Source organism: Chiloscyllium plagiosum, unplaced genomic scaffold (assembly GCF_037043375.1).
Source record: "Chiloscyllium plagiosum isolate Xiang-an unplaced genomic scaffold, Cpla_swu_hap1 HiC_scaffold_5, whole genome shotgun sequence".
In the NCBI taxonomy this organism is placed as follows: Eukaryota; Metazoa; Chordata; class Chondrichthyes; order Orectolobiformes; family Hemiscylliidae; genus Chiloscyllium; species Chiloscyllium plagiosum.
The window spans coordinates 137,059,261-137,203,439 of NW_028270143.1; the positions used below are offsets into that span (position 1 = coordinate 137,059,261).

The 144,179-nt window shown below is 49.1% G+C and overlaps 2 protein-coding genes and 1 pseudogene across 2 annotated transcripts in view; 1 reads left to right on the plus strand and 2 right to left on the minus strand.

The window, feature by feature from the left end:
* The first annotated feature begins 6,060 nt into the window (after positions 1 to 6,060).
* Positions 6,061 to 73,386, plus strand: LOC148150045 (uncharacterized). The gene is made up of 4 exons (XM_087987778.1): positions 6,061 to 6,316; positions 9,803 to 9,843; positions 26,541 to 26,717; positions 73,066 to 73,386. Exons 1-4 carry the CDS (start codon positions 6,157 to 6,159, stop codon positions 73,384 to 73,386), a joined length of 699 nt encoding a protein of 232 aa, XP_087843904.1. The 5' UTR covers positions 6,061 to 6,156.
* Positions 36,144 to 37,626, minus strand: LOC148150046 (uncharacterized; annotated as a pseudogene).
* A 68,290-nt stretch (positions 73,387 to 141,676) lies between the features above and the next one.
* Positions 141,677 to 144,179, minus strand: part of LOC122550221 (plectin-like) — a 109,379-nt gene continuing 106,876 nt past the window's right edge. Inside the window, exon 8 of the mRNA XM_087987779.1 lies at positions 141,677 to 141,788. Within this exon, the coding sequence (XP_087843905.1) occupies positions 141,677 to 141,788 (112 nt within the window). The remainder of the gene's footprint in view (positions 141,789 to 144,179) is intronic.

Here is a 144,179-nt window from a genome sequence, read left to right on the forward strand (position 1 = left end):
AAAAAAAAGTGGGCGGCATGGTTGCACAGTGGTTAGCACTGCTGCCTCACAGCGCCAGAGACCCGGGTTCAATTCCCGCCTCAGGCGACTGACTGTGTGGAGTTTGCACATTCTCCCTGTGTCTGCGTGGGTTTCCTCCGGGTGCTCCGGTTTCCTCCCACAGTCCAAAGATGTGCAGGATCAGGTGAACTAGCCATACTAAAATGCCCATAGTGTTAGGTAAGGGGCAAATGTAGGGGTATGGGTGGGTTTCACTTCGGCGGGTCGGTGTGGACTTGTTGGGCTGAAGGGCCTGTTTCCACACTGTAATCTAATCTAATCTAATCTAAAGTAACAAAGAGGATTGAAGAGGGCAGAGCAGTAGATGTGACCTATATTGACTTCAGTAAGGCGTTCGACAAGGTTCCCCATGGGAGACTGATTAGCAAGGTTAGATCTCACGGAATACAGGGAGAACTAGCCATTTGGTTACAGAACTGGCTCAAAGATAGAAGACAGAGGGTGGTGGTGGAGGGTTGTTTTTCAGACTGGAGGCGTGTGACCAGTGGAGTGCCACAAGGATCGGGGCTGGGCCCTCTACTTTTCATCATTTATATAAATGATTTGGATGTGAGCATAAGAGGTAGAGTTAGTAAATTTGCAGATGACACCAAAATTGGAGGTGTAGTGGACAGGGTTACCTCAGATTACAACAGGATCTGGACCAGATGGGCCAATGGGCTGAGAAGTGGCAGATGGAGTTTAATTCAGATAAATGCGAGGTGCTGCATTTTGGGAAAGCAAATCTTAGCAGGACTTATACACTTAATGGTAAGGTCCTAGGGAGTGTTGCTGAACAAAGAGACCTTGGAGTGCAGGTTCATAGCTCCTTGAAAGTGGAGTCGCAGGTAGATAGGATAGTGAAGAAGGCATTTGGTATGCTTTCCTTTATTGGTCAGAGTATTGAGTACAGGAGTTGGGAGGTCATGTTGCAGCTGTACAGGACATTGGTCAGGCCACTGTTGGAATATTGCGTACAATTCTGGTCTCCTTCCTATCGGAATAGTTTGGAATATTGCATTCAATTCTGGTGTCCTTCCTATCAGAAAGATGTTGTGAAACTTGATAGGGTTCAGAAAAGATTTACAAGGATGTTGCCAGGGTTGGAGGATTTGAGCTATAAGGAGAGGCTGAACAGGTTGGGGCTTTTTTCCCTGGAGCGTCAGAGGCTGAGGGGTGACCTTATAGAGGTTTACAAAATTATGAGGGGCATGGATAGGATAAATAGACACAGTCTTTTCCCTGGGGTGGGGGAGTCCAGAACTGGAGGGCATAGGTTTAGGGTGAGAGGGGAAAGATATAAAAGAGACCTAAGGGGCAACTTTTTCACACAGAGGGTGGTGCGTGTATGGAATGAGCTGCCAGAGGAAGTGGTGGAGGCTGGTACAATTGCAACATTTAAGAGGCATTTGGATGGGTATATGAATAGGAAGGGTTTGGAGGGATATAGGCCGGGTGCTGGCAGGTGGGACTAGATTGGGTTGGGATATCTGGTCAGCATGGACGGGTTGGACCGAAGGGTCTGTTTCCGTGCTTTACATCTTCTAAGATCCCTTCTAAGATCATTGTCCTTTTCTCCATCTCTGACATCGAGATTTCTATATGTGTCTGTCCGTGTGTGTGAAAGGGGGAGTCTGTGAAGAAATTAGAATTTTAACTGTTAGAGTTATATACTGATGGTTCACAATTGTTTACCTGTAGCTAGAGTCTATTCATTGTCATACATAATTGTTCTTGATGTAGAGAAACTTGGTTTGGCCTTTCTGTCAACCTTGGGTTGGAAATCAGGTCGATTTGCATACTTATTTGGAAATGTTTTAACTCTTGTGGTGACTCTGGGAATAACAGGGCTTGATTTCTAGCATGTTACCCCAGTAAGTTCTGACAACTAATATATTTGAATTTTCAAAAGGTGTTTGATAAACTACCACACATTAGGCTACATAATAAGGTAAGAGCCTATGGTGTTGCAAGTTGGACATTTTGGCATGGAGAGAGGTTTGGCTAATGACTAAAAGACAGATGAACGGTCATTTTCAGGCTGGCAACCTGTAATAAATAGAGTGTGACAGGGACCAATGCTGGGGCCATAATTGTTTCCAGTACCTGTATGATATCACCAAGTTGAGGAGATAATTGCTGAAGATGACCCCAAGGTCAGAACCTCACTGGAGCCTGAGCAATGTGGGCTCTTGTGAGACATGTGGCAGAATCACTCTCAGCAAACCTCCCGACTGCACATGTCTCAGTAAGAGCAATCACAGTGGTGGACGGTGTCAGTAACAGAGCTACCAAGCAGCACCTGCTCAGCAATAACCTGCTCAGTGACCTGCCCCGTTTGGGATCCCCCAGGGTCACTCAGCTCCTGACCTCATTACAGCCTTGGGTCAAACATGGACAAAAGAGCTGAATTCCAGAGAGGAGGGGAGAGGGACAGCCCTTGGCATCAAGGCTGCATTTGACTGAATGTGGCATCAAGGAGCCCGGGCAAAACTGGAATCAATGGGTATCGGTGGAGGGGTCTCTCCATTGGTTGGAGTCACACCTGACACATAAGAAGCTGTTGTGGTTGTGGAGGTCACCCATCTCAGCTCCAGGACATCTCTGCAGTCTGTAGCAGTCTGTTTATTTCTCTCATGATGGTCCCCTCACCAACTGCCACAGACCCATTCCAGCAGCTATGTCCTTGAGGACCTGACCAGCTCAATCAGTAATGCTGTTGCCAAGCCACTCTTGGAGACAGACATTGAAATCCCCCAACCAGGGACATTTTGTTCCGTTGCCACCCTCAGTCCATCCTCTCAGTGATGTTCGTGATTTGGAGGTGCCGGCCTTGGACTGATGTGGATAAAGTCAGAAGTCACAAAACACCAGCTTGTAGTTCAACAGGTTTATTTGCAATCAAGCTTTCGGAGCGCTGCCCCTTCATCAGGTGTGGTTCAGCATGAGGGGGCAGTGATTCATCAGCCAAGGGAGGATGGCATGTAACAAATCAGCAGGAGGTTTCCTTACCTATGTTTTACCTGATATCAGGAAACTTCATGATGTTTGGGAGAGTCCAATGTTGAGGACCCACAAGGCAACTCCCTGCTGACTGTGCCATCCCCTCACCTGACGATGGGACAGACGTATCCAGGGATGGTGATGGTGGTGTCTGGGACATTATATGAAGAATTTGTGTGAAATAGATTTTGGTGACAAATTGTGATCTTGTGGATTTTAGGAATTAGTGGTCATTGTGATGGGTCAGGTGAGCAGTTGGAAGGGCAGTTTTCAGCCAGTTTGAGCCAAACCGCAGAGATGAGAGCGTCAAAGAACAAAGAAAATTCCAGCACAGGAACAGGCCCTTCGGCCCTCCAAGTTTACACTAATCCAGATCCTCTACCTAAACCTGACGCCTATTTTCTAAGGATCTGTATCCCTCTGCTCCCTGCCCATTCATATATCTGTCTAAATCCATCTTAAATGATGCGATGGTGCCTGCTTCCAACATCTCCGCTGGCAACGCCTTCCATAGAACACAGAACATTCTAGCGCAGTACAGGCCCAATCTGAAGCCCATCTAACCTACACTATTCCATTATCATCCATATGTCTATCCAATAACCATTTAAATGCCAGTAAAGTTAGTGAGTCTACTACGCCCCTGTTACTCTCTGAGTCAAGAAACCAGCTCTGACATCTGTCCTATATCTATCACCCCTCAGTTTAAAGCTATGTCCCCTCGTGCTAGCCATTACCATCCGAGGAAAAAGGCTCTCCCTGTCCACCCTATCTAACCCTCTGATTATCTTACATGTCTCAATAAAGTCACCTCTCAACCTTCTTCTCTCTAACGAAAACAGCCTCATGTTCGTCAGCCTTTCCTCATAAGACCTTCCCTTCATTCAAGGTAACATCCTAGTAAATCTCCTCTGAACCCTTTCCAAAGCTTCCACATCCTTCCTGTAATGTGGTGACCAGAACTGTACACCATGTGCGGTCGCACCAGAGTTGTGTACAGCTGCAACATGACCTCATTGCCCTGAAACTCAGTCCCTCTACCAATAAAAACTAACACACCGTATACCTTCTTAACAACCCTATCAACTTGGCTGGGGACCTGATGTGCAGCCAGTTCTTTACCCATCTAGCTAGTACATCCTGGACCCCAGGCGCTTTCACTTTCTCCATCAGCCAACCATCAGATGGTGTGTGCTGAGGGAGTGCCGCACTGTCGGAGGGTCAGTGCTGAGGGAGTGCCGCACTGTCGGAGGGTCAGTGCTGAGGGAGTGCCGCACTGTCGGAGGGTCAGTGCTGAGGGATTGCCGCACTGTTGGATGGTGAAACGCAGAATCAAGTCTGTATCGAGGACAGTAGACAGTGCCCTCGAAGTTCTCAGTTGCTGATGGGAGAAACAGTCTCCTGCTTTTGCGAACAGGAAGGTTGTCTCTGAATTGAGGTTGTCGGTTCGCGGCCCATTTCATGAGATTTACAGTACACAGATATACTCCACAACCACCTGATGAAGGAGCAGTGCTCAGAAAGCTAGTGCTTCCAAATAAACCTGTTGGACTATAACCTGGTGTTGTGTGATTTTTAACTTAACACTCATCAAGGTGGTCTTGGGAGTGCTGAACTGTCAGAGGGGCAGCACCGAGGGAGCATCACACTGTTGAAGGGTGAGCACTGATGGAGTGCCGCACTGTCAGAGGATCAGTACTGAGGGACTGTCGCACTGTCAGAGGGTCAGTGCTGAGGGAGTGCCACACTGTCGGAGGGTCAGTACTGAGGGAGTGCCGCACTGTCGGAGGGTCAGTGCTGAGGGAGGTCCCTGTCCATAAACCCCTTGTGAAAGGTCACTACTATAACACAAATCCCACTCAGGTTTCCTACACTATGGAAAGAGGCCCTTTGGCCCAACAAGTCCACACCAACCCTCTGAAGAGTAACCTACCAGACCCATTCCCCTACCCTATATTTACTCCTGACTCATGCACCTAACACTACAGGCAATTTCCCATGGTCAATTCACCTGACCTGCACATCTTTGGACTGTGGGAGGAAACCGGAGCACCCGCAGGAAACCCACGCAGACACAGGGAGAATGTGCAAACTTCACACAGACAGTCACCCAAGGGTGGACTGGTGCTGTGAGACAGCAGTGCTAACCACTGAGCCACCGTGCCACCCTTTGCTGATCGCTCCTGTAGGTGACATTATTGACCCTGTGCCATCAGCTCATGGACTGTTGGCCTCAGGACCTTCCCTCCCTCTTACCACTGCCTGCTAGGTGCTTTTGAATATGTTCTGTTCTCCCTACGCTACTTGCCCTGGTCTGCGGGCCCCCTGCATTCACATCTCACCCCCACCCCACCCCCACCTCCACCCCCACCACCACCACCCCTAATCTCCTGGCTGTATCTCCAGTGCTCACCGTGGGTTGTGGTGGAACTACTGGACATTAATCCGACCACAAGGAGGAGGGGGCTGACAACAGAGACATGGGAACACCACCCCCTGCAAGTTCCCCTCCAAGCCACTCGCCATCCTGACCTGGAAATATATCATTGTTCCTTCCTTCAGTGTCACTGGGTCAAAATCCTGGAATTCCCTCCCTCAGGGCATTGTGGGTCAACCAACAGCACGTGGACTGCAGCGGTTCAAGAAGGCGGCTCACCCCCACCTTCTCAAGGGGCAACTAGGGATGGGCAATAAATACTGGCTCAGCTAATGACACCCAGCTCCTGTGTAAAATGAATAACTAGCCTCTGTGAAACCTGTGCTCTTTCTGTTCCACCTCGTCAATCTCACTCCTTTCCTGATATATTCTTGGACTGGACCAGCAACTTTCCGTGTCACTGGGAGCCTGACAGAGCAGAATGGGTTAACACTTCATCCACTGGTTTAGGGCGGTGCCTCTTTCTCTGGCTTCATCCCTCTGTTTGCTTTCCAAATATTTTCAAGAAACAGCCTCCAATTTTCCACGTGGACCAGACAATAACTCCTGCCTCCCGTCCCAGTTGTGATCACATTCTTGCAGCCTTCCACTGGCACAGCAGCACACGAAGGGTTAACACATTTTGGGGTGGGGAGGGCCGGAGCTGTGGGAAACACTGCTTGGGGACCGTCTAGAGAATGTCTGTCACTGTCCCCAATATTACACTCGATTCTGGATGGTTGCAGTTCCTCTGTGTCTCGGGCCTAGTCTCCTTCACTCTGACTGTCTGGCTCATCTTTCTGTTGTGTGGCTTGAGGAGCGAACATCAGGAGCACATCTGGATCAGTACCTGGACAGGTAAGAGAGAGAGAGAGGGAGGGACGGGGCATGGGGCAGGAGGACGAAGCTCGGGCAATGAAAAAGTGAGGGAGGAACTGACAGAGAAAAGGCAAGCACCTGACTGGAAATAGGAGTGAGTGTGTTACCTGCTCTGTGAATGAAGACAGGATTCTTTATACCGAGAATGATGCTCGCTTCAGACATGAACGAGGGAGAAAGGTAATTTGCTGCCTGTCGATCGATAAGGTCTGGGCCCCCGTTGGATCCTGCAGTTAGACTCTGGTGTCAGAGGGAGGCCTCAGAGACCAGGCAATGCACAGCAAACAGTCACCATCCAAAAGATCAGACAGCATCAAGCTGGACAAGAAATCAGCTCGTCTCTCTCTCTCTCTCTCCTCATCACAGATTCAGCAGCACACACAGACAAAAGCATGTGTACCTTCCGCTTGGCCACTTCAGTCCCTACTCTCTCCTCACTGCTGTGTACAGTGAGCCCAGGGTCACACCAGCCTCCCCAGACCAGCACATGGGGAAACTCAGCCCAGCTCCAACTCTAGCGCAGAACCCCTCCCTCATTCCAAGGCAAAAATCAGAGGCTAAGGCACAAGAGGCACAGTCTTCTCAAACCCCACATTCTCAGAAAATGCACAACCGACTGGGATTTCTGAGAATTCAGCTCCAATCATGACATAGCCACGCTTTCTAACTCCCACAACCACACCCACCACTAAAAACATCTTACAGGGAGCAGGGAGTCACTCTGTGAATGTTACCAACAAGTTCAGAGGGACCTTGGGCTGTTTGTCCACAGATCCCTGAAGGTGGCAGGGCAGGTTAATGGGGTGGTTAAGAAGGCACAAGGAACACTTGCCTTTCCCAGTCATGGCACAGATTATAAGAACAGGGAGGTTATGTTGGAGCTATGCAGGACTTTGGTTAAATCACAGCTGGAATGTGAAGTCATACTGAGATTACTTTTTTACAGTGTGGAAACAGGCCCTTCGGCCCAACAAGTCCACACCGACCTGCAAACCACCCAGACCAATTCCCCTACATTTGCCCCTTCACCTAACACTACAGGGCAACTTAGCATGGCCAATTCACCTGACCTGCACATCTTTGGTCTGTGGAAGGAAACCAGAGCATCCGGAGGAAACCCACGCAGACACGGGGAGAATGTGCAAACTTCACACAGACAGTCACCTGAGGTGGGAACTGAACCCAGGTCTCTGGCGCTGTGAGGCAGCAGTGTTAATCACTGTGCCACTGTGCCGCCCACTATAGTGCCGTTCTGGTCTCAGCACGATAGGAGGGGTCTGATTGCACTGGAAACGGTGTAGAAGAGATTCACCAGGATGTTGCCTGGGATGGAGCATATTTACTATGAAGAGAGGCTGGATAAGCTCAGGTTGTTTTCTTTGGAGCAGAAAAGATTGAGGGAGGACTTGACAGAGGTGTATAAGATTCTGAGGGGCATGGACAGGGTGGATAGGAAGCAGCAGTTCCCCTTAGACGAAGGGTCAATGACAAGGGAGTATAATTTTAGGGTGTAAGGCAGGAGGTTCAGTGGGGATTTGAGAGGTTTATCACCCAGAGAATGTCTGGAATGTATTGCTGGGGTTTGGGGGGGGGGTGGGTGGGTATTGGTGGTGGTAGTTGAGTTGGGATATCTCACAATCTTTAAAATAGATGTGGTTAAGCAATTGAAATGTCATAACATTCAAGGCTATGAGCCTAGTGCTGGAAAGTGGGACTAAGTGGGTTTGGCAGAACGGACTTGATGGGCCGAAAAGCGTCCTCTTTACTGTATGATCCTGGGAACAGTTTCAAGTACAGAGTAAAGCTCTGCCTATACAGTAGCGCCTCGACTTACGGACTTAATCTGTTCTGGGACCAGGTTCGCGAACTGAATCAATTTTTCCCATTGTTTGATCCCTGGTCCTGGATAGCGTAAGAATGCTTGGACGGCTGTTCACAGCGCACGCGCCAAAGACGAACTGAATGAGATCACACGGAGCCCGAGAGCTTTTGCGTTCAACAAGCGCGTAGCAAAGCAGAACAATGAAACCACATGGTCGCACACGGGCTTATTGCGTTCGTACCTTCGTTCGTACCTTGAATTTCGTACGTATGTTGAAGCAAAATTTTACGTACAATCCTGTTCATAAACTGCTTTGTTCGTGAATGGGGTTGTTCGTATGTCGAGGTGCTACTGTACCTCCATTTCAAACACTCCCAGGACAGGTACAGCACAGGGTTATATAAAGACTAAAGTTCTTTTAAACCAAAAGCAAAGCTCTCACGACACATTCTCGTTTAAATCCTCTCAGGACAGGTACAGCACAGGGTTAAAAGAAGTGAATTTCAGAGATAAAGTGAGAGGGACAACTCTTAACATCAAGGCTGCATTTGACCGAGTGTGGCATCAAGGAGCCCTGGCAAAACTGGACTCACTGGGTATCAGGGGGCAAACTCTCCACGGGTTGGAGTCTACCTGACACATAGAAAGATGGTCGTGGTTCTGGGATGTCAGTCATTCAGCTCCAGGACACCTCTGCAGGAGTCCCTCAGCATGGTGTCCTAGGCCCAACCATCTTCAGCTGCTTCATCAATGACCTTCCCTTCGTCATAAGGTCAGAAGTGGGGATGTTTGCCAATGATTGTACAATGTTCAGCACCATTCGGAACACCTCAGCTACTGAAGCAGTTCATGCTCAAATGTAACAAAATCTGGACGATATCCAGACTTGGGCTGACAAGTAGTAAATAATGTTCACACCACACAAATGCCAGGCAATGATCATCTCTAATAAGAAACAATCTAATATCTCCCCTTGACAATCAATGATGTTACCATTACTGAATCCACCACTATCAATATCCTGGGGATTACCATTGATCAGAAACTCAACTGGACTTGCCATATATTTACTATAACGTTGTCCCAATTGATATAGGGATAACTAACAAGGAGGTACAGTGCAGGTTTACCAGGACGCTGCCTGGAATGGAGCACTTGAGCTACAAGGAGAGACTAACTAGGCTTGGATAGGCTAGGAGAAGACTGAGGGGGGACATGATTGAGGTGTATAAGATTATGATGGGTTTGAACAGGGTGAACAGAGAGCAGCTGTTTCCCTTTCCCCTTCATTGAGGGGTCAATCACGAAGGGGCATAGTTTTAGGGTAAAGAACAGGAGATTCAGAGGGGTTTTGGGCAAAAAAAAACAATTTCACTCAGGGTGGTGGGAGTCTGGAATGCACTAACTGGGAAGGTAGTGGAAACTGGACATCTTACAACCTTTTAAAAATAATATTTGGATGAGTACTTGAAATATCATAACATTCAAGGATATGGGACAAGTGCAGTACATTGGGATTGGTGCAATTTTATTAGTAGTTATGTCAATGCAGACTTGAAAGATCAAAGGGATTTTTCTGCTCTGTATGAACCTATGAAATCCAAGACCATTGTCTTTAAAATAGTTTATTTCTTATTTTACAGGAATTGGTGAGAGGAAATTAAAGAGCAAGAGTAAAGTTGAGGTAAGGTTCAGATTGACAGCCTGGCTCTGGGCTGAACTCTCACTGGAATGGTCGGTGTGATAGTGGGCAGTGACCATCAGCAGAAACAGAACAAGTGACCACCACAATGGGAAACCATCTGATTGCATACCCTCGGTGGGGTTCTGTATCAAGAAGCTGCAGAAACTACGGAGTACAACTTGACTGCTTAAAAGTTTTAAAAATTTCTCGCTATGCAGCTTTGCAGCGATGCTTCCCAAACATATGACCAGTTGGGTTTCAATAGGGTAGTTATCATGCTGCCAATGTGCAACTCTGCTAGTGGATCGAAGAAACACAAAACCAACAATATGGGAATGTATGAGGTTATGCACTTTGTTTGGAAGAATAGGGGTGTAGACTATTTTCTGAATAGGGAAAGGCTTCAGAAATCTGAAGCACAAAGAGACTAGTTCAGGATAGTCTTAAGGTTAACATGTAGGTTCAGTTGGCAGTTAAGAAGGCATTCATTTTGAGAGGGCTAGAAAATAAAAACAGCGATGTTTTGTATATTGCTGAGGCCATATAAGGCTCTGGTCAGACAGCATTTGGAACATTGCGAGCAGCTTTGAGCACTCTGCTGAAGGAAGGATGTGCTGGTGTTGGAGGGCGTCCAGTGGAGGTTTGGAAGAATGATCCTGGGGATGAAGGGTTTGTCACATGGGGAGCAATTGAGGGCTCTGGGAGGATGGGGGGTGGGGAAATCTTACTGGACCTTGCAGAATAAGGCCTTGGTAGAGTGGATGTGGAGAATATATTTCAACAGTAGGTGAGACCAGGACCTGGGGGCACAGCCTCAGATGAAAGGGACGACCCTTTAGAACCAAGATGATGAGGAATTTCTTCAGCCAGAGGGTGTTAAATCTGTGGAACTTCTTGCTGCAGAGGGCTGTGAGGCCAAGTCATTGAGTGTGTTTAAGACAGATAGATAGGTTCTTGGTTATAAGGGGATCAAGGGTTATGGGGAGAAGGCAGGAGAATGGGGTTGAGAACCATATCAGCCCTGATTGAATGGCAGAACAGGCTTGATGGGCCAAATGGCCTAATTCTGCTTTTATAGTCTTATCACAATTGAGATGAACATTGACATAAGCAATCTGATAAAGGCAAATTGCCATTGAACGTTGGAAAAGCAGTAGGCCTTAGCTAGTCCACAGTTGAATCTATTTTAAAGGACAGTGCACGCATTCCGGGACAGTGAAGGGCTCGATACTGCTGAAGGCAACAGTAACTCCGAAGCTAAGGAGTGGACTTGTGATAGGAATGGAAAAACTGTCAATTGTTAATCCTGAGGACAGCATTAATGTTGGTTACCATAAAGCTTATTCAAGAAAAAGCAAGACTTAAAATCTCAGTGTAGTGGCGAAAGTGATCGTGAAGGTTTCATTGCTAGTTGAGGTTGGTTTATTAGATTTAAAGGGAGGGTAAATTTGCACAACATTAAAATACAAAGGGAAGCTGGTAGTGCTGATCTTGATGCAGCAAGCACATTTCCTGATGCTTTGACTGAAATATTTCAGAAAGGGGTGGGTACAATGTTGAACAAGTGTTCAGCATTGATGAGACAAGGCTCTTTTAGAAGAAAATGATTCTGCTGGAAAAGCAGTCGGTCAGGCAGCATCTGAGGAGCAGGATAGTCGACGTGGGCGTAAACCCTTCATCAGGAATGGGGAGGGGGCTGAGAGGTAAATAGGGGGCTGGGGATAGGGACAGGGCTGTCGGGAGGGTAGGTGGGATGGGATGGAGGTTGGGGGGCATAATTGTGATAGTTTGGTGGGGATGGTGGAATGGATAGGTGGGAAGGAAGATGGACAGGTAAGCCAGGTCAGGAGGGTGGTGCCGAGTTGGAAGGTTGCATCTGGAATGAGGTTGGGCCCGGAGAGGTATGGGAAGTGATGAAGTCAGTGTTGATGCCGTGTAGTTGTAGGCTCCCGAGGTGGAAGATGAGGCGTTCTTCCTCCAGTTTGTGGGTGGTTTGGATTTGGTAGTGGAGGAGGCCCAGGACTTGCATGTCCTTGGTGCAGTGGGAGGGAGAGTTGAAGTAGTTGGTTGAAGGGTGGTGGTGTTGTTTGGTGCATGCAGACCAGAGATGTTTCCTGAACACTCCGCGAGTTGGCATTCTGTCTGTCAAGGAGACCACATTGACAGCAACAGATATAATAAATGAGGTGGGTGGTTGTGCAGGAAAATCTCTGTTGGATGTGAAGTGATGCCCCAACAAGTGTACATTGCTGAGGAGGAGGAGTCTAGGTCTTTGCATAAATCTGCTCCAGAAAGCTTAACTCTGCTGCAAGGTGGTAATGCTACTGGTGATTGCCAGTTTAAGCCTATGCTTGTGCATTGTACTGAAAGTCCGAGAGTTTTCAAGGGAAAACATCACTTCCAATCATATCAACAATTTGGATGAGAATATAGGATGCATGGTTGCTAGTTTGCCAATGAAACCATAATTGGTGATCGAGTGGACAGTGAAGAAGTTTATCTAAGAGTACAACAGCATCTTGATCAGATGGGCCAATAGGCCGAGGAATAGCGGATGGAGTATAATTTAGATAAATGTGAGTTGATACATTTTGGTAAGACCAACCAGGGCAGGATTTATACAATTAATGGTAGGGCCATGTGGAATGCAGTTAAATAGAGAGAAGTAGGGGTAGACAGGGTGGTGAAGAAGACATTTAGCACACTTTGCCTTTATTGGTTAGAGCATTGAGGAGAATAATTCAGACATCATGTTGCAGCTGTACAAGACATTGGTAAGGCTACTTTTGGAGTACTCCATACAATTCTGGCCGCCCTGCTATCGGCATGATGTTATTAAAAGGGAAGGGTTCAGAAAAGATTTAAGTTCGTAAGATATAGAAACAAAATTAGGCCATTCAGCCCATCGAGTCTGCTGTTCCATTCAATTGTGGCTGGTATACCCCATACCCCAATTTTTCTGCCTTCTCCCCATAATCCTGCAACCCATTACCAATTAAAACTGTGTCTAACTCCCCCTTAAATGTACTCACTGTCCCAGTACCCACTGCCCTTTGGGGGAGCGAGTCCCACAGATTCACAACCCTTTGGGAGAAGTCGCTTCTCCTCAACTCAGTGTTAAGTTTGCTCCCCTTTATCCTCTCGTCCCAGAATGCCCCAGTAGAGAAAGCATCTACTCCACATCTACTTTATCCACCCCTTTTATCGTATTGAATACCCTCACTCTTCTAAATTCCAGAGAGTATAGGCCTGAACTGTTCAATCTCTCTTCATGTGGCAAACCACTCACCTCTGGGATCAACCTGGTGACCCTCCTCTGAACTGCCGCCAATGCCACTACATCTTTCCTCAAATAAGGGACCAAAATTGTGCACAGTACTCCAGGTGCGGTCTCACCAATGCCTTGTGCAGTTGCAATAATCCTTCCTTACATTTATATCCTACTCCTTCAGCTAGAAACGCCAACATTCCATTTGCTTCCTTTATTACCTGCTGTACCTGCACGCCCGTTTTCTGTATCTCATGAATGAGGACACCCAGATCCCTCTGTACTGGAGCACCCCAAAGTCTCTCCCCATTTAGGTAATAGGTTGCCTTTTCATTTTTCCAACCAAAATGCATGAGCTCACACTTAACCACGTTGAACTCCATCGGCCACATTTTGACCCACTCTCCTAACTACCTATCTGCATTTGTAAGGTTCTTATTTCCTCAATGCAATTTACCGTCCCATTCTACCCTTTACAAGGATTTTACTGTGCCTGCAGGGTTTAAATTATATGCAGAGGCTGGATAGGCAGGGACTATTATCCCTGAAGCATAGGAGACCGAGATGTTGACCTTATAGAGATTTATAAAATCATGAGAGGCATAGATAAGGTGAATAACCAGGGTCTTTTCCCCAGGATGGTGGAGTCGAAAACTAGCGGTTGTAGGATTAAAGTGAGAGGGGAAAAATTTAAAAGATATATGAGGGGCAACTTTTTCATGCAGAGAACATATAATATCGAACAGTACAGGCCCTTCAGCCCTCGATGTTGTGCTGGCCTTTTATCCTACTCTAAGATCAGACTAACTGACATACCCTTCATTGTACTATCATCCATGGGCCTATCCAAGAGTCACTTAAATGTCCCTAATGTCTCTGACTCTACTCCCACCGCTGGCAGTGCATTCCACACACCCACCACTCTGTGTAAAAAACCTACCCCTGACATCTCCCCTAAACCTTCCCTGAATCACCTTAAAATTATGTCCCCTCGTGATAGCCATTTCCACCCTTGGAAAAAGTCTCTGGCTATTCACTCTATCTATCATCATCTTGTATACCTCTGTCAAGTTGCCTCTTATTCTTCTTCGTTCCAATGAGAAAATTATTTCAGTAAGGCATTTGATAAGGTTCCCCATGGTAGACTATTGCACAAAATATGGGATTGAGGGTGATTTAGCAGTTTGGATCAGTAATTGGCTAGCTGGAGCTCAGTTACCAGTGGTGTACCGCAAGGATCTGTTTTAGGGCCACTGCTGTTTGTCATTTTTAAAAATGACGTGGATGAGGGCGTAGAAGGATTGGTTAGCAAATTTGTGGATGACACTAAGGTCTCTGGAGTTGTGGACAGTGCTGAAGGATATTGCATGTTACACAGGGACATAGATAAGCTGCAGAGCTGGGCTGAGAAATGGCAAATGGAGTTTAATGTGGAAAAGTGTGAGATGATTCATTTTGGAAGGTGCAACAGGAATAAAGCGTACTGGGCTAATGGTAAGATTCTCAGTAGTGTAACTGAGCAGAGAGATCTCAGTGTCCATGTACATAGATCCCTGCAAGTTGTCACCCAGGTTGATAGAATGTTAAGAAGGCATACAGTTTGTTAGTTTTTATTGGGAGAGGGATTGAGTTTCAGAGCCATGAGGTCATGGTGCAACTGTACAAAACTCTGCACTTGGAATATTGTATACAGTTCTGGTCACTGCATTATAGGAAGGATATGGAAGCTTTGGAAAGGGTTCAGAGGAGATTTACTAGGATGTTGCCTGGTATGGAGGGAAGGTCTTACGAGAAAAGGCTGAGGGACTTGAGGCTGTTTTCATTAGAGAGAAGAAGGTTGAAAGGTGACTTAATTGAGATATACAAGATAATCAGAGGGTTAGATAGGGTGGACGGGGAGAGCCTTTTTCCTCAGATGGTGTCAGCTAACACAAGAGGACATAGCATTAAATTGAGGGGTGATAGATACAGGAAAGATGTCAGAGCTGGTTTCTTAACTCAGAGAGTAGTAGGGGTGTGGAATGGACTGTCTGCAGCAGTAGTAGACTCACCAGCAGCTTTAAGGGTGTTTAAATGGTCATTGGATAAACATAGAACATAGAACATAGATCATAGAACAGTACAGCACAGAACAGGCCCTTCAGCCCACGATGTTGTGCCGACCACTGATCCTCATGTATGCACCCTGAAATTTCTGTGACCATATGCATGTCCAGTAGTCTCTTAAATGTCCCCAATGACCCTGCCTCCACAACTGCTGCTGGCAACGCATTCCATGCTCTCACAACTCTCTGTGTAAAGAACCCGCCTCTGACATCCCCTCTACACTTTCCTCCAAACAGCTTAAAACTATGACCCCTCGTGTTAGGCATTTCTGCCCTGGGAAATAGTCTCTGGCTATCGACTCTATCTATGCCTCTCATTACCTTGTACACCTCAATTAGGTCCCCTCTGCTCCTCCTTTTCTCCAATGAAAACAGTCCGAGCTCAGTCAACCTCTCTTCATAAGATAAGCCCTCCAGTCCAGGCAGCATCCTGGTAAACCTCCTCTGAACCCGCTCCAAAGCATCCACATCTTTCCTATAATAGGGCGACCAGAACTGGACGCAGTATTCCATGTGCGGTCTAACCAAAGTTTTATAGAGCTGCAACAAGATCTCACGACTCTTAAACTCAATCCCCCTGTTAATGAAAGCCAAAACACCATATGCTTTCTTAACAACCCTGTCCACTTGGGTGGCCATTTTAAGGGATCTATGTACCTGCACCCCAAGATCCCTCTGTTCCTCCACACTACCAAGAATCCTATCCTTAATCCTGTACTCAGCTTTCAAATTCGACCTTCCAAAATGCATCACCTCGCATTTATCCAGGTTGAACTCCATCTGCCACCTCTCAGCCCATCTCTGCATCCTGTCAATATCCCGCTGCAGCCTACAACAGTCCTCTATACTGTCAACAACACCTCCAACCTTTGTGTCATCTGCAAACTTGCTGACCCATCCTTCAATCCCCTCATCCAAGTCATTAATAAAAATTACAAACAATAGAGGCCCAAGGACAGAGCCCTGTGGAACACCACTCACCACAGACTTCCAGGCAGAATATTTTCCTTCTACTACCACTCGCTGTCTTCTGTTGGCCAGCCAATTCTGTATCCAGACAGCTAAGTTCCCCTGTATCCCATTCCTCCTGACCTTCTGAATGACCCTACCATGGGGAACCTTATCAAATGCCTTGCTGAAGTCCATATACACCACATCCACAGCTCGACCCTCATCAACTTTTCTAGTCACATCCTCAAAGAACTCGATAAGGTTTGTGAGGCATGACCTGCCCCTCACAAAGCCGTGTTGACTGCATTTAATCAAGCCATGCTCTTCCAGATGGTCATAAATCCTATCCCTCAGAATCCTTCTCAAACACCTTGCAGACGACAGATGTGAGACTTACTGGTCTGTAATTGCCGGGGATTTCCCTATTTCCTTTCTTGAAGAGAGGAATTACATTTGCCTCTCTCCAGTCCTCAGGTACGACTCCAGTGGAGAGCGAAGATGAAAATATCTTCGCAAGTGGCGAAGCAATTGCATTTCTCATTTCCCAAAGCAGCCGAGGACAAATCTGGTCCGGGCCTGGCGACTTGTCAATCTTAACGTTTGACAAAATTTTCAGCACATCAGCTCCCTCTATCTCTATCCATTCCAGCATGCACACCTGCTCTTCATAGGTTTCATTCACTACAAAGTTTGTTTCTTTAGTAAAGACAGAAGCAAAAAACACATTTAGAGCTTCCCCTACCTCCTCAGACTCCACACACAAATTCCCTATGCTATCCCTGATCGGGCCTACTCTTTCTTTGACCATTCTCTTATTCCTCACATAAGTGTAAAATGCCTTTGTGTTCTCCGTAATCTGTTCTGCCAAGCCTTTCTCGTGTCCCCTCCTGGCTCTCCTCAGACCATTTTTAAGCTCCTTCCTTGCCTGCCTGTAATCCTCTAGAGCTGAGCTTGACCCTTGCTTCCTCCACCTTACGTAAGCTGCCTTCTTCCTTTTGACGAGAAGCTCCACTGCTCTCGTCATCCAAGGTTCCTTTATCTTACCCCTTCTTGCCTCTTCAGAGGGACATATTTATTCATCACTTGCAACAACTGTTCCTTAAACAGTCTCCACATGTCTACAGTGCCTTTACCATGGAACAATTGCTCCCAATCCATGCTTCCTAACTCATGTCTAATCGCATCATAGTTTCCTCTTCCCCAATTAAATATCCTCCCATTTTGCCTAATCCTCTCCTTCTCCATAGCTATGTAGAGTGTGAGGCAGTTGTGGTCACTATCACCAAAATGCTCTCCCACCACAAGATCTGATACCTGTCCCGGCTCATTGCCGAGCACCAAGTCTAGAATGGCCTCTCCCCTCATCGGCCTGTCAACGTACTGAGTTAGGAAACCCTCCTGAACACACCTTACAAAAACAGCTCCTTCCAAACCATCTGCTCGAAGGAGGTTCCAATCAATATTGGGAAAGTTAAAGTCACCCATTACAACAACCCTACTACGTCCACACTTTTCCAAAATCTGCCGACCTATGCTTTCATCCAAGGCCCTGCTGCTATTGGGGGGCCTGTAGTAAACCCCTAAAGAGGTGACTGCTCCCTTGCTGTTCCTAATTTCCACCCATACTGACTCGGTAGGCAGATCTTCCTCGACAATGGAAGCTTCTGTAGCTGTGATACTCTCTCTGATTAGTAGTGCTACACCCCCTCCTCTTTTTCCCCCTCCCTATTCTTTTTAAATGCTCTAAACCCTGGAACATCCAGCAACCATTCCTGCCCCTGAGAAACCCATGTCTCTGTTATGGCCACAACATCATAGCACATATGGGTGCTAATGAAATAGTGTAGGATAGATGAGCTTCAGATTGGTTCCACAGATCGGTGCAACATCGAGGGCCGAAGGGCCTGTATTGCGCTGTAATGTTCTATGTTCTAAAAGCCCCAGGTCCTTTAACCTTTCTTCATAAGACACACCCTCCAGTCCAGGCAGCATCCTGGTAAATCTCCTCTGCACCCTCTCTAAAACATCCACATTCTTCCTATAATGAGGCAACCACAACTGAACATGATATTCCAAGTGTGGTCTAACCAGGGCTCTATAGAACTGCAGCATAACCTCACAGCTCTTAAACTCAATCCCTGCTAATGAAAGTCAACATATCACATGCCTTCTGAGCAATTCTATCAACTTGGGTGGCAACTTTGAGGGATCTATGGACATGGATTCCAAGATCCTTTTGTTCCTTCCGTCTGCCAAGAATCCTGCCTTTAACCCTGGAATCTGTATTCAAATTCCACCTTCCAAAGTGAATCACTTCACACTTTTCCAGGTTGAACTCCATCTGTCACTTCTCAGCCCAGCTCTGTATCCTGTCAATGTCCCATTGCAACCTACAACATCCCCCCCACACTATCCACCACTCCCCCAACCTTCATGTCATCGGCAAACTTACTAACCCACCCTTCCACTTCCTCATCCAAGTCATTTATAAAAATCACAAAGAGCAGAGGTCCCAGAACAGATCCCTGTGGATCACCACTGGTCACCTGTATCCATGCCTCCTTCCTTTTTGGATGAGCCGACCATGGGGAACCTTATCAAACACCTTGCTAAAATCCATGTACACCACATCTACTGCTCTACCTTCATCAATGTGTTTTGTCATATCCTCAAAGAATTCAATAAAGTTTGTAAGACATGACCTGCCCTTCACAAAGTCAAGCTGACTATCTGCAATCAAGCTATGGTTTTCCAAGTAATCATAAATCCTGTCTCTCAGAATCTTCTACAATACTTTGTGCACCATTGATGTGAGACTGACTGGTCTGTAATTCCCAGGATTATCCCTATTTCCTTTCTTGAGTAAGGGAATAACATTTGCCACCCTCCAATCATCTGGCACTACCCCAGTGGACAGTGAGGACGCAAAGATCATCACCAAAGGCGCAGCAATCTCTTCCCTCGCTTCCTGAATTAATCTTGGGTACATCCCATCTGGCCCAGAGACTTATCTATCCTCCTTCTTAACATCAACCTGTCCGAGTATATCAGTCTGTTTCATGCTGTTCTCACAAATGTCAGGGTTCTTCTCGCTAGTGAATACAGAAGCAATTATTCATTAAGCACCTCCCCTACCTCCTCCGACTCCAGGCAGCAGGTATATGGAACGAACTGCCAGAAGGAGGTGGGTGCAATTACAACATTAAAAGATATTTGGACAGATTCATCAACAGGAAACATTTAGGGGGATATGGGCTAAATGCTGGCAAATGGGACTAGTATAAATTAGGAAATCTGGTTGGACTGAAAGGTTTGTTTCCATGCTGTATGTCTCTAATTCAGTAAGTATGAGGATTCAGCATGAGGGGGAATATTCAGTGTGAGGAGGAATTCAGGAACAAGAGAAACCATGGACGATGGAGGCAGAGGAAGATCAGGAGGTGGGTGGTGTTGATAATGTGGAGGACAAAGAAAGGAAGCAGCAGGTGGTGGAGAAGAGGATGAGGGGGTGCTGGAGGTGACAATGTCATTCAACATTTTGTCCTTGCCTGACTGTTCCAAGCCATCTCATCTGTTTCTCACCCTCAGCTATTTCTGCTTCTTCAGCTAATTCCTTTCAGTTCCCCATCAGTAACCTGGACATTGGAGCTTGATGTGGAAGTTTTTCCCTCTGTCATGTTGGCTGTGGTGAGGGCGTTCTCTCGAGCAAAGGGTTTGCCATTGATTTGTTACTGCTGGCTGTATATATATATATTAAGCCGTCTCTTTGTTAGTGCTGGGAATTCAGGCCACTGTGTGAAAAATGAAGAGCAGCTTCTGTGAATGATGTGGGGACAGTGCTGTGTGCATATAGCAATGCACAAGGAGATTGGGGGGGAAAAGCTAATTAACAAACACTGAGGCTTTGTCCAACTCCAAAGAGTTTGGGAACTCAAAGTCAGCTTTTGTTGTTCACACAGAAAGGAGCATTCTTTACAAGAGATTTCCATTTCCATTTGCCAACTCACTTCATCAGGCACTAGTTAGTGTTCAGGGATCAGGGAGTAGCCTTAAGCAGCTCAGTGGGTGTGAAACTCACTGGTGAAGAGATAGCAGAGTGTCAGTGAAGTGGAGAGCTGAACTTGAATCGACAATGAACTGGGACTTCCTCGTTCACCCCCACATTACAGTGAGTGCTCTTTCCACCACTTTAGCTGCTGATTATGCTTGTCATTCAGATACAGGGGTTTTAGACAATTGCTTTAGTTTATCTTAAAGTGACTTCGGGAATGCAGCAAGCAGTGAGGAGTCTGTTAGCTGATTCAGGGGGATGTAGACTGCCTGCTGAAATGGACAGTAACAACTTGGAAAATACACTTTCCCCTAAAACCTTGCCTGCTAGGTACATGGCAGATGAAGCAACGTAAATAAAGGGAATTACATTGAAATGAAGACTGGGTGGATACTGCTGACAGTAAGTAAACAGTGGCAGACATTTAAGGAAGTACTTTATGACTCAGCAAAAATAGATCACAATAAGGAGGGATAAACCAACCATGGCTAACCAAGGAAGTTAAGGAGAGTATTAAGTTGAAAGTAAATGAATATAAGAAGGCATAAGTTAGTGATAGCCCTGAAGAAGGGGATAAATTCAGAATCCAGCAAAGGAGAAGCAAAATAATAATAAAAAAGAGAGAAAATAAATCACAAGGGCAAATTGCAAGGAATATAAAAATTGACATATTCCAAGAAGCTCAATAGTAAAGGAATTGTTTAAAAAAGGAGGTAAACAAACGATAGGTACTTATAGGCCAGTGGATGTGGTGTATCTAGATTTCGGCGTGGTGCTGGAAAAGCACAGCAGGTCAGGCAGCATCCGAGGAGCAGGGAAATCGATGTTTCAGGCAAAAGCCCTTCCTCAGGAATGGAGTTTCCAGCATCTGCAGTCTTCACTTTTGCCTTGTACCTAGATTTCCAAAAGGCCTTCGACAAGGTGCCACAAAAAGGGCAGCTGCCTAAGATAAAGATGCACAGTGTTACGGGCAATGTATTAGCATGGATAGAGGATTGATTAGCCATCAGGAAACAAAAAGTGATTATAAATGAGTGCTTTTCTGATTGGTGATCAGTGACTAGTGGCTTGCCTCAGTGATGTTTACAACTGTTTACAATTTACACAGATGAATTAGACTCGGGGACCACATGTAGTGTGTCAAAGTTTGCAGATGATACTAAGCTGAGTGCTGGATCCAAGTGTGCAGAGGACTCTGAATGTTCGCAGAGAGATATAGATTCTTTAAGTGAGTGGGCAAAGATTTGGTAGATGAAGTACAATGTGAGTAAATGTGAAGTCATCCATTTCGGTAGGAGTAACAGTAAAAAAAGGATTATTACTTGAATGGCAAAAATGCTGTGCAGAGGGATGTGAGTGTCCTTGTGCATGAATTGCAGAAGGCTGGTCTGCAGGTACAACAGGTAATTAGGAAGGCAAATGGAATTTTGTCCTTCATTGCGAGAGAGATTGAGTTTAAAACTGCGAGGTTATGTTGCAGCTGTACAAGGTGCTGGTGAGGTCACACCTGGAGACTGTCTGCAGTTTTGGTCTCCTTACTTAAGAAAGGATGTACTGGGATTGGAGGGAGTGCAGAGGAGGTTCACTCGATTGATACTGGAGTTGAGGGGGTTGGTTTATGAGGAGAGACTGAGTAGACTGGGATTATATTCATTAGAATTTAGGAGAATGAGGGGGAATCTTAAAGAAACATAAAATTATGGAGAGAATAGATAAGATAGAGGGTGAGAGGATGTTTCCACTGGCAGGTGAAACTAGGACAGGAGGATATAGCCTCAAGATTAGAGAGAGCAGATTTAGGACTGAACTAAGGAGAAAGTTCTTATGAAGATCCCCCCTGCCCCCCATCCTCAGCACATTCTACCGGGGGATCATTGAGAGTACCCTGAGCTGCTGCGTCACTGCCTGGTTCGGGAATTGCACTGTCTCAGATCGTAAGACTCTATAATAGATAGTGGTGACAGCTGAGAGGATCATCAAGGGCTCTCTCCCCTCCATTACAGGCATTTACACCACACGCTGCATCCGTAAGGCTAACAGCATTGTGGATGAGCCCACACATCCCTCACTCAAACCCTTCTTCCTCCTGCCACATGGCAGAAGATATCAAAGCATTCAGTCTCTCGTGGTCAGACTGTGCAACAGTTTCTTCCCCCAAGTCATCAGGCTCCTTAACCCTGTGTGATCACACTCTCTTCTATCTGTAATTCTTTCCATGACCGTGCAAAGGGAGTGCTGCCCTGTGCATGACTGTACTCTCATGTAGTTTGTGTTGTCCATGTAGCACCTTGGTCCTGCCTTGTTTTTACTGTATCAGTAGTATCGGGTAGAAATGACAAACACAGCTACTCCTGACTGTATTTCATTGGAGACAGTTCAGAGAAGGTTCACTGGGGATGATTCCTGGTGTGAAAGGATTGCCTCATGAGCAAAGGCTAAACTGGTTGGGCTTCTACTCACTGGAGTTTAGAATAATGAGAGGTGATGTCATTGAAACATATTGGATTTAAGGGGCTTAACAGGGTCAATGCTGAGAGGATGGTCACCCTCATGGGAAAGTCTAGGGCCAGAGGGCACAGTCTCAGAATAAAGGGGCACCAACTGAAGACGGAGATGAGGAGGAATTTTGCCTCTCAGGGGAAGGGACACTTAGGACTCTTTGTCACAAAAAGCAGTGGGGCTAGATTCCTTGTGTGTAAGGTCAATTCGATAGATTTTTGATCAGTCAGGGAATGGAGGGTTATGGGGAAAGTGGCCATGTGGACTGTCACATTACCTTGATCCTAACAGACCAGGCTTAAAGAGCTGCACAGTCTACAACTGTTCCTGTTTCTTATGCCCTTGATTCCACCAAGATTGACCCTGCGCAGTGCCCAGTCCTACATCAGATTACCCTGGAACTGGAAAGGTGTGGTCAGAAATGTGAACAACAGCTGACACTAGCTGTTTCGCACTGCTGTGGTGCAGCCAATCCACAAGGTATTTTCGTCACTAACAGGATGCTGCTGTCAAGCAATAAAGCAGTTAGTCCTCCCAATGTACTGTGATCTATGAGTTTCGGTGCCAGGGTGATGCCAGCTAACTGGACCATTTTGTCCTTGTGACTCGTGGAGTACACCAAACAAGGTGATCCATTGATAGGTAGTGTCTGGCAGCAGGAACCTTGTGCTCAACAGGTCGTGCTTGTAAGTCTCAGAGTAGTATATTGACCATTAGAGGTGATTCTGCTGTTGGAAAGCATTTACTTAATAATCCAGTCTGTGCTGCAAGTTACATCGGAGAGCTGGGCCCTCAGACTGATACAGCTTCATCATCCGGAGGGAGACTGAGTCCCAGTGAGTGGCCTGAGAATGAGTGGTGATGTGAGGAGTTCTGTGATCACGCAGCCTGGTTGTGGAACATGCTCCCTGAAAGGGCAATAGAAATTAGGAGAATGAAGAGAAATTAGCAGAAATAATTAGGGGTTTTCTGAATTGCTATCCGAGAAGTATGTGAAGCTAAAATGTTTACAGGAATATTGGCAATGGGCAGGGAGTGTGGCAACAATCTGATTGAAATCAGATTGAGCTTTGACAAAGGGTCAGTTAGACTCGAAACATCCGCTCTTTTCTCTCCTTACAGATGCTGCCAGACTTGCTGAGATTTGCCAGCATTTTCTCTTTTTTGGTTAAATTTCAAAGAGCTAGAACAGAGATAATGGATGGAGTGCCCCCTTCTGAGCTGTATCTTTCTGTGTTTCCTGTTTGGAATTAGGAAACACACTGGTGACATTGATATCAGCAAGAACCCGAGGTTGGGATTTACACATCAAACCTCATCCAGCCAGTTTGACCTGATCCAATCTCTCAAAAAAAACAGAAGTGGAAATATTGTGTGGAGCCAAAGTGTTAGCTCTTACTGTACCCCCTTTCTCTCTCTCTGAACCTGTCTGTCCAGTGACCCCCTGCCCCTGTGTCCAGTGACACCCTGCCCCTCTGTCCAGTGACCCCCTGCCCCTGTGTCCAGTGACACCCTGCCCGTGTCCAGTGACTCCCTGCCCCTGTGTCCAGTGACTCCCTGCCCCTGTGTCCAGTGACACCCTGCCCCTCTGTCCAGTGACTCCCTGCCCCTGTGTCCAGTGACCCCCTGCCCCTGTGTCCAGTGACCCCCTGCCCCTGTGTCCAGTGACACCCTGCCCCTCTGTCCAGTGACCCCCTGCCCCTGTGTCCAGTGACACCCTGCCCCTCTGTCCAGTGACTCCCTGCCCCTGTGTCCAGTGACTCCCTGCCCCTGTGTCCAGTGACACCCTGCCCCTGTGTCCAGTAACTCCCTGCCCCTCTGTCCAGTGACACCCTGCCCCTGTGTCCAGTGACACCCTGCCCCTGTGTCCAGTGACCCCCTGCCCCTGTGTCCAGTGACTCCCTGCCCCTCTGTCCAGTGACACACTGCCCCTCTGTCCAGTGACACCCTGCCCCTCTGTCCAGTGACCCCCTGCCCCTGTGTCCAGTGACACCCTGCCCCTGTGTCCAGTGACTCCCTGCCCCTCTGTCCAGTGACACCCTGCCCCTGTGTCCAGTGACTCCCTGCCCCTGTGTCCAGTGACTCCCTGCCTCTGTGTCCAGTGACACCCTGCCCCTGTGTCCAGTGACATCCTGCCCCTGTGTCCAGTGACACCCTGCCCCTGTGTCCAGTGACCCCCTGCCCCTGTGTCCAGTGACTCCCTGCCCCTCTGTCCAGTGACACACTGCCCCTCTGTCCAGTGACACCCTGCCCCTCTGTCCAGTGACCCCCTGCCCCTGTGTCCAGTGACACCCTGCCCCTGTGTCCAGTGACTCCCTGCCCCTCTGTCCAGTGACACCCTGCCCCTGTGTCCAGTGACTCCCTGCCCCTGTGTCCAGTGACTCCCTGCCTCTGTGTCCAGTGACACCCTGCCCCTGTGTCCAGTGACTCCCTGCCCCTGTGTCCAGTGACACCCTGCCCCTCTGTCCAGTGACACCCTGCCCCTCTGTCCAGTGACCCCCTGCCCCTGTGTCCAGTGACCCCCTGCCTCTGTGTCCAGTGACTCCCTGCCCCTCTGTCCAGTGACACCCTGCCCCTCCGTCCAGTGACACCCTGCCCCTCTGTCCAGTGACCCCCTGCCCCTGTGTCCAGTGACACCCTGACCCTGTGTCCAGTGACTCCCTGCCCCTCTGTCCAGTGACACCCTGCCCCTGTGTCCAGTGACCCCCTGCCCCTCTGTCCAGTGACACCATGCCCCTCTGTCCAGTGACACCCTGCCCCTGTGTCCAGTGACACCCTGCCCCTGTGTCCAGTGACATCCTGCCCCTGTGTCCAGTGACTCCCTGCCCCTCTGTCCAGTGACATCCTGCCCCTCTGTCCAGTGACATCGTGCCCCTCTGTCCAGTGACACCCTGCCCCTCTGTCCAGTGACACCCTGCCCCCGTGTCCAGTGACACCCTGCCCCTCTGTTCAGTGACACCCTGCCCCTGTGTCCAGTGACCCCCTGCCCCTCTGTCCAGTGACACCCTGCCCCTCTGTCCAGTGACACCCTGCCCCTGTGTCCAGTGACACCCTGCCCCTCTGTCCAGTGACACCCTGCCCCCGTGTCCAGTGACACCCTGCCCCTCTGTCCAGTGACACCCTGCCCCTGTGTCCAGTGACATCCTGCCCCTCTGTCCAGTGACACCCTGCCCCCGTGTCCAGTGACACCCTGCCCCTCTGTTCAGTGACACCCTGCCCCTGTGTCCAGTGACCCCCTGCCCCTCTGTCCAGTGACACCCTGCCCCTGTGTCCAGTGACACCCTGCCCCTGTGTCCAGTGACACCCTGCCCCTGTGTCCAGTGACATCCTGCCCCTGTGTCCAGTGACTCCCTGCCCCTGAGTCCAGTGACACCCTGCCCCTCTGTCCAGTGACACCCTGCCCCTGTGTCCAGTGACACCCTGCCCCACCGTCCAGTGACATCCTGCCCCTCTGTCCAGTGACACCCTGCCCCTCTGTCCAGTGACACCCTGCCCCCGTGTCCAGTGACACCCTGCCCCTCCGTCCAGTGACATCCTGCCCCTCTGTCCAGTGACACCCTGCCCCTGTGTCCAGTGACACCCTGCCCCCGTGTCCAGTGACACCCTGCCCCTCCGTCCAGTGACATCCTGCCCCTCTGTCCAGTGACACCCTGCCCCTGTGTCCAGTGACACCCTGCCCCTGTGTCCAGTGACACCCTGCCCCTCTGTCCAGTGACATCCTGCCCCTCTGTCCAGTGACACCCTGCCCCTCTGTCCAGTGACACCCTGCCCCTGTGTCCAGTGATAATGTCAGTGCTGACTTGGTCCTTGTTTTTCTCTGCAGAAGAGGAACAAACGCATTGAGAGCAAGAAGCCACCAATCGCTGAGGTGGATGTTCATGTAGAGAGTGATACGTCATTGCAGGAACCACAGAGTGAACGTTTACGAAGGAGCAAGAAAAGGAAGTCGAGGAAAGCAGTCAGCCTTGAGGATCCCTCTGCTCAACCACAGGAGGTTATGGTGTGTCTTGTTACTGTTTGTTATCACACTGTGTTCCAGTGAAAGGGAGCATTCTCTCATCACTGGGAGTTAGATCCTGGCTGTAATCTCTGAGAATGGGACTCTCCCATTATTGGACCTGGGTCTTTAAGTGCTATGAATGAATGTGTGATCGATGGGCACAGACACCCAGTGGGCAGTGATAGAGGGTTTTTGAAAGATTGATAGAGTGTAACAAGATGAATTTATTTGAGCTTGAACCATATATTTGTGGGAGAGGTCTCTAGATGTAGCTCGGAAACTGATACACTGATAGGTGAGATATAACCTGAATCCATGGGTGTGTTTGCATGTGAAGGGTCCAATTCCATGTTTTATACTCCTAAGTCCTGGGTCTTGCAACATCTTATCAGCATTCTCGGTGTGAAGCTTAATTTCTTTGGGGTGTTCGCTTCATTGGTGAACTATTTCCTTAGCTTCCTTTAGAATTTGTGTCCAATCCACTGTCAGGTATGGAATTGACGTTAATTTGGTGTCAAAACGTGGGATGTTGGAAAAACACAGCCATCAGGCAGCATCCGAGGAGCAAGAGAGTTGATGTTTCGAGCCTAAGCTCTTCATCAAGAATGTGGAGGGAGGGGGTGTGCCGAAAGGGGCTGAGAGCTAAATAGGAGGGGGTGGGTTGTGGGGGAGATAATTGGGAATGTGATGGGTAGATGAAGGTGGGGGCTAATGGTGATAGATCGGAGTGGAGGGTGGAGTGGATAGGTGGGAAAGGTGATGGACAAGTAGGACAGGTCAAGAGGGCGGTGCCGAGTTGGAAGGTTGGATCTGGGATAAGGTCGGGGGGATGGAGATGAGGAAACTGGTGAAATCCACATTCATCCCGTGTGGTTGGAGGGTCTCAAGGTGGAAGATGAGGCGGTTGTCCTCCAGGTGTTGGGTGGTTAGGGTTTGGCGGTGGAGGAGGCCCAGGACTTGCATGTCCTTGGAGGAGTGTGAGGAAGAGTTAAGGTGTTTGGCTACAGAGCGTGGGGTCATTTTGTGTATGTATCCCCGAAATGTTCTCTGAAACGTTCTGCAAGTTGGTGTCCTGTCTCCCCAATGTAAAGGACACACACACACTATGACAGTTCTTGATTCATCTGTCCTTGGGATCTTGAGGTTTTCCTTAATCACCAGTTTTATAAACAGCTGGAGTGAAGTTTGTTCATTGAGAGTAACTTGTGAAGTCCCATTGCTGATGGCTGTGTTGTGACCGTCCGGGGACATTGTTTCCAGCCCTTGCTATATTTTCTGCCCACAGTCATTACATAGGACATACAGAGTGAAAGGGTAATAATTGGTTAGACACGAGACCGCAAACAATTTAACAAAACATAGATCATAAGCCCTTGTCTGATACTTCTTCTGTACAGGCCAAATGATCTCCCCCTTGGTGACACTTGGATAAATCTATTCCTCTTGTAGTATCATTCATAACAATTACATGAGTCAGTGTAACTCATTACGTGAGTTACTTAACAACATCCATGTACTTCCATGATATTTGTCAATGTTGTGAACCTTCCTCAGAGGACAGACATTCTCATCACCATGTTGGGGAATGCGCAGGACTGCTCCAATGAAATATCTTCCTTTATGTTGTCATCACAGATACCGAGTAGGGGATGGCAAGGTGGCTCAGTGGTGAACACTGCTGCCTCACAGCGCCAGGAACCCAGTTTTGAATCCAGCCTCGGGAGACTATGTGGAGTTTACACATTCTCCTCGTGTCTGTGTGGGTTTCCTCTGGGTGCCCTGGTTTCCTCCCACTGTCCAAAGATGTGCAGGTTAGGTGAATTGGCAATGCTAAATTACCAAATTACCCATGGTGTTCAGGGATGTGTAGGTTAGGTGCATTAGTTGGGGTAAATGTAGAGCAGTCAGGTAGGGGAATGGATCAGGGTGGGTTACTCTTCGGAGGGTCGGTGTGGACTTGTTGAGCCAAAGGTTCTGTTTCCACACTGTAGGGATTCGGTGATTAGTACCCGTTTGGATAATGGATAAACTCCTGAAGTGAGATAAGGGCATTCTTTCAACTGTCCGTTTTCTCAATTGTTCATCTGGAACCCAGTCAGGCACCTGATGAGTGTCTAGTTGAAACAAGCTAATACTAATCATTCCTGAAGAAGGGCTCATGCCCGAAACATCGGTTCTCCTGCTCCTTGGATGCTGCCTGAGCTGCTGCGCTTTTCCAGCAACACATTTTCAGCTCTGATCTCCAGCATCTGCAGTCCTCACTTTCTCCTCTAATTCTAATCAAGGTTAATATTTAACTAGCATAACTAGTGCATGTCCCAGTTTGTGCTTTTCCTTGGTGATGTTGGCTATGTGATCAGTAATCAGATTGGTTGTGTCCTGGAGGACTTTTAGAAGCTTAATAGACTTTAGAGATATTGCAACGATTCCTGCCCTAACTGACTAGTCTTTGCTGGTCCCAGGAGCTCCTCAGTATCATTATTCACAGGTTCTTCTGTAGAGACTGTATCTAAGAGTCAAGATCCCTAATATTGTTGGGGATTTGGAGATGCCGGTGTTGGACTGGGGTGTACAAAGTTAAAAATCCCACAACACCAGGTTATAGTCCAACAGGTTTAATTGGAAGCACACTAGCTTTCGGAGCGACGCTCCTTCATCAGGTGGTAGTGGAGGGCTCAATCCTAACACAAAATTTATAGCAAAAATTTGCAGTGTGATGTAACTGAAATTATACATTGAAAAATTGATTGTCTGTTAAGCCTTTCATCTGTTAGAATACAGTGATAGTTTCACTTCTTTCATGTGTAAATCACAAAACCTTTTTTTTAAAGTTGCATTCTCGGGTTAGCTGTTAACAATGGTGATAGCTAGACAATATGTTGAAGGTGTTGGCCCCCTGTGTTCTCTGTCTATGACCTGATGTTTAGATTGATTCTAATCTAAAAAGTAAGATAACAAGAGTTTTATATAAATTCATGCAGTTTTTGAGCTCAGAGTTCTACATGAATGCATGCAGTTTTTGAGCAAAGTACAATGTAACTCTGCAAGTACAAATTCACCCCACAAAATATATGTGTGCATGTGGGTCTTTGTCTGTCTGTGTGTGTGTGTCTGTCTGGGTTGGGGGTTGAGTGTGAGAAAGTATGTGTGTGTGTGTCTGTCTGGGTTGGGGGTTGTGAGTGTGAGAAAGTATGTGTGTGTGTGTCTGTCTGGGGTGGGGGTTGTGAGTGTGAGAAATTGTGTGTGTGTAGTGAGTGCGTTGTTGGCGACGCACTTGTCATTATCGCTGGGCTATTTATCCAGAGAAAGTGAGGACTGCAGATCAGAGCTGAAAATGTGTTGCTGGAAAAGCTGCTGCCTGACCTGCAGCGCTTTTCCAGCAAAACATTTTCAGTATTTATCCAGAGACCCAGCTAATGTTCTGGATATCCTGGGTTCAAATCCTGCTAAAGCAGATGGTGGAATTTGAATTAAATAAAAAGCTGGAATTAAGAATCTAATGATGACCATGAATCCATTGTCGATTGTCAGTAAATTCACTAATGTCCTTTAGAGAAGGAAATCTGCCATCCTTACCTGGTCTGACCGACATGTGACTCCAGACCCACAGCAATGTGGTTGACTCTCAACTGCCCTCTGGGCAGTTAGGGATGGGCAATTAAAACTGGCTTCATCCCGTGAATGAATAAAAAATAATATTAAGGATATCAACTGTTGCATATTCGACACTGGATAATTCTGACAAGCCTCACTTTTTCCTTAAGTTGATCTCAGTCTAACTGTCTTTGGAGAAGGTAGGTAAACAATTGCTTGTTGGTGGGTGAGCACCATTCAGGTATTTGTATCTCAGGTTAATGACTAAGTGTACATACCTGTTCCCTGAAACAGAAAGAACAAATTCCCCTGTTTCAGCTAATCTTGCTTCCTTGATATGCGTTGTGTTTGACTGCACTTGGGGCCCAAGGTGGGAGGATTGGTGTGGTGGGGTGCTGGAGTGGCTTTGATTTGATTTGATTTATTATTGTCACATGTACCAAGATACAGTGAAAAGTATTGTTTTGCAGACAAACCATACCTTACTGAAGTACATCAGGGTAATAGAACAGAATGCAGAATATAGTGTTACAGAGACTGAGAAGGTGCAGAGAAAGATTAACTCTAATATAAAAGAGGTCTGTTCATAATTCTGAGTTAAAAATCACACAACACCAGGTTGTAGTCCAACAGGTTTATTTGGAAGCACTAGCTTTCAGAGCCCTGCTGCTACATCGGGTAACTAGTGGGACAGCATCATAGGACACAGAATTTAGAGTAAAAGATCATAGTGTTATACAACTGATGCAATATATTGAACAAACGTTTTAGCTTTGTCCACCCCAGTCCAACACTGGCACCTCTACGTCATAATTTTGATAACAGTGGGGAAGAAACTGTTCTTAAATTTGTTGGTACATGTTTTCAAATATTTGTATTTTCTGCCCAATGGACGACAGTGTAAGAGAGGGAAACCAGGGTGGGAGGGGTCTATGATGATGTTGGCTGCTTTCCTCAGGCAGCAGGAAGTGTAGACGGTGTCAATGGATAGAAGACTAATTTGTGTGATGGACTGGGCTGTGTTCACAACTCTCTGTAATTTCTTGTGTTATTGGGCAGAGCAGTTGGTACACCAAGTTGTGATGCATCCGCATAGAATGGGCGGCACGGTGGCACAGTGGTTAGCACTGCTGCCTCACAGCGCCAGAGACCCGGGTTCAATTCCCGCCTCAGGCGACTGACTGTGTGGAGTTTGCACGTTCTCCCCGTGTCTGCGTGGGTTTCCTCCGGGTGCTCCGGTTTCCTCCCACAGTCCAAAGATGTGCAGGTCAGGTGAATTGGCCATGCTAAATTGCCCGTAGTGTTAGGTAAGGGGTAAATGTAGGGGTATGGGTGGGTTTCGCTTCGGCGGGTCGGTGTGGACTTGTTGGGCCGAAGGGCCTGTTTCCACACTGTAATATAATCTAATCTAATGCTATTATGGTGCATCTATAAAAATTGGTAAGAGTCATTTTTTTAGATTTCATTAGATTACTTACAGTGTGGAAACAGGCCCTTCAGCTCATGCTGAATTTCCGTAGCTTCCTGAGGCTTGGTTTTGTTTTACATAGAACATAGAACATAGAAGAATACAGCGCAGTACAGGCCCTTCGGCCCTCGATGTTGCGCCGATCCAAGCCCACCTAATCTACACTAGCCCACTATCCTCCATATGCCTATCCAATGCCCGCTTAAATGCCCATAATGAGGGAGAGTCCACCACTGCTACTGGCAGGGCATTCCATGAACTCACAACTCGCTGAGTAAAGAACCTACCCCTAACATCTGTCCTATACCTACCACCCCTTAATTTAAAGCTATGCCCCCTTGTAATAGCTGACTCCATACGTGGAAAAACATTCTCACTGTCGACCCTATCTAAACCCCTAATCATCTTGTACACCTCTATCAAGTCACCCCTAAACCTTCTTTTCTCCAATGAAAACAACCCCAAGTGCCTCAGCCTTTCCTCATACGATCTTCCTACCATACCAGGCAACATCCTGGTAAACCTCCTCTGCACCCGTTCCAGTGCCTCCACCTCCTTCCTATAGTATGGCGACCAAAACTGCACATAATACTCCAGATGCGGCCGCACCAGAGTCTTATACAACTGCAACATGACCTCAGTACTCCGGAACTCAATTCCTCTACCAATAAAAGCCAGTACGCCATATGCCTTCTTCACCGCACTATTTACCTGGGTGGCAACTTTCAAAGATCTGTGTACATGGACACCAAGATCCCTCTGCTCATCCACACTACCAAGTATCTGACCATTAGCCCAGTGCCCCATCTTTTTGTTACTCTTACCAAAGTGAATCACCTCACACTTAGCTACATTGAACTCCATTTGCCACCTTTCTGCCCAGTTCTGCAGCTTATCTATATCCTGCTGTAATCTGCCACATCCTTCCTCACTGTCTACAACTCCTCCGACTTTCGTATCATCCGCAAACTTGCTCACCCAACCTTCTAACCCTCCTCCAGGTCATTTATAAAAATGACAAACAGCAAGGTCCCAAAACAGATCCTTGCGGAACACCGCTAGTGACGGCACTCCAAGATGAACCTTTGCCATCAACTACTACCCTCTGTCTTCTTCCAGCCAGCCAACTCCTAATCCAAACCTCCAACTCACCCTCAATGCCATACCTCCCTATTTTTTGCAGTAGTCTACCATGGGGAACCTTATCAAACGCCTTACTAAAATCCATATACACCACATCTACCGCTTTACCCTCGTCCACCTCCTTAGTCACCTTCTCAAAGAATTCAATAAGGTTTGTGAGGCACGACCTGCCCTTCACAAAACCATGCTGACTATCCTTGATCACATTATTCCTATCCAGATGTTCATAAATCCTATCCCTTACAATTCTCTCTAAGATTTTGCCCACAACAGAAGTGAGACTCACCAGCCTATAGTTACTAGGGTTATCCCTACTCCCCTTTTTGAACAAGGGAACTACATTTGCTATCCTCCAGTCTTCTGGCACTACTCCTGTAGACAACGAGGACATAAAAATCAAGGCCAATGGCTCTGCAATCTCCTCCCTTGCTTCCCAGAGAATCCTAGGATAAATGCCATCAGGCCCAGGGGACTTATCTATTTTCACCCTTTCCAGAATTTCCAACACCTCTTCTCTACATACCTCAAAGCCATCCATTCTACTTAATTGTGACTCAGTATTCACATTGACAACAATGTCCTGTTCCTGAGTGAATACTGACGAAAAGTATTCATTCAGTGTCTCCCCAATCTCTTCAGCCTCCACACGCAACTTCCCACTACTATCCTTGACTGGACCTATTCCTACCCTAGTCATTCTTTTATTCCTGACATACCTATAGAAAGCCTTAGGGTTTTCCCTAATCCTACCAACTAAGGACCTTTCATGTCCCCTCCTTGCTGCTCTTAGCTCTCTCTTGAGGTCCTTCCTGGCTACCTTATAACTCTCAATCGCCCCAATTGAATCTTCACGCCTCATCTTTACATAGGCCACCCTCTTCCATTTAACAAGGGATTCCAATTCCTTATTAAACCACGGCTCCCTCACACGACCCTTTCCTCCCTGCCTGACGGGTACATACTTATCAAGAACACTCAATAGTTGCTCCTTGAACAAGCTCCACATATCAATTACACCCTTGCCTTGAAGCTTACTTTTCCAGGCCACACATCCTAAGTCATGCCTCACAGCATCATAATTTCCCTGCCCCCAGCTATAACTCTTGCCCTGTAGTGCACACTTATCCCTCTCCATCACTAGAGTAAAAGTCACCGAATTGTGGTCACTGTCCCCAAAGTGCTCACCTACCTCCATTTCTAACACCTGGCCTGGTTCATTACCCAGGACCAAATCCAGTATGGCCTCACCTCTTGTTGGCCTATCTACATATTGTGTCAGGAAACCCTCCTGCACACATTGGACAAACACTGACCCATCTAACGAACTTGAGCTATAGCTTTCCCAATCAATATCAGGAAAGTTAAAGTCCCCCATAACAACCACCCTATTACTGTCACTCATCTCCTGAATCACCTTCCCTATCCTTTCTTCAATGATTCTAGGACTATTAGGAGGCCTGTAAAAAACTCCTAACAGGGTGAGCTCACCTTTCCTATTCCTAACCTCAGCCCAAACTACCTCAGATGGCGAGTCTTCATCCATCGTCCTTTCCACAGCTGTAATACTATCTTTGACAAGCAATGCCACACCTCCCCCTCTTTTACCCCCACCTCTGACCCTACTAAAACATTTAAACCCTGGAACCTGCAACAGCCAATCCTGTCCCTGTTCTACTCATGTCTCCGTAATAGCCACAACATCGAAGTCCCAGGTTTTGCTGTGGACCAGCCTAGAATCCCTCTGATCAGGATGTCCTGAGTGAGGCTATGTAATTGCCTTTACTCAAGTGGTGTTCCCCAGGCATATTCAGCCTGGCAAGAGAATCCACTTCCATTGGAAAACTCTGCAACTCATCTGCCCCACATACTGCAATGTATACTTAGTTGGGATGCATTGCCATTATTCCCGCTCACGTGGACTGTAGCTTTTGTCCCTGGTTTATGCTCGGTCTGGCATCCCTCAGTTTTGGTTAGATTTCCCAAGGGTGTCAAATTAGCTGTTGTCCCCCCTCAGGGATGTACAATGTTTTATCATGACAATCTTCCTCCAGTCCACTGTATTGTCATCCCCTGTCCCTGGGCACTAGTGAATCTCCCAAATCTCATTTTACATTGATAGGTTCCCATTAACAATATCATGCACAACAATAACTAGCACTTCCATTATCCAGGTGCAATCAGCTGTCTTCTTATTCCACTGTCCTTCCCCTGGGGTGATGACGGTGGCCATGACTCTGTTGCTTTAGAAGAAACCTGCATGGTTTGCCAGGAGCATTGGTGACAATGTTTAAGTAAGTTTTCAGCCATGACCAATGTTTCCATTTAGGGGTCCCTTTAACAATTTCTAGAAAGCATTGTTAGCGCGGATGAAATGATATCAGTCCGAGCCCAGAGTGCGGTTCAACAATCGGTAACGTTTATTACTGCAGTAACGCCGGCGGAGACCAACCGAGGTCCGAATCTCGGCTGCTCTCCTGTTCCCGCGCGCAGCTTCATATTATATGCTTTTAGTTGTCAGGATGTGTGGGATTTGAGGATGAATGGGATGATAGTTCCCCATCATCACTGGAGTAGGTGCGAATAGGCTGTTTCCTGCCATCCCAGGAGAGTTGCAGGGCACGCACAATAGGGTGCTAATTGGTTTATGTAAAACGGGTCCGGGTATTATCTGCTTGTCTCTCTCTGTGAGGGCAGGGGCTAGCACCCCTCTTTGTTCCCTTGGGGTGTTGGTGTGTATTGGTCTGTCCGTTCCTGTCTGGTGGATGCCTGTCCTTTGTGTCAGGGTGGCTCCGTATCGATGGGTATGTGTGTGTTTCAGTCAGTCTCTTGATGTGATTAGGAGATGGGTTTCCATATTTAATTAATCCCGGAGTTTTGGTCCATGAGTCATGGGTAATGTTGGTCTAGTGTGGATTCTATCTGTCCTCTGTCTCCTATCTCCCAGTCACGTGGGCAGGCCGGCAGCTGCTGAGTTTTTGTGGGTTTAAAGCTGCGACTGCTGTTTAAAACACAAAAATGAATTCTTATCATTTCCTGATGTAGGCATAGTCCCGTGGCAAATGCGGGGCGGCTCTGATGCCCGCTTGCAGTCCCCCCTTTCGGCAAGGGGTTGGACACGTCCACACCCCCGATGCCGATATCTTAAGTCGGTTCCTCGCCCGGTACATTCCGCCGGCCGCCATGCTGCAGTCATGGGGCCTTTGGATAGTCCCGGGAGATGGTCACATTAACTCGAGCCCTGTGAGCTCCTGGTGCCTGATCGCCCGCCAGGAGTCTATGGCGTGGAGCATGGTCTTCCTGGCCTTTCGTTTCTTGTGCTGGCGACATGAGTGAAACGCCACCAGGAGCCAGGCCAGAGCCAGCAGTAATTGTATGCCTACAATGGTGTGCGAGATGATTCGGATCCAGGGATGGATGTTTACGTTCAGGCCCCAATCCCACACCCTCTGTGCCCAGCCCTGGGACTGCAGAGCTGTGTCTGTGTCCTCCTCTAGGTCCTTTACATGCGACTGCAACTGGTGATACAGTTTCACTGAGTGTCCTACCCGGGTCCTAAGCTCCCGTAAGACCTCGGCCAAATGTGGGATGGGGGCTTGTTCGGGCTCCTGATATTTCCTGAGGATGTCCCTGAATTTGTCGGTAGTTTGTATGGACTCGGGGTTCCGTCGTCGGACCTCTGAGATGTGAGCTTGCCCAATCGTGACTGGGCACCTGGGGGTGAAGCAGAACTCGTGCTGGGGAATCGGGCACTGCAGTCTGTTATACCAAAATGAGGTTTCAAGAGTGGAAACACAATACTGTCCCCTTCCACCATACCTCACCCTAGTGAAGTGGGGGCCCGTGGGTTCGATTTCAAGGGTGCAGCCCTGTGTCCGGTTGAACCCGCATTCCACTGTTTCACTCCTTTGTAAGGGGTGAGGGCAGATGGTAATCGCCCCTCGCTGCTTGCAGCCTGTAAGCGGCACCCCGTACATAGCGCCGTTTCGAGATATGGCTGTGTGGTGAGCTAATCGATATTTGAGGGAAGTGTTTTCCCGTATGACTCCGATGTTCTCAATGTGAAACAGGGGAAATGGCCCAGACCCTGGGGTGACCACAGGGATCAGGAGGACAATCCCGACTCCTGTCGCCTCACTGACCTCACAGTCGGGAACCACTGGGTATACTCTGGTCATACCCTTCAGAGTCCGGCTGTCGAGCGGCCCGGACCGCCCCGCGAGTGAGGCCAGTTTGGCGCTGTCGATCCAGTCGGGCACCTCCCCACTTTGGACCTGGTCAAGATTATGCCGGATCTGGGCTACCATCCACAGGCCATACGCATGGCACAGCTGTCCCTCGTGGATATGGGCCGTGTTTTCTCTTTCCCGGTCTATAAGGCGGTTAATGGTGTGGGCGTGTGTCTCCAGGACTGCAATGCCGTCGAGCTGGATGTACGCTCCCTCTTCCCCCAGGCGTGCCTGGTCTGCCTGATCTGTGGGAGACCTCTGTAGCAGGTCCCTCATTACCCCTTAGTTGCTCGACCTGTTCGTTGAGGCCCTGGATGTCGAGGGAGTTTACTACAGATGTTCCCGTGTTGAGTCCTGTGAGAGCATCGTTGACTATGTCCCGTCTGTGTCATTGTGTGTGCGTGTTATGTATGTCATTTCGGTAGTGGGTTGCCCCCATGGCGTCTCTGGCCCTCTCTATAACCTCCTTCCCCATCATGGCGTATAGGTTGCGTACCTGTGCTGTGCAATAGTCCGGTACCCGGATGCCTGATATATTGACCAGCACAGGTACGACCTCGTGTCGGACATTGTCATAAAGGGCCTCTCCCTCATCCCATAATACCAGTCCCCCCCCGGTCCCCGGTCCCAGGGAGGGGCATGGCAATATCTCGGGAGTCGTGGTCGGGGGTGGTGTGGTTGGGGCGGGTGGAAAGCACAAATACAAGGAGAGTACTGCAGCATTGGTGGACTCATAATACCCGCAAACAGACAGATCCCGTAAAGTAAAAGCATCAAAGGCCGGGGCAGAGGAGAGGTCCTCTGGTATGGCACACATTGTCCCGAACATGCAACCCCCCAAGTCCATCGCCTCAGCACGCCGAGGCAGGTCGGCCGCGGGTCGCGCTCTGACGTGCAGAATAAACAGAGTGTCTGTACGCCCGGGAGGACCTCCAGCCAGGCGTTGTAGAACACGTTGATCACATTGGGCTTGTCCCTTGCAGGAATACAGATGGCGTCGGACGCATTGAAGGCAACACCGTGGCGGTAGAAGTTGTCATGTATCTCGGGGAAAGAAGGCATCAGTCGTAGGGCGAAGAGGAGAGCGGTGCACCGGTGAAGCATGATCTGTGGGAAGAGAGGGAGAGAGAGAGAGAGGGGCACCCTTACCAAGGGTGTAGGGTTAGTGTGTGTAGGAGCAGGTCTCCCTGGAGCCGGTCCCCCCCCGTTGCACTGTAAGGAGAAAGAGTTAGAGTCAAGTCAAGGGGGAGTGTCTGTCCGGTTGGGGCTTAAGGGTAGGGCTTAACCTGGGACCAGTGTTTCCATCTGCCCTTTCCTTTCATGTCGACACAGGCGCACGTGTCGCTGGTGAGGATGATTTTGTGCGGTCCCAGCCACCGGGGGGCGAAGCCGGGCCGGTCGGGGGCGGCCCTGACAGGACTTTGTCCCCAGCGCCAGGAAGGGGTTGGGCGGGCAGATGCGGTTGCAGTTTTGCCTGGTCCCTAATGTCCTGCTGGTCGCGTGCAGTTTGTCTAAGGGCCCGCAGCTGCGCGTCCAGCTGCCTGATATAGCGCGTCATCCTGTCCCTCAGGGGGGGCCATGTCTTCTCCCCCGACCATGACGTTCTCTGGTAGTCGCATGGCCCTCCCCGTCATGAGCTCGAAGGGAGTGAGGCCAGTGGAGCGGCCTGGGGTGGCCCTTAAGCACATCAGTATGCAGGGCAGAACGTCCACCCAGCCCTGCCCTGTTTCGGCAATTGCCGCTTTGAGGGTCCGGTTCATGCGCTCGACCATCCCGGAGCTCTGGGGATGGAACGGGACGTGGAAGCGCTGTCTGATGCCGAGGAGGCGGCAGGCCAGTTTCATTGCGCGCCCGGTGAAGTGCGTGCCCTGGTCTGAGTCAATCTGGAGGGGGACCCCCTAGTGCGGGAAGATGTTGAAGGCCAGCACTCTGGCCACGGTGGCGGATGTACAGTCCAGTGTAGGGAAGGCTTCTACCCAGCGCGTGAAATGGTCAACGATCACCAGGCAATACTTCTTGCCACGGCTGGGGGGTAGGGGTCCTGTGAAATCAACCTGGAGGTTCTCCCAGGGCCCCTTGGGCCGTGGCTGGTGCGCCAGGGGAATGCGCAGGGGCCGCCCCGGGTTGTGCTGGGCGCAGACAACGCATTGGCGGCAGTGTTTGGCCATGTCGCGGCCGAAGCCGGGCCACCACCAGTCAGCCTGGAGCCTAGCAAGCGTTCCGTGACGGCCCGCGTGGTCCAGCTCGTGGTGTAATTGCATCAAGGTCGTTCTGATGGCCGCGGGTGCCACGACCCTGTCGCCGTGCCGCCACACCCCATCGGGGCCGCGGGCTGCGCCCTTTACCAGCCAGTCCTCTACCTCACCGGGCTGCGCGCAATTCTGGACGTCCAGGACATTCACGTCCCGGACCTCAGTAGCGGGTGCCGCATGCGCAGGCAGTAGCGCTGCGCCCGCGGCGGCCTTGGCGGCCAGGTCGGCCCAATGATTCTCAAGCTGTTCAGCGGTGGTGGCCCGCTGGTGTGCTTTGATTTTCACCACCATGGCGAGCAGGGGGAGGCGTGCGGCCGCCACCAGGTCGCGGACCGTATTTTCGTGTTTAATCTGGCCACCGCCGGCCGTGATAAAGCCCCGGCGGCTCCATGCTGCCATGTAATCATGGACTACCCCGAAAGCGTACTGGCTGTCGGTAAAGATGTTTACCTGCTTGCCTGCCCCCAGGCGGAGTGCGGTGGTGAGGGCGACCAACTCCGCGACCTGGGCGGAGGTGTCGCCCCCCATCGTTCCCTGTGCTCGGGTGGCCCCGGTATGGTCAACCACCGCCCATCCCATTTGGTAGGACCCCTCAACAAGCCTACGTGAGCCGTCCACATACAAGGTCAGGTCGGGATCAGGGACCGGGCTGTCGGCCACGCAGTCCCCCTCCGCCGAGCCGATGGCGGCCTGGCAATGGTGGGGTTCCCCACCGCGATAATCCCGTCGGCGGGGTTTGGCCCTGTGTCCCTAACGATCTGAATGGACTGGTCCCGGGGGAGGAGAACCGCTTCCCAAGTTGCCCTGCGGGCATCCGAGACCGTCCGGAGGCGGCCCGTGTTCAGGAGTTCAACTATCGTGTGTCTAGTGTGTAGTATTATCTGTCCGGACATAGTGACCGGCTCACACACCCGGACCACCCATGCAGCGCAATCCAGTGCCGCCATGCAGCGGTGCATGCCCTTCACGACCGGGGACTCCTTTGTGGAGTAGTAACCTACTGGTCTCATGTGGTCGCCTGAGGTTTGCGTGATAACAGCGCTGTAAAACCCCCCCTCAAGTCCGTAGAAGATGTGGAAGGGCTTGGATAGGTCAGGGAGGCGCAGGGCCGGGGCGCTGAGGAGATGGGACTTTAACTTCGAGTAAGCGTCGTCCTGTTCGGGTCCCCATACCACCCTCTCCGCTCCCGGCCTGCCCCCCTTCACCAGGCACTGAATGGGTTCGGCGATAGTGGCGAAATGTGCAATGAAGGGGCGGCAGTAGTTAAAAAGCCCCAAGACGCGGCGGATTCCCCTGACTGTGTCCGGCCGCGGCATGTCGGCGATGGCCGACTTGCGGTCGGCGGGTAAGGTCTTGCTCCCCTGGCTGATGTCGTGTCCCAGGTAGCAGACTTTAGCCAGTCCGACCTGAGCCTTCGTGGGACTTATTTTGAATCCTGCCCGGGCGAGTGTCCGCAGGACGGCTGCCAGGGCCCCCAGGTGTTGGCGCACATCCGCAGATGCGATCAAACGGTCGTCTACATATTGTAGGAGGGTGCTCGAGAAGGGGGAGAGGTCGCACCCCTCCAGGGTCCGGCTCATGACCCTGTGGAAAATGTTAGGGCTGTTGTGGAAGCCCTGTGGCAGGCGGGTCCATGTGTACTGCCTGTCCCGCAGTGTGAAGGCAAACTTGTCCTGTGAGTCACGGTGCAGGGGAATGGACCAAAAGCCATTCGCCACGTCCAGGACCGTAAAGATCCGATGTGAGGGTTCGAGGCCATTGGAGATGGTGGTCGGGCTGGCTACGATAGGGTGTTCTTTGGGGGGTGACCCTATTGAGTGCCGTGTAGTCAATGGTGAGCCTGTAGCTGCCATCCGGCTTCCGGACTGGCCATATAGGGGAGTTGGTGGTGGACACTGTAGGGCGCAGGACGCCGTGTCGGGTGAGTTCGACAACGATTGCCTCAGTGGCGCGCAGCGCCTCAGGTTTAATCGGGTATTGTCAGTGCGGGGCGTGTACGGGCCCGGGTATCCGCTCAGGAGGGGAGCGGACGAGGCCGCAGTCCTGCTTGCTCATGGACCACACCTCCGGGGCTAGTTGGCAGACGGCTCCGAAGGCACCATCCTTGGCCCAGTCCCGGGCGACGGGCACACTGGGTGCAAGTGTAGCGACAGATTTAGTGGGCACCCATCTCCCCTCGTGGGAGCTCTTGTGAAGATCGCAGGATGTCCACAGGAGGCGACGGTGGAACGCGTCCACCACCGCCCCCAGCTCGCCCAGGAGATCGACACCCGTGATCGTCCCCTCCGAGTTTGGGCAAACCCAGAAATATACGGGGAGTAAAATGTTGTCTACCTCTAAGAGGACAGCCTCGCTTCGGCGTGCAATAACCGAGCTCCCCCCAACCCCTTTAATGGAAATGGAGTGGTGGGTTGAGGGAAGGTCGAGGTCGGTGAGGAAGACCGATGCCCCCGTATCAATCAAAATCTTGCATCGGCGGCCCCCTAGCGATGCGGAAACCCAGATACGGGGGTCGGCTCCCGGGATGGGGGCCGACGCTACTCAGTCTTTGCGTTGAGCGATCAGCTGGAAAAGCTCGAGCAGCTGGCCCCGACTGAGCTGATCCCAGTCGGGGGGTGGTGGGTTTCAGGCTTGGGCTGCGGGTCCTGTGGGGTCCGGGGTCACTGTCGACCCCTTGTCTGGGGCGTTTCTGGTTGTGGGGGCGTGAAGAGTGCGGCTGTGAGGGTGGCCGGCCCCCCTTCTGGCCCCAGGGACGTCGGGAAGAGAGCGAGCATTGGGCTTTTCGGTGCCCCTGCTGTTTGCAGCAGAAGCAAACGTCCGGTCCGACCGTCGAAACTGACGCAATGGCGGGCGCCGCTCGGTTGTCAAGGGACATGGCCCAGTTCTCAAGCTCCGCAAAGGTGACATAGGGCACCAGGCCCGTCCGTAGGACTGCCTGGTGTGTGGGGCTCAGACCGTCTTTGTATAATTGAATGAATGCGGGGTTCTGCCTATCAGCGTCGGGAACCCCGCTGTGTGCTCGGAATGCCTCAAACTTGCGGACCCCATATTCCTGGGCACACTCCCCAGGCTTCTGAGTGATATCCACAATGGCGTTCCAGTCGACCGGTGTATGGCCTTGAAGTCGGCGAGGGCAACCTCCTGTTCGCGACGGTTGTCGCTGAGGTCAGCGCACCAGGACCCGGCCTGGTGCGCGGGCCGGAGCCTGGACAACAGGTTCTCCGGGAGTTTGGTCCGAACCAGGCCGGCCACGTCCCTATTGTGAAGGTTGTGGCAGATCTGCATCTCCCTAAGCCTCTGCCAAAACTCTGCGTTATTGTGCCGGGGCTTAAGGGCGGGGAGCCTGTCCAGAAGTTTCATGGTGTCGCCCGGGGTCAGGGAGACATAGGTCATCTTAAAGTGTGGTTTATGGGCAAGGGTCGTGGCCCGTTCCCCCCCACCCCCCCAGGGGTATATTCAACTTTCACCGGGGCTGCACGGGCATAGCCCGAGCACGATTGTCCGTGAGCCCCTCCCAGTCCCAGGTGGGGGACGGCGGGGCGCTGGGTGCATCGGTTAAGGTCGGTAAAATCGTACGGGCAGCAAGCGCCTGGGCTTCTAGATGCTCCGTGGCCTGCTGCTTCTTGTCTTGGACATAGAGCTGAACCTTGCCAGCAAGCCTGACGTGTGCCTGCAGCACCAGGACTCAAGCTTTCTCGTACCTATCTTTCTTCTGGCGGGCCCACCACTCGCGCTGTACATCCAGCGGGTCAGCGGGCTCCCAGCCTGAGCGAAGCATCGCCTTAATAAGTGTCTTATTCTTGTCGGCTATAAAACGGCTAAGGGAACCCTCTGGCCCCCAATCTAGGTCTTCGGCCGCGCTCCCACCCATGGTAGGGGTGCAGTGGGTGTAACTTAACAGAAGCTAATTTAAAGTAAAGCTAGCAGGCGTGCTAGGGATGTTGCTGGCACTGACTTATTAATCTCCCAGTCGGGGAGTCCACCTCCTTCAAGTCGAACCCTAGCCCCGTGGGTCAACCTGGGCAGGGGGGGAATAGTTACAGACGGGGCGCGTGTCGATTCCCGAGCGCGCAACCCCGGGTTTCCATGAGTCTCTCTCTCACCGCCTGATGTTCAGCGGCCGTGTGTACCCCACAAACACTGGGCGTGAACCAGGGGCCCGAGTGCAAGGGGGGGGGGGGGGGGGCGTGAAGTCAGACCTAACCGCGCCTGATCCTACAGAGGCCAATGCCTTGGGACCGCGAGGACAATGGGCAGAGTGTATAACCACCGGTTGGCCCAAAGGCCCCGCGTCTCGGGCTGGTTTGGAGGACTTCCCTTCTTGTAGCGCGTGTAGACCTCCCAGCCTCTACCGCGTATGCAAGGAAGGCGCTAAAACTGGGCTCAACATACAATGGGGTCCCCTAACCCCCACTGCAGAGGTCAACCAGGAAGGCTTGTTTGGTCGGTTTTTAAACAGGGGGGTCAATCTGTCGGGGTCTCGTACCTAAATTCGTCGGTCCAAGGATAGTCCGTCAGTCACAGTAGCACATTGACAATAAATGACAATAATAATAATCACGCACACTTTTACTAGTGTTCCGCGACCCCAATCGCCCACCCGCGAAGGATCACTCACACACACACACACTATTAAAGAGTACTCTACCGTTACACGACTGCCGGACTCACTCTGTTCACAGGTTCAGATAACGGCCAGCAGTGAAGTCCCTTGCGGGGCACTGGGAGACTTTTACACGAGAAGTAAAAGAGTAAAGATACTCACCCAGTGCCGTCGCAGAGATCCAGCAGCCGTCGTTAACCAGGACGAAGCCCCCAATTGTTAGCGCAGATAAAAGGATATCAGTCCGAGCCCAGAGTGCGGTCCAACAATCGGTAACGTTTATTGCTACAGTAACGCCGGCAGAGACCAACCGAGGTCCGAATCTCGGTTGGTCTCCGCCGGCATTACTGCAGTAATAAACGTTACCGATTGTTGAACCGCACTCTGGGCTCGGACTGATATCATTTCATCCGCGCTAACACATGTGTCACCTGTAATAATTACCTTGTGTGGTCCAGTCCACTGAGGCTGCAGTCCAGCCTGTTTTGGCAAAATCTTCACCATAACCGGATCTCTTGGATCTGTGTTATCCACATCTGTTTCCTTTTGTCCTTTTTCCCAATCCCTGATCCGCTGCCTGTCCATCTCTCCCCCTTCCCACCCGTCTCTCCCCCTTCCCACCCGTCTCTCCCCCTTCCCACCCATCTCTCCCCCTTCCCACCCGTCTCTCCCCCTTCCCACCCGTCTCTCCCCCTTCCATCCACATCGTTGTTTAGCCAGTTTCTCACCCGAATTGGGAACTCTGAAGTGGATCTAAGCTTCATGAGAATCCGTCAGTGCTTTGGTTAAGCTAGTTTTAAGCATCCTAATCATTCCTGAATTCTGGGAGTGATAAGGTAAATGGAATTTTAGCTTAATCCCAAGTGGGGCACACCTGGGTTTATTACTTTCCTAGTGAAGCGAGTCCCTTTGTCTGAGTCAAGTTGTAAGGGTACACTCCATTATGTTATAATTTCTTCTGCAAATATTCGGGCCACGGTTTCTGCTGAGTAGTCCCTACATGGGAATTCTTCTGAGCTGAAAAATGTGTTGCTGGAAAAGTGCAGCAGGTCAGGCAGCATCCAAGGAGCAGGAGAATCGACGTTTCGGGCATAAGCCCTTCTTCAGGAATGCTTATGCCCGAAACGTCGATTCTCCTGTTCCCTGGATGCTGCCTGATCTGCTGCGCTTTTCCAGCAACACATGTTCAGCTCTGATCTCCAGCATCTGCAGTCCTCACTTTCTCCATGGGAATTCTTCTACCCACCTTATAAATCTGTCTATACAGAGTAGGCAATACCTTTTCCCTTGATACTGTGGGAGGGTCCAGTAAAGTCCATCTGAGGTTGGGTATGCTTCGGAGGGTCGGTATGGACTTGTTGGGCCAAAGGGCCTGTTTCCATAATGTAGGGAATCTAATCTGTTCCCATGGTCCTGGAGTTTGGGGCTAGTAACCAAGCTTCATTCTAATAGCCTTCCCTGACTCACACTGTGCACACGTCACACATCTCTGACAGAGGTCTGTGATGTCCCTTCCCACTCCTGGCCACCACCAACATCATCTTGTGTGGTCTCTCCCAATATATACCATCTGTGGTATGTTTTGTTAATGTTTGTTGTATACAATGAGAGGTTACAATTCTTTCCTGCATTTTCTATACTCTATCCTTTCCTTTTCCAGCTCCCCTTGATGTCTGAGTTTGGTGATCTGCTCAGATTGTTATATTTGTATTTCCTTTCAGTTAACCTGTTTCCATAACTCTTCTAAAAGTCACTGTATTTTATCATCTGTAACCTCTGGATGTTATAGATTCAGATTTATGCTCCTTAATTTGGTTTGTTATCATCCAATTCTCTATCTGCCAATCACCTCACTCAAAAACAGTGAAATAATATCATAAAGGACTTAAACTTCTCCAGCTGTCTTTCATCTGAATCCACCTCGAGGATACTTCTTATTAAGTATTCCAATCCCAAAGCCCAAAAATGGTTTAAATCTAATTTTCCCTTGCTCCTTCCAATTCCACTCACTTTACTCTATCCCGAGAGTTTTATGGTCAGTTTCTCAAGGGAGTTAAGCCTCATTGTCTTGTGAACTAAGATATTTTCTCACATTATGGGCCACATTTCATGCCATGCTATTTGTCAAGTAAATGCACATGATTGAAGCCCGTTCTTCAGTGCAATATTTCCTCTCCTTTGTAATCTCAGAATATCCGTGCACACGAATGCAATGTGCCAATACCATGCCACACGTTCTTGTCTCTTGCACGTATGATCGTCTCAAAAGATCTGTGAGGTTTTACTTATCATTTCATGTATTGACCCAATGCCTTGGGTAGTGGCTGGGTTATCAAATTCAATTCTCTTAAAGAAAAGCCAATGCCACTAACATCACCAAGACAAATCTACCAGTTTGTTACTCTCATCTAAACTTGCCTTTCACTAGAATTGGCATTTTAACCTCAGTTGTCATTGGGACCCATTAGTCTCTGTTAGGATCAGTTTTGGGGCCCCTCCCTGTTTGTCATTTTTATAAATGATCTGGGTTAGAACGATGGGTTAGTAAATTTGCGGATGACACTAAGGTAGGCAGAGTTGTGGACAGTGCTGAAGGATGTTGTGGGTTACAGAGGGGCATAGATAAGCTGCAGAGCTGAGCTGAGAAGTGGCAAATGGAGTTTAAATGTGGAAAAGTGTGAGGTAGTTCACTTCGGGTAAGTAACAGGAATGCAGAGTACTGGGCTAATGGTAAAATTCTTGGCAGTGTAGATGGGCAGAGAGATCTCAGTGTCCTGGTGCATAAATCCCTGAAAGTTGTCACCCAGGTTGATAGGGTTGTTAAGAAGGCATATGGTGTGTTGGTGTTTATTGGTAGAGGGATTGAGTTTCAGAGCCACGAGGTCATGCTTCAGCTGTACAAGACTCTGGTAAGGCTGCACCTGGACTATTGTGTACAGATCTGGTCACCGCATTATAGGGAGGATGTGGAAACTTTGGAAAGGGTGCAGAGGAGATTTACGAGGATGTTGCCTGGTATGGAGGGAAGGTCTTACGAGGAAAGGCTGAGGGAACTGAAGCTGTTTTCATTGGAGGGGAGAAGGTTGAGAGGTGACTTAATCGAGACGTATAAGATAAACAGAGGGTGAGATAGGGTGGACAGGGAGAATCCTTTTCCTCGGATGGTGATGGGGATGGGGATGGGGATGGGGATGGGGATGCGGATGGGGAGACATAGCTTTAAATTGAGGGGTGATAGATATAGGACAGATTTCAGGGTAGTTTCTTCACTCAGAGAGTAGTAGGGATGTGGAATGCCCTGCCTGCAACAGTATTGGACTTGCTGACGTTAAGGGCACTTAAGTGAGCATTGGACATACATATGGATAATAATGGATCAGTGTAGGTGAGATGGGCATCAGATTACTTTCACAGTTCTGTGCAACATCGAGGGCCGAAGGGCCTGTACTGCGCTGGAATGTTCTAGGTTCTGTGTTTTCATTTTGTTTGCTGCTTAGCTTTTTCTGCCAGCATTTCCCACCCTTAATATCTTTCTCTCATCAGTTTTTTTTTTGCAATTCAACTAGTCACTATCCTATCTCATTCTTGAGCTCTGGAGAGATTTGTAGCCCAATGAACTATATTCTCATAATATCTTTATAAGAGAAGTCAAACATTTCTGTTTGACCCCAGCAATAACATATTTTGTTTGGTCTTTCTTTTAGACAGCAAATTTTTAAGGTTACTTAATAACTCACTCTGGGTACTTACATATAAATTAGTCCAAATTCAATATTTTGTTTATTTCTTCAAAAGTCATGAACAATTCTTCTTCCATGCACAAAAACGATTGAGACTGTGTGCATGCATTTCATTATTTTCCAGAATCCTTTGAAATTACAGGTAACCGTTCCCTTTAAATGTTTTGGAATACCAGGCCATGTGAGTTGGAATATAATTTCACATTATGGTATGTTCAAGTTTGCCCAGGCTTTGAAATGCCTGATTCTCAATATATTTAATGTTTTGTAGTGCTCCTCCAGTAGTGAGGTATCAGTGGCTTGATGGGTTAAGGACAACTCATTCATCACTGTGTTGTGATATTGCAAGTCTGCAGACAAATTCAGAAATTCAAGGGTGTTGGGGAAATCTTCTGTATTTGCAGTTATCTGAAAATCAAAACAGTATCTATTTCAATTCAAGCAGAATGGGTTCATTAGTCCAAGTAAGCTGTCAATGGAAAATATGTATAGAATGTATCAATTCTTTGAGCTATACATGATGTGGAGATGCTGGTGTTGGACTGGGGTGTACAAAGTTAAAAGTCCCACAACACCAGGTCGTAGTCCAACAGGTTTAATTGGAGTCACACTAGCTTTCGGAGTGTCGCTCCTACATCAGGTGGTTGTCCTGATGAAGAAGCGTCGCTCCAAAAGCTAGTGTGACTCCAATTAAACCTGTTGGACTACGACCTGGTGTTGTGGGATTTTTAACTTTGAACTGTACAGATAGTTTACTGCTGACCAAAGGGGTGAGGATGAAAAGTCTTGGGTGTAATTACATCACAAACCCCGTCTTTCTCCCGTACAGAGATAAAAAACAGATGCTGTCCATCTTTTCTGAACAAGAGAGAGTCTGTGTCCTTTGTTAAGTTTTACTTTCCTTTCAAACTCTTTGACGTCTGTTTCCCCAGATTTTAAAACGTATTGTGAGATAACTTTGTTCTGGACAATTACTTTTCCTAATTTCCAATTTTCCCTATTTCTTGGGGCATCATGTCACACCAATGAACATTTTAAGCTGAACAAATCTTATCCACTGAAATTAAAGATTCATCCATATGTTACAATAATATTTGGAAGTTCACATCTGGCCAGAAAATGGAATTCCAAACATGATAATTCCATGATAAAGGTTCTGAAATTAACCATTTACCCTGGACTCTTTCCTCAAACTAAACACAACACAGATAGTGCAGTGTCGACAATGTGGTGCTGGAAAAGTACAGCAGGTCAGGCAGTATCTCAGGAGCAGGAGAATCGGCGTTTCGAGTATAAGCCCTTTCATCGAGGGCCGAAGGGCCTGTCCTGCACTGTATTAATCTATCATTATCAACAGACAGAGTATTATCTGTTATGTCAATATTTCCTTCTCCAATTGACTTTATTCAGTTGATTCCAAGAAGTAAACTTCTACTATACATTTGAGAAACAAATTCTAAATCAATATTTTGTCGCAGGTTTATCTTTTATACAACCACTGATCATTCCTAAAAGGAACACACACCACATTGTCATGCATTTCCAACATATAAACTAAAATTCAAACTATCCCCAGATCTCATGTACAGGCGACAAAAACATACAAATTATACAAGACATCACTTAACAGCTAACAAATATGACTCTGTGAATGGAAACACATGCCAACCAGACATGAATGGTTAACACAGTTCAGGGACGATGGATGCTCGAATTCCCATGCACACAGGAAAGATTTATAATCTTGATCATGCGCAAAAAGTCGTTTCTTTGTCTCTTCTACAAGTTGTTTTCGTTTTAACTTTCTCCCGATCTCAGTTTTTAGCTTTCTGCTTATCTGTTGCTTGTTGAGAGAGTGAGATGTACAAACAGTTTTACATCCAATGATTCACATTTCAGAACCAGCAGTGATGACATGTGGCCTGATACCGCAGTTATCTCGGCTGGGTCAATCAGCTGCTGCCTGATGAGTTTCTCTGTTGATTCTTCAGGGACTGCTACTACCAGCCCGAACGGCATTACTTTGGACATCTTTTGTTTCCCTACTCTCACTTGTTGTTAGTTGGTGAAGTACTAATATTAATATCTACTTTGTCTCTGCGCCCACCGCCCCCCCCCCCCCCCCCCCCCCCCAGACCACACACGCTCTTTGGAAACGAGGTGGTTTGAGGGGTTCCAATTAGCTTTAACGATTTGATCAATTTGTTTGTTGTTTGGTTGACCCCAATCCGGTCCCACTTGATGTCATTCTTTCCCTGCGTTCAGCCATCATTACCCCATCATTACCCCATGTGGGGATATCACCTCTTGGTGCCTATTTACCCCAGCAGCTGACACCAGTACATCCAATACTTTCCCAATTCACTTTTTCCGAATTTCTCGCGCAGTTTCCCTGCGTTTCCAAATTTCTGGATATGCTACTAGACAAGAGAGACTGTCTGTTGCTCCCGGCTCTAGATTAGTGTGAGTTTGCCTTTTCTTCAATCCCTCTCAGGATCTGACCTTTACTCCCTTAGTTCTTCGGAAGTATAATTTATAATAATCTTGGGCAGCACGGTGGCACAGTGGTTAGCACCGCTGCCTCACAGCGCCAGAGACCCGGGTTCAATTCCCGCCTCAGGCGACTGACTGTGTGGAGTTTGCACGTTCTCCCCGTGTCTGCGTGGGTTTCCTCCGGGTGCTCCGGTTTCCTCCCACATCACAAAGATGTGCAGGGTCAGGTGAATTGGCCATACTAAATTGCCCGTAGTGTTACGTAAAGGGTAAATGTAGGGGTATGGGTGGGTTTCGCTTCGGCGGGTCGGTGTGGACTTGTTGGGCCGAAGGGCCTGTTTCTACACTGTAATCTAATCTAATCTAATCTAATTTACGTGTGACAATCAGGTAAGTGGCTATCTCCCCCAGCCGTCAGATAGATGTACTCACCCAGCTAGGAGCCACATAGCTGGTCGTGTCGGAGCCTGCTCACAGTGTCAATTGGTGGAGGGGTTTTGGAAAGATTGAGGCATCAGATTTGAGTTGAGTGGAACAAGGCGAATTTATTCATGTATCTGTGGGAGAGGTCTCCAAGTCTAGCTCGGACAGACTCTGCCGTTTACAGCTCAAAACAGCATATTAATACATTGTCATGTTACAATGGCTACATGCAATACTGCTAAACAAGACAAGATGCAGCTTAGTTTCTTACAAAGTATTAAGACCTCTCCTGTCAACAGGATTTCCACTTCTGTGTTGGGTTCAGAGTTTATCTATCCCCACCATCTGCTCTCAGCACCCAGGCTTTCCCATGTGAAATGATAGTTGTGTGACTATCTTAGGCTATACAGATGGCCTGTGAACCCGAAACAACTGCTGACCGTTCCCTCTTCTGGAAACTGTTTCCTTATATGGACGTTGTTTTTATTCATTCGTGGGACTTGAGCTGAGCTGGTCCAGTATTTATTTCCCATCTCTAACTGCCCTTTAGAAGGTGATGTTGAGCTGCCTTCTGAACGCTGCAGTCCATCTGCTCTTAGCCCAATTCTCTACTGTTGGCTCTGGGCAGGGAATTCCATCGATTCACAGATTTCCCTGTATCCCATGCCTCCTTTCTTTCTGAATGAGCCTACCGTGGGGAACCTTATCAAACGCTTTGCTAAACTCCATGTACACCACATACACTGGTTCTACCTCCGTTAATATGTTTTGCGACATCTTCAACAAATTCAATAAGGTTTGTGAGGCCCGTCACAAAGCCACACTGACTATCTGTAATCAAGCTATGGTTTTCCAAGGAATCCTAAATCCTGTCTTGCAGAATCCTCTCTAATACACTTGCCACCACAGACATAAGACTGACTCATCTGTAATTCCCAGGATTATCCCTATTTCCTTTTTTGAACAGGGGAATAACATTTGCTACCCTTCAGTCATCTGGCACTACTCCAGTGGGCAGTGAGGATACAAAGATGATTGCTAAAGGCGCAGCCATCTCTTCCCTCACTTTCTGTACAAATCTAGGGTATATCCTGTCTGGCCAAGGGGACTTAGCTATCCTTATACTTAGAGTCATAGAGTCATACAGCATAAAAACATACCCTTTGGTCCAACTCGTCCATGCCGACCAGACGATTTTCCTGCTCCTCGGGTGCTGCCTGACCTTCTGTGCTTTTCCATCACCACTCTAATCTAGACATCCAATCTGACCTAGTTTCATTTGGCAGCATTTGATCCATATCCCTCTAACCACTTTCTGTCCATATGCTCATCCAGATGCCTTTCAAATATCACAATTCCTCACTTCCTCTGGCAGCTTGTGTTTTACAAAATTTTCGGCTAATCCTCCTTCTTAACATAGGAGGTGAGTTTCCTATTGAGGGTAATTATATCCTGTTAACGGCCTTCTTAACTGTTCATCTCACCTCAATAACATGCAGCTTTTTCTATCCTAACACCTACCACAAGCAAACCAGAGGTTGAGAATTTTTAACATCTTTAATATTCATTGACGGGGTGTGGGCATCTCTGGGCAGTTGAACATACATTTCCTATCTCTAATTGCCCCAAGGGGAGGTGACAGCTTGTAGTATTGTTGTTGGACTGTTAGCCCAAATACCAATCACAAAGGCCAACCTCCCATCTATAGAACCCACCTACCAGGCCCGCTGTCGAGGAAAGGCCACCAGCATCCTCAAAGATCCATCCCACCCTGGCAATGTTTTTCTACAACCTCTACCATCAGGGAGAAGGTACAGAAGCTTGAACACACGCACCAGCCGGTTTCAAAACAGTTTCTACCCTACTGTTGTTAGACACTGAATGGACTCACAAACTCTTAACATTCGCCTGTACCTGTGTTTTTGTTTTTGCTGCTGTTTCCCACTATCTATGCCACTTAACTCTGTGATCTGCCTGTATTTCTCGCAAGACAAAGCTTTTCACTCTGCCTCAGTACATGTGACAATAAATTCAATTCAATTCAATTCAATTCAATTCAATAATGTTGTGGAGACCCAGGTTCAAATCCTGCCACAGCAGATGGCAGAATTTGGATCTAATAATAATCTGGAATTATGAGTCTCATGATGACCATGAAACCATTGTCAATTGTTGGAAAAACTCCATCTGGGTCACTAATGTCCTTTAGGGAAGGAAACTGCCATCCTTACCTGGTCTGGCCTACACGTGACTCCAGGCTTAAAAAAAATGTTAAGAGTCACCCACATTACTGATGCTTTTGGAGTTGCATCTAGGCCAGACCAGGTAAGACTTCCTTCTCTGAAGGATGTTAGTGAATCAGAGGGGTTTGTTTTGACAATTGTTTCATGGTCATCAATAGTTTTAAATTCCCGACATTTCTTTTAATTGAACTCAAAGTTCGCCATCTGCCGTGGTGGGTTTGAACCCGTGTCCCCAGAACATTACCTGGGTCTCTGGATTATTAACGTAGTGATAATATCGGTAGGCCATTGCCTCCTATTCTCGAGCTGGCTGTTAGAGTGGGTCCCTGGTGAGTTCAGCTCACCACAGGCTGTGAGGAACCTATATGTTGCTCAATGCCAATAGCGTCTCAGACCACAATCCACACACACCTTTTGTCCATGGACATTAGCATCCGACATTTGCCAAACCTTCACTATCCTCATGGCACCTCCCTGATCCACAGGCTGGTTGGTTTGGAAGCTTTGAAAGGCTTCTGCAAGGACAGTTTGTGCATGACCATGCAACCCAGCTCAGGGACTGGCCATGGCTGCATCTCAGAGCTGCTCCGTTGGCATTGGCTTGCAGCAGCCACATCGTGTCAGTTAGCACATCCGTACTTCAGCCAGTACCAAAGGCTCTCAGTGCTGCTGTACTGACATGCTTACAGACTGACACATGAACACACAGACACACACAAAGACACATACACACACACAGACATGTATACACACCGTCACACGCACAGACGCACACACCAAGTGCATACAGACATGCACAGACACAAACACATGCAGACATATGCACACACACACACACAAACACAAACATAGACACATGCATACATACACTCTGATAGATTGTTTCCACTGGGATGTCAATCTAACACCTACAGTGTGTGCCAGCTGCCTGTGTAGTGAACACACTGAATGGTCATTCGGCCAAGTAGTGATGCTGAAATGTGGGTGTTGTGTAGTTCTTTATCCAGCATCCTGGCATGTTGTAGGAAACCTCACAAGTTTAAAAAAGTATCTGGATGAGCACTTGAAATGTCATAAAATGTCATGGCTATGGGCTCAGTGGGGGCAAGTGGGATTAGTGCGGACTTAATGTAGTTATGGCGGTACAATCCTGATGGACATTGGGCTGCTGGAAAATGATGCTGGAGAGTTGGTAACGGAGAACAAAGAAATGGTTGTGGAACTGAATAATTACTTTGCGTCAGTATTCATGGTGGAAGACACGAGTAATAAAAGAGTCGGGGTCAGAGCTGAGTCTGGTGGCCATCACCAAGGAGAAGGTGCTAGAAAAACTGAATGGCCTGAAGGTGGATAAATCACCTGGGCCAGATGGGCTACAGCCCAGAGTTCTGAAGGAGGTAATGGAAGAGATAGTGAAGGCTTTCATGGCAATCTTTCAGGTATCACTAGAGTCAAGGAGGGTGCCAGAGGACTGGCAAAACATTAATGTAGCCCCCCTGTTTAAGAAGGGAGCAAGGCAAAACATGGGAATTATAGGCCGATTAGCCTGCCCTCAGTCACGGGCAAGATTTTGGAGTCCGTTGTGAAGGATGTTCTTTCTGAATACGGTAAAATAGGGCAACGTCAGCGTGGTTTCATCAAGGGGAGGTCATGCCTGACAAATTCGTCAGAATTCTTTGAGGAGGTCATGAACAGGTTAGACCAAGGAGAGCCAATGGATGTTATCTACCTGGAGTTCTAGAAGGCCTTTGACAAGGAGGCTGCTAAGTAAGGTAAGGGCCCATGGTGTTAGAGGACAGGTGTTAGCATGGATAGAAGCTTGGGTGTCTGCAGAAGGCACAGAGAGGGGCATAAAAGGATCCTTCTCAGGATGGCAGCAGCTGACTTGAGAACCACAATTTTTCACTTGATACTTTAATGATCTAGATGGAGGAACTGAGGGCATTCTGGCTAAGTTTAGAGATGATACAATGATAGGTGGAGGGACAGGTAGTATTGAGGAGGCAGGGAGGCTGCAGGAAATCTTGGACAGGTTAGGAGAGTGGGCAAAGAAGTGGCAGATGGATTACAATGTGGGAAAGTGTGAGGGCATGCATTTTGGTAGGAAGAATAAAGGCATGGACTATTTTCTAAATAGGAAGAAAATTCAGAAGTCTGAAGTACAAAGGGACTTGGGAATTCATGTCCAGTTTCTCTTAAGGTAAAGTTGCAGGTTGAGTTGGTAGTTGGAAAGACAAATACAATGTTGTCATTCATCTCAAGAGGACTGGAATATAAAAGCAGGGATGTATCTCAGAGGCTTTGTAAGGCTCTGGTCAGACCATCTTTAGAGCATTGAGAGCAATCTTAGGCCCCCAAACTACAGGAAATATGTATTGGCCCCGGGGGGGTCCAGAGGAGGGTCACGAGAATGATTCCAGGAATGAAATGCCTAACATGAGGAATGTTTGAGGACTCTGAGATTATACTCAATGGAGGTTAGAAGGATGAGGAGGGATCTGACTGAAACTTTTAGAATGCTGAACGGTCTGGACAGTGTGGATGTTGGGAAGATGTTTCCATTGGTAGGAGAGATAAAGACCCAAGGGCATACCCTTACAGTAAAGGGAAGACCTTTTAGAATGGAGGTAATTTCAGCCAAAGAGAGTGGTGAACCTATGGAATTCACTGCCACAGAAGGCTGTGGAGGCCAGGTCATTAAGTATATTTAAGACAAAAATAGGTAAGTTCTTGATTGCCAAGGGGATCAAGGGTACAGGAAGAAAGCAGGAAACTGGGGTTGAAAAATGTATCAGCTATGATCGAATGGCAGAGCAAACTTGATGGGCCAAATGGCCTAATCTCTGCTTCTGTGGTCTTATGGGCCAATAAGCCTCTGCTGTACTCTATAATTCTGTGACCATTTAAATTAATCTAGGCACTGGAAACAACAACAGCAAAAACAGCCCTGTCGACCCTTCTCACTAACATCCGGGGGCTAGTGCCAAGACTGGGAGAGCTGTCTCACAGCCTAGCCAAGCAACAGCCTGACACAGTCATACTCACGGACAGATAATGTCCCAGGCCCCACATCCCCATCCCTGGATATGTCCTGTCCCACCGGCAGGACAGACCCAGTAGACAGGGCTCCACAGTGGGATACAGTCAGGAGGGAATTACCCTGGGAGTCCTCAACATTGACTCCAGACCCCAGGAAGTCTCATGGCTTCAGGTTAAACAAGGGCAAGGAAACCTCCTGCTGATCACCACATACCGCCCTCCCTCGGCTGATGAATCAGTACTTTAAGGAAGCACTGAGGGTGGTATGGGTACAAAATATATTCTGGGTGGGGGTATGATTGAGCTGGTCAGGATCTGAAGGAGCTGTAGAAAAAAACAAAAAAGAAAAAAAACGGGAGCTGAAATATTGTCCTTTATTTAAAACAGTCATACACAGGGCAGCATGAAGTGCATAGAAAAATACAAAACGGGCAAGACAGCACAGTAATTCCTGACAAGACAGTAGGCACAGTGGTGGACAAACTACAATGTGACAATGAATGATCATTAATAATACATTATTTTGGCAGCAATTCAAAAAGCCAACTGAAAATTGCAAATGGAATAGAGTGTGTTCATACAGTGTTAGGGAGCCTGATGGATTAGATTAGATAACATTACAGTGTGGAAACAGGCCCTTCGGCCCAACAAGTCCACACCGACCCGCCGAAGCACAACCCACCCATACCCCTACATTTACCCCTTACCTAACACTACGGGCAATTTAGTATGGCCAATTCACCTGACCTGCACATCTTTGGACTGTGGGAGGAAACCGGAGCACCCGGAGGAAACCCACGCAGACACAGGGAGAACGTGCAAACTCCACACAGTCAGTCGCCTGAGGCGGGAATTGAACCCGGGTCTCTGGCGCTGTGAGGCAGCAGTGCTAACCACTGTGCCACCGTGCCGCCCTCAATGGCATGGGGAAGAAATTATTGCATAGTCTCTCCGTGTGAGATGGAATGCACCCCGGAACCTTCTGCCAGATGGCAGGAGGGAGAAGAGTTTGATTGAAGGATGTGTGGATCAGTGGTGCTGGAAGAGCACAGCAGTTCAGGCAGCATCAAACGAGCAGCTGCTCTTCCAGCACCACTGATCCAGAATCTGGTGTCCAGCATCTGCAGTCATTGTTTTTACCTGAAGGATGTGTGGGCTCATCCAGAATGCTGTCAGCCTTGCGGATGCAATGTTTAGTGTAAATGTCTTTAATGGAGGGAAGAGAGACACTGATCTTCTCAGGTGTCCTCACTACGTATTGTACAGTCTTACGATCCGAGACAGTGCAATTCCCAAACCAGGCAGGGGTGCAGCAGCTCAGGGTACTCTCAATGAACCCTCTGTAGAATGTAGTGAGGATGGGGGCTGGAAGGTGGGCTTTCCTCAGCCTGCGCAGGAAGCAGAGACTCGGCTGGGCTTTCTTGATTATGGAGCTGGTCTTGAGGGTCCAGGTGAGATTCTGCACCAGGTGGAAGCCAAGAAATTTCGTGCTTTTCATGATCTCCATGGGGGAGCCTTCGATGTCCAGAGGTGAGTGATCACTGTGCCATTCTGAGGTCAGCGATCATCTCTTTTGTCTTGTCATCTCTGTTGTTGGCTCTGCACCAGTCTATGAGCCACTGCTCCTCCTCTCTGTATGCTGACTCATCGTTTCATGCTAATGACACCCACGTCCAGGCGTGTGATCAGTGAACCTGATGTGATTCGAGCTGTGTGTCGCTGCACAGTTGTGTGTCAGCAGGTGAACAGCAGTGGCCTGAGCACACAGCCCTGGGGGGACCCCCGTGCTCAGTATGATGGTGCTGGAGACTGAGGGCTCCCATTGAGGAAGTCCAGGAGCCGGTTACAGAGGGAGGTATTTAGGCCCAGCAGACTCAGCTTTCCAATCAGGTGCTGAGGAATGTTGGTGTTAAATGCAGAGCTGAAATGTATGAACAGTAATCTGATGTAGGTGTCCTTCTCCAGGTGGGTGAGAGTCAGATGGAGGGTGATGGAAATGGCATCTGTTGAGCAGTTGGGATGATACGTGAACTGCAGGGTGGCCTATAAGGGGGGCAGCAGGGTGTTAATATGCCACATCACAAGCCTCTTGAAACATTTCATGATGATGGGTGTTAGTGCAGCAGGACGCTGTATTGAGACAGGACGCTGAAAACTTCTTCTGCTCTAGCGACTTTGAAGCACATTGGAACTATGGTGCACCTCAGGGAGAGCATGTCAGAGCATCCTCTGAGCTCTCTGTCAGGGATGTTACCTGGTCCAGCAGCCTTACCTGGGTTGACTCTGCATCGGGTTTTCCTCACATCGGCCGTGGGAAGACACAACACCTGGTCATTGGGAGGGAGTTGGACTTCCTCGCTGCCACATCATTTTGCGCCTCAAACCGTGCATAAAGATTGTTCAACTCATCCAGGAGGGAGGTGTCACCAGCACAAGCAGGCGATGCTGTTCTGTGATTGGTGATGGCCTGAATACCCTTCCACGTGCTCCGCGTATTGCCACTGCCCTGAGAGTGGCTGTGTATTCCCTGTAGGTGTGCACGCTTTGCCTTTTTGATGGCCTGGGTCAGGTTGGCACTCTGTTGTTAGGGCCGCCTTGCCATCTGCTCTGAAGGCAGAATCACGGGTCCTCAGCAGCTCACACATCTTTGTGGTCATCCACGGCTTCTGGTTGGGGCTTCTGGTTGTGGGTGGCACAGTGGCACAGTGGTTAGCACTGCTGCCTCACAGCGCCAGAGACCCGGGTTCAATTCGCGCCTCAGGCGACTGTCTGTGTGGAGTTTGCACGTTCTCCCCGTGTCTGCGTGGGTTTCCTCCGGGTGCTCTGGTTTCCTCCCATAGTCCAAAAATGTGCAGGTTAGGTGAATTGGCCATGCTAAATTGCCTGTAGTGTTAGGTGCAGCAGTAAATGTAGGGGAATGGGTCTGGGTGGGTTGCGCTTTGGCGGGTCGGTGTGGACTTGTTGGGCTGAAGGGCCTGTTTCCACATTGTAAGTAATCTAATCTAAGAAGTGATGGTCTTAAACACAGTGACATTGTCAATACACTTGCTAATGTAGCAATTCAGCAATACCGTGTACTCCTCTAAGCTGAGTCACCATCGGTTGCCACCTCCCTGAACACACACCAGTCAGTGCGCTCAAAACAGTCTTGAAGAGCAGAAATGGCTTCTGCCAGCCAGGTGTACACCTGCTTCAGAACCAGTTTGACGTGTCTGACGAGCGGTCTGTAAACCGGGATTAGTATAACGGATGTGGTCTGAGGAGCCGAGGTGGGTCAGGGCTCTGCCCTGTCTGCGTTGGGGATGTTTGTATAAACCAGATCCAGTGTATTCCCCCCTCTCATCACAAAGTCAAAATGCTGATGGAATTTAGGGAGCACAGTCTTGAGATTCACCTGGTTAAAATCACCAGCAACAATAAACAGGCGAAAGTAAGCGCTGCAGCTGCTGGAGATCAGAGTCAAAGAGGGTGGTGCTGGAAAAGCACAAGCTGGTCAGGCAGCATCCGAGGAGCAGGAGAATCGACATTTCAGGTGTGCGTTCTGCAGCCCAATACAGTTCACACCGTGCCTCCTTAGCATTGGCACAGGGAGGAATATACACCCTGACTATAAGGACAGCAGTAAACTCCCGTGGCAAATACATAGATCTGCATCTAACAATATCAAACTCCACCAGTGATGAGCAGTAGCTGGAGACGAGCAGAGTCCTTGCACCATTCTGTGTTGATGTAGACACAGACTCCCACCCCGAGCCTTACTGCACAGAGCTGCATTTCTGTCAGCATGAAACAAGGCGAGCCGGTCTAGCTGGATGGTGGTGTCTGGAACTCTGTCACTGAGCTATGTTTCCATGAAAACCAGAGAAACCTGCCTCAGATGGATGCAGTCCAACCTGTTGTCCAGGGAGCAGACACTGGAGAGCAGAATGGGTGGGAGAGCTGGCCGGCTAGGGTTTGCTTTTAGCCTAATACGAACTCCTGCCTGCCTTACCCCGCTTCCCCTTCCTTGTACACCGCTTCTAATGTTTCAACACCCGGCCACCGGCATCAGGCGAGGCTGAGGACTGAAGGCCTGGTCTCCGCAGCGAGCCAAGATCATGTAACTCCTTCAACAGCTCTCCATTCGGTTGGTTTTTGGCTGGATCCTGGACTGTAGCAGTGTTTGCAGACTGTAACAGTATCTGCAAACACCAGGTTTCCTGTTCCTGTTCCTCCTGTGCCTTTAGAAAACTGAACTTTAAATAGCCCAAGATCAGGAGAGGCCGCTGCGAGCTGCTGCTGTGCTGCCATACTTGTCTTGCAGTGTACCGCAAGGATTGGAGAAGCAGCTGGTTCAGTTACCAATAATATTTTAGATTCCCTACAGTGTGGAAACAGACCCTTAGGCCCAACAAGTCCACACTGGCCCTCCGAAGGGCAACCCACCCAGACCCATTCACCTACCTTCACCCCTGACTAATGCACCCAACTCTATGGGCAATTTCCCATGGCCAATTCACCTGACCTGCACATCTTTGGATTGTGGGAGGAAACCCACACAGACACAGGGAGAATGTGCAAACTCCACACAGACTGTCACCCGAGGCTGGAATGGAACCTGAGTCCCTGGCGCTGTGAGGCAGCAGTGCCAACCACTGAGCCACTGTGCCACGATTGTAGTAAAAGGCTTGGACCCGAGCTTGATGGGGCAAAATTGGTTGCAAGAGATTCAGCGAGATTGACCCAACATTTCTCAATTAGAAAATGGCTGCCTGAGTGAACTGCTAATGAAATACCTAGAAGTTCTCCAGGAAGCTGTAGGGACCAAAGGAACCGAGGCCACCTTGCATGTTGACCAGGAAGCAATCCCATGACCCTGCAAGGCCTGCCCAGTGACATTTACCTTATGGGCAAAACTAGAAATCAGGAGGCTGGATAGTGAAGGAATCTTCAAACCAGTCCAGTTTGCGGAATGGGCAACACTGGTCATACCGATTGTGAAGCTCAGTGGCTTAGTTCCCTTTTGTTTGGAGTTTAAACAAACTGTAAACCGTTTTTCACAGCTGGATAAACGGTCCAATCCCACATCCAGTCCTTCGCCTAGAGGATTTACTTGCATATCTGGCACTGGGGGCTGGGCTTGCAATTGTGGTCAGATGAGGATTCCCAGAAGAATGCTACATTTAATATCCATAAGGGTTTGTACCAATGTACGAGACTGCCACCTAGGGTATCATCAGCCTGTGCAACTTTACAGCGAACAATGTAGAACATTTTGCAAGGTCTACCCCAGGTCACCATTTATCTAGATTACATACTAAAAATAGGGAAAACCAATAACGTACACTTAGAGAACTTGGACATAGTCCTGAGATGTTATTCCCAGGGCCTGTATGCCTTAGTAGGGAACAATGTGTGTTCCAGGCACCGCAAGTGACCTATTTGGGCTACAGAGTCAGCAAGACTGGGTTACACACATTGGAAGATAAAGTGAGGGCGATCAAAGATGCGCCAGCTCCCACGCCTGTACCAGAGCTTTGGTCTTTCTTAGGGCTGGCTGGTGAATTATTATGGAAAGTTCAGGCATAACCTGGCCTCCATCCAGGCACCTTCGCATCAACGCTTCAGGAAGGGTCAGCCTTGGAAATGGTTGTGTAGCCAAGCCATAGCTTTCAGGGAAGTGAAGAAACAGCTAACCATCCTCTCAGGTGTCGGACACTATGATTCATTCCAAGCGAGAACTAGTATTAACGCGCAATGCCTCCCCGTATGGCAACGGGCAGTATCAGCTCAATGGTGGCCTAATGGAGAGAAACAGTGTATACATCCAGGACTTTGGCTAGTGGAGAGTATAAAGCCACCCCGATAGAAAAGGAAGGTTTGGAGGTCATAGTTGGAGACAGGAAGTTCCACCAATATCTTTACGGATGTAAATTTGTAATAGTAATGAATTACAAACCTCTGCTAGACAAGAAGACAAGGCAGTACTGCTCAAAGCCGAATTCAGCCAGGGGGTTCTAATACAAAGTACGTATACTTACAAGTTGGAACACTGCGTGGGAGGCCAAGTAGCAAACACTGATGCATTAAACTACTTCCCACTGGCAGATACACCCCCAATGGGACTGCCATTGGAAGGGTCCATATTGCTTTTAAATTTTCTAGACATACTTCCAATTACAGCTGACAAGATCAGGCTTTAGATGTGGTAAGATTATTGAAACAACTGGTGGTGATGGGAGAAATCCAAAGGTCTGTCACAACTAGAACTAAAATATTTTTGGACCCGGAGAGACCAGATCACAATAAAAGATGACATATTGTTACGGGGTACAAGAGTGATTATCCTCAGCAAGGGTCACTGCTAGATACTGGCTGAACTCCACCAGGATCATCCAGGGGCCTCCAAAATGAAGACGTTACTGAAAGGTTATGTCTGATGGCCAGGATTGGATGCAGACGTAGCCACATTGGTGGGGCAGTACCCAGCATGCTCCCTTATATTCTTGGGAATGGCCAGGTAAACCCTGGACTCAATTACACATTGACTGTGCCAGTCCTTTCATGGGCTCAATGTTCTGAGTCATTGTGGACACCCTCTCAGAGGCTGGACATGTATAGAGTTCATTTGTCAAACACTGGGATAGAAAAACTGTGCGCATCTTTTGCAAGACAGGGACTCCTGGACGTGTTGGTCACAGATAATGGGCTATCGTTTACCAGCAGGGAATTTGAGTATTCCCTAAAGTCAAATGGTATACATCATGTCAGGACAGCTCCATGTCATCCATCAGCCAATAGTCAATAGTCTGAACTTTGAAGGCAGGCTTAAAGAAGCAGCCTACATCTTCACGTGATACCAAACTGTCCTGATTTCTGTTTCATTATTGGGCAATTCCTCATGTGACTACAGTGATAGCTCCAGCAGAGTTGCTAATGGGGAGAAGACTTTGCGTGGCATTAAATCTGATCTTCCTGTACCTGGTGGGGGAGAGGGTGAAACAGCATCAGGAATGTCAATGCCAGACAGAAGGCTCTGCTAAACGAGAGGGACGGTTTACTTCAGGGGAACAAAGTTTGGTGTAGGAACCATGGGAATGGCCCTGCCTGGGTCAGAGGCGTGGTCAATGCGAGGTCAGGTCCAGTGATGGATAAAGTCCTGAACAAGCACGTGGACCATCTGAAAGTTACAAACTCGCAACCCGGGTAGGAGTGTAATGTGCCCAGCGCCTCAACTGCCTTTCCAAATGTTCCAGAACCTAAACGTATCAACCTGGTGAAGCTACCAAACAGGACTACTCGCCGAACAACATAAGCAGCAAACGATAGACAGAGCTAAGCAATCCCTCAACCAATGGATCAAATCTAAGCTTTGCAGTCCTGCCATATCTAGTCACGAATGGTGGTGGACAAATAAGCAACTCACTGGAGGAGGAGGGTCACAAATATCCCCATCCTCAATGATAGAAAAGTCCAATACATCAATGCAAAAGATGAGGCTGAAGCTTTCACAGCAATCTTCAGCCAGAAGTGCTGAGTGGATGATCCATCTCAGCCTCCTGCAGTGGTCCCCAGCGTCACAGACACCAGTCTCCAGCCACTCCACGTGATATCAGGAAATGGGTGGAGACGCTGGATATTGCAAAGGTTGTGGGCCCTGACAACATTTTAGATTGAATTGAATGATTTATTGTTGCGTGTATTTTACAGTGAGAAAAACAGTAAAATACAGTGAAAAGCTTTTCCACTGTTGTCATGATCAGCGCCATTTTGAATGGTTTAAAAATAACAAACAATATAGAAAGGTGTAGCTTAAAGAGAGTGCATCAGTCCTGAGCCAGCTCATCATTAACGAAGCCTGGACTGCTATCCCTCCTCCACCATCTCGCCACCATCCACACCAAACCCACTAACATCAGAGTCACGTCTCTCACCGGGACCTACCTAATCGATGTCGCTTTGATATCCTTCTGCCACCACCTCACCGCCGTCAGCACCTGACCCAATTAACAATGAAGTCAGCGAACCTCAGGCAGCATGTTTCACCACTGGGCCTACCCTCACCACTGATTGAGATGCCAGGTCTCGTGCTCACCCTGGAAAAGTAATTAGCGGCACACTCATCACTGCCACGAGGAGTGTGCTGGGCCCAGTGAGTCCGTGCTGGGCCCAGTGAGTCCGTGCTGGGCCCAGTGAGTCTGTGCTGGGCAAAAATGAGGATTGCAGATGCTGGAGATCAGAGTCAAGATTAGAGTGGTGCTGGAAAAGCACAGCAGGTCAGGCAGCATCTGAGGAGCAGGAAAATCAACGTTTTAGGCAAAACCCTTCATCAAGAATGTGGTTGGGAGCCTCGTGGTGGAGAGATAAATGGGGGGGAGAGGTGGGGCTGGGGAGAAGGTAGCTAAGAGTACAATAGGTGGATGGAGGTGGGGGTAAAGGTGATAGGTCGCAGAGGAGGGTGGGGGAAGGTAGCAAAGAGTGTAATAGGTGAATGGGGTGGGGATGGAGGTGATAGGTCGGAGATGTGGGCGGAGTGGATAGGTGGAAAGGGAGATTGGCAGGTAGGACAAGTCATGAGGATGGTGCTGAGCTGGAAGGTTGGAACTGGGGTAAGGGGGGGGGGGAGGGGAAATGAATAAACTGATGAAGTCCGCATTGATGCCCCTGGGGTTGAAGTGTTCCGAGGCGAAAGATGAGGCGTTCTTCCTCCAGGCGTCTGGTGGTGAGGGAGCAGCGGTGGAGGGCACTCACCTGCCAATCTTCCTTCCCACCTATCCACTCCACCCTCCTCTCTGACCTATCACCTTCATCCCCACCTCCATCCACCTTTTGTACTCTTGACTACCTTCTCCCCAGCTCCACCCCTCTCCCATTTCTCTCTCCACGCTGGAGGCTCCCTGCCTTATTCCTGATGAAGGGCTTTTGCCTGAAACATCAATTCTCCTGCTCCTCAGATGCTGCCTGACCTGCTGTGTTTTTCCAGCACCACTCTAATCTTGACTCTGAGACTGTGCTGCGGTTCCTCGATGCTGCTGATGCTATCCCAAACTCAGGATAAGAGGTAAGTTAAAAGGGAAAATATAGGAAAGAAAAGCAGTTGCAGTGGGAGAGCCCCAGCTCTGGAGCCCTACTGCACCAGCATCTTGATGACACCATCTGACTCCAATAATACTACTGAAATGCTCCAGAACTTGCCACTCCCCTGAGCCAAGCTGCTCCAGTGCAGTTACAGCACTGACATCTACGCAACAATGTGGAAACTTGCCTAGGTATGTCCCGTGCAGGACAAATCCAACCCAGCCAATTACTATCAATCTCCTCTCAGTTAGCAGCAACATGATGGACGGTGTCAGTAACAGAGCTACCAAGCAGCACCTGCTCAGCAATAACCTGCTCAGTGACCTACCCCGTTTGGGTTCCCAGGGTCACTCAGCTCCTGATCTCATTACAGCCTTGGGTCAAACATGGACCGATGAGCTGGATTCCAGAGGGGAGGGGAGAGGGACAGCCCTTAACATCAAGGCTGCATTAGACCGAGTGTGGCATCAAGGAGCCTGAGCAAAACTGGAATCAATGGGTATCAGGGGGCAAACTCTCTGCTGTTTGGGGTCATACCTGGCACAGAGGAAGATGGTTGTGGTTTTTAGATTAGATTAGATTAGATTAGATTACATTACAGTGTGGAAACAGGCCCTTCGGCCCAACAAGTCCACACCGACCCGCCGAAGCGCAACCCACCCATACCCCTACATTTACCCCTTACCTAACACTATGGGCAATTTAGTATGGCCAATTCACCTGACCCTGCACATCTTTGGACTGTGGGAGGAAACCGGAGCACCCGGAGGAAACCCACGCAGACACGGGGAGAATGTGCAAACTCCACACAGTCAGTCACCTGAGTCGGGAATTGAACCCAGGTCTCTGGCGCTGCGAGGCTGCAGTGCTAACCACTGTGCCACCGTGCCGCCCACTAGGGTCAGTCATCTCAGCTCCAGGACATCTCTGCAGGAGTCCCTCAGGGTAGTGTCCTAGATCCAACCATCTTCAGCTGCTTCATCAATGACCTTCCCTCTGCCATAAGGTCAGACGTGGGAATACTCGTTGGTGATTGCACAATGTTAGCACCATTTGCAACTCCTCAGATACCGAAGCAGTCTGTGCTCAAATGCAACAAGGTTTGGATGATATCCAAGCTTGAGCTGACAAGTGGAAAGTAACATTTATGCCACACAGATGCTGGGTACTGACCATTTCCAATAAGAGTGAATCTAAACACTACCCCTTGACATTCAATGATGTACCATTATTGAAACCCCCACTATCAACATCCTGGGAATTATCATTGACAAGAAACTCAACTGGATTCCTCGCAAAGGCTGCTGTGTTTGTAGATGATACACTACGGACTACAACTGCTTTAAACTCAAGTTCCTTTTGTCCTGAAAGCCTCTAGAGCTAAAGCTGGAAACCTGGTCCAACTGTATTCCATAGAATCCTGCGATACAGAAGAAACCTTGTAGCGTCTCTCGTCTGTTCCTCTAGATAGATTGGTAGTCTATATGAGCAAACAATTGAGATAGGTTTTCTGAGACTATACTAATTGTAACTGCCCTCAAAGGAAAGTTTTGTTGTCATCATGGGTCAGAACTCTGAAGTAGAGTGGACATTTTTAAATTTCATTCCAAAGTATGTTTCTTAGGAGAAAGCAAATGCAGTTTAAAATGAATGCAGGTTAACTGGCTGTCCGGAGAGAGAAAGGGACCCATGGAATGTCTTATACCTACAGATACAAAAGGCATTTAAAATAACATCTTATAATTGGAGGAAGAGGCAAGTCAAAATGGACTCTTGTGACTACCAGGATGACAAAGAGCTGACAAGCCCATGCTCAACAAAGAAACAGCTCCTTCAGATTATGTCCAGAACTGGAAACACTCTTCATGCTTTTCATTTTGGAGAAGACACAAGTCAGAATTTAAAAAGCCATTCTCAACTCTCCAGGAGTGTACTGGTGGGACTAAATGTTCTTCTGTATACCAGATTGAGTTTGAGAATCAGCATTGCTGTGAAGGTCACAGTGAAGACCTGTCCCCAGTTATCGCATTAATGCTAGTAAATGCCACTCAAACTGGTGCAAACCAGTTATAAAGGAATCAGGACAACAAAAAGACTTTCTTTCTATGGATGCTGGAATTCAATCAACATGGAAAACAATTAAAACTACAGAATCTCAACCAATCTGTAAAACTAAGGATTGCAAAACTGACTGTTAACTACCAAGGTCAACACTCTTGGTAACCTTGGCAACAGTCAATACAACTACCTGCAAATAATTCAGAAATTGAACCCTAGGTCTGTTTATTTTTAACTTTTATCATTTTGGATTGACCTCTTGTGTCTACTGTGTGTGCATGTGTGTTGTTTCAGTGTTACTTCTTATCTGGAATAGTTAGTAAACTCAGTCTTTTGATTGAATTGGCTCCTCTAAAAACATACATTTATTAGGTCTGGGGGAAATGTATTGACAAGGGAAAGGATCTGTTTTTAAATTAACTTTGTTATATCCAACCAGAGAGATGGGTGAATAAAGTTTGGAAACAGGTAATTCCTCCTCATCCAGATATTTAACAATTTGGATATCCCATCTGGAATTATAATTGATTAGAGTTTGGGCAAAATATTGGAAATTGGGTTGATATATCCCTAGCTGTAAGGATATAATCATTCTTCTGATGGTCCTACACAATATACTAAGAGTGGACTGAATGCTTCTTTGAAAGCTGGGATGGCTAGTAAAGGAAGGCAAAAGTGAGAACTGCAGATGCTGGAAATCAGAGTCTAGATTAGAGTGGTGCTGGAAAAGCCCAGCAGGTCAGGCAGCATCCGAGGGGCAGGAAAATTGATGTTTCGGGCAAAAGCCCTTCACGAGGAATGAAGGCAGGGACCCTCTGGGGTGGAGAGATAAATGGGAGGGGGCTGGGGCGGTGGAGAAGGTAGCCAAGAGCACAATAGGTGGTTGGGGGTGGGGATGAAGGTGATAGGTCAGCGAGGAGGTTGGAGTGGTTAGGTGGGAAGGAAGATTGGCAGGTAGGACAGGTCATGCAAGCACTGAGGAAGCAGATGTGGGCTGTGGTAGCAAGTCTGTTTCAGGACATGTTTGGAGAGCTTGCTCCTCGGATGCTGTCTGACCAGGTTATAGTCCCAACTGGTTTATTTGAAATCACAAGCTTTTGCAGTCACCTGATGGAGTTGTGCTCCGAAAACTTGTGTCTCCACATAAACCTGTTGGATTACAACCTGGTGTTGTGTGACTTCGGACTTGGTATTTATGTGGCATATGGAGTTCCTATGACACAATTTGTGCCAGTCACGATATCTGGGTGGTCTACTATTTGATGAACAGTTATTTACTCTTCATCTGCAGGTCTGTGAGGATGTCTTCATTTCCTGATCTGAATGCCAATTTTAACATATTCAAGAACTTGCTCAACCTGTACCACTGCTGCTATGCGCACTCATTGTGTTAAATTGCTTCATCAGGATTTGCTTCCTGAACCTCGATTAACGAAGACATGAGAAACTCCTCTTTTGAATTACCCTCTTCGTTTATTGAGTTTCAGCTACTCTCACATCTGTTTGTTGTAGTGCAGTAACCTCTGGTGATGGACTGTATTTAGCTATTGCTTTGGTCACCCCACACAATAGAAAATGCTGCAGCTGTAGAAAACTCTGGTGCAGCCGCACTTGGAGTATTATGTACAGTTCTGGTCACCACATTATAGGAAGGAGGTGGAAGCTTTGGATGTCGTCCAGTATGGAGGGAAGGTCTTATGAGGAAAGGCTGAGGGACTTGAGGCTGTTTTTGTGAGAGAGAAGAAGGTTAAGAGGTGACTTAATTAAGACATATGATAATCAGAGGGTTAGATAGGGTGGACAGGGAGAGCCTTTTTCCTCGGATGGTGATGGCTAGCACAAGGGGACATAGCTTTAAATTGAGGGGTGATAGATATAGGACAGATGTCAGAGGTAGTTTCTTGACTCAGAGAGTAGTAGGGGCGTGGGACACACAGCCTGCAACAGTTGTAGACTCGCCAACTTTAAGGGCATTTAAATGGTCATTGGATAGGCATATGGACGAGAATGGAACAGTGTAGGTTAGATAGGCTTCAGATTGATTTCACAGGTCGGCGCAACATCGAGGGCTGAAGGGCCTGTACTGCGCTGGAATGTTCTGTATTCTAAAAATACCTGGAACCCAGAACCATGCCATCTCCTTTACCTCACTCGAATTTTCTTGACAATAGTGGATCTAATATCTTCACTTTCATCATATCACTCTTACCCACTGACTGATGGAATTCTGGGCATTAAGACCCATTCTGAGTGCAATTTGTACAAAGGAATGGCAATATGCTGTCCACACAATCTTTTTATTAAAATTTGCATTGAATGTGCTCTATGGAGGGAAAACCCCTTTTCCATCAAGAATGTGTGCAAGTGGGCGGCACGGTGGCACAGTGGTTAGCACTGCTGCCTCACAGCGCCAGAGACCCAGGTTCAATTCCCATCTCAGGCGACTGACTGTGTGGAGTTTGCATGTTCTCCCCGTGTCTGCGTGGGTTTCCTCCGGGTGCTCCGGTTTCCTCCCACAGTCCAAAGATGTGCAGGGTCAGGTGAATTGGCCAGGCTAGTAGTGTTAGGTGAAGGGGTAGGTGTAAGGGAATAGGTCTGGGTGGGTTGCACTTCGGCGGGTTGGTGTGGACTTCTTGGGCTGAAGGGCCTGTTTCCACATTGTAAGTAATCTAATCAAGCTCCTGTGTACCTGACGTTAGTACAGTAATGGGTTATGCTGTATGATTTGAAGTGAGAGGGATTACCTTGCGTGTTGACAGAAATGTACTCCCATCTCTCCTCTTCCTCACTCCCACACCTGCACACTCTCATAATGGTGTACCCCCAGCTTCCTGGCTTGAGATTGAGCTACAATCTGATGGTCATTGATGGGGTTTGGCTGAGTTTTTTTTTGGGAGGTGGGAGATTCAGGATTTGTGAAGGAAGGACTTTGGGATTTTCTGTTTTGGTGGGGGTTAGAGTTTAGCATTTAGGTTCTTGTGGGGTTTTGGGATATTGTTTTGTTTTTGTAGCAAGGCAGATGATGAGATTTTATTTTTCAAGTGGATTTTGGGATGAGGGGTGTGGGCATTGAGATGTGGAGGTTGGGTGTTTTTTGGGATGTGGGAATTGGGAGGGGAATTTGGAATGTGCATGGTTGAGATTTGGGAATTGGGTGAGTTTTGGAATGGGGGAGTTGGGAATTGGGTGTATATTTTGTCCAGGTGTTTGTGTGTGTGGGGGGTTTGGGGAGGTACTGGGTGTGTGGAGGGCGTGTATATGTGGGTGGGGTGTGTAGGGGGAATGGTGGGTGTGAGGGCGTGATTGTGAGTGGGTGTTGTGTGTGTGCAGGTGGTATGTGTGTGTGGTGGGGTTGTGTGGGGGTGTCTGTGTGGGGAGGTCTGTGTGTGTGCATGTGTGTGTATCTGTGTGTATGTATGTGTGTGGTTGTGTGTGTGTATGTGTGTGTGTCTGTGTGTGTATGTGTGGGTGTGTGTGTGGGGTGTCTGTGTATGTGTATGTGTGGGTGGTGTCTGTGTGTGTATGTGTGGGGGGTGTCTGTGTGTGTGTATGTGTATGTGTGTGGGTGTGTGTCTGGGGGGTATCTGTGTGTGTGTATGTGTGTGGGTGTCTGTGTGTGGGTGTGGGGGGGTGGGGGGTGTCTGTGCGTGTGTATGTGTATGTGTGGGGTGTGTCTGTGTGTATGTGTGGGGGGTGTCTGTGTGTGTGGGTGTGTGGGGGATATCTGTGTGTGTGTATGTGTGGGTGGTGTCTGTGTGTGTATGTGTGTGGGAGGGTGTGGGGGGTGTCTGTGTTTGTGTATGTGTATGTGTGTGTGTGTGTGGGGGGTGTCTGTGTGTGTATATGTGTGGGTGTGTGTGGGGGGTGTCTGTGTGTGTGTGGGTGTGGGGGGTTGTCTGTGTGTGTATATGTGTGGGAGGGTGTGGGGGGTGTCTGTGTTTGTGTATGTGTATGTGTGGGTGTGTGTGTGGGGGTGTCTGTGTGTGTGTGTATGTGTGGGAGGGTGTGGGGGGTGTCTGTGTATGTGTGGGAGGGTGTGGAGCGGTGTCTGTGTGTATGTGTGTGTGGGTGTGTGTCTGGGGGTGGTGTAGATGCGGCGCTGAGGGCGGTGTCTGGGTTTGGGCTCGGAGCCGCCGATTGAAGATTCACCGAAACATCCCGATGAGAGCGAGCGGAGCCCGGGGAGGGGGGAATGTGAGGGTGGGGGAGTGTGTGTCTGTGTCTGTATGGGGGGGTGGGGGGAATGTGAGGGTGGGGGAGTGTGTGTCTGTGTCTGTATGGGGGGGTGGGGGGAATGTGAGGGTGGGGGAGTGTGAGTCTGTGTCTGTATGGGGGGGTGGGGAATGTGAGGGTGGGGGAGTGTGTGTCTGTGTCTCTATGGGGGGGTGGGGAATGTGAGGGTGGGGGAGTGTGTGTCTGTGTCTGTATGGGGGGGTGGGGGGAATGTGAGGGTGGGGGAGTGTGTGTCTGTATCTGTATGGGGGGGTGGGGAATGTGAGGGTGGGGGAGTGTATGTCTGTGTCTGTATGGGGGGGGGTGCGGAATGTGAGGGTGGGGGAGTGTGTGTCTGTGTCTGTATGGGGGGGTGGGGAATGTGAGGGTGGGGGAGAGTGTGTCTGTGTCTGTATGGGGAGGGGGGGCGAGGGGATGCGGAACTGCCTCGGGGCTTTCACACCAGAATCGGACCAAGTGGCCCCTGTGGCATTTGATGCTGAGGGTGGGGGGAGTGACTGCCCCCTCTGGGGGTGGGGATGATGAGGTGACTGCACCCTATGGGGGTGGGGATGATGGGGTGACTGCCCCCTGTGGGGGTGGGGATGATGGGGTGACTGCCCCCTTGTGGGGGTGGGGATGATGGGGTGACTGCACCCATGTGGGGGTGGGGATGATGGGGTGACTGCCCTTGTGGGGGTGGGGATGATGGGGTGACTGCCCCCTCTGGGGGTGGGGATGATGGGGTGACTGCCCCCTGTGGGGGTGGGGATGATGGGGTGACTGCCCCCTGTGGGGGTGGGGATGATGGGGTGACTGCCCCCTCTGGGGGTGGGGATGATGAGGTGACTGCCCCTGTGGGGGTGGGGATGATGGGGTGACTGCCCCTGTGGGGGTGGGGATGATGGGGTGACTGCCCCTGTGGGGGTGGGGATGATGGGGTGACTGCCCCTTTGTGGGGGTGGGGATGATGGGGTGACTGCCCCTGTGGGGGTGGGGATGATGGGGTGACTGCCCCTGTGGGGGTGGGGATGATGGGGTGACTGCCCCTATGGGGGTGGGGATGATGGGGTGACTGCCCCCTTGTGGGGGTGGGGATGATGGGGTGACTGCCCCTGTGGGGGTGGGGATGATGGGGTGACTGCCCCCTGTGGGGGTGGGGATGATGGGGTGACTGCCCCCTGTGGGGGTGGGGATGATGGGGTGACTGCTCCTATGGGGGTGGGGATGATGGGGTGACTGCCCCTATGGGGGGGGTGGGGATGATGGGGTGACTGCCCCTGTGGGGGTGGGGATGATGGGGTGACTGCCCCTGTGGGGGTGGGGATGATGGGGTGACTGCCCCCTCTGGGGGTGGGGATGATGGGGTGACTGCCCCCTGTGGGGGTGGGGATGATGGGGTGACTGCCCCTATGGGGGTGGGGATGATGGGGTGACTGCTCCTATGGGGGTGGGGATGATGGGGTGACTGCCCCTGTGGGGGTGGGGATGATGGGGTGACTGCCCCTATGGGGGTGGGGATGATGGGGTGACTGCCCCTATGTGGGGGTGGGGATGATGGGGTGACTGCCCCCTGTGGGGGTGGGGATGATGGGGTGACTGCCCCCTGTGGGGGTGGGGATGATGGGGTGACTGCCCCCTCTGGGGGTGGGGATGATGGGGTGTCTGCCCCTATGTGGGGGTGGGGATGATGGGGTGTCTGCCCCTATGTGGGGGTGGGGATGATGGGGTGACTGCAGCTTCTCCATTTCAATGAGCAAACCCTGGATTCAATCTGGAATGTGGTGTTCCCAACAGGAAAAGCGGCAGATTGTGAGATCACAGAGATCTGGGATGCTCAAGGATCTGGCTGAAGGAGGTGAATCCCTGGGGAAAGGTGATACCCTGCCTTGGAATCTAGCGAAACACCAGCGATTCAAACAAGGCAAGGTGGGCACGGAGGGCAGCCGAGTGATGGAGCCAGCAGAGCGGGCAGTGATCAGGATCGCAGGTAACAGGGCACCACCCTGGGGGTGGAGGAGAGAGGGGGCGCGCGTTCATTGTGAACTCTGTATAACACTGTTTGATCATATAGCCCTGATGATGTTCTGCACAGACGGTGTTCTGGATCCTCAATAGTTCCTTAACAAATGTAATGTTCTGGACTAGCAATGGTCTCAAAACAGATATGGCATCCTAGATCAACAATAGGGCTTTACCTTTATTGATATTTGATATCAGTGGGTATCAAGTGGGTATTCATTTTCAGGATCAGTGCTGGGTATAAAGCGGGTGAGACCATTCTAGATCAGTTTCTGGATCAATGGTGCTGGAAGAGCACAGCAATTCAGGCAGCAAAGTGCTGGGTATAAAGTAGGGAGGATTGTTCTCAAACATTGCTTGGTGTAAAATGGATGGCCCGTTCTGGATTGGTGCAGCAAAGAAAGTGGGAATGCTTGTTCTAGATCAGTGGTGAGTACAAAGTGACTGTGCATGTACTGGGTCAGCACTGAGTATAAATTGGATGAGATCATTCTAGATCAGTGCTGGATATAAAGTGGGTGTGGTTATTCTAGATCAGTGCTGGGTACAAAGTAAATGGGCCCAGCGACAGGTATAAAGTGAGGATGCTTGTTCTAGATTAATGCTGGGTGTGAAGTCACGTGGATGTTCTTGATCAGTTTTGGATACATAGTACTGGTTCTAGGCCAGTGAAACTTGGCTCTGATCTAGACCAGTGATGTGCACCAAAAGTGTTGTGTTGTTCTAGATCAGGATGTAAGGAAATGTCAAACAATTCGATTCTATGATGTGGGAGATGCCGGTGTTGGACTGGGGTGGACAAAGTTAAAAATCACACAACACCAGGTTATAGTCCAACAGGTTTAATTGGAAGCACTGGCTTTCGGAGCACTGCTCCTTCATCAGGTGGTTGTGGAGGGCTCGATCGTAACAGAATTTATAGCAGAAATTTACAGTGTGATGTAACTGAAATTATACATTGAAAAATACCTTGATTGTCTGTTGAGTCTTTCATCTGTTCAAATACCATGATAGTTTCACTTCTTTCATGTGTAAATCACAAAACCCTTTTTTTAAAAGTTGTATTCTCAGGTTAGCTGGAACAATGGGTGATAGCTAGGCAAAAAAGCACCCTGCAGTTCCCACTGTTCATGTGGTGTTAATGACCCTTGTGTGGTACGAATGTTACTTGCCCCTTGGAGACGGTGAGGACTACAGCTTCTGGCGATCAGAGTCGGAAAGTGTGGTGCTAGAAAAGCACAGCTGGTCCGGCAGCACCTGAGGAGCAGGAGAATCGACGATTCGAGCATGAGCTCTTCATCAGGAACATGGGGCGGGGTGGGGGGAGGGGGTGGCATGCAATGAGGCTGAGAGATAAATGGGAGGGGGTGAGGCTAGGTGGAAGGTAGCTGGGAATGCAATAAGTAGATGAGGGTGGGGGGTGATGGTGATAGGTTGGAGAGGAGGGTGCAGCAGATAGGTAGGAAGGAAGGGCAGTTCAAGAGGGTGGTGCCAAGTTGGAAGGTCGGATCTGGGATGAGGTGTGGGGAGGGGAAATGAGGAAACTGGTAAAATCCACGTTGATCCCATGTGGTTGGAGGGTCCCTAGGCAGAGGCTGAGACGTGCTTCCTCCAGGCGTCGGGTGGTTAGGGTTTGGCGGTGGTGGAGGCCCAGGATTGGTGGAGTGGGAGGGGGAGTTAAAGTGTTTGGCCACAGGGTGGTGGGGTTGTTTAGTGTGTGTGTCCCAGAGATGTTCTCTGAAGCCAGCGCCTTCCCTTGCCACTCCCAGAAATACAAAAACTGCGCCCACACCTCCCCCCTCACCTCTGTCTAAGGCCCCAAAGGAGCCTTCACATCCGACAGAGATTTACCTGCACTGCCACACACGTCATCTACTGTGTCTGTTGCTCTCGATGTGGTCTCCTCTACATTGGGGAGGCAGGAGACCAACTTGCAGAACATTCCAGAAAACATCTCCAGGACACCCGCATCAACCAACCCCAATGCCCTGTGTTCGAACACTTCTGGGAGATGAGGAGGAATCTCTTCTGTCAGAGAGTAGTCAATCTGTGGAATCGTTTACTGCAGAGGGCTTTCGAGGCTGGGTCACGAAGTGCATTCAATACTGACATAGGTTTTTAATCAGCAGGGGAACCGAGGGATATGGGAAAAGGCAGGAAAGTGGAGTTAGGATTTTAAGATCAGGCATGATCTCATCGAATGGCAGAGGAGACCTGATGGGCTGAATAGGCTACTTCTGCACCTGTGTTTTATAGTCTTTCAGATGAAATTGCTGTCTGACGTAATTATTAGTAAGTGTGTTTTAACCTTGCTATGGTGATGAAAGGTATATAATTTATCGATATAATTTCAGAGGGTTATAGAGTCATAGAGATGTACAGCACAGAAAGAGATGCTTTGGTACAACTCATCCATGCTGGCTAGATATCTTAAGTGAATCTAGTCCCATTTGCCAGCACTTGGCCATATCCCTCTAAATCCTTCTTATTCATATACCCACTCAGATGCATTTTAAATGTAGTAATTGTACCAGTCTTCACCACTTCCCCTGGCACCTCAATTCATACACGTACCACCCTCTGTGTGAAAATGTTACCCTTTAGGACCCTTTTATATCTTTTCCCTCTCACCCTAAACCTATGCCCTCTAGTTCTGGACTCCCCCACCTCAGGGAAAAGACTTTGTCTATTTATCCTATCCATGCCCCTCATGATTTTATAAACCTCTATAAGGTCACCCCTCAGCCTCCGACGCCCCAGCCTGATCAGCCTCTCCCTATAGCTCAAATTCTCCAACCCTGACAACATTCTTGAAGGGCTTTTGCCCGAAATGTCGATTTCGAAGCTCCTTGGATGCTGCCTGAACTGCTGTGCTCTTCCAGCACCACTAATCCAGAATCTGGTTTCCAGCATCTGCAGTCATTGTTTTTACCTGACATTCTTGAAAGTCTTTTTTAACCCTTTGAATTTTCACAACATCTTTCAGATAGCAGGGAGGCCAGAATTGGATACAATATTCCAACAGTGGCCTAACCAATGTCCTGTACAGCCACAACATGACCTCCCAACTCCTGTACTCAATACTCTGACCAATAAAGGAAAGCATTCCAAACACTTCACTATCCTATCTACCTGCAACTCCACTTTCAAGGAGCTATGAACCTGCACTCCAAGGTCTCTTTGTTCAGGAACAGTCCCAGGACCAAACCATTATAATCCCTGCCTTGATTTGTTATCCCAAAATGCAGCATCTCACGTTTATTTATGTTAAACGCTATCTGCCGCTCCTTGGCCCATTGACCCAAATGATCGAGGTCTCATTGAACTTGCCAACAAGAGGTGAGGCGACATTGGATTTGGTACTGGGTAATGAACCGGGCCAGGTGTTAGATTGGGAGGTAGGTAAGCACTTTGGTGATCGTGACCACAATTCGGTTAAGTGTACTTCAGCGATGGAAAGGAATAGGTATATATCGCAGGGAAAGACGTATAACTGGGGGAAGGGCAATTATGATGCAATTAGGCAAGATTTAGGATGCACAGGATGGGGAAGGAAACTGCAGGGGGTGGGCACAACTGAAATGTGGAGCTTATACAAGCCACAGCTACTGCGTGTCCTTGATAAGTATAACTGAGACAAACAATAACTGTCAGGCAGTGAGGAGCGAGGGAGCTGTGGTTTACTAAAGAAGTTGAATCTCTTGTGAGGACAAAGGAGGAGGCTTATGTAAAGATGAGACGTGAAGGCTCAGTTAGGGTGCTTGAGAGTTACAAGTTAGTGAGGAAGGGCTTAAAAAGAGAGCAAAGAGCATGGGGGTAGGGGTGGGGCACATGAGAAGCCTTGGCAGGTAGGATCCAGAAAACTGTAAAGCTTTCCATAGGGATGTCAGGGCCAATCAGGGACAGTAGTGGGAAGATGTGCATGGAGCCTGAGGAAATTGGAGAGGTGCTAAATGAATATTTTTCTTCAGCATGCGCACAGGAAACAGGCAATGTTGTTGAGAATACTGACGTGCACGCTATTAGACTCGATGGGATTGAGGCCCACAAGGAGGAGTGTTAGCTGTTCTGCAGTGTTAAAATAGGTAAGTCCCTGGGCCGGATGGGATTTATCCTGGGATCCTCTGGGAAGCCAGGAAGGAGATTGCCGAGCCTTTGGCTTTGATCTTTAAATCGTCATTGTCTACAGGAATAGTGCCAGAAGACTGGAGGATAGCAAATGTGGGTCCCCTGTTCAAGAAGGGGAGTAGAGACAATCCAGGTAATTATAGACCAGTGAGCCTTACTTCTGTTGTTGGTAAAGTGTTGGAAAAGGTTATAAGAAATGGGATTTATAATCATCCAAAAAGGAACACATTGACTCGGGATAGTCAGCACGGTTTTGTGAAGGGTAGGTCGTGCCTCACAAACCTTATTGAGTTCTTTGAGAAGGTGACCAAACAGGTAGATGAGAGTAAACCGATTGATGTGGTGTGTATGGATTTCAGTAAAGCATTTGATTAGGTTCCCCACGGTAAGTTATTGCACAAAATACAGAGGTATGGGATTGAGGGTGATTAAGTGGAGTTGTGGATAGTGCTGAAGGACGTTGTCGGTTACAGAGAGACATAGATAAGCTGCAGAGCTGGGCTGAGAGGTGGCAAATAGAATTTAATGTGGAAAAGTGTGAGGTGATTCACTTTGGAAGGAGTAACAGGAATACAGAGAAATTGGCGAGCTGAAAGAAGACAGAGAGTGATGGTTGATGGAAATGTTCATCATGGGGTTCACTTACTAGTGGGGTAACACAATGACCTGCTTTGGGGCCACTGCTACTTGTCATTTTTATAAATGACCTGGATGAGGGTGTAGAAGGATGGATTAGTAAATTTGCAGGCCTCATTCCTGATGAAGGAATTTTGCCCGAAACATTGATTCTCCTGCTCCTCGGACGCTGCCTGACCTGCTGTGCTTTTCCAGCACCACTCTAATCTAGACTCTAATCTCCAGCATCTGCTGTACCCACTTTCACCTGGTAAATTTGCTGATGACACTAAGATAAGTGGAGTTGTGGATAGTGCTGAAGGATGTTGTAGGTTACAGAGAGACATAGGTAAGCTGCAGGACTGGGCTGAGAGGTGGCAAATGGAGTTTAATGTGGAAAGTGTGAAGTGATTCACTTTGAACATAGAACATAGAACAATACAGCACAGAACAGGCCCTTCGGCCCACGATGTTGTGCCGAACATTTGTCCTAGCTTAAGCACCCATCCATGTACCTATCCAATTGCCGCTTAAAGGTCACCAATGATTCTGACTCTGCCGCTCCCACAGGCAGCGCATTCCATGCCCCCACCACTCTCTGGGTAAAGAACCTACCCCCCGACATCCCCCCTATACCTTCCACCCTTCACCTTAAATTTATGTCCCCTTGTAACACTCTGTTGTACCCGGGGAAAAAGTTTCTGACTGTCTACTCTATCTATTCCTCTGATCATCTTATAAACCTCTATCAAGTCACCCCTCATCCTTCGCCGTTCCAATGAGAAAAGGCCGAGCACTCTCAACCTATCCTCGTACGACTTACAAGCTCTATCCACCTGAGTGGCAACTTTCAAAGAGCTTTGAACATAGACCCCAAGATCCCTCTGCTCCTCCTCCTTACTAAGAACCCTACCGTTAAACCTGTATTCCGCATTCTTATTTGTTCTTCCAAAATGGACAACCTCACACTTGACAGGGTTGAACTCCATCTGTCACTCCTCAGCCCAGCTCTGCATCATATCTAAGTCTCTTTGCAGCCGACAACAGCCCTCCTCACTATCCACAACTCCACCAATCTTCGTATTGTCTGCAAATTTACTGACCCACCCTTCGACTCCCTCATCCAAGTCATTAATAAAAATTACAAACAGCAGAGGACCCAGAACTGATCCCTGCGGAACTCCACTTATAACTGCGCTCCAGGCTGAATATTTGCCATCTACCACCACTCTCTGACTTCGACCGTTTAGCCAGTTTTCTATCCAATTGGCCAAATCTCCCTCTATCCCATGCCTCCTGACTTTCCGCATAAGCCTACCATGGGGAACCTTATCAAATGCCTAACTAAAATCCATGTATACTACATCCACTGCTCTACTCTCATCCACATGCTTGGTCACCTCCTCAAAGAATTCAATAAGACTTGTAAGGCAAGACCTACCCTTCACAAATCCGTGCTGGCTATCCCTAATCAAGCAGTGTCTTTCCAAATACTCATAAATCCTATCCCTCAGTACCCTTTCCATTACTTTGCCTACTACCGAAGTAAGACTAACTGGCCTGTAATTCCCGGGGTTATCCCTATTCCCTTTTTTGAACAGGGGCACAACATTCGCCACTCTCCAGTCCTCTGGTACCACCCCCGTTGACAGTGAAGACGAAAAGATCATTGCCAACGGTACTGCAATTTCCTCTCTTGCTTCCCACATAATCCTAGGATATAACCCGTCAGGCCCGGGGGAGTTGTCTATCCTCAAGTTTTTCAAAATGCCCAACACATCTTCCTTCCTAACAAGTATCTCCTCTAGCTTACCAGTCCGTTTCACACTCTCCTCTTCAACAATACGGTCCCTCTCGTTTGTAAATACTGAAGAAAAGTACTCTTTCAAGACCTCTCCTATTTCTTCTGACTCAATACACAGTCTCCCACTACTATCCTTGATCGGACCTACCCTCGTTCTCGTCATTCTCATGTTTCTCACATACGCATAAAAGGCCTTGGGGTTATCCTTGATCCTATCCGCCAAAGAATTTTCATGCCCTCTCTTCGCTCTCCTAATCCCTTTCTTCAGGTCCCTTCTGGCTATCCTGTATCCCTCCACTGCTCTGTCTGAACCCTGTTTCCTCAACCTTATGTAAGCCCCCTTCTTCCTCTTTACAAGACATTCAACCTCCCTCATCAACCAAGGTTCCCTCACACAACCATTTCTTTCCTGCCTGACCGGTACATACATATCAAGGACACGTCGTATCTGTTCCTTGACAAAGTTCCACATTTCCACGACATCCTTCCCTGACAGCCTATGCTCCCAACTTATGCTCCTCAGATCCTGTCTTACAGCATCGTAATTACCCTTCCCCCAATTGTAAAACCTACCCTGTTGCATGCACCTATCTCTCTCCATAACCAAGGTGAAAGTCACAGAATTGTGGTTACCATCACCAAAATGTTCACCCACTAACAAGCCCATCACTTGTCCCGCTTCGTTACCGAGTACCAAATCCAATATGGCCTCCCCTCTGGTCGGACAATCTACATACTGAGTTAAAAAAGCTTCCTGGACACACTGCGCAAACACCGCCCCGTCCAATCTACTTGATCTAAAGAGCTTCCAATCAATATTTGGGAAGTTGAAATTGCCCATGACTACTACCCTGTGGCTTCTGCACCTTTCCAAAATCTGTTTCCCAATCTGTTTCTCCATATCTCTGCTGCTATTGGGGGGCCTATAGTAAACACCCAACAAGGTGACTGCACCTTTCCTATTTCTGACTTCAGCCCATACTACCTCCAAAGGCAGATCCCCCTCGAACTGCCTTTCTGCAGCCATTATACCATTTCTAATTAGCAACGCCAGCACCCCCCTCCTTTTTTAACAACCTTCCTTATCTTACTGAAACATCTGTGACCAGGAACCTCCAACAACCATTCCTGTCCCTCTTCTATCCACGTTTCCGTGATGGCCACAACATCGTAGTCCTAAGTACCAATCCACACCTTAAGTTCACCCACCTTATTTCTGAGACTCCTTGTGTTGAAGTATACGCACTTTGGAAGGAGTAACTGGAATACAGAGTACTGGGCTAATGGTAAGACTTTTGTTAGTGTAGATGAGCAGAGAGATCTCAGTGTCCATGTGTACAGATCCCTGAAAGTTGTCACCCAGGTTGATAGGGATGTTAAGAAGGCATACAGTGTGTTAGCTTTTATTGGCAGAGGGATTGAGTTTTGGAGCCATGAGGTCATGTTGCAGCTGTACAAAACTCTGGTACGGCTGCATTTGGAGTATTGTGTACAGTTCTGGTCACTGCATTATAGGAAGGATGTGGAAGCATTCGAAAGGATGCCGAGGGGATTTACTAGGATGTTGCCTGGTATGGAGGGGAAGGTCTTACGAGGAAAGGTTGAGGGATTGGAGGCTGTTTTCATTAGAAGAAGGTTGAGAGGTGACTTAATAGTGACATACAAGTTGATCAGAGCATTAGGGTGGACTGGGAGAGCCTTTTTCCTTGGATGGTGATGACTAGCACGAGGGGACATAACGTTAACTTGAGGAATGAAAGATACAGGATAGACGTCAGAGGTAGTTTCTTTACTCAGAGTAATAAGGGCTTGGAACACCCTGCGTGCAACAATAGTAGACTCAGCAATTTTAAGGGCATTTGAATGGTCATTAGACAGACATATGGATGAGAATGGGTCAAGATCAGAGTGGTGCTGGAAAAGTACAGCAGGTCAGGCAGCTTCCGAGGAGCAGGAAAATCGACTTTTCAGGCAAAAGCCCTTCATCATTTCCAGCATCGCTCTAATTTTGTCTCAAATCTCCAGCATCTGCAATACCTACTTCTGCCATATGATGATAATGGAATAGTGTAGGTGGGATGGGCTTCAGATTGGTATGACAGGGCGGCGCAACATCGAGGGCCGAAAGGCCTGTACTGCGCTGTAATGTTCTATGTTCTCACTCTGAGGTAACCTCCTTTGCTGTCCACTACATCTCCAATTTTGTTGTCATCTGCAAACTTACTAACGTTACCTCCTATATTCACGTCCAAATGATTAATGTGGAATTTGATTTCAAACTCCATCATTTTAAAATGAAATAAGGCCAGAGAGACCACCTTCAGCAATAACACTTAACCAGCGTTTATCAGTGAGCAGGTGACTGTAGCTGAACATGGTGTTAATGGTGAGATGTTTATACTGTTTATTTTAATGACAGGCAGGTTAACCATTTAAGATAATTAGCTTTGTCTTTCTAGGAGAATCTAGGAGAGCGTATTTTTTTTTAAAAATCCGTTCAGTTGTAATCTGACTTAAGCTTAGAAGCAATTTAGTTTCTTCCCTTGAAGACGTTCAGTGAACCAGTTGCCTCAGCAGAAGTAACAATAGAGATTGCTGGAAAAACTCAGCATGTCTGGAAACATCTGTGGAGAGAAAGCGCAGTTAGCATTTTGGATCTTGTGACCCTTCTTAAGATAGGAAGTTAATTGCTTCCTCTCCACAGATGCTGTCAGACTTGCTGAGTTCTTCCAGCAATTCCTGTTTCTGTTTCTGATTTCCAGCATCCGCTGATTTTTTCTAACTTCAAGAAAAGTGTTTACTTTATAAATTGTTAAAAGTTTAACCTGCAGATTTTGGAGCAGAGGAAGTTGAGCTTTCAGATCAATGAAAAGTTGATGTTGGCAGATTTGGAAAGAGCTCAGCAGATTGTCTTCATGGTCCTCAGCAAAGAGCCTATCCAGAGTCAGAGAGTTGAGGTAGAGATATAATTTCTCTGGACTTGAATTTCTGTAACAAATGATGGGGAAAAATGGTTGAAACTTTGCCTTGAGATCATTCTAGCTGTCTATTACAATGAGTTAGCAACACAGTTTTGCTCCCTCTTTTGTGTAAGAATCTTCTGCTCAAGAGAGTCAGTAGCCTCATGTCGAATGTGTCTCAGAGAGTGCCTGCCACATTCGCTAGCTCATTAAAAATAAAAGACGACCAGACCTGGCCACTGAGTGCCTCACTCGACCATTTCGGAACTTGGTTCAAAGTCAACAACATGACTGTGGGCTTGGAGTCGCATGTAGACCAGACCAGTGACAGAAAGAAATCTGACCATCCATCACTAACACCTTCTCATGGGCAACTAGGAGTAAGCAAGAAATGCTGGGCCAGTAACACCCACATACTACCAAGTCAATAAACACAAGTTTAATTTTGGGATCTGGCTTGTCCAGAAGTACCATCAGCTGGGTTCATAATGCGATACATCAGTGTGTTACCATGTGCATGTGTGTTATCGTGTATATGTTTCCGTGTGCCTGGGTGTTACCTTATGTCTGTGTGTTACCTTGTGTCTGTGTGTTACCGTGTGTATGTTTCCGTGTGCCTGGGTGTTACCTTATGTCTGTGTGTTACCTTGTGTCTGTGTGTTACCATGTGCCTGTGCATTACCATGTGTCTGTGTGTTACCATGTGTATGTTTCCGTGTGCCTGTGTGTTACCATGTGTCTGTGTGTTACCTTGTGTCTGTGTGTTACCGTGTGTATGTTTCCGTGTGCCTGTGTGTTACCTTGTGTCTGTGTGTTACCTTGCGCTTGTGTGTTACCGTCTGCCTGTGTGTTACCGTGTGTCTGTGTGTTACCATGTGCTTGTGTGTTACCTTGTGCCTGCATGTTACCGTGTGTCTGTGTGTTACCGTGTGCCTGTGTGTTACCTTGTGTCTGTGTGTTACCGTGTGCCTGCATGTTACCGTGTGCCTGTGTGTTACCTTGTGCCTGTGTGTTACCATGTGTATGTTACCGTGTGCCTGTGTGTTACCTTGTGTCTGTGTGTTACCGTGTGCCTGTGAGTTACCTTGTGCCTGCGTGTTACCGTATGCCTGTGTGTTACCGTGTGCCTGTGCATTACCTTGTGTCTGTGTGTTACCCTGTGCCTGTGTGTCACCGTGTGTATGTTACCGTGTGCCTGTGCATTACCTTGTGTCTGTGTGTTACCGTGTGCTGGTGTGTTACCATGTGCCTGTGTGTTACCTTGTGCCTGTGTGTTACCCTGTGCCTGTCTCTAACCGTGTGCCTGTGTGTTACCTTGTGCCTGTGTGTTACCGTGTACCTGTGTGTTACCGTGTCCCTGTGTGTTACCTTGTGCCTGCGTGTTACCGTGTGCCTGTGTGTTACCTTGTGCCTGTGTGTTACCCTGTGCCTGTCTCTAACCGTGTGCCTGTGTGTTACCTTGTGCCTGTGTGTTACCCTGTGCCTGTCTCTAACCATGTGCCTGTGTGTTACCTTGTGCCTGTGTGTTACCGTGTACCTGTGTGTTACCGTGTCCCTGTGTGTTACCTTGTGCCTGCGTGTTACCGTGTGCCTGTGTGTTACCGTGTGCCTGTGTGTTACCTTGTGTCTGTGTGATACCTTTTGTCAGTGTATTACCGTGTGTATGTTGCCATGTGCCTGTGTGTTACCTTGTGTCTGTGTGTTACCATGTGTATGTTACCGTGTGCCTGTGTGTGATCGTGTGCCTGTGTGTTACCTTGTGTCTGTGTGTTACTGTGTGCCTGTGTGTTACCATGTGCCTGTGTGTTACCTTGTGCCTGTGTGTTACCGCGTGCCTGTGTGTTACCATGTGTCTGTGTGTTACCGTGTGTCTGTGTGTTACCGTGTGTCTGTGTGTTACCGTGTGCCTGTGTGTTACCTTGTGTCTGTGTTACCGTGTACCTGTGTGTTACCGTGTGTCAGTGTGTTACCGTGTGCCTGTGGGTTATCGTATGCCTGTGTGTTACCGTGTGTCTGTGTGTTACCTTGTGTCTGTGTTACCATGTGTCTGTGTGTTACCGTGTACCTGCATGTTACCGTGTGCCTGTGTGTTACCTTGAGTCTGTGTGTTACCTTGTGCCTGTGTGTTACCGTGTGTCTGCATGTTACCGTCTGCCTGTGTGTTACCTTGTGTCTGTGTGTTACCGTGTGCCTGTGTGTTACCGTGTGTCTGCATGTTACCGTGTGCTTGCATGTTACCATGTGCCTGTGTGTTACCTTGAGTCTGTGTGTTACCTTCTGTCTGTGTGTTACCGTGTGCCGGTGTGTTACCGTGTGCCTATGTGTTACCTTGTGTCTGTGTGTTACCTTGTGCCTGTGTGTTACCGTGTGTCTGTGTGTTACCGTGTGCCTGTGTTTCCGTGTGCCTGTGTGTTACCGTGTGTCTGTGTGTTACCGTGTGTCTGCGTGTTACCGTCTGCCTGTGTGTTACCTTGTGTCCGTGTGTTACCTTGTGCCTGAGTATTACCGTGTGTCTGTGTGTTACCTTGTGCCTGTGTGTTACCATGTGTCTGTGTGTTACCTTGTGTCTGTGTGTTACCGTGTGTATGTTGCCATGTGCCTGTGTGTTACCTTGTGTCTGTGTGTCACCATGTGTATGTTACCGTGTGCCTGTGTGTGATCGTGTGCCTGTGTGTTACCTTGTGTCTGTGTGTTACCGTGTGCCTGTGTGTTACCATGTGCCTGTGTGTTACCGTGTGCCTGTGTGTTACCGCGTGCCTGTGTGTTACCATGTGTCTGTGTGTTACCGTGTGTCTGTGTGTTACCGTGTGCCTGTGTGTTACCGTGTGTCTGTGTGTTACCGTGTGCCTGTGTGTTACCTTGTGTCTGTGTTACCGTGTACCTGTGTGTTACCGTGTGTCAGTGTGTTACCGTGTGCCTGTGGGTTATCGTATGCCTGTGTGTTACCGTGTGTCTGTGTGCAACTTGTGTCTGTGTTTTACCGTGTGCCTGTGTGTTACCTTGTGTCTGTGTTACCATGTGTCTGTGTGTTACCGTGTACCTGCATGTTACCGTCTGCCTGTGTGTTACCTTGAGTCTGTGTGTTACCTTGTGCCTGTGTGTTACCGTGTGTCTGCATGTTACCGTCTGCCTGTGTGTTACCTTGTGTCTGTGTGTTACCGTGTGCCTGTGTGTTACCGTGTGTCTGTGTGTTACCGTGTGTCTGCATGTTACCATGTGCCTGTGTGTTACCTTGAGTCTGTGTGTTACCTTCTGTCTGTGTGTTACCGTGTGCCGGTGTGTTACCGTGTGCCTATGTGTTACCTTGTGTCTGTGTGTTACCTTGTGCCTGTGTGTTACCGTGTGTCTGTGTGTTACCGTGTGCCTGTGTGTTTCCGTGTGCCTGTGTGTTACCGTGTGTCTGTGTGTTACCGTGTGTCTGCGTGTTACCGTCTGCCTGTGTGTTACCGTGTGTCTGCGTGTTACCGTCTGCCTGTGTGTTACCTTGTGCCTGAGTATTACCGTGTGTCTGTGTGTTACCTTGTGCCTGTGTGTTACCATGTGTCTGTGTGTTACCTTGTGTCTGTGTGTTACCGTGTGTCTGTGTGTTACCTTGTGTCTGTGTGTTACCGTGTGCCTGTGTGTTACCTTGTGCCTGTGTGTTACCATGTGTATGTTACCGTGTGCCTGTGTGTTACCATGTGCCTATGAGTTACCATGTGTATGTCACCGTGTGCCTGTGTATTACCGTGTGTCTGTGTGTTACCGTGTGTATGTTACCATGTGCCTGTGTGTTACCGTGTGCCTGTGTGTTACCATGTGTATGTCATCATGTGCGTGTGTGCTACCTTGTGCCTGTGTGTTACCGTGTGCCTGTGTGTTACCGTGTGCCTATGTATTACCTTGTGCCTGTGTGTTACCTTGTGTCTGTGTGTTCCGGTGGGCCTGTGTGTTACTGTCTGCCTGTGTGTTACCTTGTGTCTGTGTGTTACAGTGTGCCTGTGTGTAACCGTGTGCCTGTGTGTTACCTTGTGCCTGTGTGTTACCGTGTGCCTGTGTGCTACCTTGTGTCTGTGTGTTGCCGTGTGCCTGTGTGTAACCGTGTGCCTGTGTGTTACCTTGTGCCTGTGTGTTACCTTGTGTCTGTGTGTTGCCGTGTGCCTGTGTGTAACCGTGTGCCTGTGTGTTACCTTGTGTCTGTGTGTTGCCGTGTGCCTGTGTGTAACCGTGTGCCTGTGTGTTACCTTGTGCCTGTGTGTTACCTTGTGCCTGTGTGTTACCTTGCGTCTGTGTGTTACCATGTGCCTGTGTGTTACCTTGTGTCTGTGTGTTGCCGTGTGCCTGTGTGTAACCGTGTGCCTGTGTGTTACCTTGTGCCTGTGTGTTACCTTGTGCCTGTGTGTTACCTTGCGTCTGTGTGTTACCGTGTGCCGGTGTGTTACCATGTGCCTGTGTGTTACCTTGTGTCTGTGTGTTACCTTTTGTCTGTGTGTTACCGTGTGTATGTTGCCATGAGTCTGTGTGTTACCTTTTGTCTGTATGTTACCTTGTGCCTGTGTGTTACCTCTTGCCTGTGTGTTACCTTGTGCCTGCGTGTTACCATGTGCCTGTGTGTTACCTTGTGCCTGCATGTTACCGTGTGCCTGTGTGTTACCTTGTGTCTGTGTGTTACCGTGTGCCTGTGTGTTACCTTGTGCCTGTGTGTTACCGTGTGTCTGTGTGTTACCGTGTGTCTGTGTGTTACCTTGTGTCTGTGTGTTACCGTGTGCCTGTGTGTTACCTTGTGTCTGTGTGTTACCATGTGCCTGTGTGTTACCTTGTGCCTGTGTGTTACCATGTGCCTGTGTGTTACCTTGTGCCTGCATGTTACCGTGTGCCTGTGTGTTACCTTGTGCCTGTGTGTTACCTTGTGTCTGTGTGTTACCGTGTGTCTGTGTGTTACCTTGTGCCTGTGTGTTACCTTGTGTCTGTGTGTTACCTTGTGCCTGTGTGTTACCGTGTGCCTGTGTGTTACCTTGTGTCTGTGTGTTACCTTGTGTCTGTGTGTTACCGTGTGCCTGTGTGTTACCTTGTGCCTGCATGTTACCGTGTGCCTGTGTGTTACCTTGTGCCTGTGTGTTACCTTGTGTCTGTGTGTTACCGTGTGTCTGTGTGTTACCTTGTGCCTGTGTGTTACCTTGTGTCTGTGTGTTACCGTGTGCCGGTGTGTTACCGTGTGTCTGTGTGTTACCTTGTGCCTATGTGTAACCATGTGCCTGTGTGTTACCTTGTGCCGGAGTGTTACCATGTGCCTGTGTGTTACCTTGTGCCTGCGTGTTACCTTTTGTCTGTGTGTTACCGTGTGTATGTTGCCATGTGCCTTTGTGTTACCTTGTGTCTGTGTGTTACCTTTTGTCTGTGTGTTACCGTGTGCCTGTGTGTGATCGTGTGCCTGTGTGTTACCTTGTGTCTGTGTGTTACCGTGTGTCTGCATGTTACCGTGTGCTTGCATGTTACTGTGTGTCTGTGTGTTACCTTGAGTCTGTGTGTTACCTTGTGCCTGTGTGTTACCGTGTGTCTGTGTGTTACCGTATGCCTGTGTGTTACCGTGTGTCTGTGTGTTACCATGTGTCTGCATGTTACCGTGTGCTTGCATGTTACCATGTGCCAGTGTGTTACCTTGAGTCTGTGTGTTACCTTGTGCCTGTGTGTTACCTTCTGTGTGTTACCATGTGCCTGTGTGTTACCGTGTGTCTGTGTGTTACCGTGTGCCTGTGTGTTTCCGTGTGCCTGTGTGTTACCATGTGTCTGTGTGTTATCTTGTGCCTGTGTGTTACCATGTGTCTGTGTGTTACCTTGTGTCTGTGTGTTACCGTGTGTCTGCGTGTTACCGTGTGCCTGTGTGTTACCTTGTGTCTGTGTGTTATCTTGTGCCTGTGTGTTACCGTGTGCCTGTGTGGTACCTTGTGCCTGTATGTTACCTTGTGCCTGTGTGTTACCTTGTGCCTGTGTGTTACCGTGTGCCTGCGTGTTACCATGTGCTGTGTGTTACCTTGTGCCACCGTGTTACCGTGTGCCTGTGTGTTACCGTGTGCCTGTGTGTTACCATGTGCCTGTGTGTTACCTTGTGCCTGTGTGTTACCGTGTGTCTGTGTGTTACCATGTGTAGGTTACCTTGTGCCTGTGTGTTACCTTGTGTCTGTGTGTTACCATGTGTAGGTTACCTTGTGCCTGTGTGTTACCTTGTGCCTGCGTGTTACCTTGTGCCTGCGTGTTACCATGTGCCTGTGTGTTACCGTGTGCCTGTGTGTTACCGTGTGCCTGTGTCTTACCAAGTGTCTGTGTCTTACCTTGTGCCTGTGTGTTACCTTGTGTCTGTGTGTTAACGCCAGCCTGTGTGTTACCGTTTGCCTGTGTGTTACCATGTGCCTGTGTGTTTCCGTGTGCCTGTGTGTTACCTTGTGTCCGTGTGGTACCTTGTGCCTGTTGGTTACCGTGTGCCTGTGTGTTACCTTGTGCCTCCGTGTTACCGTGTGCCTGTGCGTTACCGTGTGCCTGTGTGTTACCGTGTGTCTGCGTGTTACCGTGTGCCTGTGTGTTACCTTGTGTCTGTGTGTTACCTTGTGCCTGTGTGTTACCTTGTGCCTGTGTGTTACCGTGTGTGTGTTACCTTGTGCCTGTGTGTTACCTTGTGCCTGCGTGTTACCATGTGCCTGCGTGTTACCTTGTGCCTGCATGTTACCGTGTGCCTGCGTGTTACCGTGTGCCTGTGTGTTACCATGTGCCTGTGTGTTACCTTGTGCCTGCATATTACCGTGTGCCTGCGTGTTACCGTGTGCCTGCGTGTTACCGTGTGCCTGTATGTTGCCAAGAGTCTTTGAGGAGAAAGTGAGGACTGCAGATGGTGGGATCAGAGCTGAAAGTGTGTTGCCTGTGTGTTACCTTGTGCCTGTGTGTTACCTTGTGCCTGTGTGTTACCATGCACCTGTGTGTTACCTTGTGCCTGTGTGTTACCATGCACCTGTGTGTTACCTTGTGCCTGTGTGTTACCATGCACCTGTGTGTTACCTTGTGCCTGTGTGTTACCATGCACCTGTGTGTTACCTTGTGCCTGTGTGTTACCATGCACCTGTGTGTTACCTTGTGCCTGTGTGTTACCTTGTGTCTGTGTGTTACCATGTGCCTGTGTGTTACCGTGTGTCTGTGTGTTACCGTGTACATGTATGTTACCATGTGTCTGTGTGTTACCGTGTGCCTGTGTGTTACCTTGTGCCTGTGTGTTACCATGCACCTGTGTGTTACCTTGTGCCTGTGTGTTACCATGCACCTGTGTGTTACCTTGTGCCTGTGTGTTACCTTGTGTCTGTGTGTTACCATGTGCCTGTGTGTTACCGTGTGTCTGTGTGTTACCGTGTACATGTATGTTACCATGTGCCTGCGTGTTACCGTGTGCCTGTGTGTTACCATGCACCTGTGTGTTACCTTGTGCCTGTGTGTTACCTTGTGTCTGTGTGTTACCATGTGCCTGTGTGTTACCGTGTGTCTGTGTGTTACCGTGTACATGTATGTTACCATGTGTCTGTGTGTTACCTTGTGTCTGCGTGTTACCGTGTGCTTGTGTGTTACCTTGTGCCTGTGTGTTACCGTGTGTATGTTACCGTGTGCCTGTGCGTTACCTTGTGTCTGTGTGTTACTGTGTGTATGTTACCGTGTGCCTGTGAGTTACCTTGTGTCTGTGTGTTACCGTGTGTCTGCATGTTACCGTCTGCCTGTGTGTTACCTTGTGTCTGTGTGTTACCGTATGTCTGTGTGTTACCGTATGTCTGTGTGTTACCGTGTGTCTGTGTGTTACCGTGTGTCTGCATGTTACTGTGTGCTTGCATGTTACCATGTGCCAGTGTGTTACCTTGAGTCTGTGTGTTACCTTGTGCCTGTGTGTTACCTACTGTCTGTGTGTTACCATGTGTCTGTGTGTTTCCGTGTGCCGGGGTGTTACCATGTGTCTATGTGTTACCGTGTGTCTGTGTGTTACCGTGTGCCTGTGTGTTTCCGTGTGCCGGGGTGTTACCATGTGTCTATGTGTTACTGTGTGTCTGCGTGTTACCGTCAGCCTGTGTGTTACTTTGTGTCCGTGTGTTACCTTGTGCCTGAGTGTTACCGTGTGTCTGTGTGTTACCTTGTGCCTGTGTGTTACCTTGTGTCTGTGTATTATCTTGTGCCTGTGTGTTACCGTGTGCCTGCGTGTTACCGTGTGCCTGTGTGTTACCGTGTGCCTGTGTGGTACCTTGTGCCTGTGTTTTACCTTGTGTCTGTGTTTTACCGTGTGTATGTTACCTTGTGCCTGTGTGTTACCTTGTGCCTGCGTGTTACCATGTGCCTGTGTGTTACCTTATGCCACCGTGTTACCGTGTGCCTGTGTGTTACCGTGTGCCTGTGTGGTACCTTGTGCCTGTGTGTTACCATGTGCCTGTGTGTTACCTTGTGTCTGTGTGTTACCGTGTGCCTGTGTGTTACCATGTGCCTGTGTGGTACCTTGTGCCTGTGTGTTACCATGTGCCTGTGTGTTACCTTGTGTCTGTGTGTTACCTTGTGCCTGCGTGTTACCATGTGCCTGTGTGTTACCTTGTGCCACCGTGTTACCGTGTGCCTGTGTGTTACCGTGTGCCTGTGTGTTACCATGTGCCTGTGTGTTACCTTGTGTCTGTGTGTTACCTTGTGTCTGTGTGTTACCGTGTGCCTATGTGTAACCATGTGCCTGTGTGTTACCTTGTGCCTGCGTGTTACCATGTGCCTGTGTGTTACCTTGTGCCTGCATGTTACCGTGTGCCTGCGTGTTACCGTGTGCCTGTGTGTTACCATGTGCCTGTGTGTTACCAAGTGTCTGTGTGTTACCTTGTGCCTGTGTGTTACCATGTGCCTGTGTGTTACCTTGTGTCTGTGTGTTACCACATGTATGTTACCTTGTGCCTGTGTGTTACCTTGTGCCTGTGTGTTACCTTGTGCCTGCGTGTTACCGTGTGCCTGTGTTACCGTGTGCCTGTGTGTTACCGTGTGCCTGTGTGTTACCAAGTGTCTGTGTGTTACCTTGTGCCTGTGTGTTACCTTGTGCCTGTGTGTTACCGTCTGCCTGTGTGTTACCGTGTGCCTGTGTGTTACCATGTGCCTGTGTGTTTCCGTGTGCCTGTGTGTTACCTTGTGTCCGTGTGGTACCTTGTGCCTGTAGGTTACCGTGTGCCTGTGTGTTACCTTGTGCCTCCGTGTTACCGTGTGCCTGTGTGTTACCGTGTGCCTGTGTGTTACCATGTGCCTGTGTGTTACCATGTGCCTGTGTGTTACCTTGTGTCTGTGTGTTACCTTGTGCCTGTGCGTTACCTTGTGCCTGTGCGTTACCTTGTGTCTGTGTGTTACCTTGTGCCTGTGTGTTACCTTGTGCCTGTGTGTTACCTTGTGCCTGTGTGTTACCTTGTGTCTGTGTGTTACCGTGTGTATGTTGCCATGTGCCTGTGTGTTACCTTGTGTCTGTGTGTCACCATGTGTATGTTACCGTGTGCCTGTGTGTGATCGTGTGCCTGTGTGTTACCTTGTGCCTGCTTGTTACCATGTGCCTGCGTGTTACCTTGTGCCTGCATGTTACCGTGTGCCTGCGTGTTACCGTGTGCCTGTGTGTTACCATGTGCCTGTGTGTTACCTTGTGTCTGTGTGTTACCTTGTGCCTGTGTGTTACCTTGTGCCTGCGTGTTACCGTGTGCCTGTGTGTTACCGTGTGTATGTTACCTTGTGCCTGTGTGTTACATTGTGCCTGCGTGTTACCGTGTGCCTGTGTGTTACCATGCGCCTGTGTGTTACCTTGTGCCTGTGTGTTACCTTGTGTCTGTGTGTTACCGTGTGCCTGTGTGTTACCGTGTGTCTGTGTGTTACCGTGTGCATGTATGTTACCATGTGTCTGTGTGTTACCTTGTGTCTGCGTGTTACCGTGTGCTTGTGTGTTACCTTGTGCCTGTGTGTTACCGTGTGTATGTTACCGTGTGCCTGTGCGTTACCTTGTGTCTATGTGTTACCGTGTGCCTGCGTGTTACCATGCGCCTGCGTGTTACCTTGAGCCTGTGTGTTACCGGGTGTCTGTGTGTTACCGTGTGTCTGAATGTTTCCGTGTGCTTGCATGTTACCGTGTGCCTGTGTGTTACCTTGAGTCTGTGTGTTACCTTGTGCCTGTGTGTTACCTTCTGTCTGTGTGTTACCGTGTGTCTGTGTGTTACCTTGTGCCTGTGTGTTACCGTGTGCCTGTGTGTTACCATGTGCCAGTGTGTTACCTTGTGCCTGAGTGTTACCGTGTGTCTGTGTGTTACCTTGTGCCTGTGTGTTACCTTGTGTCTGTGTGTTACCGTGTGTCTGCGTATTTCCATCTGCCTGTGTGCTACTTTGTGTCTGTGTGTTATCTTGTGCCGGTGTGTTACCGTGTGCCTGCGTGTTACCGTGTGCCTGTGTGTTACCATGTGTCTGTGTGTTACCTTGTGTCTGTGTGTTACCATGTGCCTGTATGTTACCGAGTGTCTGTGTGTTACCTTGTGTCTGTGTGTTACCATGTGCCTGTATGTTACCGAGTGCCTGTGTGTTACCATGTGCCTGTGTGTTACCTTGTGTCTGTGTGTTACCGTGTGTCTGTGTGTTACCTTGTGTCTGTGTGTTACCGTGTGCCTTTGTGTTTCCGAGTGCCTGTGTGTTACCTTGTGCTTGTGTGTTTCCGTGTGCCTGTGTGTTACCATGTGCCTGTGTGTTACATTGTGCCTGTGTGTTACCTTGTGCCTGTGTGTTACCATGTGCCTGTGTGTTACCTTGTGTCTGTGTGTTACCGTGTGTCTGTGTGGTACCTTGTGCCTGTGTGTTACCATGTGTCTGTGTGTTACCTTGTGCCTGTGTGTTACCTTGTGTCTGTGTGTTACCGTGTGTCTGTGTGCTACCGTGTGCCTGCATGTACCGTGTGCCTGTGTGTTACCTTGAGTCTGTGTGTTACCGTGTGCCTGTGTGTTACCTCGTGCCTGCGTGTTACCTTGTGCCTGTATGTTACCATGTGCCTGTGTGTTACCTTGTGTCTGTGTGTTACCGTGTGCCTGTGTGTTACCTTGTGCCTGTGTGTTACCGTGTGTATGTTACTGTGTGCCTGTGTGTTACCGTTTGCCTGTGTGTTACCTTGTGTCTGTGTGTTACCATGTGCCTGTGTGTTACCTTGTGTCTGTGTGTTACCGTGTGCCTGTGTGTCTGTGTATTATAGAGTCATAGAGATGTACAGGATGGAAACAGACCCTTCGGTCCAACCCGTCCATGCTGACCAGATATCCCAACCCAATCTAGTCCCACCTGCCAGCATCTGGCTCATATCCCTCCAAACCCTTCCTATTCATATACCCATCCAGATGCCTCTTAAATGTTCGAGGAGAAAGTGAGGACTGCAGATGCTGGAGATCAGATCTGAAAATGTGTTGCTGGAAAAGTGCAGCAGGTCAGGCAGCATCCAAGGAGCAGGAGAATCAACGTTTCGGGCATCAGCCCTTCTTCAGGAATGAGGAAAGTGTGTCCAGCAGGCTAAGATAAAAGGTAGGGAGGAGGGACTTGGGGGAGGGGCGTTGGAAATGTGATAGGTGGAAAGAGGTCAAGGTGAGGGTGATAGGCCGGAGTGGGGGTTGGGGCGGAGAGGTCAGGAAGAAGATTGCAGGTTAGGAAGGTGGTGCTGAGTTCGAGGGATTTGACTGAGACAAGGTGGGGGGAGGGGAAATGAGGAAACTGGAGAAATCCGAGTTCATCCCTTGTGATTGGAGGGTTCCGAGGCAGCCTCTAGTTCTGGACTCCCTGACCCCAGGGAAAAGGCTTTATCTATTTATCCTATCCATGCCCCTCATGATTTTGTAAACTTCTATAAGGTCACCCCTCAGCCTCCGACGCTCCAGGGAAAACAGCCCCAGTCTGTTCAGCCTCTCCCTATAGCTCAGATCCTCCAACCCTGGCAACATCCTTGTAAATCTTTTCCGAACCCTTTCAAGTTTCACAACATCTTTCCGATAGGAAGGAGACCAGAATTGCACACAATATTCCAACAGTGGCCTAACCAATGTCCTGTACAGCCACAACATGACCTCCCAACTCCTGTACTCAATACTCTGACCAATAAAGGAAAGCATACCAAACGCCTTCTTCACTATCCTATCTACCTGCAACTCCACTTTCAAGGAGCTATGAACCTGCACTCCAAGGTCTCTTTGTTCACCAACACTCCCTAGGACCTTACCATTAAGTGTATAAGTTCTGCTAAGATTTGCTTTCCCAAAATGCAGCACCTCGCATTTATCTGAATAAAACTCCATCTGCCACTTCTCAGCCCATTGGCCCATCTGGTCAAGGTCCTGTTGTAATCTGAGGTAACCCTCTTCGCTGTCCACTACACCTCCAATTTTGGTGTCATCTGCAAACTTACTAACTGTACCTCTTATGTTCGCATCCAAATCATTTATGTAAATGACAAAAAGTAGAGGACCCAGCACCGATCCTTGTGGCACTCCACTGGTCACAGGCCTCCAGTCTGAAAAACAACCCTCCACCACCACCCTCTGTCTTCTACCTTTGAGCCAGTTCTGTTTCCAAATGGCTAGTTCTCCCTGTATTCCATGAGGTCTAACCTTGCTAATCAGTCTCCCATGGGGAACCTTGTCGAACGCCTCACTGAAGTCCATATAGATCACATCTACTGCTCTGCCCTCATCAATCCTCTTTGTTACTTCATCAAAAAACTTAATCAAGTTTGTCAGACATGATTTCCCACGCACAAAGCCATGTTGATTATCCCTAATTAGTCTTTGCCTTTCCAAATACATGTACATCCTGTCCCTCAGGATTCCCTCCAACAACTTGCCCACCACCGACGTCAGGCTCACTGGTCTATAGTTCCCTGGCTTGTCCTTACCACCCTTCTTAGACTGTGGCACCACGTTAGCCAACCTCCAGTGTTACCGTGTGCCTGTGTTGGCGTGTGCCTGTATTGTATAAGACTCTGGTGCGGCCGCATCTGGAGTATTGTGTGCAGTTTTGGTCGCCATACTATAGGAAGGATGTGGAGGCACTGGAACGGGAGCAGAGGAGGTTTACCAGGATGTTGCCTGGTATGGTAGAAAGATCGTATGAGGAAAGGCTGAGGCACTTGGGGTTGTTTTCATTGGAGAAAAGAAGGTTTAGGGGTGACTTGATAGAGGTGTACAAGATGATTAGGGGTTTAGATAGGGTCGACAGTGAGAATCTTTTTCCAAGGGGGCATAGCTTTAAATTAAGGGGGGGTAGGTATAGGACAGATGTTAGGGGTAGGTTCTTTACTCAGCGAGTCGTGAGTTCATGGAATGCCCTGCCAGTAGCAGTGGTGGACTCTCCCTCATTATGGGCATTTAAGCGGGCATTGGATAGGCATATGGAGGATAGTGGATCAGTGGTGCTGGAAGAGCACAGCAATTCAGGCAGCATCCGAGGACAGGCAAAATTGACGTTTCGGGCAAAAGCCCTTCATCAGGAATAAAGGCAGAGAGCCTGAAGCGTGGAGAGATAAGCTAGAGGAGGGTGGGGGTGGGGAGAGAGTAGCATAGAGTACAATAGGTCAGTGGGGGAGGAGATGAAGGTGATAGGTCAGGGAGGAGAGGGTGGAGTGGATAAGTGGAAAAGGAGCTAGGCAGGTCGGACAAGTCCAGACAAGTCAGGGGATCGAGTTTCTGGAGGTTAGAAGCTAGGATGAGATGGGGGAAGGGGAAATGAGGAAGCTGTTGAAATCCACATTGATGCCCTGGGGTTGAAGTGTTCCGAGGTGGAAGATGAGGCGTTCTTCCTCCAGGCGTCTGGTGGTGAGGGAGCGGCGGTGGAGGAGGCCCAGGACCTCCATGTCCTCGGCAGAGTGGGAGGGGGAGTTGAAATGTTGAGCCACGGGGCCTCTCTACAGTCTGCCCTGCCTCAGCTGAGGGCCACACTCTCTCAGAATTGCAAAGGACCCACTCTGTACTACATCCTCAGGAGAATTCATACTCTCAACAAACAGTATTTCAATTCCATCTCAAACATCAAAAACTGTAAGTACAACAAACTTTTATCTACCCACCTCCATAACCAGCGCTCCTCGAACATTCCAGAAGATTCCCTGGCCTTGGAAACACCATTAGCTATGCTGCTGATGCAGCTACCACCCCCACGCTGATTGATGATGTCACTTCTGCCCCCATCATGGCCACTCCACAGCCACTTCCAGCCCTCACATCATCGCCGATGCCACACGCACAATGACTTCCGCCACCCCTACTGCCGTGTCTGCCACCACCAGCGCCACTCACCTGCATTCTGCTGACACGCCCCCCACAGACCCCACTGTCACTATCCCCACCCCCCAGAACCCCGAGGGGAACACTACCCCTGCTCATGACTCTACCCCCATTCCCCCCACCATCACACCCACTCCAGGTACTGGCTCCGACCCCACTCCCAGCTCTATACCCACACCAGCTCCCAGCTCCCAGCCCTGTCGAGTTTTCACCATCCCTCCAGACCTCCCCCTCACTGAGGACGAACGATCAGTCCTCAGCAAAGGACTCACCTTCATCCCCCTCCGTCCACGCATCAATGAATTTAATACACGCCGTGACATTGAACACTTCTTCCGTCGCCTCCGCCTCCGAGCTTACTTTCACAATCAGGACTCCTGCCCACCTTCCGAGGACCCCTTCGCCCACCTCCAACACACTGCATCCACCTGGACACCCCGCGCTGGCCTATTACCTGCCCTCGACCTCTTCATTTCCAACTGCCGCCGGGACATTAACCGCCTCAACCTGTCGAACCCCCTCCCCCACTCCAACCTCTCACCCTCACAACGCGCAGCCCTCCAATCCCTCTGCTCCAATCCTGACCTCACCATCAAGCCAGCGGACAAAGGGGGCGCAGTGGTAGTCTGGCGCACTGACCTCTACATCGCTGAAGCCAAACGCCAACTCGAGGACATCTCTTTCTACTGCCCCCTCAACCATGACCCCACCCCCCATGACCAAACCATCATCTCCCAGACCATACAGAACCTCATCACCTCAGGAGATCTCCCACCCACAGCTTCCAACCTCATAGTCCGGGAACCCCGCACTGCCCGGTTCTACCTCCTTCCCAAGATCCACAAGCCTGGCTGACCCATTGTCTCAGCATGTTCCTGCCCCACTGAACTCATCTCTAACTACCTCGACACTGTCCTATCCCCCCAGTCCAGGAACTCCCCACATACGTTCGAGACACCACCCACGCCCTCCACCTCCTCCAAGACTTCCGTTTCCCCGGCCCCCAACACCTCATCTTCACCATGGATATCCAATCCCTCTACACCTCCATCCGCCATGACCAGGGCCTCCAAGCCCTCCGTTTTTTCCTCTCCAGACGTTCCCAACAGTACCCTTCCACCGACACTCTCATTCGTTTGGCCGAACTGGTCCTCACCCTTAACAATTTCTCCTTTGAATCCTCCCACTTCCTCCAGACCAAAGGGGTAGCCATGGGCACCGGTATGGGCCCCAGCTATGCCTGTCTCTTTGTTGGCTACGTAGAGCAGTTGATCTTCCGTAATTACACCGGCACCACTCCCCACCTCTTCCTCCGCTACATTGATGACTGCATTGGCGCCACCTCGTGCTCCCGCGAGGAGGTTGAGCAATTCATCAACTTCACCAACACATTCACCCTGACCTTAAATTTACCTGGACCATCTCTGACACCTCCCTCCCCTTCCTGGACCTCTCCATCTCCATCAGTGACGACCGACTTGACACTGACATCTTCTACAAACCCACCAACTCCCACAGCTACCTGGATTACACCTCTTCCCACCCTACCTCCTGCAAAAATGCCATCCCGTATTCCCAATTCCTCCGCCTCCGCTGTATCTGCTCCCAGGAGGAGCGATTCCACCATAGAACACACCAGATGGCCTCCTTCTTTAGAGACCGCAATTTCCCTTCCCACGTGGTTAAAGATGCCCTCCAACGCATCTCGTCTACATCCCGCACCTCCGCCCTCAGACCCAACCCCTCCAACCGCAACAAGGACAGAATGCCCCTGGTGCTCACCTTCCACCCTACCAACCTTCGCATAAACCAAATCATCCGCCGACATTTCCGCCACCTCCAAACAGACCCCACCACCAGGGATATATTTCCCTCCCCACCCCTCTCCGCCTTCCGCAAAGACCGTTCCCTCCGTGACTACCTGGTCAGGTCCACGCCCCCCCTACGACCCACCCTCCCATCCTGGCACTTTTCCCTGCCACCGCAGGAACTGTAAAACCTGTGCCCACACCTCCTCCCTCACCTCCATCCAAGGCCCTAAAGGGGCCTTCCACATCCATCAAAGTTTTACCTGCACATCCACTAATATCATTTATTGTATCCGTTGCTCCCCGATGCGGTCTCCTCTACATTGGGGAGACTGGGCGCCTCCTAGCAGAGCGCTTTAGGGAACATCTCCGAGACACCCGCACCAATCAACCAAACCGCCCCGTGGCTCAACATTTCAACTCCCCCTCCCACTCTGCCAAGGACATGGAGGTCCTGGGCCTCCTCCACCGCCGCTCCCTCACCACCAGACGCCTGGAGGAAGAATGCCTCATCTTCCGCCTCGGAACACTTCAACCCCAGGGCATCAATGTGGATTTCAACAGTTTCCTCATGTCCCCTTCCCCCACCTCATCCTAGCTTCTAACCTCCCGCAACTCGATCCCCTGACCTGTCCGGACTTGTCCGACCTGCCCAGCTCCTTTTCCACCTATCCACTCCACCCTCTCCTCCCTGACCTATCACCTTCATCTCCTCCCCCACTGACCTATTGTACTCTATGCCACTCTCTCCCCACCCCCACCCTCCTCTAGCTTATCTCTCCACGCTTCAGGCTCTCTGCCTTTATTCCTGATGAAAGGCTTTTGCCCGAAACGTCGATTTTGCCTGTCCTCGGATGCTGCCTGAATTGCTGTGCTCTTCCAGCACCACTGATCCAGAATCTGGTTTCCAGCATCTGCAGTCATTGTTTTTACCCCATATGGAGGATAGTGGGCTAGTGTAGGTTAGGTGAGCTTGGATCGGCGCAACATCGAGGGCCGAAGGGCCTGTACTGCGCTGTATTCTTCTATGTTATTGTGTGTCTGTGTGTTACTGTGTGCCTGTGTGTTACTGTGTATATGTTAACGTGTGCCTGTGTGATACTGTGTGTATGTTACCATGTGCCTGTGGGATACTGCGTGCCTGTGTGTTACTGAATGTATGTTTCCATTTGCCTGTGTTTTACTGCGTGTATGTTACCATGTGCCTGTGTGATACTGTGTGCCTGTGTGTTACTGAGTGTATGTTTCCATGTGCCTGTGTGTTACTGCATGTATGTTACCGGGTGCCTGTGTGATACTGTGTGTATGTTACCATGTTCCTGTGTATTACTGTGTGTATGTTACCGTGTGCCTGTGTGTTACTGTGTGCCTGTGTGTTACTGTGTGCATGTGTTACTGAGTGTACGTTACCATGTGCCTGTGTGTTACTGTGTGTATTTTACCATGTGCCTGTGTGTTACCGTTTGCCTGTGCGTTACCATGTGCCTGTGTGTTACTGTGTGTATGTTACCATGTGCCTGTGTGTTACCGTGTGCCTGTGTGTTACTGTGTGCCTGTGTGATACTGTGTGTATGTTACCATGTGCCTGTGTGTTACTGTGTGTATGTTACCAAGTGCCTGTGTGTTACCGTGTGCCTGTGTCTTACCATGTACCTGTATGTTACTGTGTGCCTGTGTGTTACTGTCTGTATGTTGCTGTGTGCCTGTGTGTTACTGTGTGCCTGTGTGTTACGGTGTGTATGTTGCCATGTGCCTGTGTGTTACCATGTGCCTGTGTGTTACTGTGTGTATGTTACCATGTGCCTCTGTATTACCGTATGCCTGTGTGTTACTGTGTATATGTTACTATGTGCCTGTGTGTTACCATGTGCCTGTGTGTTACCGTGTGCCTGTGTCTTACTGTGTGTATGTTACCATTTGCCTGTGTGATACTGTGTGTATGTTACCGTGTGCCAGTGTGATACTGTGTGTATATTACCATGTGCCTGTGTGTTACTGTGTGTGTTACCGTGTACCTGTGTATTACTGTGTGCCTGTGTGTTACTTTGTCCCTGTGTGTTACTGAGTGTACGTTACCATGTGCCAGTGTGTTACTGTGTATATCTTACCATGTGCCTGTGTGTTACCGTGTGCCTGTGTGTTACTGTGTGTATGTTAATGTGTGCCTGTGTGATACTGTGTGTATGTTACCATGTGCATGTGTATTACTGTGTGTATGTTACCGTGTGACTGTGTCTTACCGTATGTCTGTGTATTACTGTGTGTATGTTACTGTGTGCCTGTGTGTTACTGACTGTATGTTGCCGTGTGCCTGTGTATTACTGTTTGCCTGTGTGTTACTGTGTGCCTGTGTGATACTGTGTGTGTGTTACCATGTGCCTGTGTGTTACCGTGTGCCTGTATGTTACTGTGTGTGTTACCATGTGCCTGTGTGTTACTGTCTGTATGTTGCCATGTTACTGTGTGCCTGTGTGTTACTGTGTGAATGTTACCGTGTGTCTGTGTGTTACCGTGTGCCTGTGTGTTACTGTGTGCCTGTGTGTTACTGTGTGTATGTTACCATGTGCCCGTGTGTTACTGTGTGCCTGTGTGTTACCATGTGCCTGTGTGTTACTGTGTGTATGTTGCCGTGTGCCTTTGTGTTACTGTGTGTATGTTGCCATGTGCCTGTGTGTTACTATGTGCCTGTGTGATTCTGTGTGTATATTACCATGTGCCTGTGTGTTACCCTGTGCCTGTGATACTGTGTGTATGTTACCATGTGCCTGTATGTTACCGTGTGCCTGTGTGTTACTGAGTGTATGTTACCATGTACCTGTATGTTAATGTGTGTCTGGATGCTGATGTGTGTCTGTATGTTGCTGTGTGCCTGTGTGTTACCATATGTCTGTATGTTAATGTGTGTCTGTATGTTGCCATGTGCCTAGGCGTTACCATGTGTCTGTATGTTACTGTGTGTCTGTATGTTGCCATGTGTCTGTGTTACCATGTGCCTATGTGTTAATGTGTGTCTGTATGTTGCCGTTTGCCTGTGTTACTGTGTGCCTGTGTGTTACTGTCTGTATGTTACCATATGCCTGTGTGTTACTGTGTGGCTGTGTGTTACTGTGTGTATGTTACCAAGTGCCTGTGTGTTACTGTGTGTATGTTACCATGTGCCTGTGTGTTACCGTGTGTCTGTGTGTTACCATGTGTCTGTGTGTATGTTGCCGTGTGCCTGTGTGTTACTGTGTGTTTGTTGCCATGTGCCTGTGTATTACTATGTGACTGTGAGATACTGTGTGTATGTTACCAAGTGCCTGTGTGTTACCGTGTGCCTATGTGTTACAATGTGCCTGTGTGTATGTTGCTGTGTGCCTGTGTGTTACTGTGTGTTACTGTGTGTATGTTGCCATATGCCTGTGTGTTACTATATGCCTGTGTGTTACTGTGAGCCTGTGTGATATTGTGTGTATGTTACCATGTGCCTGTGTGTTACCGTGTGCCTGTGTTACTGTGTGCCTATGTCATACTGTGTATGTTACTGTGTGCCTGTGTGTTGCTATGTGTATGTTACCATGTGCCTGTGTGTTACCGTGCGCCTGTGTTACTGTGTGTTACTGTGTGTATGTTACCATGTGCCTGTGTGTTACTGTGTGCCTGTGTGTTACTGATTGTACGTTACCATGTGCCTGTGTGTTACTGTGTGTATGTTACCATGTGCCTGTGTGTTACCGTGTGCCTGTGTGTTACTGTGTGCCTGTGTGTTACTGTGTGTATGTTACCATGTGCCAGTGTGTTACCCTGTGCCTGTGTGTATGTTGCCATGTGCCTGTGTGTTACCGTGTGCCTGTGTTACTGAGTGTATGTTACCATGTGCCTGTGTGTTACCGTGTTCCTGTGTGTTACTGTGTGCCTGTGTGATACTGTGTGTATGTTACCATGTGCCTGTGTGTTACTGTGTGCCTATGTGTTACTGAGTGTATGTTACCATGTGCCTGTGTATTACCATGTGCCTGTGTGTTACTGTGTGTATGTTACCATGTATATGTTAATGTGTGTCTGTATGTTCCTGTGTGCCTGTGTGTTACCATATGTCTGTATGTTAATGTGTCTGTGTGTTGCCGTGTGCCTGTGTGTTGCCTTGTGCCTGTTTGTTACCATGTGCCTGTGTGTTACCGTGTGCGTGTGTGTTGCCGTGTGCCTATGTGTTACCGTATGCCTGTGTGTTGCCATGTGCCTGTGTGTTACCAGGTGCATGTGTGTTACCGTGTGCGTGTGTGTTGCCATGTGCTTGTGTGTTACCATGTGCATGTGTGTTACCGTGTGCCAGTTTGTTACCGTGTTCCTGCTTGTTACCATGTGCTACCGTGTGTCTGTGTGTTGCCGTGTGCCTGTGTGTTGCCTTGTGCCTGTTTGTTACCATGTGCCTGTGTGTTACCGTGTGCGTGTGTGTTGCCGTGTGCCTGTGTGTTACCGTGTGCCTGTGTGTTGCCATGTGCCTGTGTGTTACCAGGTGCATGTGTGTTACCGTGTGCCTGTGTGTTGCCATGTGCTTGTGTGTTACCATGTGCATGTGTGTTACCGTGTGCCAGTTTGTTACCGTGTGCCTGCTTGTTACCATGTGCTACTGTGCGCCTGTGTGTTGCCATGTGCCTGTGTGTTACCAGGTGCATGTGTGTTACCGTGTGCCTGTGTGTTGCCATGTGCTTGTGTGTTACCATGTGCATGTGTGTTACCGTGTGCCAGTTTGTTACCGTGTGCCTGTGTGTTACCGTGTGCCTGTGTGTGGCCGTGTGTCTGTGCGTTACCGTGTTCCTGTGTGTTGCCGTGTGCCTGTGTGTTACCGTGTGCCTGTGTGTTACCGTGTGCCTGTGTGTGGCCGTGTGTCTGTGCGTTACCGTGTTCCTGTGTGTTGCCGTGTGCCTGTGTGTTACCGTGTTCCTGTCTGTTACCAGGTGCATGTGTGTTACCGTGTGCCTGTGTGTTGCCAAGTGCTTGTGTGTTACCATGTGCATGTGTGTTACCGTGTGCCAGTTTGTTACCGTGTGCCTGTGTGTTACCGTGTGCCTGTGTGTTACCGTGTGCCTGTGTGTAGCCGTGTGCCTGTGTGTTACCGTGTGCATGTGTGTTGCCATGTGCCTGTGTTACCGTGTGCCTGTGTGTTGCCGTGTGCCTGTGTGTTACCGTGTTCCTGTATGTTACCGTGTGCCTGTATATTGTCATGTGCATGTGTTGCTGCGTGCCTGTGTGTTGCCATGTGCCTGTATGTTACCGTGTGCCTGTATGTTACTGTGTGCCTGTGTGTTACCGTGTGCCTGTGTGTTGCCGTGTGCCTTGTGTTACCATGTGCCTGTGTGTTACCGTGTGCCTGTATGTTGCCGTGTGCCTGTGTGTTACCTTGTGTCTGTGTGTTACTGTGTGCATGTGTGTTGCCGTGTCCCTGTGTGTTACCGTGTGCCTGTGTGTTACTGTGCGCATGTGTGTTGCCGTGTGCCTGTGTGTTGCCTGTGTGTTGCCGTGTGCCTGTGTGTTACTGTGTGCCTGTGTGTTGCCGTGTGCCTGTGTGTTACCGTGTGTTTGTGTGTTACCGTGTGCCTGTGTGTTGCCGTGTGCCTCTGTGTTGCTGCGTGCCTGTGTGTTACCATGTGCATGTATGTTGCTGTGTGCCTGTGTGTTACCGTGTGCCTGTGTGTTACTGTGTGCCTGTGTGTTACCATGTGCCTGTGTGTTGCCGTGTGCCTGTGTGTTACTGTGTGCAAGTGTGTTGCCGTGTGCCTGTGTTACCGAGTGCCTGTGTGTTGCCGTGCGCCCGTATGTTACCATGTGCATGTGTGTTGCTGTGTGCCTGTGTGTTACCGTGTGCCTGTGTGTTGCCGTGTGCCTATGTGTTAATGTGTGCCTATGTGTTAACGTGTGCCTGTGTGTTACTGTGTGCATGTATGTTGCCGTGGGCCTGTGTTTTACCGTGTGCATGTGTGTTGTCGTGTGCCTGTTTGTTACTTTGTGCCTGTTTGTTACCGTGTGCCTGTGTGTTGCCATGTGCCTGTGTGTTGCCGTGTGTCTGTTACCATGTGCCTGTGTGTTGCCGTGTGCCTGTGTGTTACCGTGTGCCTGTGTGTTGCCGTGCGCCTGTGTGTTGCCGTGCCCCTGTGTGTTTCCATGTGCCTGTGTGTTACCCGTGTTCCTGTGTGTTACCGTGTGCCTGTGATGCCATATGCCTGTGTGTTGCCGTGTGCCTGTGTGTTACCGTGTGCCTGTGTTGCCGTGTGCCTGTGTGTTACCGTGTGCCTGTGTGTTACTGTGTGCATGTGTGTTGTCATGTGCCTGTGTGTTGCTGTGTGCCTGTGTGTTACTGTGTGCATGTGTGTTGCCGTGTGCCTGTGTGTTGCCGTGTGCCTGTGTGTTACCATGTGCTTGTGTTGCCGTGTGCCTGTGTGTTACCGTGTGCCTGTGTGTTGCCATGTGCCTGTGTGTTACCATGTGCTTGTGTTGCCGTGTGCCTGTGTGTTGCCATGTGCCTGTGTGTTGCCGTGTGCCTGTGTGTTACTGTGTGCAGGTGTGTTGCTGTGTGCCTGTGATGCCGTGTGCCTGTGTGTTACCATTTGCCTGTGTGTTACTGAGTGCATGTGTGTTGCCGTGTGCCTATGTGTTACCGTGTGCTTGTGTGATGCCGTGTGCCTGTGTGTTGCCGTGTGCCAGTGTTACCGTGTGCCTGTGTCGCCGTGTGCCAGTGTTACCGTGTGCCTTTGTGTTGCCGTGTGCCTGTGTGTTGCCGTGTGCAGTGTGTTACTGTGTGCCTGTGTGTTGCCGTGTGCCTGTGTGTTACTTTGTGTCTGTGTGTTGCCGTGTGCCTGTGTGTTACTTTGTGCCTGTGTGTTACCGTGTGCCTGTGTTGCCGTGTGCTTTGTGTTACCGTGTGCCTTGTGTTGCCGTGTGCCTGTGTGTTGCCGTGTGCCTGTGTGTTACTGTGTGCATGTGTGTTGCCGTGTGTTACCGTGTGCCTGTGTGTTACCGTGTGCTTGTGTGTTACCTTGTGCCTGTGTGTTACCGTGCGCCTGTGTGTTGCCGTGTGCCTGTGTGTTGCCGTGTGTCTGTTTGTTACTGTGTGCCTGTGTGTTACCGTGTGCCTGTGTGTTGCCGTGTGCCTGTGTGTTGCCTTGTGCCTGTGTGTTACCGTGTGCCTGTGTTGCCGTGTGCTTTGTGTTACCGTGTGCCTTGTGTTGCCGTGTGCCTGTGTGTTGCCTTGTGCCTGTTTGTTACTGTGTGCCTGTGTGTTACCGTGTGCCTGTGTGTTGCCGTGTGCCTGTGTGTTGCCGTGTAACTGTTTGTTACCGTGTGCCTGTGTGTTGCCGTATGCCTGTGTGTTACCGTGTGCCTGTGTTGCCATGTGCCTGTGTGTTGCCGTGTGCTTGTGTGTTACCGTGTGCCTGTGTGTTGCCGTGTGCCTGTGTGTTACTGTGTGCATGTGTATTGCCGTGTGCCTGTGTGTTGCCGTGTGCCTGTGTTGCCGCGTGCCTGTGTGTTACCGTGTGTCTCTGTGTTACTGTGTGCCTGTGTGTTACCGCGTGCCTGTGTGTTACCGTGTGTCTGCATGTTACCGTGTGCTTGCATGTTACCATGTGCCAGTGTGTTACCTTGAGTCTGTGTGTTACCGCGTGCCTGTGTGTTGCCGTGTGCCTGTGTGTTACCGTGTGCCTGTGTGATATGTGGAGCTTGTTCAAGGAGCAACTATTGAGTGTCCTTGATAATTATGTACCTGTCAGGCAGTGAGGAAAGGGTCGTGCGAGAGAGCCGTGGTTTAATAAGGAATTGGAATCCCTTGTTAAATGGAAGAGGGCGGCCTATCTCAAGATGAGACGTGAAGGTTCAATTGGGGCGATTGAGAGTTATAGGGTAGCCAGGAAGGACCTGAAGAGAGAGTTAAGAGCAGCAAGGAGGGGACATGAAAGGTCCTTAGTCGGTAGGATTAGGGAAAACCCTAAGGCTTTCTATAGGTATGTTAGGAATAAAAGAATGACTAGGGTAGGAATAGGTCCAGTCAAGGATAGTAGTGGGAAGTTGCGTGTGGAGGCGGAAGAGATTGGGGAGACACTGAATGAATACTTTTCTTCAGTATTTACTCAGGAACAGGGCATTGTCGTCGATGTGAATACTGAGTCACAAATAAGTAGAATGGATGGCTTTGAGGTATGTAGAGAAGAGGTGTTGGAAATCCTGGAAAAGGTGAAAATAGATAAGTCCCCTGGGCCTGATGGCATTTATCCTAGGATTCTCTGGGAAGCAAGGGAGGAGATTGCAGAGCCATTGGCCTTGATTTTTATGTCCTCGTTGTCTACAGGAGTAGTGCCAGAAGACTGGAGGATAGCAAATGTGGTTCCCTTGTTCAAAAAGGGGAGTAGGGATAACTCTAGTAACTATAGGCCGGTGAGTCTCACTTCTGTTGTGGGCAAAGTCTTAGAGAGAATTGTAAGGGATAGGATTTATGCACATCTGGATAGGAATAATGTGATCAAGGATAGTCAGCATGGTTTTGTGAAGGGCAGGTCGTGCCTCACAAACCTTATTGAATTCTTTGAAAAGGTGACGAAGGAGGTTGATGAGGGGAAAGCGGTAGATGTGGTATATATGGATTTTAGTAAGGCGTTTGATAAGGTTCCCCATGGTAGGCTACTGCAGAAAATACGGAGATATGGCATTGAGGGTAAGTTGGAGGTTTGGATTAGGAATTGGCTGGATGGAAGAAGACAGAGGGTAGTAGTTGATGGCAAAGTTTCTTCATGGAGTGCCGTCACTAGCGGTGTTCCGCAAGGATCTGTTTTGGGACCATTGCTGTTTGTCATTTTTATAAATGACCTGGAAGAGGGGTTAGAAGGTTGGGTGAGCAAGTTTGCGGATGATACGAAAGTCGGAGGAGTTGTTGACAGTGAGGAAGGATGTGGCAGGTTACAGCAGGATATAGAGAAGCTGCAGAGCTGGGCAGAAAGGTGGCAAATGGAATTCAATGTAGCTAAATGTGAGGTGATTCACTTTGGGAAGAATAACAAAAAGATGGGGTACTGGGCTAATGGTCGGATACTTGGTAGTGTGGATGAGCAGAGGGATCTTGGTGTCCATGTACACAGATCTCTGAAAGTTGCCACCCAGGTAAATAGTGCGGTGAGGAAGGCATATGGCGTACTGGCTTTTATTGGTAGAGGAATTGAGTTCCGGAGTACTGAGGTCATGATGCAGTTGTATAAAACTCTGGTGCGGCCGCATCTGGAATATTGTGTGCAGTTTTGGTCGCCATACTATAGGAAGGATGTGGAGGCACTGGAACGGGTGCAGAGGAGGTTTACCAGGATGTTGCCTGGTATGGAAGGAAGATCGTATGAGGATAGACTGAGACACTTGGGGCTATTTTCATTAGAGAAAAGAAGGTTTAGGGGTGACTTGATTGAGGTGTACAAGATGATTAGGGGGTTAGATAGGGTTGACAGTGTGAACCTTTTCCCGCGTATGGAGTCGAGTATTACAAGGGGGCATAGCTTTAAATTAAGAGGGGGTAGATATAGGACTGAAGTTAGGGGTAGGTTCTTCACTCAGCGAGTCGTAAGTTCATGGAATGCCCTGCCAGCAGCAGTGGTGGACTCTCCCTCTTTATGGGCATTTAAGCGGGCATTGGATAGGTATATGGAGGATAGTGGGTTAGTATAGGTTAGGTGGGCTTGGATCGGCGCAACATCGAGGGCCAAAGGGCCTGTACTGCGCTGTATTGTTCTATGTTCTATGTTCTATGTTCTATGTGTTGCCGTGTGCCTGTGTGTTACCGTGTTTATGGTGATATTTACTATGTGTAGCATTTGTTTTTTAGATACAAGCGTCTTCAGGTTAGTGCAGTCAGACGATGTCCCGTTTTGTAAGTACAGAAGATTTGGTCATGTCACTGGAACATGGTATTCTTCGGTTCAAGTCAAAATCAGGCAGGGTTCTCAGTTCTCAAAGCCCTGACCTGGCCTCAGGCCAGTTACTTATCGATCTCTTCAATGCTTCAAAGTCTAACAACTGTAAACAGTGTGTGAGTTCAGACAGCAGTTGTTAAGTGAATCACACAAGCCTCTAGTTTTCTGTTGCAGTGTTTTATTTATGTAGAGGTTGTTTCTGTTTACTGCACACATTTTTGAATTAAGACTGATACTCACATTTAAGGATGTCTGTTTTAATCTCACTGGAGAATCTGTTGTAGAAGTAGCAGATTCTACAATCAATTGGTCGATAAGTTTAGGTAAGGTACAGTTTTCCTCTTAGGTCGGATGTCTGTTAGCTGTTCAGTGACCACAGAATGAAGCCAGCATTTAACAAATTGGAGCTGACCTTGTTTAAAGAGATAAAAACAATGACTGCAGATGCTGGAAACCAGATTCTGGATCAGTGGTGCTGGAAGAGCACAGCAATTCAGGCAGCATCCGACGAGCAGCAAAATCGACGTTTCGGGCAAAAGCCCTTCATCAGGAATAAAGGCAGTGAGCCTGAAGCGTGGAGAGATAAGCTAGAGGAGGGTGGGGGTGGGGAGAGAGTAGCAGATACAGGTGGAGTGAGAAGGTGCAGGAGGAGCAAGGGAATGCAAGCAAAGATGGGTACAGGCGGAGCGAGAGGGCACAGGCAGAGACAGGTACAGGTGGAGCGAGAGGGCACAGGCGGAGCGAGGGGGTACAGGCAGAGACAGGTACAGGCGGAGCGAGAGGGCACAGGCGGAGCGAGAGGGTACAGGTGGAGCGAGAGGTCCAGGTAGAGACCAGGGGGTACAGTGGAATGAGAGCCTTTGTCTCACATATCGGCTGTTCCAGGAGGCCATGTTGCCCTCTCTGTTGCCCGGTTCCATTTCACCGTCCCATTCCACTTGGGTCATTCTGCTTGGCCAAGCTGCCCTGCCATACTTTAATGCATATAACTCCCTTTAATTACCCTAACATTAATAACTTCAACCATACTCCTCTCCTATTAACTATTAACTGGACATTAACTGTACAAATAAAATGGACAGTAGCAATGTGGATACAGACAAGGCTGAGTGACAGGAAACAGTAATGGGCAATGGATATTTTTTGGGCTGGTGGAAGATTTGCAGTGGAGTTCCCAGAAGGAGGTATTGGGCTCTTTGTTTTCTTGTTATATATTATTGATCTGGATGTAAACACAAAGAAGAAACATACTTGACCTCATCCTCACTAATCTGCTCATTACACATGCATCTGTCCATGACAGTATCGGTAAGAGTGACCACCACACTGTCCTTGTGGAGACAAAGTCCCACCTTCACATTGAGAGTACCCTCCATCGTGTTGTGTGGCACCATCACTGTGCTAAATGGGTCAGACTTCAAACAGATCAAGCAACTCTAGGCTGGGCATCCATGATGCACTGTGGGCCATCAACAGGAGGAGAACTGTACTCCAGCACAATCTGTAACCTCATGGCCCGGCATATCCCCCACTCACCCATTATCATCAAGCCAGGTTCAGTGGAGACTGCAGGAGGGCATGCTGGGAGCAGCATCAGGCGTACCTGAAGATGAGGTGTCAACCTGGTGAAGCTACCAAATAGAACTACTTGCATATCAAACAGCACAGGCAGCAAGTGATAGACAGAGCTAAGGAATCCCACACAGTGGATCAGATCTAAGCTCTGCAGTCCTGACAAATACAATCATGGTTGGTAGTGGACAATTCACTGGAAGAGGAAGCTCCACCAATATCCCCATCCTCAATGATGGAGGAGCCCAGCACACCAGGACAAAGGATAAGGCTGAAGAATTTGCAGCAATCTCCAGCCAGACGTGTGAGTGGATGATCCATCTCAGCCTCCTGCACTGGTCCCCAGCGTCACAGACACCAGTCTCCAGCCAATTCAATTCACTCCACGTGATATTAAGAAATGGTTGGAGACATTGGATACTGCAGAGTCTATGGGCCCTGACAACATTCTGGCAATAATACTTGTGCTCCAGAACTTGCCACTCCCCTAGCCAAGCTGTTCCAGGACAGTTACAACCCTGGCATCTAACTGACAACATTGAAAATTACCCAGTTCTATCCTGTACACAAAAAGCAGTAAAAATCCAACCCATCCCATTATTGCCCCATTGGTCTCATTCTCAATCATCAGTAAAGGGATGGAAGGTGCCATCCACAGAGCTATCAAGCAGCACCTGCTCAGCGACGCCCAGTTTGGGTTCTGCCAGGGTCACTCAGCTCCTTATTACACTTGGTTCAAACATGGACAAAAGAGCTGGATTCCTGAGGGGAGGGGAGAACCCTTGCATCTAGGGTCCATTCAACTGAATGTGGCATCAAACTGGAATCAGTAGCTATCAGCAGGCAAATTCTCTGCTGGTGGGCATCATACCGGGCATATAGGAAGATGTTTCTGATTGTTGGATGTCAGTCATTTTAGACTTGGGTTATTCACTGCAGGACTTTGTCAGAATAATGTCATAGAGTCATACAGCATGGAAACAGAGCCTCCAGCCCACCATGTCTGTGCTAACCAACAAACACCAACCAACACTAATCCCATTTACCTGCACTTGGTCCAGAGCCTACTACACCCTGGCATGTTAAACTCTCATCCAGATAGTTCTTCAATGTTGAGAGAGTACCTGCCTCCACCACCCTCTCAGTCAGCACAGTCCATATATCCACCACCCTCTCAGTCAGCACGGACCATATATCCACCACCCTCTCAGTCAGCACGGTCCATATACCCACCACCCTCTCCGTCAGCACGGTCCATATACCCACCACCCTCTCAGTCAGCACGGTCCATATATCCACCACCCTCTCAGTCAGCACGGACCATATATTCACCACCCTCTCAGTCAGCACGGTCCATATATCCACCACCCTCTCAGTCAGCACGGTCCATATACCCACCACCCTCTCAGTCAGCACGGTCCATATATCCACCGCCCTCTCAGTCAGCACGGTCCATATATCCACCGCCCTCTCAGTCAGCATTGTCCATATATCCACCACCCTCTCAGTCAGCACGGTCCATATACCCACCACCCTCTCCGTCAGCACGGTCCATATACCCACCACCCTCTCAGTCAGCACGGTCCATATACCCACCAACCTCTCAGTCAGCACGGTCCATATATCCACCACCCTCGCCGTCAGCACGGTCCATATACCCACCACCCTCTCAGTCAGCACGGACCATATACCCACCACCCTCTCAGTCAGCACGGTCCATACATCCATCACCCTCTCAGTCAGCACGGACCATATACCCACCACCCTCTCCGTCAGCACGGTCCATATACCCACCACCCTCTCAGTCAGCACGGTCCATATATCCACCACCCTCAGTCAGCACGGACCATATATCCACCACCCTCTCAGTCAGCACGGTCCATATATCCACTACCCTCTCAGTCAGCAGGGTCCATATATCCACCACCCTCTCAGTCAGCACGGTCCATATATCTACCACCCTCTCAGTCAGCACGGTCCATATATCCACCACCCTCTCAGTCAGCACGGACCATATACCCACCACCCTCTCCGTCAGCACGGTCCATATACCCACCACCCTCTCAGTCAGCACGGTCCATATATCCACCACCCTCAGTCAGCACAGTCCATATATCCACCACCCTCTCAGTCAGCACGGTCCATATATCCACCACCCTCAGTCAGCACAGTCCATATATCCACCACCCTCTCAGTCAGCACGGTCCATATATCCATCACCCTCTCAGTCAGCACGGTCCATATATCCACCACCCTCTCAGTTAGCACGGTCCATATATCCACCACCCTCAGTCAGCACAGTCCATATATCCACCACCCTCAGTCAGCACGGTCCATATATCCATCACCCTCTCAGTCAGCACGGTCCATATATCCACCACCCTCTCAGTCAGCACGGTCCATATATCTACCACCCTCTCAGTCAGCACGGTCCATATATCCATCACCCTCTCAGTCAGCACGGTCCACGTATCCACTACCCTCTCAGTCAGCACGATCCATATATCCATCACCCTCTCAGTCAGCACGGTCCATATATCCACTACCCTCTCAGTCAGCACGGTCCATTTATCTACCACCCTCTCAGTCAGCACGGTCCATATATCCACCACCCTCTCAGTCAGCACGGTCCATATATCCACCACCCTCTCAGTCAGTACGGTTCATATATCCACCACCCTCTCAGTCAGCATGGTTCATATATCCACCACCCTCTCAGTCAGCACGGTCCATATATCTACCACCCTCTCAGTCAGCACGGTCCATATATCCACCACCCTCTCAGTCAGCACGGTCCATATATCCACCACCCTCTCAGTCAGTACGGTTCATATATCCACCACCCTCTCAGTCAGCATGGTTCATATATCCACCACCCTCTCAGTCAGCACGGTCCATATATCTACCACCCTCTCAGTCAGCACGGTCCATATATCCACCACCCTCTCAGTCAGCACGGTCCATATATCCACCACCCTCTCAGTCAGTACGGTTCATATATCCACCACCCTCTCAGTCAGCATGGTTCATATATCCACCACCCTCTCAGTCAGCACGGTCCATATATCTACCACCCTCTCAGACAGCACGGTTCATATATCCACTACCCTCTCAGTCAGCATGGTTCATATATCCACCACCCTCTCAGTCAGCACGGTCCATATATCCATCACCCTCTCAGTCAGCATGGTCCATATATCCACCACCCTCTCAGTCAGCACGGTCCATATATCCACCACCCTCTCAGTCAGCACGGTCCATATATCCACCACCCTCTGGGTGAGAACATTCTTTCTTTGATTCCCTCATAACCACTTCCTCCTCACCTTAAACTGATGCCCTCTGCTCTTGGACACATCTGCAATGGGGAAGAGATTCTCACAATCCATTCTGCCTGTGCCTCTCATAATGTTGTAAACCTCAGTCAGATCCCCCCTCAGTCTCCACTGCTCCAGGAATTACAAACCCAGCCTGCCTGGTCTCTCCTCATAACTGAGGCTTCTCGTCCTAGGCAACATCCTGATGAAAATGCCCTGCACCCCCTCCAGAGCAATCACGTCCCTCCAATAGTGTAGCGCCCAAAACTGTACACAATATTCTACCTGTGCCCTAACCAATATTTTATAAAGTGAGAATAAGACTTCCTTACTCCTATGTTCCACACCCCAGCTAATGAAGGCAAACATCCCACATACCTTCTTCCCCATGCTGCCGTCCTGTGCTGGCACCTTCAAGGATCAGTTTGTGAGTTTGCTGAGCTGGTGGGTTTGTTTTCAGACGTTTCGTCACCATGCTAGGTAACATCATCAGTGAGCCCCTGGTAGAGCTCTGGTGTTGTGTCCCGCTTTCTACTTATGTGTCTTGGTCTCTTAAGGGGGTGATTTCTTTTCTCAGAGTTTGGTAATGGGGTCCAAATCGATGTGTTTATTGATGGAGTTCCGGTTTGAATGCCAGGCCTCTAAGAATTCCCACGTGTTTCTGTTTAGCGAGACTCGAACAAACAGCTTTCCCCACTATCTGACTCAAACTTTGGGTCCGCGATGTAGATGACACCTTTGTCATTACCAAACCGAACAAATCAGAGGAAACCCACAACATCATCAACAACATCCTTTTTACTGGCAAAAAATTCACAAAAGAGGAGGAGAACAACAACAGACTCCTCTTCCTCGATGTCACAGGGGAACGAACAGTCAGTGGAGAACTTCAGACCAGCGTCTACAGGAACGCAGCACACACAGACCAGATACTGAACTACAGGAACAATCGTCCCAATACCCACTAACGGAGCTGCATCAGAACATTATTTCAACAGGCCACAACACACTGCAGCACCCAGGGACTCCAAGCAGCAGAGGAAAAACACCTGGACAGCAAGTCCAGGAAGACCTGGTACCCGATAAACACAGCCCGCCAATTCCTAAACAACAAACCCAAACAAGCAGATTCAACACGCCCAGAAACTCCAGCCACACTTCCATACATCAAAGACATCTCAGAGATGACCACCAGATTACAATGACATCTTGGTGCCATGGTAGCCCACAAACCTACCAACACACTGAAACAGCTCCTGATCAACCTAAAGGACCCTATACCAATAACCAGCAAAATAAGACCATAAGACATAGGAGCGGAAGTAAGGTGAATGTCCTTTACAAAATACCCTGCAAAGACTGTAACTACATTGGACAAGACAGGCAGGAAACTAGCCACCAGGATACACAAACACCAACCAGCCACCAAGGACATGACCAGCTATCACTAGTATTCTTACACACAGACGAAGAAGGACACCACTTCGAGTGGGACAGCATATCTATCTGAGGACAGGCTAAACAGAGACACACACAGGACGTCCTGAGGCCTGGCATTCAAACCGGAACTCCATCAGTAAGCACATTGATTTGGACCCCAATACCAACCTCTGAGAAAAAGAACCGGAAATGATCTCACCCCCTTAAGAGACCAAGACACATGAGTAGAAAGTGGGACACAACACCAGCGCTTCACTGCAGGCTCACTGATGATGTTACCAAGCATGGTGACCAAATGTCTGAGAACAAACCTGTCAGCTCAGTGAGCAAACTCACATCCAAATCTTCTCAAAATCACAAACATTCAGGGATCCACAGATTGTACACCAAGGTCCCTTTGTTCCTCAGTGCCCCCCAGGGACCTACCATTTATTGTGCATAGCCTTCCCTCATTAGACTTCCCAAAATGCAGCAGCCCACACTTATTAGAATTAAACTTAATCTGCTATTGCTGTGCCTAATTTACCAGTTGAGCAATGTCAGACTGAGACCATACAACACTCCCACTGTGTCATAATGGCTCTTCCTGATGACCTTGAGCTTTTAAAAATGCCCAATTATAACCTCCTAAATGATTGATTCAAATACCTTTCCCACGTCAAACACCAAGCTAACTGGCCGATAGTTTCCTGCTTCCTGCTCCCTCTGTTTCTGAATACGGGGTATAGGTTCTCCTTTCCAGGTTAGTCGAATCTTTCTTGAATTAAAGGGAGTTTGAAAGTTAACACTGACACATCTGTCTCATTAAAGCCAGAAAATCAACCTGCGTTCAATGAAAAATACAGTATTTAATAAGATAATGGATATCGATAGGTTAGGAGAGTGAGCAAAATGCTTAACATGGATAAATGTGAGGTCATGCATTTGGGTCGAAAACGTTGGAAGGTGACCTATTACCTAAATGGGGAGAGACTTTGGGGTGCTCCAGTACAGAGGGATCTGGGTGTACTCATTCATGAGATACAGAAAACGGGCGTGCAGGTTCAGCAGGTAATAAAGGAAGCAAATGGAATGTTGGCGTTTCTAGCTGAAGGAGTAGGATATAAATGTAAGGAAGGATTATTGCAACTGTACAAGGCATTGGTGAGACCGCACCTGGAGTACTGTGCACTGTTTTGGTCCCTTATTTGAGGAAAGATGTAGTGGCACTGGAGGCATAGAACATAGAACAGTACAGCACGGAACAGGCCCTTCGGCCCACGATGTTGTGCCGAACATTTGTCCTAGCTTAAGCACCCATCCATGTACCTATCCAATTGCCGCTTAAAGGTCACCAATGATTCTGACTCTGCCACTCCCACAGGCAGCGCATTCCATGCCCCCACCACTCTCTGGGTAAAGAACCCAGCCCTGACATCTCCCCTATACCTTCCACCCTTCACCTTAAATTTATGTCCCCTTGTAACACTGTCGTACCCAGGGAAAAAGTCTCTGACTGTCTACTCTATCAATTCCTCTGATCATCTTATATACCTCTATCAAGTCACCCCTCTTCCTTCGCCGTTCCAATGAGAAAAGGCCTAGCACGCTCAACCTATCCTTGTACGACCTATTCTCCATTCCAGGCAACATCCTGGTAAATCTTCTCTGCACCCTCTCCAAAGCTTCCACATCTTTCCTAAAGTGAGGCGACCAGAACTGCACACAGTACTCCAAATGTTGCCTAACCAAAGTCCTGTACAGCTGCAACATCACCTCACGACTCTTGAATTCAATCCCTCTGCTAATGAACACTAATACACCATAGGCCTTCTTACAAGCTCTATCCACCTGAGTGGCAACTTTCAAAGAGTTCAGAGGAGGGTCACCAGGTTGATCCCAGAGGTGAGTGGTTTGCCACATGAAGAGAGATTGAACAGTTCAGGCCTAGACTCTCTGGTATTTAGAAGAGTGAGGGTATTCAATACGATAAAAGAGGTGGATAAAGTAGATGTGGAGCAGATGCTTCCTCTACTGGGGCATTCTGGGACGAGAGGATAAAGGGGAGCAAACTTAACACTGAGTTGAGGAGAAGCGACTTCTCCCAAAGGGTTGTGAATCTGTGGGACTCGCTCCCCCAAAGGGCAGTGGGTACTGGGACAGTGAGTACATTTAAGGGGGAGTTAGACAGAGTTTTAATTGGTAATGGGTTGCAGGATTATGGGGAGAAGGCAGAAAAATTGGGGTATGGGGTATACCAGCCACAATTGAACGGAACAGCAGACTCGATGGGCTGAATAGCATAATTCCGCTCCTATAGCATCTGAACTTATGAACTATCATAAGAGACGGTGGTATTGGAGGTAGTATATTGGCATGGAGAGAGGATTGGCTAGCTAACAGAAGCCAGAGTGTTTGGATAAGGCAGGCACTTTCAGGATGGCACCCTGTAACTGGTAGGAATCTGTGCTGTGGCCACAGTTATTTACATTATGTTTTATTGATTTGGATAAAGGAAGTGGAAGTATTGCAGATGACATACAAGTTGGTCGGGAGGCAAGTGACTAGGATCACACATTGGGCAGGAGTTTCTGGGAGTAATTCAGGAGACACAGCAGGGATTCACCCCGAGGAAAAGGAAGCATGGTACAGGGAGGATGAGGCAACCCTGGCTGACCAGGGAAGTCAGGGTCAGCATAAAAACAAAAGGGAAAGCATATAACGTGGTGAAGGGCAGTGGGAAACCAGAGGATTTGGAAGCTTACAAAGACCAAGAAGATTCAATATGAGGGTAAGGTAGCCAGTAATATAAAGGAAGACTGTAAGAGTTTCTTTAGATATATAGAGAGAGGCAAAAGTGGACATTGGGTTGTTGGAAGTGCCACTGGAGAGATAGTAGTGGGGGAACAAGGAAATGGCTGAGGAACTGAATAATTACTTTGGGTCAGTCTTCATGGTGGAAGACAGGAGTAATATCCCAAAAATTCAAGAGAGTGAAGGGGTAGAGCTGAGTCTGGTGGCCATCACCAAGGAGAAGGTGCTAGAAAAACTGAATGGCCTGAAGGTGGATAAATCACCTGGAGCAGATGGGCTACAGCCCAGAGTTCTCAGGGACATAGCTGAAGAGATAGCGGAGGAGTTAGTGGTGATCTTTCAGGAATCGCTAGAATCAGGGAGGGTCCCAGATAACTGGAAAATCGCTAACATGACACCCCTGTTTAAAAAGGGAGTAAGGCAAAAGATAGAAAATTACAGACCGATTAGCCTAACCTTGATCATGGGTAAGATCCTGGAATTCATTGTGAGGAAGAGGATTTCTGAATACTTGGAAATGTACGGTAAAATACGGCAAAGTCCGCATTGTTTCATCAAGGGGAGGTCACACCTGACAGATCTGCTAGAATTCTTTGAGGAAGTAATGAGCAGGTTAGACCAAGGAGAGCTAATGGATGTTATCTACCTGGACTTCAGGAAACCTTCGACAAGGTGCCGTACAGGACGCTACTGAGTAAGCTAAGTGCCCATGGTGTTAGGGGCAAGGTGCTAGCACAGATAGAAGCTGGGCTGTTGGGCAGAAAACAGAGACTGGGATAAAAGGGTCCTTCTCAGGATGGCAGCCGGTGACAAGTGGTGTTCCACAAGGCTCAGTGTTGGGACCACAACCTTTCACTTTATACAATAACGATCAAGATGAAGGAGCTGAGGGCATTCTGGCCACATTTGCAGACAATACAAAGGTGGGTAGAGGGACAGGTAGCATTGAGGAGGTGGGGAGGCTGCAGAAGGATTTGGACAGGATAGGAGAGTGGGCAAAGAAGTGGCAGATGGAGTACAACGTGGGGAAGTGTGAGGTGATGCACTTTGGTCGGAAGAATGGAGGCGTGGACTATTTTCTAAACGGGGAGGAAATTCAGAAATCTGAAGTGCAAAGAGACTTGGGAGTTCTAGTCCAGGATTCTCTCAAGGTAAACTTGCAGGTTGAGTCAGTAGATAGGAAGGCAAATGCAATTATGGCATTTATTTTGAAAGGATTTAAATATAAAAGCAGGGATGTACTTCTGAGGCTCTATAAAGCTCTGGCCAGACCCCATTTGGAATATTATGCGCAGTTTTGGGCCCCATATCTCAGGAAGGATGTACTGGCCCTGGAGCGTGTTCAGAGGAGGTTCGCGAGAATGGTCCCAGGAATGAAAAGCTTAACATATGAGGTACGTTTGAGGACTGTGGGTCTATACTCAATGGAGTTTGGAAGTATTGGGGAATCTAATTGAAACTTACAGAATACTGAATGGCCTGGATAGAGTAGATTTTGGGAAGATGTTTCCATTATTGGAGAGACTAGGACCCAAGGGCACAGCCTTTACCACAGAGTAAAGGGAAGACCTTCTAGAATGGAGATAAGGAACAATTTCTTCAGCCAGAGAGTGGGAAATCTATGAAATTCACTGCCACTGAAGAATGTGGAGGCCAGGACATGGAGTATATTTAAGACTGGGATAGATCGGTTCCTGAGTATCAAGGGGATCAAGCATTACGGGGAGAAGGCGAGAGAATGGAGGTGAGAAACTTGGTCATAGTCATGATTGAATAGTGGAGCAGACTCGATGGGCTGAATGGCCTAATTTCTGTGTGTGTGTGTGTGTGATTGTGTGTGTGTGTGTGTGTGTGTGTGTGATTGTGTGTGTCCAGGTACACAGATCCTTGAAAGTTGCCACCCAGGTTGACAGGGTTGTTAAGAAGGCATACAGTGTTTTAGCTTTTATTAATAGAGGGATTGAGTTCCGGAACCAGGAGGTTATGCTACAGCTGTATAAAGCTCTGGTGTGGCCACACTTGGAGTATTGTGTACAGTTCTGGTCACCGCATTATAAGGAGGATGTGGAAGCTTTGGAAAGGGTGCAGAGGTGATTTACTAGGATGTTGCCTGGTATGGAGGGAAGGCTGAGGGACTTGAGGCTGTTCTCGTTAGAGAGAAGGTTGAGAGGTGACTTAATAGAGACATATAAGATAATCAGAGGGTTAGATAGGGTGGACAGGGAGAGGCTTTTTCCAAGTATGGTGACAGTGAGCACGAGGGGGCATACCTTTAAATTGAGGGGAGATAGATATAGGACAGATGTCAGAGGTAGTTTCTTTACTCAGAGAGTAGTAAGGGTATGGAATGCTTTACCTGCAACGGTAGTAGATTCGCCAACTTTAAGTACATTTAAGTCGTCACTGGACAGGCATATGGACGTACATGGAATAGTGTAGGTTAGATGGGCTTCAGATTGGTATGACAGGGCGGCGCAACATCGAGGGCCGAAGGGCCTGTACTGCGCTGTAATGTTCTATGTTCTATGAGCAGAGATTGAGTAAATTAAGCTGATACTCAGTGGAGTTTAGAAGAATGAGAGGAGACCTTATTGGAAGATACAAGGTTCTTCAGGGGTGTGACAGGGTAAATGCTGAGAGGTTATTTTGCTGAGAGGTTATTTTGCTGAGAGGTTATTTTGCTGAGAGGTTATTTTGCCTTATGGGAGAGTCTGTGGCTAAATGACATAATCTCAGAATAAGAGATAATCTCAGAGGGAGTGAATATGTGGAATTCTTTACCCCAGAGTCCTGTTGAGGCTGGCTTGTTTTGTAGTCAAGGCTGAGAGAGACAGATCTTTAATCAGCCAGGATATTGAAGGTTATGAGGAAAACGCAGGAAGGTAGAGTTGATCCCATTGAATGGTAGTGCAGACTCAATGGGCTGAAAGGTCTCATTCTACTCCTGGTGCTTATGGCCATTCTGCCCTTCGAGCTTGCACCACCATTCTGGTTCTTATGGTCCTGGTTCTTATGGTCTATACAATAGACAATAGGTGCAGGGGAGTGGCAGGTTCTGGAGCACAAGTCTTCAGTATTATTGTCAGAATGTTATCAGGGCCCATAGATTTGCAGTATCTAGTGACTCCAACCATTTCCTGATATCACGTGGAGTGAATTGAATTAGCTGGAGACTGGTATCTGTGACGCTGGGGACCACTGCAGGAGGCTGAGATGGATCATCCTCTTGGTACTTCTGGCTGAAGATTGCTGTGAAAGCTTCAGCCTTATCTTCTGCATTAATGTGCTGGGCTCCTCCATCATTGAGGATGGGGGTATTTTTGAAGCCTCCTCCTCCAATGTGTTGTTTAATTGTCCACCAGCATTCACAACTGGCTGTGGCAGGACTGCAGAGTTTAGATCTGATCCCTTGGTTGTTGGATCACTTAGTTCTGTCTATCACTTGTTGCTTATGCTGTTTGACACGCAAGTAGTCTGGTAGCTTCACCACGTTGACACCTCATGTTTCGGTACACCTGGTTCGGTTCCTGACATGTCCTCTTATAGTCTCCATTGAATACCCCCAAGGGATAGTTATTCCACCCCTCCAACACACACGCACACACACACAGACACACACACACACAAACAGACACACACAGACACACATACACAGACACATGCACATACACAGACACACACGCGCACACAGACCCACCCATAGACAGACACACACACACAGACACCCCCCCACACACAGACACATGCACACACACACACATATACACACATACACAGACACATGCACACACACAAACAGACACACACACAGACACACGCACATACACAGACACACATGCGCACACACACAGACACACATACACAGACACATGCACATACACAGACACACACAAACAGACACAGACACACAGACACACACACAGACACAGACACACACATGCACACAGACCTACCCATAGACAGACACACACACACAGACACCCCCCCACACACAGACACACGCACACACACACACAGACACACACATACACACACACAGTCACACACAGACACACATACTCAGACACACACACACACACACACACACAGACACAGACACAGGCGGCATGGTGGCTCAGTGGTTAACACTGCTGCCTCACAGCGCCAGGGACTCAGGTTCGATTCCAGCCTCGGGCAACTGTCTGTGTAAAGTTTGCACATTCTCCCCGTGTCTGTGTGGGTTTCCTCCCACAGTCCAAAGATGTGCAGGTTAGGTGAATTGGCCATGCTAAATTACCCACAGTGGTTGGGGCATTAGTCAGGGGTAAATGTAGGGGAATGGGTCTGGGTGGGTTGCTCTTCGGAGGGTCGGTGTGGACTTGTTGTCATCAGCAAATTTGCTGATGATACTAAGCTGGGTGGCAGGGTGAAAAATGATGAGGATGTTAGGAGATTACAGGGTGACCTGGACAAGTTAGGTGAGTGGACAGATGCATGGCAGATGCAGTTTAATGTGGATAAATGTGTGGTTATCCACTTTGGTGGCAAGAACAGGAAGGCAGATTACTACCTAAATGGAGTCAAGTTAGGTAAAGGGGCAGTACAGAGAGATCTGGGTGTTCTTGTACACCAGTCAATGAAGGTAAGCATGCAGGTACAGCAGGTAGTGAAAAAGGCTAATAGCATGCTGGCCTTCATAACAAGAGGGATTGAGTATAGAAGCAAAGAGGTTCTTCTGCAGCTGTACAGGGCCCTGGTGAGACCACACCTGGAGTACTGTGTGCAGTTCTCGTCTCCAAATTTGAGAAAAGACATTCTGGCTATTGAGGGAGTGCAGCGTAAGTTCACGAGATCAATTCCTGGAATGACAGGACTATCTTACGTTGAAAGATTGGAGCGACTGGGCTTGTATACCCTTGAGTTTAGAAGACTGAGAGGGGATCTGATTGAGACATATAAGATTATTAAAGGATTGGACACTCTGGAGGCAGGAAACATGTTTCCGCTGATGGGTGAGTGCCGAACCAGAGGACACAGCTTAAAAATACGGGGTAGACCATTTAGGACAGAGATGAGGAGAAACGTCTTCACCCAGAGAGTGGTGGCTGTGTGGAAAGCTCTGCCCCGGAGGGCAGTGGAGGCCCAGTCTCTGGATTCATTGAAGAAAGAGTTGGATAGAGCTCTCAAGGATAGTGGAATCAAGGGTTATGGAGATAAGGCAGGAACAGGATACTGATTAGGAATGATCAGCCATGATCATATTGAATGGCGGTGCAGGCTCGAAGGGCAGAATGGCCTACTCCTCCACCTCTTGTCTATTGCTGTCAGGCTCACTGGTCTCTAGTTACCCGGAAAGGACTCCTTTTTTCCTATAATTAACTCTATCATGCTGTTTGTTGGGTCTTTCACCTGCACTGTCTTGTGTGTCCCTGGATCTTGCCGACCTTACTGTGAGCTGGGAGGCTCATGGATGGCCCAGAGGGCAGTGGAGGCCCAGTCTCTGGATTCATTTGAGAAAGAGTTGGATAGAGCTCTCAAGGATAGTGGAATCAAGGGTTATGGAGATAAGGCAGGAACAGGATACTGATTAAGGATGATCAGCCATGATCATACTGAATGGTGATGCAAGCTCGAAGGGCAGAATGGCCTACTCCTGCACCTATTGTCTATTGTCTATTGTTTCCACACTGTAGGTAATCTAATCTAAACACACACACACACTCACATACACACTCACACACACACACACTCACACACACACACACACAGACACACAGACACACACACGCATATCCTAATGCCATCTGTTTCTTTCTCTCTCCTTTCGGGTCACTGTAACCCTCTCTCTGAATTTTACCATCCCTCTTTACTTTTCTTTCTCTCTCTCATCAGCCTGTCTCTCTCTCTCTCTCTCTCTCTCACTGTGTCTCTTCTGCTATAGGAAGGATATTATTAAATTGGAGAGGGTTCAGAAAAGATTTAGCACAATGTTGCCGGGATTGGAGCGTTTACGTTATAAAAATAAGCTGGACAGGCTGGGACGTTTTTCACTGGAGCGTAGGAGGTTGAGGGTGACCTTATAGAGGTTTATAAAATCATGAGGGGCATGGATAAGGTGAATAGCAAAAGTGTTTACCCTAGGGTGGGGGATTTCAAAAATAGAGGGCATATTTATATGGTGAGAGGAGAAAGATTTAAAAAGGAGCAAGGTTTTTACACAATGAGTCGTTCGTGTGTGGAGTGAATTCCCAGAGGAGGTGGTGAATGCAGTTAAAAAACATTTGGATAAGTACATGACTAGAAAAGGTTTGGAGGAATCTGGTCCAAACACGAGCAGGTGGAACTAGTTTAGCAACATGGTCGCATGGACGGTTTGGACCGAATACTTTATGACTTTCTCTCCTCAGTCTCTCTCTCTCTCTCTTTCTCTCACAATCTCTGTCTCTTTCTCTCTCAATCTGTCTATCTCTATCTCCCTCCGCCTTTCTCTGTCTGTCTGTATATCTCTAGCTATTTATATAATCATATCAGATCTCGGTGTCATTCTGCTGTGTCCCTTTAAGGGGTGGGGGTGTTGGTTGAAAGTTGGATTAGAGCTGGTCAGTGTCGAGTAGGAGCAGTCAGAGGAGGAGAGGGCACAACCCAGGCTGCTGCTCCCCCCATGGCTGTATGCAGCCCCTGGAATCTGCCGCCCGACGCACAGGAGGAGGATTTCATACAGGCGTTTGAGGACGTCAGGGAGAAATACAAAGGTAATGGGCCAGAAATGAGAGATATGTGTGTGTGAGAGAGAGTGTGTGTGCGAGAGAGAGGGTGTGTGTGTGAGAGAGAGTGTGTGTGTGAGAGAGAGTGTGTGTGAGAGAGAGTGTGTGTGTGAGAGAGAGTGTGTGTGTGAGAGAGAGTGTGTGTGAGAGAGAGTGTGTGTGAGAGAGAGAGTGTGTGAGAGAGAGTGTGAGAGAGAGTGTGTGTGTGTGTGAGAGAGAGTGTGTGTGAGAGAGAGAGTGTGTGAGAGAGAGAGTGTGTGAGAGAGAGAGAGTGTGTGTGAGAGAGAGAGTGTGTGTGTGTATTAGGGAGTGTGTGTGAGTATTAGGGAGTGTGTGTGTGTGAGAGAGAGAGTGTGTGTGTGTGTGTGAGAGAGAGAGTGTGTGTGTGAGAGAGTGTGTGTGTGAGAGTGTGTGTGTGAGAGAGAGAGGGAGTGTGTGTGTGTGTGTGAGAGAGAGGGTGTGTGTGAGAGAGAGAGTGTGTGTGTGTGAGAGAGAGGGAGTGTGTGTGTGAGAGAGAGGGAGTGTGTGTGTGAGAGAGAGGGAGTGTGTGAGTGTGAGAGAGAGAGGGAGTGTGTGATTGCGTGAGAGAGAGGGAGAAAGAGAGAAGCAGTGTAGGACGGAAGAGAGAGTGCCGGAGAGAGATGGTGAATGTGGGAGAGAGCAGAAGCGAATAAGTGCTTTGAGGAGTCAATGTCGTTGGCTCCCTGGAGGCAGTCTGATTCCAGAAGGTTCCCTGTGCTGACAAGTTGAGATGTTACTGTGGAAATTGTTGGAGCTGTGTCTGTCAACTGTTGTCTCCTGACGGACTTCATCCCAGGGTCTTTAACAAAGTGCCCACTGAGATGGTTGATACATTGGTTTTAATTTTCCTAAACTCCCTGGAGTTGGGGAAGGCTCCATTAGATTGGAAAATATTGAATATAACTTCTTTATTCAAAAAGAGGAAGAGACACAGAGCAGGAAACTACAGGACAGTCAGCTTAACATCTGTCATCGGAAAAATTTAGAAGCTATTATTAAAGCCATAATAACAGGACACTAAGTTCGAGGCGACCAGGCAGAATCAACGTGGTTTAGTGAAAGGGAAATCATGTTTTCTCTTTATAAATGGGGTGTAGACATCACTGGCTGGGTCCAGTATTTATTGCCCGTCCCTAGTTGCCCCCTTGAGAAGGTGGGGGTGAGCTGCCTTGTTGACCCGCTGCAGTCCATGTGCTGTGGGTAGACCCACAATGCCCTGAGGCAGGGAATTCTCATCTGCTTCCCATTGGGTGAATTCTGTCCATGTTTTGATTGGGTTTTGTACCTGCAATTTGTCAAGTCCCTGGCTATCTATTTAATTAATTTGTTTCCTGTTTCTGCATGTGAAACCAATCTGCCTTCCCCTCTACATGAAGCTCACAACTCCGCCAATCCCAAACACTGAGTGAGGGGATCAGTGACTGACCATCAGAATGACTCTGTTTCAGTGAGGAAACCATACTGCCTTCCCCAACTGGCTTTCCCAAGGCAGTCAGCATATCCCTACCTCTTACTGGGGGCCAGGAAACAGAGGGCTGGGGTACAGAGGGAGAGAGCAAAGACAGTGAAGATAGAGAAAATGAGGGAGCCCAGGAAAATGAGAGAGGAGGGAGAGGTGCAGGTGGGGTAAGTATAAGGGAGAGGGAGAGGATGAGAGAGTGGGAGAGGGGGAGGTGGAGGGTGAGAGAGAGAGAGGGGGGGAATGAGAGAGGGATGGGGAGAGAGTGAGGGAGGGGAGGGTGAGAGAGAAGGAATGGTGTGGAAGGAAGGAGAAAGAGAGGGAGAGGGAAGGGGGAGAGAAAGTGAGGGAGCGGAGGAGAGATCGAGGGAGAGAATGACGGAGGGAGAGAGAGAGAGAAAGGAAGGGAGAGGGGAGTGAGGGAGGGGGAGAAGGAGAGGAATGGAGGGGCAGAGAGCGAGAGAGAGATCGAGGGACTGAGGGAGGGAGGGAGAGGGCAAGAGAGCGGGAGGGAGAGAAAGAGGGGGAGAGGGAGGGAGAGAGGGAGAATGAGAGGGAGGGCGAGAGTGAAGGAGGAAGAGGGAAAGCCAGTGAGGGCATTGGAGCTGAGGTGCGAGCAGTGGAAGTCTGCTTTCTCTCAGTGTGCCATTCAGTGAGTGTCAGTAAACAGGAACTGAACATTTTCCCTTTTAAAGTTACAGCTCAGGGATGAAACTTTCGAGAGTGCAGGACACCTTGTAAGGGCAAGCAATAAATGGAACGTCAAATAGGGAAGGGGAGGGAATGGGTATGGGAGGAGGGTCACATGCTCACGGAACAAGTAGGGTACAGGGTGCTGGGCCCAACATACCTCATTGAGAGGACAGGCAGCAGACAATGCACTGCTTGTAGGGAACATCCACTGGATAAAAACAATGACTGCAGATGCTGGAAACCAGATTCTGGATCAGTGGTGCTGGAAGAGCACAGCAATTCAGGCAGCATCCGAGGACAGGCAAAATCGACGTTTCGGGCAAAAGCCCTTCATTCACTCCCTGCCGCTCTCATTCCTGATGAAGGGCTTTTGCCCGAAACGTCGATTTTGCCTGTCCTCGGATGCTGCCTGAATTGCTGTGCTCTTCCAGCACCACTGATCCAGAACATCTACTGGAACCAACTCCAGACAGACCCACTCACAGTGCAACAACCTCTGCTTCCACACGCAGCCTGACAGAAGACAAAACACAGCCACAACTTTGCACACAGCAGGATCCCACCATTCAGAGATGTGAACAGTGCAACAATTAATAGCCAGATGTCAGAGGGGACTCACTGCCTTTCTCCAAGTGGGATAACGGCAGAATCCAAATCACAGCAACTCAGTGTACTGACCCTCTGACAGTGCAGCACTCCCTCAGCACTGACCCTCCGACAGTGCAGCACTCCCTCAGCACTGATCCTCTGACAGTGCGGCACTCCCTCAGCACTGACCCTCCGACAGTGCAGCACTCCCTCAGCACTGACCCTCCGACAGTGCGGCACTCCCTCAGCACTGACCCTCTGACAGTGCAGCACTCCCTCAGCACTGACCCTCTGACAGTGCAGCACTCCCTCAGCACTGACCCTCCGACAGTGCGGCACTCCCTCAGCACTGACCCTCCGACAGTGCAGCACTCCCTCAGCACTGACCCTCCGACAGTGCGGCACTCCCTCAGCACTGACCCTCTGACAGTGCAGCACTCCCTCAGCACTGACCCTCTGACAGTGCAGCACTCCCTCAGCACTGACCCTCCGACAGTGCGGCACTCCCTCAGCACTGACCCTCCGACAGTGCGCACTCCCTCAGCACTGACCCTCCGACAGTGCCCACTCCCTCAGCACTGACCCTCTGACAGTGCAGCACTCCCTCAGCACTGACCCTCCGACAGTGCGGCACTCCCTCAGCACTGACCCTCTGACAGTGCAGCACTCCCTCAGCACTGACCCTCCGACAGTGCGGCACTCCCTCAGCACTGACCCTCCGACAGTGCGGCACTCCCTCAGCACTGACCCTCTGACAGTGCAGCACTCCCTCAGCACTGACCCTCCCACAGTGCGGCACTCCCTCAGCACTGACCCTCCGACAGTGCGGCACTCCCTCAGCACTGACCCTCCGACAGTGCCCACTCCCTCAGCACTGACCCTCCGACAGTGCCCACTCCCTCAGCACTGACCCTCTGACAGTGCAGCACTCCCTCAGCACTGACCCTCCCACAGTGCGGCACTCCCTCAGCACTGACCCTCCGACAGTGCGGCACTCCCTCAGCACTGACCCTCCGACAGTGCCCTCTCCCTCAGCACTGACCCTCCGACAGTGCCCTCTCCCTCAGCACTGACCCTCCGACAGTGCGGCACTCCCTCAGCACGGACCCTCCGACAGTGCGCACTCCCTCAGCACTGACCCTCCGACAGTGCCCTCTCCCTCAGCACTGACCCTCCGACAGTGCCCTCTCCCTCAGCACTGACCCTCCGACAGTGCCCTCTCCCTCAGCACTGACCCTCCAACAGTGCGGCACTCCCTCAGCACGGACCCTCCGACAGTGCGCACTCCCTCAGCACTGACCCTCCGACAGTGCCCTCTCCCTCAGCACTGACCCTCCGACAGTGCCCTCTCCCTCAGCACTGACCCTCCGACAGTGCGGCACTCCCTCAGCACGGACCCTCCGACAGTGCGCACTCCCTCAGCACTGACCCTCGGACAGTGCCCTCTCCCTCAGCACTGACCCTCCGACAGTGCCCTCTCCCTCAGCACTGACCCTCCGACAGTGCCCACTCCCTCAGCACTGACCCTCCGACAGTGCCCTCTCCCTCAGCACTGACCCTCCGACAGTGCCCTCTCCCTCAGCACTGACCCTCCGACAGTGCGGCACTCCCTCAGCACGGACCCTCCGACAGTGCGCACTCCCTCAGCACTGACCCTCCGACAGTGCCCTCTCCCTCAGCACTGACCCTCCGACAGTGCCCTCTCCCTCAGCACTGACCCTCCGACAGTGCCCATTCCCTCAGCACTGACCCTCCGACAGTGCGGCTCTCCCTCAGCACTGACCCTCCGACAGTGCCCTCTCCCTCAGCACTGACCCTCCGACAGTGCCCACTCTCTCAGCACTGACCCTCCGACAGTGCGGCACTCCCTCAGCACTGACCCTCCGACAGTGCCCTCTCCCTCAGCACTGACCCTCCGACAGTGCCCACTCCCTCAGCACTGACCATCCGACAGTGCAGCACTCCCTCAGCACTGACCCTCCGACAGTGCCCTCTCCCTCAGCACTGACCCTCCGACAGTGCGGCTCTCCCTCACCACTGACCCTCCGACAGTGCGGCACTCCCTCAGCATTGACCCTCCGACAGTGCAGCACTCCCTCAGCACTGACCCTCCGACAGTGCAGCACTCCCTCAGCACTGACCCTCCGACAGTGCAGCACTCCCTCAGCACTGACCCTCCGACAGTGCAGCACTCCCTCAGCACTGACCCTCCGACAGTGCAGCACTCCCTCAGCACTGACCTTCCGACAGTGCAGCACTCCCTCAGCACTGACCCTCCGACAGTGCAGCACTCCATCAGCACTGACCCTCCGACAGTGCAGCACTCCCTCAGCACTGACCCTCCGACAGTGCAGCACTCCCTCAGCACTGACCCTCCGACAGTGCAGCACTCCCTCAGCACTGACCCTCCGACAGTGCAGCACTCCCTCAGCACTGACCCTCCGACAGTGCAGCACTCCCTCAGCACTGACCCTCCGACAGTGCAGCACTCCCTCAGCACTGACCCTCCGACAGTGCAGCACTCCCTCAGCACTGACCCTCCGACAGTGCGCACTCCCTCAGCACTGACCCTCCGACAGTGCAGCACTCCCTCAGCACTGACCCTCCGACAGTGCAGCACTCCCTCAGCACTGACCCTCCGACAGTGCAGCACTCCCTCAGCACTGACCCTCCGACAGTGCGGCACTACCTCAGCACTGACCCTCTGACTGTGCGGCACTCCCTCAGCACTGACCCTCCGATAGTGCAGCATTCCCTCAGAAGAAGGTTAAGAGGTGACTTAATAGAGACATACAAGATAATCAGAGGGTTAGATAGGGTGGAGAGGGAGAGCCTTTTTCCAAGTATGGAGACGGCAAACACGAGGGGACACAACTTTAAAGTGAGGGGAGATAGGTATAAGACAGATGTCAGAGGTAGTTTCTTTACTCAGAGTAGTAAGGGCATGGAATGCTTTGCCTGCAACGGTAGTAGATTCGCCAAATTTAAGTGCATTTAAGTCGTCATTGGACAGGCATATGGACGTACATGGAATAGTGTAGGTGGGATGGGCTTCAGATTGGTATGACAGGGCAGCGCAACATCGAGGGCCGAAGGGCCTGTACTGCGCTGTAATGTTCTGTGTTCTATGTTCTATTTGGATCAATGGGCTGAGGTGTGACAGATGAAGTTGAATTTGGATAAGTGCAAATTATTGTATTTTGGTAAAAAGAACAAGGGCAAGGCTTATACAGTTAATAACACGGTCCTGGGTCATGTTATCAAACAGAGAGACCTCGGGGTTCACATACATAATTCTTTGAAAGTTGCATCACAGGTAGACAGGGTGGTGAAGGACGTATTTAGCAAGCTTCCCTTCATTGCTCAGGCCACGGAGTACAGGAGTTGGAACGTCATGTTGAGGTTGTATAGAACATTGGTGAAGCCACTTATGGGGTGTATAATTGTGGTCATTGTGCGAGAGAAAGGATATTATTACACTAGAGAGAGTTCAGAAAAATAATAACAAAAATGTTGCCGGGTCTGGAGGGTGTTGAGTTATAAGGAGAGGCTGGATAGGCTGGGACTGTTTTTCCTGGAGAGTGGAAGGCTGAAGGATGACCTTATACAGGTTTATAATAACACAATGGGCATAGATAAGGTGATTGGCAAAAATCTTTTCCTGAGAGTGGGGAGTTCAGAACTAAGGGGCATATTCTTAAGGTGAGAGGAGAAAAATTTAAAAGGAACCTGAGGGACAATGTTCACACACAGAGGGTGGTTCATATAGAACATAGAACATAGAAGAATACAGCGCAGTACAGGCCCTTGGGCCCTCGATGTTGCGCCGATCCAAGCCCACCTAAACTACACTAACCCACTATCCTCCATATGCCTATCCAATGCCCTCTTAAATGCCCATAAAGAGAGAGAGTCCACCACTGTTACTGGCAGGGCATTCCATGAACTAACGACTCGCTGAGTGAAGAACCTACCCCTAACATCAGTCCTATATCTACCCCCCCTTAATTTAAAGCTATGCCCCCTTGTAATATCCGACTCAATACGCGGGAAAAGGTTCATACTGTCGACCCTATCTAACCCCCTAATCATCTTGTACACCTCAATCAAGTCACCCCTAAACCTTCTTTTCTCTAGTGAAAACAGCCCCAAGTGCCTCAGTCTTTCCTCATACGATTTTCCTTCCATACCAGGCAACATCCTGGTAAACCTCCTCTGCACCCGTTCCAATGCCTCCACATCCTTCCTATAGTATGGCGACCAAAACTGCACACAATATTCCAGATGCGGCCGTACCAGAGTCTTATACAACTGCATCATGACCTCAGGACTCCGGAACTCAATTCCTCTACCAATAAAAGCCAGTACACCATATGCCTTCCTCACCGCACTATTTACCTGGGTGGCAACTTTCAGAGATCTGTGTACATGGACACCAAGATCCCTCTGCTCATCCACACTACCAAGTATCCGACCATTAGCCCAGTACCCCATCTTTTTGTTATTCTTCCCAAAGTGAATCACCTCGCACTTAGCTACATTGAATTCCATCTGCCACCTTTCTGCCCAGCTCTGCAGCTTCTCTATATCCTGCTGTAACCTGCCACATGCTTCCTCACTGTCAACAACTCCTCCGACTTTCGTATCATCCGCAAACTTGCTCACCCAACCTTCTAACCCCTCTTCCAGGTCATTTATAAAAATGACAAACAGCAATGGTCCCAAAACAGATCCTTGCGGAACACCGCTAGTGACGGCACTCCATGAAGAAACTTTGCCATCAACTACTACCCTCTGTCTTCTTCCATCCAGCCAATTCCTAATCCAAACCTCCAACTCACCCTCAATGCCATATCTCCGTATTTTCTGCAGTAGCCTACCATGGGGAACCTTATCAAACGCCTTACTAAAATCCAGAGGTAGTGATAGATGCTGGTACAGTTCCGATATTTAAAAGAAATTTGGTCAGGAAAGGTTTGGGGGGATATGGGCCAAACGCAGGCAAGTGAGACTAGTTTAGTGAGGTAAACTGAGTCAGCATGGATGAGTTGGACCGAAGGGTCTGTTTCCATGCTGTATGACTCTATGACATTATCCTGACAAAGTCCTTCAGTGAATAACCCAAATTGGAAATGACTGACTTCCAGCAATCAGAAACATCTTCTTATGTGCCCGGTATGATGCCCACCAGCAGAGAATTTGCCCACTGATAGAGTCATAAAGATGTACAGCATGGAAATAGACCCTTCGGTCCAACCCGTCCATGCCAACCAGATATCCCAACCCAATCTAGTCCCACCTGCCAGCACCAGGCCCATATCCCTCCAAACCCTCCCTATTCATATACCCATCCAAATGCCTCTTAAATGTTGCAATTGTACCAGTCTCCACCACATCCTCTGGCAGCTCATTCCATACACGTACCACCCTCTGTGTGAAAAAGTTGCCCCTTAGGTCTCTTTTATATCCTTCCCCTCTCACTTTAAACCTATGCCCTCTAGTTCTGGAGTCCCCGACCCCAGGAAAAAGACTTTGTCTATTTACCCTATCCATGCCCCTCATAATTTCGTAAACCTCTATAAGGTCACCCCTCAGCCTCCGACGCTCCAGGGAAAACAGCCCTCACCGATTCAACAGCATGGGGAGCAGAGGGATACAGATGCTTAGGAATTGGGCGATAGGTTTAGACAGTGGATTTGGATCAGCTCAGGCTTGGATGGCCTTTGTTCTTCTTAACCTCTCCCCGTAGCTCAAACCCTCCAACCCTGGCAACATCCTTGTAAATTTTATCTGAGCCCTTTCAAGTTTCACAACATCCTTCCGATAGGAATTGCACGCAATATTCCAACAGTGGCCTAACCAATGTACTGTACAGCGCAACATGACCTCCCAACTCCTGTACTCAATACTCTGACCAATAAAGGAAAGCATAACAAACGCCTTATTCATAGAACATAGAACAATACAGTGCAGAACAGGCCCTTCGGCCCTCGATGTTGCGCCGACCTGTGAACTATTCTCAGCTCGTCCCCCTACACTATCCCAAAATCATCCATGTGCTTATCTAAGGATGGTTTAAATCTCCCTAATGTGGCTGAGTTAACTACATTAGCAGGCAGGGCATTCCACACCCTTACCACTCTCTGAGTAAAGAACCTGCCTCTGACATCTGTCTTAAATCTCTCACCCCTCAATTTGTAGTTATGCCCCCCCCTCCCCGTACACGCTGATGTCAACATCATAGGAAATAGACTCTCCCTGTATACCCTATCTAATCCTCTGATCATCTTGTATATCTCTATTAGATTGCCGCTTAGCCTTCTTCTTTCCAATGAGAACAGACCCAAATCTCAGCCTTTCCTCATAAGACCTTCCCTCCAGACCAGGCAACATCCTGGTAAATCTCCTCTGCACCTTTTCCAATGATTCCACATCCTTCACTATCCTGCGACTCCACTTTCAAGGAGCTATGAACCTGCACTCCAAGGTCTCTTTGTTCAGCAACACTCCCTAGGACCTTACCATTAAGTGTATAAATCCTGCTAAGATTTGCTTTCCCAAAATGCAGCACCTCGCATTTATCTGAATTAAACTCCATCTGCCACTCCTCAGCCCATTGGCCCATCTGATCAAGATCCCATTGTAATCTGAGGTGACCTTCAACTGATTCCAGTTTTGTTAGAGCTTTTGTTAGTTTTCTGATGCCACACTTGGTTGAATGGAACCCAGATGTCAAGGGTTCTCCCCTCCCCTCTGGAATCCAGCTGTTTTGTCCATGTTTGAACCAAGGCTGTAATAAGGTCATGAGCTGAGTGGCCCTGGCACTTAGTGTACAGTTCTGATCACCACATTATTGGAAGGATATGGAAGCTTTGGAAAGGGTTCAGAGGAGATTTACTCGGATGTTGCCTGGTATGGAGGGAAGGTCTTATGAGGAAAGGCTGAGGGAACTGAGGCTGTTTTTGTTGGAGAGAAGAAGGTTGAGAGGTGACTTAATTGAGACATAGAAGATAATCAGAGGGTTAGATAGGGTGGACAGGGAGAGCCTTTTTCCAAGTATGGTGACGGCGAGCACAAGGGGACATAGCTTTAACTTGAGGGGTGATAGATATAGTACAGATGTCAGAGGGATTTCTTTACTCAGAGAGTAGTAGGGGTGTGGAACGGCCTACCTGCAACAGTAGTAGACTCGCCAACTTTTAGGGCATTTAAATGGTCATTGGATAAATATATGGACAAGAATGGAATAGTGTAGGTTAGATAGGCTTCACATTGGTTCCACAGGTCAGCACAACATCGAGGGCCGAAGGGCCTGTACTGCACTGTAGTGTTCTATAGAACCCAAACTGGGTGTCACTGAGCAGGTTATTGCTGGGCAGGTGCTGCTTGATAGCGCTGTTACAGACACCGTCCGTCACATTACTGAGGATCGAGAGGAGATTGATAAGGTAGTCATTGGTCCAGCAGGATTTGTCCTGCCTTTTGTGTACAGGACATACCTGGGCAATGTTCCACTGTTGGGGAGATGCCAGTGTTTTACCTGTACAAGAACAGGTTAATTTGGGGAGCAGCAAGTTCTGGGGTCATGCAGCATAGAAAAAGGCACTTGCCCACCATGTCTGTGCTAACCAACAAACACCAACCAACACTAATCCCATTTACCTGCACTTGGTCCAGAGTCTACTACACCCTGGCATGTTAAACTCTCATCCAGATAGTTCTTCAATGTTGTGAGAGTACCTGCCTCCACCACCCTCTCAGTCAGCACGGTCCATATATCCACCACCCTCTCAGTCAGCATGGTCCATATATCCACCACCCTCTCAGTCAGCATGGTCCATATATCCACCACCCTCTCAGTCGGCACGGTCCATATATCCACCACCCTCTCAGTCAGCACGGTCCATATATCCACCGCCCTCTCAGTCAGCATGGTCCATATATCCACCGCCCTCTCAGTCAGCACGGTCCATATATCCACCGCCCTCTCAGTCGGCACGGTCCATATATCCACTACCCTCTCAGTCAGCACGGACCATATATCCACCACCCTCTCAGTCAGCACGGTCCATATATCCACCACCCTCTCAGTCAGCACGGTTCATATATCCACTACCCTCTCAGTCAGCACGGTCCATATATCCACCACCCTCTCAGTCAGCACGGTCCATATATCCACCACCCTCTCAGTCAGCACGGACCATATATCCACCACCCTCTCAGACAGCACGGTCCATATATCCACCACCCTCTCAGTCAGCACGGACCATATATCCACCACCCTCTCAGTCAGCATGGTCCATATATCCACCACCCTCTCAGTCAGCACGGACCATATATCCACCACCCTCTCAGACAGCACGGTCCATATATCCACCACCCTCTCAGTCAGCACGGACCATATATCCACCACCCTCTCAGTCTGCACGGTTCATATATCCACCACCCTCTCAGTCAGCACGGTTCATATATCCACTACCCTCTCAGTCAGCACGGTCCATATATCCACCACCCTCTCAGTCAGCACGGTTCATATATCCACCACCCTCTCAGTCAGCATGGTCCATATATCCAACACCCTCTCAGTCAACACGGCCCATATATCCACCTCCCTCTCAGTCAGCATGGTCCATATATCCACCTCCCACTCAGTCAGCATGGTCCATATATCCACCGCCCTCTCCGTCAGCACGGTCCATATATCCATCACCCTCTCAGTCAGCACGGACCATATATCCACCACCCTCTCAGTCAGCACGGTCCATATATCTACCACCCTCTCAGTCAGCACGGTCCATATATCCAACACCCTCTCAGTCAGCACGGTCCATATATCCACCACCCTCTCAGTCAGCACGGTCCATATATCCACTACCCTCTCAGTCAGCACGGTCCATATATCCACCACCCTCTCAGTCAGCACGGTCCATATATCCACTACCCTCTCAGTCAGCACGGTCCATATATCCACCACCCTCTCAGTCAGCATGGTCCATATATCCACCACCCTCTCAGTCAGCATGGTCCATATATCCACCACCCTCTCAGTCAGCACGGTCCATATATCCACCATCCTCTCAGTCAGCACGGTCCATATATCCACCACCCTCTCAGTCAGCACGGTCCATATATCCACCACCCTCTCAGTCATCACGGTCCATATATCCACCACCCTATCAGTCAGCACGGTCCATATACCCACCACCCTCTCAGTCAGCATGGTCCATATATCCACCACCCTCTCAGTCAGCATGGTCCATATATCCACCACCCTCTCAGTCAGCACGGTCCATACATCCACCACCCTCTCAGTCAGCACGGTCCATATATCCATCACCCTCTCAGTCAGCATGGTCCATATATCCACCACCCTCTCAGTCAGCACGGTCCATATATCCATCACCCTCTCAGTCAGCACGGTCCATATATCCACCACCCTCTCAGTCAGCACGGTCCATATATCCACCACCCTCTCAGTCAGCACGGTCCATATATCCACCACCCTCTCGGTCAGCACGGTCCATATATCCACTACCCTCTCAGTCAGCACGGTCCATATATCCACCACCCTCTGGGTGAGAACATTCTTTCTTTGATTCCCTCATAACCACTTCCTCCTCACCTTAAACTGATGCCCTCTGCTCTTAGACACATCTGCAATGGGGAAGAGATTCTCACAATCCATTCTGCCTGTGCCTCTCATAATGTTGTAAACCTCAGTCAGATTCCCCCCTCAGTCTCCACTGCTCCAAGAAAATCAATCCTAGCCTGTCCGGTCTCTCCTCGTAACTGAGTCTTTTCATCCTGGGCAACATCCTTGTGAATCTCCTCTGCATTGGCTCCAGTTCTGGAGCACACGTCTTCAGTACTATTGCTGGAATGTTGTCAGGGCCCATAGCCTCTGCAGTATCCAGTGTCTCCAACTGTTTCTTGATATCACGTGGAGGGAATCGAATTGGCTGGAGACTGGTGTCTGTGACGCTGGGGACCAGTGCAGGAGGCTGAGATGGATCATCCACTCACACTTCTGGCTGGAGATTGCTGTAAATTCTTCAGCCTTATCCTTTGCCCTGGTGTGCTGGGCTCCTCCATTATTGAGGATGGGGATATGTTTGAGTTGTTTAATTGTCCCTCATTGCTGGATATGGCAGGACTGTTCTGTTGGTTGTGGGATTGCTTAGCTCTGTCTGTCAGATGCTGCTTATGCTGTTTGACACACAAGTAGGTATGCCTGATGCTGCTCCTGGCAGGCCCTCCTGCACTCTGCACTGAACCAGGGTCGATCCCCTGGCTTGGTGATAATGGGTGAGTGGGGGATATGCCGGGCCATGAGGTTACAGATTGTGCTGGAGTACAGTTCTGCTGCTGTTGATGGCCCAAAGTGCCTCATTGATGCCCAGCCTTGAGTTGCTAGATCTGTTTGAAGGACTGTGCGGTGGTCACTCTTATTGAGAGAGTGAGTGAGAGAGAGAGAGGAGGGGATAGGGACAGGGAGATTGGGATTGTGGTAGCTAGAGAGAGAGAGAGAGAGAGGAGGGTGTGGAAGGACTGGGAGAGTCGGAGGTGGTAGCTGGAGAGAGAGAGACAGACAGACAGACAGAGACAGAGACAGAGAAGGCGACAGAGAGAGAGAGAGAGAGAGAAAGAGATGGTTCCCGCAGTACCTCCCTATCTTTCCTCTGTCTGGTAGTCACCCATTCCATTCATGAATATCTGTCGCTGTCAGATTGATAAGGATGAGGACCCTGTGACAGTCAGTGACACTGAGGGATGGGGGTGAAGTGAGGATAAGTGACATGATAATGTCTGGTATATGCTTAAATCCATTAAACTAGCATAAGTGATGGAAAGCAACTAATTTATGGGTAAGTGCGGTGAAGGCAGCTTAGCCAAGTGGAATGGTTCGGGTGTCCAGGATAATCATTGTGGAAGAAGCATCCCCAGCTACAGCTGGGGAAAACCTGTGTTTTAGATCTGGAGCAGTGTCTGGAGTCACTGGGGACTGTTGTGAAGTTGGAGTTTACAGTACAGTATAGTGGGCACAGTGTAGCTAATGTGTGAACAGGGTGAATGGAATGGGTGACTACCAGACAGAGGAAAGACAGGGAGGTACTGCGGGAACCATCTCTCTCTCTCTCTCTCTCTCTCTCTCTGTCTCTGTCTGTCTGTCTGTCTCTCTCTCTCCAGCTACCACCTCCGACTCTCCCAGTCCTTCCACACCCTCCTCTCTCTCTCTCTCTCTCTAGCTACCACAATCCCACTCTCCCTGTCCCTACCCCCTCCTCTCTCTCTCTCTCACTCACTCTCTCTCTCTCCCTCCCTCACCCACCCACCCTCCCTTTCTGTCTCCCCCTCCATCTCTCTCTTTTTTCTCCCGCTCCCTCTCTCCTCACTCTCTCCTCTCTCTCTTTCCCCCTCTTCCTCTCTCACTCACCAACCGATTTTCCATTTTGCAGACTGCTATAGGAGCTGCTGTCTCAGTGAGAGCTAAGTCTGTGGCATCAAGAGTGACTCAGCTGCATGGCCAGAGGAGAAAGCAGAGTGGGGAGAGCTGTAATGACAGTGTATGCTATTGTAGGGGGAATAGATAGACATTTTTGTAATTGTATATGTGACTCCAGGATGATGTGATGCGTCCCTGGTGCCATGGTCAGAGATGGCACTGAACAGCTGCAGGGTATTCTGAAGGGGAAGACCAACAACGTGAGGTCATAGTCCTTGTCAGTACCAATAACATGGCACAGGGGGATACAGTCTCAGGATATGGGGTAGACCATTTAGAAGTGAAATTTCTTCACTCAACAGGTAGTGAACCTGTGGAATTCCCAACTACAGAAAATGGTAAAGGCCAAGTCTGAATATATTCAAGAAAGAGATTGATAAATGTTTAGATTTTAAAGGCATCAACTGGTATGGGGAGAAATTGGAAATATTGAGATGGAGGAACAGCCATGATCATACTGAATGACAGATCAGGCTCAGCTGGGCTGACTGGCCAACTCCTGCTCCTAGTTTCCCTCACCACCTGCCGCAGACCCAGTCCAGCAGCTCTGTCCTTTAGGACCCGGCCAGCTCCATCAGTAATACTGCTGCCCAGCCATTCTTAGTGTGGACATTGAAATCCCCCACCCGGAGTATATTATGTGACCTTTCCATCCTCACAGCTTCCTCAAAGTGTTGTTCAACATGGAGGATACCAATTCATCAGCCGAGGGAGGGCGGTATGTGGTGATCAGCAGGAGGTTTCCTTGCCCTTGTTTAACCTGAAACAGTGAGACTTCCTGGGGTCCGGAGTCAATGTTGAGGACTCCCAGGGTAATTCCCTCCCGACTGTATCCCACTGTGGAGCCCTGTCTACTGGGTCTGTCCTGCCGGTGGGACAGGACATATCCAGGGATGGGGATGGTGGGGCCTGGGACATTGCTGTGAGGTTATGATGCCGTGAGTATGACTGTGTCAGGCTGTTGCTTGGCTAGGCTGTGAGACAGCTCTCCCAGTGTTGGCACTAGCCCCCGGATGTTAGTGAGGGGGACTGTGCACGGTTGTTACAGCTGGTTTTGCCGTTGTCTTTTCCGGTGCTGAGGTCGATGCCAGGTGAACCGTCTGGTTTCATTTCTTTGAGACTTTGTCACGATTGATACAACTGAACGGCTTGCCCGGCCATTTCAGAGGGACAACTGAGAGCCAACCACATTGCAATCAGTAATTGTTGGGTGTTGACTGGTAGTTACCCTGTGCCTGGTTGGCCGGTGGTTAGTGAGTGTTTGTGGTAGTTACCCTGTGCCTGGTTGGCCGGTGGTTAGTGAGTGTTTGTGGTGGTTACCTTGTGCCTGGTTGGCCGGTGGTTAGTGAGTGTTTGTGGTGGTTACCCTGTGCCTGGTTGGCCGGTGGTTAGTGAGTGTTTGTGGTAGTTACCTTGTGCCTGGTTGGCCGGTGGTTAGTGAGTGTTTGTGGTGGTTACCCTGTGCCTGGTTGGCCGGTGGTTAGTGAGTGTTTGTGGTGGTTACCCTGTGCCTGGTTGACCAGTGGTTAGTGAGTGTTTGTGGTAGTTACCCTGTGCCTGGTTGACCGGTGGTTAGTGGGTGTTTGTGGTGGTTACCCTGTGCCTGGTTGACCGGTGGTTAGTGGGTGTTTGTGGTGGTTACCCTGTGCCTGGTTGACCAGTGGTTAGTGAGTGTTTGTGGTAGTTACCCTGTGCCTGGTTGACCGGTGGTTAGTGGGTGTTTGTGGTGGTTACCCTGTGCCTGGTTGACCGGTGGTTAGTGAGTGTTTGTGGAAGTTACCCTGTGCCTGGTTGACCAGTGGTTAGTGAGTGTCTGTGGTAGTTACCCTGTGCCTGGTTGGCCGGTGGTTAGTGAGTGTCTGTGGTAGTTACCCTGTGCCTGGTTGGCCGGTGGTTAGTGAGTGTCTGTGGTAGTTACCCTGTGCCTGGTTGGCCGGTGGTTAGTGAGTGTCTGTGGTAGTTACCCTGTGCCTGGTTGGCCGGTGGTTAGTGAGTGTTTGTGGTAGTTACCCTGTGCCTGGTTGGCCGGTGGTTAGTGAGTGTTTGTGGTAGTTACCCTGTGCCTGGTTGGCCGGTGGTTAGTGAGTGTCTGTGGTAGTTACCCTGTGCCTGGTTGGCCGGTGGTTAGTGAGTGTTTGTGGTAGTTACCCTGTGCCTGGTTGGCCGGTGGTTAGTGAGTGTCTGTGGTAGTTACCCTGTGCCTGGTTGACCAGTGGTTAGTGAGTGTCTGTGGTAGTTACCCTGTGCCTGGTTGGCCGGTGGTTAGTGAGTGTTTGTGGTAGTTACCCTGTGCCTGGTTGGCCGGTGGTTAGTGAGTGTCTGTGGTAGTTACCCTGTGCCTGGTTGGCCGGTGGTTAGTGAGTGTCTGTGGTAGTTACCCTGTGCCTGGTTGGCCGGTGGTTAGTGAGTGTTTGTGGTAGTTACCCTGTGCCTGGTTGGCCGGTGGTTAGTGAGTGTTTGTGGTAGTTACCCTGTGCCTGGTTGGCCGGTGGTTAGTGAGTGTTTGTGGTAGTTACCCTGTGCCTGGTTGGCCGGTGGTTAGTGAGTGTTTGTGGTGGTTACCCTGTGCCTGGTTGGCCGGTGGTTAGTGAGTGTTTGTGGTAGTTACCCTGTGCCTGGTTGGCCGGTGGTTAGTGAGTGTTTGTGGTGGTTACCCTGTGTCTGGTTGGCCGGTGGTTAGTGAGTGTTTGTGGTGGTTACCCTGTGCCTGGTTGGCCGGTGGTTAGTTAGTGTCTGTACGTGGTACTGGCACACTGTTGTGATTGACTAGCTGGCTGCTGTATTTCCGTCCTTGACTCTCTGTCCAGTTGCTGACTGGAGTTTTTTCAGTCAGACTGTGATTCACAGCAAGAGAATTTCACATTAATCCGATACCAGGACCTTCAATGGAAATGCAGGCAGGAATGAAAGGGGGGATGGGAGTGGAGAGAGCTGGACTGAGTGAAGCCCCAACACCATCGCTGTTACCTCTCTCTCTCGCTGTCTCACTGTTTCCTTTCATCTCCTTCTACCTGTCTATCACTCTGTCTGTTTTCCTCTCCCTGTCCCCATCATTTTCTCTGGCTCTCTCTTCGTCTTTCTCTCTCTCTCCCTCTCTCATACACAGATATAAATTATAAGCAGGAGTAGGCCATTCAGCCCCTCAAGCCTGCTCCACCATTCAATAAGATCACCTCAAATCCACATTTCTACCAACCCCTAGTCATCTTTTACCCCTTTGTTTGACAAGAATCTACCCCCCCTCTGCCTTAAACATATTCAATGACCCTCCTCTATCTCCTCCTGAGGCAGCGATTGCAAAGTGACACAACCCTCGGAGAGAAAACATTCTCCTCATCTTTATCCTGAAAGGACGATCCCAGTTTTAAAACAGAGTCTCCTTGTTCAGGACGGACCCACAACAGGAAACATCCTTTCCCCATCCACCTTGTAAAGACCATTCAGGATCTGATACACATCAATCAGGTCACCCTCCCACTCTTCAAAACTCCCGGGGAAACAAGCCCAGTCTGATCAACTTTCCTTGTTAGACAACCCACCTCTTCCAGACATCAATCTGGGACCCTCCTCTGGATAATCATCTCCAACACACTTACATCTTTCCTTATATAAAGACACTAAACTGCACACAGCAGTCAAGGTGTGGTCTCACCAGTGCCTTGTATGACAGAAGCGTAACCTCCTTATTTTTATGTTCAACCCCTCCTGTAACAAAGGCCAGCATCCCATTAACCACCTCAGTCACTTGCTGTAGCTGGATACCAACCTTTAGTGACTCAGACACGAGACCACCCGAAATCCCTCAGCCCCTTCGAACTGCACTCTTGTTCTCCATTCAGTAATATTCTGCTTTTTTGTTCTTCCTGCCAATGCGAACAATTCCATATTTTCACACATGATGTGCGCATTTCCCAGATTTTTGCCTACTCACTGAACCTCTCTATATCCATCTGAAATCTCCTCATGTTTTCTTCCCAACACACTTTCTGACTTATCCTTGTGTCGCCTGTGAATTTAGCTACTATGCCTTTACTCACCCCATCTAAGTTATTGATGTAAATTGTAAAAGGTTGAGACCCCACCCAGACCCTATGGACTGTACTTGTCAGATCTGGCCGTATTCTGGCAGTCAGCCAATCTTCTCTCCATGCGAATATGTTAGACCTGTTAGCAATAGCCTTCGTTGTGGCTACTTATCAAACACCTCCTGGAAATCCAAGCAGCGTGCATTTATAGGTTTCAATTTAATCATAGCACATCATCTCTTCAAATAACTCCCATAAATTGGTAACGGTGATTTCCAAATAAAAACCGAAAGAGCTGCGAATGCTGGGAATCAGAAACAGAAACAGAAACTGCTGGAAAAGCTCAGCAGGTCTGGCAGCATCTGTGGAGAGAAATCAGAGTTAACGTTTCAGGTCCAGTGACCCTTCCTCAGAACTGATGGTAGCGAGGAAAACATTGGCTTTTATGCAGAGGATAGGTTAGGGGGAGGGGTTAAGAAGTAAATGATAGGTGGGGATAGAGCCCAAAGAGAGAAGATCAGTTGGACAGACAAAGGAGTGGATCATAGGGAACTATTACTGGCTAACAATGGGTGCTATGTAATATTAGACCATGTGATAACAAGGCTTGGTGATTGGAGGTTGGCGTAAGGACCTGGAAGAAGGTGCTTCAAGCCCTAAAATGACTGAACTAGATATTGGGTCCAGAGGGTCGCCAAGTTGAAAACGAGGTGCTGTTCTTCCAGCTTGTGCTGAGCTTCACTGAGGCACTGCAGCCTGAGACAGGGATATTGTCCAGGGATCAGGGTGGGGTGTTAACGTGGCAGGTAACTGGAAGCTCAGGGACTATTTTGCAGACAGAATGTCGGTGCTCTGTAAAGTGGTCACCCAGTCTACGCTCTGTTTCCCCAATGTAGAGACGACCACATTGTGAGCAGCAGATGCAGTAGACTAGATTGTGGGAAGTGCAGGTAATCTGGAAGATGTATTTGGGCCCTTGGATACTGAGGAGGGAGGCAGTAAACAGGCAGGTCATAAGGTGATAGAGATGTACAGCACGGAAACAGGCCCTTCGGTCCAACTCGTCCATACCAACCAGATATCCTAAATTAATCTAGTCTCATTTGCCAACATTTGGCCTGCATCCCTGTAAGGGGAAAGTGAGGATGGCAGCTGCTGGAGATCAGAGTTGAAGAGTGTGTTGTTGGAAAGGCACAGCAG

Bases quoted from the DNA above. Each gene is read 5' to 3' on its own strand.
- LOC148150045 (XM_087987778.1), top strand. From the start codon at position 6,157: ATGTCTGTCACTGTCCCCAATATTACACTCGATTCTGGATGGTTGCAG. The intron at 6,317-9,802 runs GTAAGAGAGAGA...CTTATTTTACAG, and splicing joins CTGGATCAGTACCTGGACAG to GAATTGGTGAGAGGAAATTA. The intron at 9,844-26,540 runs GTAAGGTTCAGA...TTTTCTCTGCAG, and splicing joins AGAGCAAGAGTAAAGTTGAG to AAGAGGAACAAACGCATTGA.